General features: G+C 42.7%; 2 protein-coding genes across 2 annotated transcripts; both read right to left on the bottom strand.

Annotated features, from left to right (window-relative positions):
• Positions 1-18,982: 18,982 nt before the first annotated feature.
• Positions 18,983-66,510, bottom strand: pdhx (pyruvate dehydrogenase complex component X). The gene is made up of 11 exons (XM_084058966.1): positions 66,373-66,510; positions 63,141-63,224; positions 60,299-60,399; positions 51,430-51,632; positions 49,850-49,948; positions 36,877-37,054; positions 34,764-34,911; positions 29,585-29,643; positions 27,536-27,694; positions 22,176-22,240; positions 18,983-21,235 (listed from the first exon to the last, which is right to left on the bottom strand). The coding sequence occupies exons 1-11, from the start codon at positions 66,500-66,502 to the stop codon at positions 20,977-20,979; spliced, it is 1,485 nt and encodes a 494-aa protein (XP_083915092.1). The 5' UTR covers positions 66,503-66,510; the 3' UTR covers positions 18,983-20,976.
• A 7,596-nt stretch (positions 66,511-74,106) lies between these two features.
• ehf (ets homologous factor) lies at positions 74,107-85,173 on the bottom strand. The gene is made up of 9 exons (XM_084058971.1): positions 84,947-85,173; positions 80,667-80,777; positions 79,182-79,439; positions 77,999-78,046; positions 77,457-77,501; positions 77,283-77,345; positions 76,920-76,964; positions 76,633-76,828; positions 74,107-75,100 (listed from the first exon to the last, which is right to left on the bottom strand). Exons 2-9 carry the CDS (start codon positions 80,737-80,739, stop codon positions 75,001-75,003), a joined length of 828 nt encoding a protein of 275 aa, XP_083915097.1. The 5' UTR covers positions 80,740-80,777; positions 84,947-85,173; the 3' UTR covers positions 74,107-75,000.
• Between the last annotated feature and the right edge of the window lie 22,327 nt (positions 85,174-107,500).

The following is a 107,500-nucleotide window of genomic DNA, read 5'->3' as shown; positions in this document are numbered from 1 at the left end:
CCCCCATCTGTTTTACTGCAAAACAACTTTGTCACAGGCAGGTGTGACTACACTCAAGTCTGTGTACTTCAAACAAATCCTAAAGGTGCTGGATAAAAAGCCAAGGGATCATCATCACTGTAACATCCTGAAGAAATGTACCTTTATATTAATGTATTAATGTGCCTTAATATCCTCAATTTTGCCTGCTTGATGTTTAAATCCACTTAGATACCTGGCCTAACATGGTGTCATTAGAACTAGAGCATGTACTAGACATGACTGGGTACATGGTATAGAAAGACGATCGAACTAGGTAAGAACTAGGTAAGACAATGTTAGTGCTTCCCATACCTGGAATGAGTTACAATGCACTTTAAATATTGACTCCATGATTTCACTGGGGCAATTTAGAAACCTGCTCATTTATCTTGTTGTTTTTAATTGTCATTGTTTTAATTAAGATATTGTTTTCATAGTTTTTTTTATGATTTGTTCTTTGCTTGCTTTTATAGTGCACAACTAGAGGTTACGTAGGTAACCCCGGTTCTTTTAGTTTAGGAGTGAGACACTCCCTATGGGAAACAGCGCCATCTGGCGATGTAACAGAGCTACACAATACGCTCCCGGGGCCCATTCATTGGGCTAGAGGGTATGTCACGTGACCGGCCATCCCCTCCCCTCAGCGGGAGGGTATAAAAGGCCCCGGTAGTGACGTCAACTTCCTCTTTCACACAGGTCCTCTGTTCGCAGTGGCGAAACAAAGGGGTGTTTGGGGAGTGTCTCACTCCTAAACTAAAAGAACCGGGGTTACCTACGTAACCTCTAGTTCTTTGTCGTTTTGTCGTGAGACACTCCCTATGGGATCTATAAACCCCCCGGAAGCGTTCAATAAAATGTATCCCCAGGAAAAACCGCACGGGCCCCTACTGACTCAGGGACCCACACATGGCGGGCCCCTGTCACAGGGACGTCCAGGTCCACCGGACCTGGACACGGCACAAGGGATGAGATAAAAGAGACCCTGACAGACCGAAGTCTGCCTTATTCAGCTAATAGAGGACAAGGTCCGTCACCTACCAACCAATTAATAAGGGAACAGGGCCCCCCTGCTCCCAGAGACTCAACAGATCGTTAGCCCCACGGGATCACATCAGGAGGAGAAAGGCACCTCAAGTAGATGAGGCTGCCACACCCAGGACTGCGTGCGCCACTGAGGAGGCCGCCACGTCCAGGCTGTAGAAAGCTGCAAAAGTCGAAGTAGACGACCAATTAGCAGCCGCGCAAATCTCCTGGACCGAAGCCCCTCTAGAGAGGGCCCAGGAGGTAGCCACTCCCCTAGTCGAGTGTGCCCTCAGTCCAACCGGTACTGGGGCCCCACTACTAGTATAGGCGAGCCTTATGGCCGCAACGATCCATCTGGACAGCGTTGGCTTGGCAACCGCCTTCCGCTGGTTACCCCGGCCGTAGGAGACAAACAACTGTGTTGACTTCCTACTAGGCGCCGTCTTCTGACAGTAGAGTTTCAACGCCCTCACTGGACAGAGACAGTGCAACCGTTCCTCCTCCGCCGAAGCGAAAGGAGGTGGGTGAAAAGCAACCAACTCGACCGGGGCCGGTGCAACCACCCCGGTCTTGGTAACAAACGCCAAGTTTGGTTTCAGCAGAACCCGTCTGCCATCCCCAGAGAACCTCAAGCACTCCGAACTCACCGAGAGTGCCTGCAGGTCACTGACCCTCTTGGCCGTAGTCAGGGCCACCAAGAGGATAGTTTTCAAACTCAACACCTCGAGGCTCACAGTCTCAAGGGGTTCAAAGGGAGGAAGGCAGAGTGCATTAAGCACTGCTGCCAGATCCCAGGCCGGAAACAGAGGCCTGTTGGTCGGCCTGGCCCGTCTGGCACCGCCCATGAACCGTCGCACCAGGTGATGCTTGCCAACCGTTCCGCCATCGAACCCGTCGTGGCAAGCGGAGATGGCCCCTAAGTAGACCTTGACCGTCGAGAAAGTCAAGCCCTGATTCAACCTGCTCTGCAGGAAAATCAGAATGCTACGAACTGGCGCCCGAAAAGCCACCACCGCCGGCGACTGTTCCTGGCACCATGACACAAAAATATTCCATTTTACGTCATAAGCAGCCTGAGTGGATCCGGCCCTAGCCCCCTGAATAGTAGCTATCACATCAGGGGGCAGGCCACAAGCATCTAGATTGGCCCTCTCACGGGCCAGACCCACAGGTCTAGGTCCCGGGGGCTGGGGTGGTTGATCTCGGTCCCCACCTGCGTCAGCAGGTCCGTTATCGGAGGGAGGGACCAGGGTTTGGCGTAGAGCAGAGGAGTTATCTCCGACCTCCACACGCCCCAACCCGGAGCAACCAGCAGTACAGTCAGGCCCTGGAGCCTGACTCTCTCCAACGTTGGGCGGATCAGCTCCAGCGGCGGGAATGCATATAGCAGTTCCCTCGGCCACCTGTGAGCCATCGCGTCCAGCCCCAACGAGAGATCCGTTGCCTTCATCGAGAAAAAGCGAGAGCACTTCGCGTTCCCTGCTGAGGCAAACAAGTCGACCTGGGGTCGACCGAACCTGGACCAGATCTGGCGCACTGTTTTCGGGTTGAGTGACCACTCCGAATAATAAAGTTTGCCCCTGGACAGTAGGTCCGCTCCGCCGTTCAGGAGGCCCGGGACGTGGACCGCCCGGACCGATAGTAGGCGGGAGTCGCACCACATCGTCAGTTCTCGGGCCAGGTCGTCCAACACACGGGAGCCTAAGCCTCCCTGTTTGTTGATGTAGGCCATGGTCGTGGTGTTGTCCGTCCTCACCAAGACATGGCAACCGCTGATGTGCGCCTCGAACTGTTTCAGTGCGAGAAACACCGCCCTCAGCTCCAGGTAGTTTATGTGGGCCAACCGTAGATCGGGGCCCCACACTCCCCTGGCTGCGCGACCCTCGTGGACTGCGCCCCAGCCGGTCAAACTGGCGTCTGTCGTGACCACTCTCCTCGAGAGTACCGCACCTAGTCTGACACCTTCTGACAGAAAAGGTGCTTGTGACCAGGGTTCGAGTGCCTCCATGCAACGTGGAGACACTAGAACATGTCGAGACCCCATGGTAGGTGGAATGCGGAGGTCCCGCACCCACCGCTGAAAAGGTCTCATGAACAGTCTGCCCAGGCGGATTAAGTGTATGGCCGAGGCCATGAGACCCGCCGCCTGCAAACACAGCCTGTACGTGACTTTCTTTCCTACTTGAAAAGACCTCACACAGGCTAGGAAACTGTCTATCCTCTCCTTGGATAGGCGTGCCACCATCGTGTTCGAGTCCAAAGCAATCCCTATGAAAGAGGTTTGTTGGCATGGGACCAACACGCTTTTCTGAAAATTCACGTTGAAACCCAGTGACGTCAGATGTGAGATGGTCATCTCCGTGTGACGCGCCACCTCCTGGCTGGAGTCTCCCGCCAGGAGCCAATCGTCGATGTACGTCGACATGCGTATTCCCTGTCTCCTCAGGGGGGCTATAGCCGCCTGGGTGCACTTCACGAAAACACGGGGGCTCAGGGACATCCCGAACGGGAGAACCGTGTACTCGTATACTCGCCCCTCGAACCCGAAGCGCAGAAATTTTCTGTGTGGTGGGTAGATGGGAATGTGAAAATACGCATCCTTCAAGTCTATGCTGGTCCACCAGTCGCCCTCGCGCACCGTGCGTAAAAGCGTCTCGTTCGTCAGCATGCGAAACTTGAATTTCGTTAGGAATCTGTTTAGACCTCTCAGGTCCAATATGGGACGTACACCCCCCCCCTTTTTCTTGACCAGAAAATATTTCGAGTAAAAACCCAGGCGTTTCTGATCTGGGGACAACTCTCTTATGGCGCCCTTGTTTAGGAGAGAGAGAACCTCCTCTCTTAACGTGGCCGCCGCAGCGCCTGTCGCGCTGGAGAAAATCACTTTGTCTGACATCGGGGGTTTTGTGCTGAACTGTAACTTGTAACCCTTCTGTATGGTGCGAAGCACCCAATGAGACGGGTCGCAAGCTTTCCATTTCGCTAGACAGCGAGCTAGTGGATTGAGGCGAATGAGTGAAACTGCTCGCTCCACCGGCTGTCTGCCCGTTGCCATGGAGACCAGTGACGTGCTCGCACGCTCTGGCGTTGCCAAGCATGTGACGCTCGATAGAGGCAGTACGGGTGTTACCTGATTGACAGAAGGATTCGGGAAAGTCACGTGACCCCGCACGCGGTGCCTCCCCAACATTGGTATCCGGTCGGAGAATCCCCTTGTCCGTCTCCGGTCGGAAACGGAAACAGTTGGATCCGGGGAGGTCACGTGAGACAGCACGCGGTACCTCCCCGACTTCAACATCCGGTGGGGGACGCTCGACGTCCGTCTCCGGTCGGAAACGGAAGTGTGTAACTTGTTTACCTTCCGTTCGGCCATCTTGGGAGGGCCCCGCGACGCAGAAGCGTTTTGGCGCCCTCTCCAAGATGGCGGAATCGGCTGTAAAAACGGGCGTGACCCCTGTACCAAGGTGCAAAGGCGCCCTCTGGCGGACAGGGGTGGAACTGCTTTTACAATTGATTTTACAACTGGATTTAACATTACCTTCAATGGAGTCAGTACATGCAGTGTTTCTGTCCCACACGCATTCGGGAAACCGCGAGCCGGGTTTCTCGAATGCTGTGGGCTCATAGGGAGACCTCCGAGAACGGTGGGCCGCCACGTGGACGGTCCTCGTTCTCGTTGGTACACAGGCAGAGGTGGAATAAGACAAGGTTTTGTACTTTTCAGCGCATTTATTGCCACAATTACAGGGTATTTCTCTTTTACAGACCTGACAGAAATGTGCGACATTTTGCTCTGTTTGGCTGTGGAGGAATGGTCCATGACTCTGTCCTCTAGAAATAAACAAGGTCCCTGTCTCTTCCCCAACGGTAACGGGGGGGTCCGCGAAAGTCCAGGCTGACCGAGCAGCCCTGGGTGGAGCGGCTGGCAGTGCTGTATGTCCTCTAGTGTCTGCCTCGCCACGGGAGGAAAAAAGGGGCAAATGTCAAAACTCCTTCCCGCGACGAGGGCGGGAGGGACCGCGACGAGGGGCCCGAGTGGCAGAAGTGGCAGAAGTGGGGCGAGAGGGACGGGGCCGAGGACCGGCCGTGTCGTGGACCCTTTCCCTGGAGCTGTTCCTGGAGCTGCCCGATGCGGGTGCATCGTGTGTGCGTCTCGGTCTGGACTGGCGAGAGGAGGAGCGCCCTCCCCTGTTAGCAGGTCGTCCTCCTCGGCTGCTCGTGCTGGAGGAGGTGGAGGCGCGCGGCTCGAAGACGTCAGATGCTGCCTCCAGAGTCGCTTTCCTCTCGTCTGTGGAGGTTTTTAGATACTTGATCCCCTCCTTGAAAAGGTTCTCAGGGACCAGGGTGAGAGCCAGCAGTTGTTTCCTGGCCTCTTGGCCCTGCTCACCTGGGAAATGGACGATGTCCAGCCATCTGGTTCGCTCCTGCAGAGCGGCGAGGGCCATGGACCGCCCGGTCCAGTTGGTGGCGTGCTGGTTCAGCTGAATGATGAGCTGTATCAGCAGTTCCATCTCCTCGGCGTCCTCGCCCAGCGCCGGCAGCATGCCCTTGATCAGCGCGCTGAGGGAGCCCTGCAGGAACGTGCTGGCGTTGAGACACTTAGCCACCTGGGCAGAGGCGTGATAATTCTTCGCCGTGGCCGTGGATGCGTCCTTGTCTTCCTTCTGGATGAAGGTGGGCTTGGATGCGAGGGAGACCCGGTTCTTGCTGCTTGTTGAGATGCTGGTGGCAAGGACAGAATCCATGGGGGGAAGGTCGAGGCCCAGTCCCTCCGCTCCCGCCACGCCGATGTCGAAGGGCAGCTTTTGGGGGCTGGAGTGGGTCTCCCAGGAAGAGTGGAGAGCCTCTCTGAAGCCGCCGGCCACTGGGAGCTTTCTGAAGCGGGGGCGGCGAGGCTCCTGGGCAGCCATGCCTGGGAAGAGTGCTGGAGTAGCGGAGGAGGCTTGGGGCTCCTCCGCCTGGAGCGTCTGGCCACACCTGCCCACTGCTTTCTCGAAGGTGGTAGACACAGAGAGCTTAGGGCGCGGTGGGGCCCCATCAGGCAGGGCTGCAGAGCTCGTTGGAACAGGGGGCTGAGGGGTGGAAGTGCCGGAGGACGCGGCCCGTCCCTCGTGTCCTCTCACCGGGCTCATCATGACGACGTCGGAGGACTGCTGTGCACATGAGAGTTCCTCCTCGTCGAGTTCGGTCCCGTCCTCCTCCTCGAAGTCGTCACCATCGTACTCGTCGTCGGCGGCGGAGAAGTCCTCATCCATGGACTGCTCCCCGTCCTCCAGCTGGAGAAGGCCGCTGGGTAGAGGCGGTGTAACGGCAGGGGTGAGGAGGGGAAGGGGGGGGCTAGCCTGATTCTGAGTAAGCTGAGGTCCAGCTACGAGGACAGTGGCAGCCGCTGTATAATCGCCCTGGCCCTGTGCTAGGCTAGCACTGCCCGCTAAAGGGCCTGGTCTGGTCGGGGCCGCGGTCCCCGCCGAGCGCTGCGAGCGGGGAGCTCCCCCGCTAGCCGCAGCAGAGAACGGTATTGGGATGCGGGAGGGTTTCGGGGGAACCGAGCGAGAGCCGTCGGTGTCTCCTAAACTAGTAGCACAGGCAGTAGCCTGGCCATATCTGTGTCGAAGCAGTCTCGCCGAGAACCGGGCGCATGCTTCGCAGAAAGACTCGGGGTCGGAGAGCGCGTAGAAGGCGTGTGCGACGCCGAGGCATGCTACGCATATAGCGTGTGTATCGTCTCCGTCGATACTGGCAGAGCAGTCGGGTAGGCCGCACTGTCTAGCCGGCAGAGGGCCCAGGTGGTACGGGGTGGCTCTGGGTATCTTAAACGGAGCAGCCATCGTGGAAAAGGGGGAGCGACAAAGCTAGGCTAACCGCTCTATTCGGGGAGTTAGCTTTAAGCTGGAAAAGGGAGTTAGCACTATGGGGGTAGCCAAGGGCTGAGCTAGTACAGCTAGCGGCTAGGCTAGGCTAAGGGCTAACGCCGGCTCGCACAAGGGGCTAGGCTAACAGCTCTACACGGGGAGTTAGCTAAGCGGTAAGGGGGGTTAGCGCTGTGGGGGGGTAGCCTAAGAGCTAAGCTTAAGCAGCTAGCGGCTAGGCTAACAAAAAACAGCTAAGGCTAACGCCGGTAGGCCACGAGATAGAGAAAGGAACGTAGAAAGTAGTTTTGGATAATCGAGAAGGCCCGTGGGGAACTTAACCTAGTCTCCGCTTTGGGCTAAAGCTGGCTTCTGAAGTTTTAGGTCCTGAAGAGTAGAGTAAGTGGATAAGTGATGATTTCAGTTTTTGTTTGATAAGCGTGTAGCCGTTAACATCTGCGAACAGAGGAACTGAAAGAGGAAGTTGACGTCACTACCGGGGCCTTTTATACCCTCCCGCTGAGGGGAGGGGATGGCCGGTCACGTGACATACCCTCTAGCCCAATGAATGGGCCCCGGGAGCGTATTGTGTAGCTCTGTTACATCGCCAGATGGCGCTGTTTCCCATAGGGAGTGTCTCACGACAAAACGACAAAGAACCTGTTTTGTCCTGTTCACTGTCCATTTCAATATTATTACTTTGTGTTATGCCTTTTTTGATCTCGGCATCATTGAAAATGAGGGTGTTGTCCTCATTGTATTTCCGAGAAAATAATTAAAGGTTGAATGAATGAATGAATGAATGTTAAGTGGTTAATGAAATGGGAAAATGTAATTCCAGACCACCCAACTTTAGAAACTTTAGAAGCTTTGCAGTGTTTAGACCCAGCCTCAAGCTTTGGCTACAGTCAGCACAAAATGTGTCACCGCCAATGATTGCCTTCGTTTCATCGTATTTGACATATTGATATTTATCTCATGCTGATGGTATTTTATGTATTGTGCTGTTTTCCATTTGCTGTTCTGTGGTTGATTAGGCTACCGGCTGAGGGACAATAGATGTTAAAAATAGCTGCCATCTAACTCTGGTGCAGTTACTTTTTAATTGTGCACTGTACAGTACCTGTATAAACAAACAGTGCATTAAATAAAAAAAATTAGAACATGCAGCGTTAAGCTGAACTTAAAGGTTCACATCGTGCCCCTCTCCAATGCCACCAAACGGCTAATTAATAGCCACATATTTGAATAAAGTTGCAGGCCAGGAAAGTGGTATAGGTGGATCTCGTCAATAATGCTGGAGAACATGGAGAACAATGCCTTCTCAATGCACTCCCTCTCCAGAGTTTCCTTCGACCTCTGGAACACCCCGCTGATTGCAACACATGGTCAGGTAGTTTTGCAAGTTGGCGTGGGTGTGACTGTGTGTGCGTGTGTGTGTGTGGGGGGGAGGGGGGACTTCCTGTTTTAGCTGCCGTCATAGCAACAGTTGATTGTTTTGCACATCAGTGGTTTTGCGTCTGAGGTACTGCAGTAAAAAGGGATGGAGCCAATGCAAATACGTAGATAATCAGAAACAAACAAATACATTCTGTCCCTCCCTCCAAAGTGACAAATGGCCAGAAGCAGATATAAAAAGGAATCTTAAGTAGAAAGATGAATTGCTATGCTTAAACTATTTATTTATTGTTGAAGCTAACAATATAGCCTACAGTACCATTGTATGAATACAAGAGCGAGAACGAGACCCTGAAGACAACCGACTGTCCAGCCCAGTTCAGTTTCCTTCAGAGAACAATGACTGTCCTAGTTTCTCTCCCTGGAGAAACATCATTGACACAAGTGGCTTTAGACAACCTTTTCCCTTTATTGAATGGTTGAGTCAGAGTGTAGCCTAATGTTTACCGTTATTGATTAATGTCCTTTTAAGCACTTGAACACACAAATGGTCATACACAGGCCAGACCAATTCAAAACAGCGGACATAGTCAACAGAGCAGCACAATGATATACACACACCTCTCCATCACAGTCATTATATGTAAGTAAAGCTACGTTTGTTTAACTTCGTCAACTCTGGAATTCACGCTTAAGCTCACATGAAAGTAATCTACAACATATTTCAACAAATGGGTTCAACTTGACTTAATTTGAGTGTGTAGTGAATGGGCTAGATGTCATTTTCAGTGTGGAGATTGTAATGTTTATTGAAGCAAATGGGAGTCACAAATAAAAGTGAAAAGCTTGACTTACTTAAGAGCGACATGCTGCACAGTAAAGAGACAGTAGGAAAGGGACATGGGAGAGAAAATCAGACCAGCCTGAAATGTTTGGTTTGATAAATAACCAAGCCAAGGCTCCGAAAGGCTTTATTTTGTGACATCATAGCATGGAGGAAATCCAGAGATGAACAGCTGTATGCCAGACATGCCCCAAACCCCAAATTACACATTAGGCTGCTGAGTCAACTAATAAAGCCTACATGGAGTAAGTATTTCCACCATTTTCTGCTCTTATTCAGTAAGGACTCACACATCGATAGTCATCGGATGTCGTCATGGTTGGGAATCCTTGTGGTTAATGGTCTGGCCGGTCTAATGGCACTTCCTCAGCATTCCTGTCAGGCAACGTGGTTTTCCACTCTGAGAAGCACATTGAGAGTAATGACTAGACACAACAGCGAGATGTCCATATACGTACAGTACAGGGCACTCAGAAGGGCTGAATCCACCAGTCATTTCCCAAATATCCACTGCTACGTAAGAGACACTCATTCACATACACTCATTCACATATTTTGCTGTAACTCATGTCCCACATAACTCTGTCCCACATAACCAAATACAGAGAGTTATAACTGCACAATGATATTATACTATAATAAGAATATCTTGTATGAAGTCAGGCATTGCTTATGTGGAATAATTTCTTTATACAATGTTAGGTAAAGCCTTACTCGCTTTCCAGTCATGTGTACGCGACTAACTGACTAGCATGTGCATGTGGTGTGAGGGTGTCATTCGTTGTTGGCCTTTTTGTGTCACGCCACTGGCGTCAAGCTGGCCTGGTATTTATTGTTAAGACTACAGCTTGTGGCTATGACATCCCCCCCCCCTCTATATGTACAATATAAGCCCAACCTACAAGCCCAAAAACGAGTTGCGGGGCCCCAAAATGGGGACGCCAAGTTGAAAGTGGTTAAAACATATTTTTTAGGGTATAGAATTTGCCTCTGTATTGGGAAATGAGTGTGCACAAAGTATTTATATAGTCAATTAAAAAAAGAATTAATAACTATTTGTGTTACTTCTCCCATGACCTCATGCAATAAACTTCCAGCTTAGAAATACTTAAACGTCTCCAACTCTGTTCGCCTCAACATCCTGATTGATCGAGAGTTCGTCTACGCCTAATACATTATGTTCAGACATATATTCGCTGTGGTGTAGAGAGAGTTCTGGGCTCTTTCAGCAGAAGCAGAGTGAAGCCATATCATTTATCACAAGGGAGTAGTTTCAGTGTGCAGCGGTTGAAGTTTCCGTTTCCCTGCAACACTTCTCAAGTTGACCTCCCTTCAACCACAGGAACAACCAAAAACTGCAGAGGGGAGGTAGGATGCATATGGTTGCAGGTTAGCAGGTTTTGTCCTAATGCCCTTGACTCACCCTATACTCAGTGGTTGACGCAGTAGCGTCAGAGACTGAATGAGCTAGCTCCAGTCATGGGAGCATGACTGGACTGCTTCAAAAGGCCAGGCTTTGCGCTACAACAACAGAGTAAGGACCTTGCTTGTGTTTGGGCGCTGGGACAGCAGAGCGGTCCTGTTTGGACAGTGACTGTCACAGACTACTGTATAGTCAGCTGGAATGCCCTGTGTCATCTCCCATCGGAGTCACATTCACAGTCAACAGTCACAGTCACGGCAATGGTAAGCCTTAGTAATCTCACAGGTGAAGTGTTTGCTGATGCTGTTCGGCAGCCGAAACATTCACGCCACCAAAATTCACGTCACCTTTTAACTGAAAACTCAACAAGGCAACGTGTGTAATGAAGAAGACAAGGAAAAACAGGGTAGAAAAGGGTAAAAGGAAGTTGGGGATTTTACAACAGGCTTTTCGTTCAAACTCAGCAAACTCGCCCCTTTAAAATAGATGATTCAATAGAGTAGGGAGCGAGAATGGGGAGACCAGAGGAAATCCTGTCAACAATGGCTGAACAAACTTGAGCGTGAGACAGCGTGGCTGAGAGCAGGGCTTTCACCAAGCCCAGTGATCATCCACAAAGCCCGTTCACACAGTATGTGTACACTGTAAAATCCTGACCCTCATGGATCCATTTGGTCATTTGTACACTCTAAGAGTTACAAATGGATAAATTAACACTGAAGATTTTACTGTGTATGTGTGTGAGATCAGAGGCAGACATTCCAGATTTTCACTGAATCGATCGCTGCATGATAAATAGCAGGTCTCTTTGTATGTCAAAACTGTCAGATCAGGTAAAACATCATGTCTGATTGATATGATCGCTGATGGGTGGAAAGAAACTGCTGCCCAGTTGCTCAGGAGGTAGAGGAGTCACTTGGGAATTGGAAGGTTCCTGGTTCGATCGATGGAACAAAATAACCTGTGCTTTAATAGATACAATGTAGTTACTTAGTCAAAAGTTTCTTTGTTTACATCCTGCATTACAATGAGCTAATGGGAGGGAAATCTTCATTCTAATTACAATTCTAATTACATTCTAATCTACAAGCTCACAGTGCATCGCAATGTGACGCAGTGTGAGCTTGTAGATATAGACATTTTTTGCATGGTACTCATACAATGAGGCATTCATTTATTAAAACAAATTGAAACTATGAAATATGGAAATAGGAGATTTCTGCCTGACAGCGACGATACGCATATTATGGCAAAACGAATCCCCTGAGCACTACCTGCAACATGTGTGAGTTCTATGGACTGAAAGGTCTCTTTGAAAATGCTTTGATGAGGTCCAGGAGAAGGTAAGATTGGAAAGGGAGAGTAGGAAGAATATGCTTTTCTCTCTATTACTATTATTATTACCATCTCTCTCTCTCCTTGCACTCTTGAGTCTCTACACATCAGAGAAATGTCATATTCAAATGCGATCTCACTCTCTGCAGCGCTCCAGTGCCTGAAGGGAACTTGACTTTGCCCTCTTCTCTTCGAACAGCAGGTATTGACCGGTATCTCCTGTGTCTCCTGTGTAGTAAAAACTCATGAGAGACCCAAGGCAATTCCTTCCACTGGTCATGAGAAGAAACAGCAGCCAGGCAGCTTGACAGAAACACATCAGACAATATGTGTGATGGACACCCAGGCATAGGCAACAGCAATGGACATTAGCCCACCTCGGGTCTCCATGGCAACAGCCTCCACCGTATGACCGCTCCATGCTGTGGGTTTAAGAATGCAACCCACACGCCTGCCGAGCCCCCAACAGTATCTCAAACAAACTGCACATACAGTTCATCAAAACCTCTGCAGGAACCAATTTGATTGTTTCACTAGCAGCTCCCTTATCCAGCTGTTACACATAAAAAGATTGTCAGGCACAGATTGGCGGGCGACGCACAAAGGAGTGGCCTAAATGTCAGGGAAGCCGGGGAAATGTCTAAATCGTTTTGCTGGCTTTTACCTACAGTAGCTGATATTTGGACAACCAATCGTTCAATCACTCTGTTGTTCCTGCTACGGGGGCATGAAAACAACATTAACACGAAACAACTTGGCATATAAAAAAACACAATAGCAAAAGAGAAAACAAATCATTTGACAAAACAAATGAGCAAATCATTTCACATTTCACTGTACACAGTACACATTTCACTGAACAATTTTACAAATCAGAAAATGAAGGAGTGCAACAACAGCAACCACATTTGACAAAACAAATGAGAAAATAAGAAAACAGAACATTTCACAATGATAGGTATGGCAGTGGTTCTCAAAGTGGGGTCCTTGAAGGGGTTCCGGGGGACCCCAGCAAAATGAGGAACAGTTTAACGACTTTAACCCTTTATACTTTGGCTATAAAAAAAAAAAAAGGTTTTATCATGTTTATTTTATGTATTTTGTCTGAAATAAACAAATCAAAACATCATGAAACATTTGAAATATTTTTTTATGTATTCAAATCTTCTCTTATGGGGGTGCCTGGCACAAAATATTTTCAGATGGGCGTCCACAGCCAAAGAACCCATGTATGGCTTATAACTTAGGCCACGGCTAGTCGTCTAGAAAGAACAGTACAAGAGTGAAAGCCTATTCACTTTCTATGAGGAGTTGTGTGTGGGTGTGGGTGCTTTTTCTGTGTTCTAATAATCTGCAGTATGTTTATGGTGTAAATAATTTCCTACATTCAGTACTTGTCAAAGCTAGCAGGATTGTTAGCATTTCTTAAAAAATTTAATTTAATGATTCAATGTTCATGTAAGTATTTGAATGGGAAAAAAAATCTACCTTTCAATTTAGATATTCAATTCAATTCAATCTTTATTTCAGACCCAGGAGGATCCATATCACAAGTAAACAACACCACACAATAAAAACAGAAAATAAAATAAAATAAATAAAAATAATGCAAATAGCTCACATTGTTCAGTTTCTGACATACAGACATGTGCGCCAATGGTTCCACAATCTAGAGGTGAACCTGACAGAGCTTCGTGTGGGGTCTGTTATGACAGCGATTATGTCATTTACTGACTCCGATGCTCTACACATAAACCTATACATAAGGTTGCGTAGCACAGCAGCACAGGTGGGTACCCCAACACTAACAAACATCTGGCTTGCACTGGAGCTTCTTGGAGCTCTCAGCAGCAGCCTCATGCAGTCATTATAGGCCACTGTAAGGCGCCTGAAGCTGCCTTGCCTGAAGCGACTCCAAAGGTGGGCAGTATACAGTGGTGTACAGAAGGATCTAAACAGTGAGATCTTCACAGGTACTGAGCACATGCTAAATTTGCGGCACAGCATGTTTGCTTGGGCATACAGCTTACGCCGCTGCCTATAGATGTCTTTGTCATCTGTTAGGTCATATAATATGTCCCAAATAAGTAATCTCACTGCACACACTAAGGGCAGTGCCAGCCAGGTAGAAGTCAGGAAAGGTAGATAGTCTGTCTTCCCTACTTCGGACAATCATGACCTTACTCTTTTTAGCGTTGTATTTTATATTAAAATCAAAGCCATACTGTGAGCATATCCTCAGTAGCTGTTGTAGCCCAGCACTATATGGACTAAAGATGACCAAATCATCTGCATACATCAGGTGATTAATTAACGAGTCACCAACTCTACACCCTGTCCCACATGCATTTAACATCAATGATAAATCATTCATATAAACATTAAAAAGGAATGGAGAAATTATTCCTCCTTGACGGACACCATTGGTCACATGAAAAGGAGCAGATATTGACTTCCCCCATTTTACCCTCATTGTCTGGTGAGCATACCAGAACACCAAGATTCTGACTAGGAAACTAGGGACCCCTCTCTGTGTCAGTTTTAAGAATAACTTTTCATGATTAATGCGGTCGAAGGCCCTAGAGGCATCAATAAAAGAAACAAACATAGTAGAATTCTGCCTACTATATTTATCTAAAAGCTAATTGCATAATATTATAATTTGTTGCGACGGGTCACAGAAAAACATCTTTCTTACCAATGCTTGTTCACATGTGCCATCCACCGCCTCAAGAAACTGAGATGACATTCAATAGAAGTTTAATAGGCTTTTCTCATGGCAGCAATATTGACATGAAATAGCAGGTATAAACAGGTTAAACTAGAAAAAGTGCTCCTCGGAGCACAGGTCTCCGCCAGGTCAGGTAGGTTATTGTGGCCTCCCGGTGGCGCTGTAATAGGCCAATGTGAAAAGGGTGCTTCCTAGGCCTTTCACTGCAATCTTAGCCAATCAGGATGGATTATGAAAAATCTAACAGATACGTGTTGATCACATGACTGAGATAATGTGTACCGATTTGCGTGGTGACAAAATCTGTAGGAGTAATATCAAGAAAGAATCGGCCTCCTGGTGGCGCTATAAAAGGCCTTTATTAAAAAAGTTTTTTCCTTGGCCTCTAGGGAGTGTGCGTGCAAAATTTTACGCTGGCATTTCTTCCTTGGCCTAGTGGCAATGTGCGTGCAAAGTTTCACGGCAATCGCACGCTGCGTTTATGATTTGAGGCATCAAAATGGACCACTCCAGCAAACTTTGGAAGCCAATCTTAGCCAATCAGGATGAAATATGAAAATTCCGACAGACCCGTTTGGTTTAATGACTATAGAGAGATACTGTGTACCAATTTGGTGATGTTTGGACAAATCTGTAGGAGTAATATCAAAAAATTTGTTTTGCAAAAAATCGTCCTCCTGGTGTCGCTATAAAAGGCCGATCTGAAAAATTCAGGGCAGAGGTTCTGCTCTGGCATCCAGGGAGTGTGTGTGCAGTTTCACGTCGATTGGGCCAACGGTGTCAGAGATTTGCTGCTCACAGACAGATGGACACACACACACACACACACACACACACACACACACACACACACACACACACACACACGACAGACAGGGTGCAAAACATAGTTTCTGCCACGCCTTCGGCCTGGCGGAGACAATTAATGAATAATTAAGGTTCTGTTCCATTTAGTGCAGCAAAGCCTTTCCAGTGAGCCAACATGCACAATTGCATAACCCTGAATGGAACAGAACCTTAATTAGTATTATTGATAACACCTGTTGTCACAAAGTGGGAGCGTATATCAGCACAAAGTCAGTGAAAACCATGAAAAGCTCCAGATGGATGCAAAAACAAAGAATTGTTGGCTCCAGGCCAGGACAACAAAAATGGCAAAAATGAACTGAAGAAAGATTGCGCAAATTGATGGGGAGGAAAACCTCTCCCCATTGCAGTCATTACCAACCAACCACAGTAAAACAGCAATCCACCCAAGACGCACCCCATGTTCTAATCAATCAGATCTTCAGGCACAAAAGCACAAAAGCAGCATCTTCCTGTGCAGATAAACAAAAAAGATATCAAAGAGATTCCAGTCACAACAGAATTTGCACCTGTGTGACTGTGAATCTACAAGTGACAAGCATTACATACATTTCAATATGAATGGGTACTAGGTCTACTGCTGAACTTAAACATAATATGGGTAAAACTAGTCTACAAGAGGCTGCTCTGTGACACCTGTATTCACCCTACTAGGCTATTTCATGTCCTAATGGCTGCTGTGATAAAGGTCTATTGGCAGATTTGTTTTAAATGCAGACAAAGGTGCATGGATTGGCCAGTTATGCTGACAGCTTCATCATGCTGTCTGCGTCACCACTCACCATCATTATCGGTCCAAATGTTCCCACTCCAAACTGATACGAGAGCTCCGTCTCCTCTACATTATACTGTCTGACTATTATGTGCAGTGGCGTCTGGTGGTGGGCACACTGTGAGTCATCAGGGACCCAACTAACCCCATAAAAGAACATTGTGCACGTGCGGGAGTACCCAGACAGTGTCTGACAGAATGGTTGGGGAAGTTCTTTGGGGGAAAAAGGAATTGAAAGAAAGTTTTCATAACAGTTTTAACATCTTCTCTGACTCTATTTCATCCTTCTGTGGCTTCAGGACTTACCTATATTCACATCTTGATTCAACTTGTTTATGCTTCTAAATTGACTGTACCTGTATAGGGACATATACACTTCTGTTGTTTAACAGCTGATGGTGTGGTGGTTGCGGGGTGGGTGGGAGAGGGTGAGCAAGCTATATGTGTATGAATGTAGTATGTATCTATGTCTGTTGTTCATACATTTATGGGACCCCATTGAAAAATAGATGCTGCATCTCCTCTAAATATGGCTTAAGTTATTAAAAAGCCTATTAACCTAACATAGGAAGTTCCCCTAACATAGGAAGTTAGGCGTGACCTGCACAATGACATAGGCCATGTGGCTTCACACCCACATACAGTAATTCCACGGAAACGCATCAGTTTCCATCTGCTTCTGTGCATTATCAAAACAAAGTGTTACTTATATTGTATGTGAGTGCTGATGACTTCCTTAGCTATTTCTGTGGCTTTTGGATCTGGTTTCAAAGGCTATACTTCCTTACCTCCTCAGGAAACTTCTGTATGAGGTAGGTACCTGTTTTGTCCAACAAATTACGTTGTTACAAAAATTGTGTTTTGTACTAGTTCCAGGCCACAGTATTGTCAATGAGTCATACTGTAAGGCCTACATCATGTACAAATCATGAACATTTAAACTAGCTCCCACTGCCTCTGAGCTTTTCAATGATACTTTTCTCTCTTCCTGTTGCTAAGGTTTCACGGTCTTCAGCCACAGGTCTGGCACCTCAATAAGGGGCACACATACCCCTTTCTCTGAGAAGATGCCCCCCCTATTGCAGTCAAGTCTTTCACACTCACTTCTCTTTCTCATGTGGTTGTGTCGAGTTAAGCATTTAGCTAGTTCTAATGTATAGCCTAACCGCTCTTGGGTTTGTTGTAATTCCTCCCAACAGTTGGTAGCTCGCTTGCATACAGATACTCACCCTGTAGGATATATCACCTGATTCACTGACTGAGACATGGAGGTGGGTCAGCAAGCACTTTCCAAAGACTGGATTCCTATTTAAATAAACAGCAGATAAATAGCGACAACACATATCGACGTGTAGAAGTTCTCAATTGTTTTGTTGTGTGTGTGTGTGTGTGTGTGTGTGTGTCCCCAACAGATTCAATTACAAAAATGCATTTTGTATTATAAGATATTAAATATGTCTGATTGCTTTTCATAATCAGGGAGGCTTATCATTACATTGTACTTCCATCCCCAGTTTTAATTGTACAGGGGCACAGTGTCTTGATTAAAAATAAAAGTAATTTCCTTGTGTGTACCTTCCATCGCCGTGGTAACTCGGGAGACAGTGGAAGAGGTGCGTGTATGTGTGAGGGTGTGGGTAAACGGCTAGAAGAACAGTAGGCATACTGTAGAAAGCGGCATTGCCGTGCCAATTGCCTGTACGCCCCGTGGGCCCCCTGCCTATCTCCCACCTCCCTCTCCAACACTGAATGCACACATCTCTATCTGCTACCAAAGCAACCGTTGCAGTCTTCTAAAGTACACAATGTTCTCTCACCACATCAATGGAAATGTGGTTGTATTGTGTGTGTAAAGCCACAAACTGCAGACAGTGTAATAGTTGTTGGAAAGCTGCTTGTCAGGCAGTAATTCAGCGTTACTGTGAAACAAGGAGGGACACTTGGGCTCTAATCATGGTCACCATGATAATGGTCATGTTAATGGTAACTTCCGGTTCTTTGTATGCGTGTTCCTTCCTTTCTATTGTCACGCAGATAATTCGCTCTTCATAATCAATTTGAATTCTGTATTCATATATTCACAAAAGGTCGAAAATCTTCTCTCAACCGTTTACCTGACGTACCTATTTTGGGCATTTCATTACGGGCAAAAAAATTACATACTGTAAGTTAGCGCTTAATGAAAAATGCACAAGGATGACACATTCTGGACAGTAATGAAGAGGAGGATGCTCATCTTCTCAAATTGTTAATTAACTACTGCCATACCCTGGTTGTAAAAAATATTTCTTTTCATTGCAACAGAGGTGCAGAATATAAAATTAAATGAATATTATGACCTATTCCAAGGATCCCTCATAAGTGATCACATCTTCGTTGCATGTGTAAGAAACGGCACCATGATGTGGTAGCGTTTATGTAGGGTATGATTTCCCCACCAGTGCTTTGCACACAAGCAAACAGCTGCTCCGCGCACGCTTAAAGCACACACACATCTGTCAGGAGGGACTCCACCGTATTCTCTGCCCAGCAAATTAGCCTAATTGGCATCTATGGTATACTCGTTATGTAATCTCTGACTTTCCATGCCAATTAAATGCATATATGGACACAGACACATCTGTATTTGCATTAGTGGCTGTTCCATATCATGAGGTGGCACGTAGTGTGGTTAAATAAGGACTGTGGATGTCTCAGAAATGAACAGAAAAGATGGATACTGGCATCAAAAGAAACGCCTGGTTTATTGGTTTGTTTCGCACACACATTAACATACATGATCTTTTCAGCGGAGGGTGTTTCCATTTTAAATAAGTTAGGACATATTAACATGAACAATGAACACAGAATTTGAAAGAATCCATACGAATTGTTTTTGTTTAAATCCAGCAGTAATGCATAGCCTAGAATCACAACAAGCGTGGGAACATCCCCACATGTCCATCCCCCGCCAGTCATTTATGCCTTAGGACCAGCGATTCTCAACCTGTGGGCCAGGGCCCACTAGGGGGCCGTGAGGATATTGCAAGTGGGCCAACCAAAAAAACACTATGACTTACTGTAGGAGCTTATATAAATTTGCTCTGAAAATGCACGTGGCCCACCCATCTGACCACTTAAAGGGGAATATCACTCATTTTCACCATTGAACTATGTCTTTAATACACCTTAGAGCTTTTGTGTGGAAATAAGAACCCCCCCCCCTGTGGTGTATTAAAGAGTGGTATTCCCCTTTAACGCAGCAGCTGAACGGCTGCCGTGTTAAGTGGTCATATGCGTGGGCCGCAAACTCTTGAGATTTTCAAGTGGGCCCTGATCTAGAAAAAGGTTGAGAACCACTGCCTTAGACACATGTACACAGCAGCGTCTGGGATGTGAACTCAGAGTGACATAAAGCACATGCACTGGGATTTAAAATTAGGACTCCTGAACAGTAATAAGTGCTTTATATATATATATATTTACAAACATTGGTGTGTTAGAATAGCTGTCATTACAAATGGACATGTCCCACTACGTGGGGAACACCCTGCTATGCTAAGAGGGAAGTGGTATGACAGGGCGTGGGAAACCACCCTGATATACCACTTCCCTCTTGGTAACATTTGGCCAGCGCATGACTCCTACACAGAAAGATCCAGAGCGTTAACTTAACCCATTAAGACCGGGAGCTAGTGATGAGTGGGCCGACCCGTAACCCGCGGGACCCGCGGGTCAACCCGCGGGTCAACCCGCGGCGCGGGTGGGTCGAGTCAGGATTTCAGAGGCAATTATGCGGGCTGCGGGTGAGCGGGTCAGCCTCTCTCACACGCAAAAAAAAAATAAAAATCACATGCTCTTGTTTTGTCTTTATTCCTAATAAGAATAAGAATAAGAATAATAACAATAAAACAGTTTGAATACACTTGGGGTGTATACTTGAAGATTATTTAACCTTCATGATTTTACAGAAATCGCGGGTCGCGGGGCGGGTTGAGCCATAGATTTATATATGGGTTCGCGGGGCGGGTTGAGGCGGGTTGGGTTCCGTCGCGGACGGGGCGGGTCATGAAAAAACCCGACCCGCTCATCACTACCGGGAGCACATCTGTGTCATTTTAGATTTGAGCTATAACCATTATTTTATACTTTGGCTATTCAAAAATATAAGATCTACAAGCTCATATGAGCTTGTAGATCTGCTATTTTTGAATAGCCCAAAGAAATCTAAAAATGACACACAGATGCGTTCCCGGTCTTAATGGGTTAACTCATTGAGATAACACTCTAGACCTCCAGCACTCTAGTAGCAGTTTGATTTAACGCCTCCATCAGAAAGCCTGCAAATTATATTTCAAAAGCAAACAAGTGTACAGTACTTACAGTATGCACAAGAATACTGGTAGCCCCTCCTAACCTATAATTAAGGTTAAGATAAAGTTTAGCCTCCCCTTAGGGAAATGTGTCCTCTGCATTGACCCATCGTAACTACTTAGCAGCAGTGAGCAGAGACAGTGCAGTGCCAGGGGACCAACTCCAGTTGTAATGCCAGTAACTTGTTCAGTTGGCATGAATGAATATCAACCGTGTTAAGACCTCTGCTAGTGCAAGCATGAAATGGGCTTCATGATGGAGGTGTTTCACATATTCTTGCTCACATCACTGTTCTCTAGTGATCTCTCTCTCTCTCTCTCTCTCTATCGCTCTCTATCCCTCTCTTTCCCCATTTCCCTTTCAAGCCACCAGAGCCATGTGCTCTGGGCGCTCCAGGTTGGCGCGGAACTTGTCGAGGAAGCGTGACGCCAGCTCGTCGTCTACCAGCCGCCCATCGCTGGACAGGGTGACGGTCATCAGCTGCTGCGAGCGCAGGCTCTGGCTGTCCTCGGACAGCCGCAGCTCGGCCCTGGACGTACCGACGGCGAGGATGCACGCCTGAGGGGGGTTGATCACCGCGCTGAAGCCACTGATGCCAAACATCCCCAAGTTAGATATACTGCCACACCGGAGGAGTGGGGGAGGAGAAAGAGAGAGAGAGGAAGAGAACGGAAGGAGAGAAGAGATAACAGGCATGACTGTCATTAGTCAAGCCCAGCAGTAGAGGACATGCATAAAACTAACCAAGGAGACATACAGTACTAGTGATACTGCATCCATCTGTAATAATAAAATACTAATTTATAGAGGGGGAAAAGAACATTACTGAAGGATAGAGATGTGAATGGAGTAGAAACAAAATAACTAAAAGGCTGCTATGCCTACAAAGAAAAAACCTAGTTAATACAGTATATTTAAATTAAAGACAGTAGAGCACTGATGTGTTCACATTAACACAGCTTCAGTAAATCAGACTCCCAATTTCTGTGTTTTGTGAGTGATAATGACCTGGGGGCAGTGCCTTAATGAGAATGTTAGCCCAAGAGGATGAAGAGGGGAAAAATAAATGATAGGAAGAAAGGATGTGCGCGTACATTCCCACGAAGACAAAGGAATTTGCCGTCCTCCTCCCGACACAGAAACCCGATTTATGTCTAAATGACACCATTAATTCTAATGAGTTGAGAAAAGCCTCCCTTTCACTCTGCTGCAATGGATGGCATGGTAATTGATGGTCCTCGTCGCAGCCGAGAACATATTCGCTTCATGCTTGCATGAAATGTTGAATATGCATAATAAATAGACTATCTGCGAGGTTGGATTTATAACTCCTAATGGCAGCCGTTTATGACTGCCCTCTTATCAGGAGCGCACTTAGCTACACAGGAAATTACATGGTAAGCTTGTGAAACCGGATTAAAGATGCTAAAGAGAGAATAGTCCCTACGCTCCTTTTTATCATTGGAGAATGAAGAGCAAAAACTCATTTTGAATGGGCATTATACTGCATTCCCTGAGCCCTGATGTCACACAGTCATAAACAGTGAAGTGAGGCTTACCTGAATGAGCCTCCCTGGTATTCCTCAGGTAATAGCTTCCCATCCCTGGCCTTCTGGGCCAATGCCTGCAAAGCAGAGATGATAAGTCACTGTGAGTCACTCTGAGGTCCATGCGAGAGAATTGGAGCTTGAACAGTAGTGAGGAGGCTGTGTATAGCTACTGTAGATCACTGCAGATACTGTGCAGTATATGCTGGTAACTTGTTTGTTTGCTTGACTACAAATGCCGACAATGCTGTTCAGATAGCATGTTGTTTTGATAGAAACTAAGATTGATGTTTACCTGGTATTCTGGTATGGTTACTTTGAAGCACTTTGCTCTCTACTTACTTGACCATGTATCATGTCATTTGTTGACTAGGGTTCATGCTATTTACGTCACAATTGCAAAGGCTTGTGAACAGAATATCGAAAAATCTGTTCAAATATTATCATGAGAAACTTTTGTGTTGTAATTAAATACGAGCAAAACACTTTAAGAAAGACAACAGAGGTAAAAAAAAATTAGAGATTCCAATGAAAATGTAGAGTTACTATTACTTTTCAAGCATAACGTAAAGAGCTTTTCAATACCACTGTGAATGTTAGCGGGGAGCATACAGAAACACTTTTTTCTAACGCAAATGAAAGACTGCCAGGCTATTTTATAATGAAAAACCACTCCAAGTATATGAGTTTCCACGATAGTAATCCAACCAGGACATACTAGGAAGAACTATTTATATATTCCCCCCCGTTAGGCTAGCTAGATGATATTTAACATCCAGATCAACTCCATGATTTCTCCTGTGTAACAGAATTCATACCAAATCTGTCCAGTACGCTAGTCACCCGTGAGGTCTGTCAATTAACCTCTTGAACCCCAGCATCCATATTATGGGGGGAACATTAGCCAAAAATAGCAGATCAACAAGCTGACACCGCTGCACAACGTAATGAGCTGTGAGCTTGTAGATAGTCTATTTTTGGCAAAGAAATTTGGTGCCGATGGAAAAAAGCGAAGTACAGTGCCAACTCAGGACATTTCATTAAGTCTAGAGGGTTTAAGTGGTTAAAATGTGATTGGCTATGGGGTGAATTTTCAAATGGCTTTTCCAAGTTAAGGATTACACGCCTGACACTAAGCCCAGACAGAGATTGGATCTATCAGACAGTGCTATTCATCAAATAAAGTGAGAGTTGACACAACGAAAAGTTATTTTCTGATGCATCGGCTCTTTATGAGCAAACCAAAACCAACACTGCTTCTATAAAACACCCAGAGTATCTGAATCAATATGCCACTGGCACATAGATGGGAATAATGAACTTGACACAGCTTTCTGTATTTCCAAGAGTGCAAAATGTAGTTATTGCCTCATGCACGTATGTGTGCATTCAATTGGAATTGTAATTTTAAGGTTAATGTAGGACGTGCTGCTATAAAACCTGGCATATTGTCGCCAAAAAAGAATCGGTGTTCCAATGGATCCACTGTAGTAATTATTTAGTCACAGACGCTTGTTAATAATTTTCAGTGGTTAAATATTTATTTATAAAGCCCACAGACAAAATTAACCACTTTCAAAATCTTTCAGAATTAGTGAAAATAACTCATCCACAACGCATCACATCGGGACACGTTTTAAGCTTGCAGATCTGCTAATTTTGATACTTTTGCACGACACTCTGGTACGCCGAATTAGGGCTATATGGAGATGCAAGGTTTCTGCCCAACAACAATATGAGAAAATCGTGGAGACAGTATGGGGCAAGGCATCTATTTAAGATAAGCGCCCCAAGTAGAAAAACAATCCATCTACCCGTGGCCAGCAAAGTTAACAGTGAGCATTCAATGCTTCAGCTACACAGCGTGTTGTTTTCAATTACAGAGTGATAAGTAAATCTTGCATTAACTGAAAGCTTGCAGCATAATTCCCCTCAAGGCTCTGCATGGCAAGTCACACTTTTAAGGCTTAAGCGTGCAGGAATCTCTGCACAGGGTTCTATAACATGTTGAATAAGTGCCTGTGTGTGTGTGACCTTCAAGACATCCTAATATTGTCAGGAAGCAGTAAGAGGCTTAAAAGTGGACCCTGACTAATTTGAAGGCAAATTTCCACTGCAAAGAATCGGCTCGACCCTGCTCTACTCGCCATTTTGGATTTCCAGCGGGCAAAAGTTGTGCTTAGTACCTGGTAAGTGGTACTTTTTTAAATTTACAAGCGGGCTGACAGCTGAGGTGATACCAATAATTGTCAGAGACAAACATCACCAGCACCATTGCATCATGACGTACGTATAACTGCATGGAAGGTCCCTTATATTGTTGTCTTTTTTTAAATAGACAAATGTATGACCATGTTTTACTGAGAGGTTAATCTGTAGTGAACACTAACCTCTCTGGAAATGTCTATCATCGATGACTGCGAGAGATACCAAGTGAGATTATGCTAGTGACAGTGTGACCGGGCTTAATCAAGATTCAATCCTGTATCTGTTACAAATGCTGCAAAAGGGAAAAACAGTCATTTTGGATGGCTGATATGGAATTGAGTGTTTCTTTTCTTACCCACAAATTGCATCATCGGCTGTACAGAGTACGGCCGAAATAGAATCATTTTCTGCTGTCATATTTGTTCTACAAGAAGGAAATGATTGCAGATTAAAAACTGACGCCACACGTACACACATGACTTCACAGTCACACACGACTCCAACTTCATCTTCAAGTATGCCTATGACACGACAGTGATAGTGATTTTTTGGAACATTGTATTGTCGAGTGGAGATTTGTTACATGAATTCATGTGTTTGAATACTTGGACAAGGTGTATTGTATTAAAAGTTAAATAACAAAAGGGTAGACGTAATAAGCTTAGGCTTCAGTCTATACCTTTTTTCTCAGGATTTTTTTTTTATGAATTCAGTGTGGTTTTGGTAATTTAAAAAAAATCTATGAACGACTGAAAAAAAACCTAGAATAAGTGCTCCTCGGAGCACAGGTCTCCGCCAGATCAGGTAGGTTTTTGTGGCCTCCTGGTGGCGCTATAATAGGCCAATGTGAAAAGGGTGCCATTTCTTCTTAGGCCTTTCACGTCAATCAGACACTGCATTCATGATTTGAGCGATTTGTTCCAAAAATGTGTTTAGCTAAATTAGACCTGCTGGTGGCACTATAACAGGCCAATGTGAAAAGGCATTTCTTCCTCTGCCTAGTATATAGTGGGAATGTGCGTGCAAAATTTCACGGACATTGCACACTACGTTCATGATTTGAGGCATTTTGTTCAAAACGGACCTCTCCTGCAAACTTTGGAAGCCAATGTTAACCAATTAGGAATCTGTAGGAGTAATACCAAAAAATGTGTTTCACTCTAAAAGGCATATGTGAAAAATGCAGGGCAAAGGTTTTTCCTTGGCCTCTTGGGAGTGTGCGTGCAAGTTTCACGCAGATCAGTGCAGTTAAAACGCGAAACGGCCTGTTATAGCGCCACCATGAGGCTTTTTTGAAAAATGTCAAGTGGCATTTCTTCCTCGGCCTAGTGGGAATGTGCGTGCAAAATTGCACGGAGATTGCATGCTGCGTTCATGATTTGAGGCATTTTGTTCAAAACAAACCAATCCTGCAAACTTTGGAAGCCAATCTTAGGCTCCAATCTTTTCGGCCTGGCGGAGACAATAAAATAATAAAACAAAAAAAGGCGGCCGGATTGTCAACAATGACGAGTCTGCCTATAGAGATGAGATCAGTTTACTGGCACTCTGGTGCCAGAGAACAGCCTCGCCTTCAACGTCAACAAGACCAAGGAGCTGATCGTGGACTTCAGGAGGCCGAGGAGAGAACATGCGTCCATCTTCATCAACAAAGTTACAGTGGAAAGGGTCAGCAAGTACAAGTTCCTCGGAGTACACATCAAGGAGGTCAAGTGGGACACACGACGCACGTGAGGAAAAAGGCTCAGCAACAACTATACTGGTTTCGTTACCTGAATAAATTCGGACTGAGTTAGCCCTGCATCCTCAGAATGTACTACAATAGCTCCATTGAAAGTGTTTTTTTTTCAGGCTGTGTTATTGCCTGGTACGGAAACTGTACTACCATAGAAAAGACAAATCTACAACGGGTGGTACATACCCCTACAGGTGTTCATACCCCTACAACGCCTGTGGCCAGGCAAGGAGGCCTACCGTAGTATCAAGGGCAAGACCACCAGGTTTATGAACAACTTCCACCCAGCTACCATCAGACTGTTGAACAAGGCATGACCACCGCCTGTCATCAGGCTGGTCTTGGACTTTTGCTTTTCGTCATGGACCTACCTGTGGATTATATCAGTGAAAGTGACCTTTTGTGTGGTTGAACTTGACACGCACTGACAGACCTTAATCTCATGTACAACTCTTGGACCTTAATGTCTATATCATGAACAGTACAATACCAGCTGCTATGCTCATGCACCTTATATCTAAGCCTCATGTACGTTGTCCCCTTTTGTACTCTGCACCTTAATAAAAAAAAGAGGCAGTTAAATACATCCGAGTTGCTCCAGTGCAGTAAACTGAGAGAATCCCATTCCATATTTCATGACAAAGTTTTGCTAAACCACCTATCCTAGGGCACTAGAATACAAGACTCATTATGGCATCCGACCATATTATTAGAATGTTTTACTTGACAGACACAGACATTCACTCGTTTACGTTCACTCACGCACGGAAACAGTATTGACCGAGACCACCTCAAATCGTTTCAGTAATTTACTGAATGATTTGAGGTGGTTTCGGTCAGTGCTGTTCCTGATTCAGTGTGGGAATGAACCATCAGTGACATAGTACTGGACAAACTGGTGAACTAATCTTTTTAGTCAATCGTTCAACTGTACTGAACGATTGAGTACACTGTAAAGAACAATAATTCCCATCACTTTTTGTTATGTCCCTTGATTGATTCATAATACTCAAGTGAGGGCGTCACGTGACAAAAGAACAGATCTACAAGCTTAAAACGCCTCACGCTGAAGCAGGTTGTGAGCTTGTAGGTCTGTTCTTTTTGTCACGTGATGTGCTGTATACATTAGGCTGCAATCACGCTCTGGAGACACACCCACCCACCCACCCACCCACCCACACACACACACACACACACACAAAATGATGTAATAACTTTTTCACAGTTTTCTTTGCTTCAGCCTTGTAATTATACAAGTATAGTATACACACACATATATATATATATATATATATATATATATATATATATATATATATATATATATATACATATACATATACATATACATATATATATACATATATATATATATATATATATATATATATATATATATATATATATATATATACAGTTTATTTCTGACCTTGGCATTGGCCGAGATCTCCTGAACCCCTTTGTCTGCAGCATCCTTGATGATGGGAGTGATGAGGCCCTTTTCTGTCGCGACGGCGATGCTGATATGGATGGAATCAAGTGCTTGGGGGCCCTCCCCGGACCAGGTCACGTTTACTTCTGGCATTTCCTAGGGTGAGAGATCAAATTTCAGCCCAACCATTGCCAGATATGATGATTAAAAAGAAAGAGGAAGAGAGAAAATAACTGAAAAGCAAAAAGCAGAACCAAAGCTGTAATGCAGTTACCTAATGCTGCAAAGTACAACATAACCATGTCATTTTCTATGACCACTATCAGAAAATGCATCGGAGCCATGTCAGACACTCTGTGGTTTCGGGCACATGCTATAGATTATGGCTGATATGTAAGTCTTTGTCAGAGACCCAGTATTGCACGACAAGAAGGGGGCAGAAATAAGTGGTGAGCACTATATTGTCCCTGACATATTCTGCTGTGGCATCACTAGACCTAATAATTAAATAACCGGAGGGCCTTGTCCATTATCTGTCTCAGACTTCGAGACAAAATCGAAATACTCTTTTTGACAATGTGAGAAAGTTAGGAAGTGAAATAGGCATGCACTTCATATTTCCGCTTCTTGTTCTCCCCGTTGTCTTTCGGTAAGAGGTGAAAATCTGTCTGCTAGGGGAAGCTGACACAACGTTCGTTTCCTAAGAATTACATTCAAGTGTCAGAAAAAGGACAGAATTAACTGCGGATCTGAGACGATTGTTAGGGCTGTCTCACCAGGTGCCATGGCTTCTGCCACTAGTTGCTAAATGCACATGAATGCGTTTGACAAGAGGGTGACAGCAGATTGGCTACAGGTGGCGTGAACTTTTGTGATGGAATACTGCTGCTTGAAAAAACACGTCTAAATCCTATCAGTTCCACTACAGGACCCTGCAAGCACTGAAAGACATAAATGACCAGGCAGAAACCCATAGGGAGATTCGCAGATATACTGTAACATCATAGATATAAATACATTTTGGAAACTTACATTCGGTCGATTATTGCACCCCTTCATTTTTCCCCCCATTTTTTTTGCACCCCTTCAATAATACCAATTGGTATTGTAATTTATATCGTTGTTATCGTTTTTTTTTTTTTTTTTTTATCAATTTTTTATTTATTTTTCAAATAAAGCAAACAGGTGAAATCACCAAAGCACACAAGGCCATAAACAGGGAAAACCAAGACAGAAAAAAAAAAAGTATATATAATATATAATAAATAAAATAAAAAACAACTGATACTAATACACATACAAACATGTAGACATACAAAATAAAATAAAATAAATAAATACAAAACCCGGTCAGACAAACAAACTCACAAAAAGCTAAATAAATGAGACAAGTCAAACAATAAACATGCATACATGCATTAGATGGAGGCATGCATATGTGCATTAAATGGGGACATGCATATATGTATTAGATGGGGACATGCATACATCCATATCGTTGTTATCGTTGATTTGTAACCTTTTCAACTACTATAACTTGTAAGGATCGTGCAATCGTGGAATGAGTGACACAGCTAAACGTGTGGGTAGTGCCCCCAAAAAATCTATATGGCAGGTGTGTGCCAGTCACAGGTGTGTGACTGGCACCAGAGCATAGGTACTGAAACTTTGTTCAGTTTGTGTATGCTCAAAGCAGCAACACTGCCCCCATGGAAAGATTCCACATTTGTCCCATCAGAATAATGCCCGTGCAATAGGGCAAGGGGAAGCTGGGTGTGTGTATGGTATACTGTGTGTGTGTGTATGTATATCTGGGACGGCCACTTCGCTGTCTGTCTTTGACTTCCACTCTCACGGAACTTGGAAACTAAGTTTGGAAATGGTACCAGGGCTGACACCAAATAATGCTGCCACTCTGCGTAACGGAACACCACACACACACACACACACACACACACACACACACACACACACACACCCCCAACACACACACACACACACACCCCCAACACACACACACGTTTACATAATACACATTTTACTTACTTTAAGAGTAACAGCAGCTGCCTTGATGATGAAATCATTGACGGACACTTTGATCTGTTCTGTAAAGAAAGGGCAGACAAAGGTTGTGAATCTAATTAAAGATCTAATGTAGTCCTGGTCCAGGGCTGATCCATTTGGTATGCTGTGATATACTGTAGGCTGCAATATGACCTGAAGGAACAGACATGACTGTATGTGAGCTTATATGTGACCAAATAGGATTATTTTCCTTTCCGGAACACAGTCGGATGTGGGAAAAAAATAATTTCTAAATGAATAAATATCACCAGCACCCGCCTGACCTAAACCATGGCCGACACTCTTGCAAATGAGCTGCCAACAGTGTTCCAGTCTTATTACAGTATCTCTTCTTTCAGGATTACTTGGGAATTAAAGCCGGATTTATACTTATTTATACGTTGGTGTCGCGCACTGAAAATAGCAGACGCTTGTAGATCTGGTATTTTCGGTGCGTAACACGATGTGACACTAATTATAAACCAGGCTTAAGGTTCCACATAGAAATGTTCCCCACAGTATCGTCCCGCTGAACATCATACTATTGTTAATTACGGCCAAAACAAAGGTTAAATGTTAGAACTTAAAGGCAGACTAGGTAGCTTTTCAGATCTGTGTGTGTCCTGTACACACACTCCCCCCCTCCCCTCTCTGACAGGTATCAAAGTGATTGCTGTCTCTGATGCATTCATTGATTATAGAGAACACTAACGAGTTTGACACTTTTATGGCCCAATCAATCAACTCAGTGCACAACCCCTCTGAAGTTTTAAGGGATCAATTAAGAGCTCAGGCCAAGCCCCCCCTCTCCCCCCACAGACTTTTCAGTCCCTGCAAGGGATGAATGTCAACATAAACAGTGGAATGTCAACATGAACAGTGGAATAAAACCAAAATACAGCCAGAGGGATGTGTCTTCCTGCAGGAAAACACACCAGCATAATTATATAGTGGCTGATAGAGGGAAAAAATGCAAAATAAATATATATATTTTAAATGTAGGCTCAAAGTTACCTAGTCTGCCTTTAATTTTTGAGAAATTCTTTAATTGTAATGTTCTCTTGTTACCATGATATCTATAACAAGACCAGACCTCTGCAAGCCAGGTGGGTCTGTAATGGCACCGTCGCCCGGCCTCTACCAGTGTCCATTAGTGCCAGACGGTTATGAATGCTGGAAGCAGGGCGATTAATCCATTAAGACCGGGAACGCATCTGTGTCATTTTAAGATGAAAAAATAGCAGATATACAAGCTCATAGTGCGGCACAGAGTGCTGCGCTATGAGCTTGTAGATCTGCTATTTTTGAAAAATCTCGAACATTTGTGCAAATATTTATATATATATATTGTTTTTTTAAGGGAACATTTTTTTACACAAATCTTTGCTTCTGGGGGTTCCTATTACAAAATATTTTGATGGGGGTTGGCGCAACTTGGCGACCAAATACATCATTTTGGGGGTCCATGACATGAAAAAGTTACTGATATAGCAACGATAGTTTTTCAGAAAACTGTTAGGATTTTGAAGACATTTGTAGACTCCCCAGAAGCAAAGATTTGAGTTACAAATGTTTGCATTCAAAAAATATATATACTCAAAGATTTGAACATATTTTCACAATTATTTTCCAAAAAATTGCAGATCTACAAGCTCATAGCGCAGATAACCCTATATCTGCTATTTTTTAGTATTTATGTTTTTTATTCAGCATAGGTAGAAGTAGGGTAGTTTTGATATCTGCTATTTTTTGAATAGCCAAAGAAAAAAAAATGTACACGGTCTTAATGGTTTAACGAGCTAACCGTGAAATCGCTCTGCTCCCGAACAAAGAGAGACAGCGAAAACAACCGGAGGGCCAATCCCTCAACACACACAGTGAAATTCTCAGAGTTAATTTAACTCTGAGAGTCTACAAAATGTACATTTTGTACACTTTCACAGATACAAATGGACTGAGGATTTAGCTGTGCAAACATACAGTAGAACTTGGTCAAAAGGCCTGTAATGGTCGTCCGTCACAGAGAAGGGACACAGGTGCCTGTCTGCCTGATCAACAGAGCAATCGAAGCCATGGCTCCTCCACTTTTGTTTTTGTTGATACAAAGCATATTTGTATATTTTACCCCCTTTTCTCCCCAATTTAGTCGTTGTGCCAATTAATTAATAAACTAGAAAAAGTGCTCCTCGGAGCACAGGTCTCCGCCAGGTCAGGTAGGCTACTGTGGCCTCCTGGTGGCGCTATAATAGGCCAACGTGAAAAGGGTGCCATTTCTTCTTAGGCCTTGCACGACAATCGGACACTGACTGCATTCATGATTTGAGGCATTTTGTCAAAAACATGTGTTTTGCTGAATTAGACCTGTTGGTGGCGCTATAACAGGCCAATGTTAAAAGGGTGGCATTTGTTCCTCAACATAGTGTGAATGTGCGTGCAAAGTTTGAGCGCAATTGGACGGTGCGTTCATGATTTGCAGAATTTTGTTCAAAACAAGCCAATAATGCAAACTTTAGATGTCAATCTTAGCCAATCAGTATGGAGTATGAAAAATCAAACACATCCGTTGTGATCACATGACTATAGAGATCATGTGTACCGATTTGCGTGAAATTTGGATACAATTGGAAGGAGTAGTATAAAAAAATGTGTTTTACACAAGTCGGCCTCCTGGTGGCGCTATAAAAGGCAGATGTGAAAAATGCAGGGCAAAGGTTTTTCCTTGACCTATAGGGAGTGTGCATACAAAGTTTTACACAGATCGGTGCAATTATAGGTAAAAACACGAATCGGCCTGTTATAGCGCCACCATGAGGCTGATTTAAAAATGTTCAAATGGTAGTTCTTCCTCGGCCTAATGGGAATGTGCTTGCAAAATTTCTCGGAAAGTGCATGCTGTGTTCATGATTTGAGGCATTTTGTTCAAAACGGAGCACTCCTGCAAACTTTGGAAGACATTTTTAGCCAATCAGGATGGAATATGAGAAATCTGAAAGACCCGTTTCGTTTAATGACTATAGAGATACTGTGTACCGATTTGTGGGATTTTTGGACAAAATCTGTAGGAGTACTGTCAAAAAATGTGTTTTGCACAAATCGGCCTCCTGGTGGCGCTATAACAGGCCCCTGTGAAAAATTTGGGGCAGAGGTTCTGCTCTGGTATCCAGGGACTGTGTGTGCACAGTTTGGCTGCGAGCAAGCCAACGGTGCCGGAGATTAGCTGTACACAGACAGATCGAATGACGGACACACGGACACACGGACACACGGACACACGGACACACGGACGGACGGACAGGGGGTAAAACATACTCTCTCGCCATGCCTTTCGGCCTGGCGGAGACAATAAAACTAATAAAAGATGCAGGATCAACAACAGGTAATTTCCTCTGCCATCTCAAAAACGCACCCAGAGAGGTCAGTCACATGTAAAGTTAATATTAACATCTATGGATGATGGTTAACAAACATGTTAAGCTCAGCATCAGCTATCTTATGTTAGTTAACTTGGCGTTTGCTGAATATCATACATGCAAAACTTTAGAAAATTGCCAAAATAGCAGATCTACAAGATCAATACATGCCATGATGCAACCTGCTGTGAGCGACTGAGTGTGCAGCTATTCTAGAAAGTATTTGTAAAGTATAAAATAGGGTTCAAGTGGTGAAACTCTTGAACTCTTCAGAATTGTATGGTGGTGGCATGACCAAAACCGTTCCCTTTCACTATCTTCTCACCAAAAATACCCAGCTAACGGCCGCTACATCCTTGTGGCTCTTACATAAGCAGCTGTGGATTGCTGAGCGGTTAGTCTAGTTACTGAAAGGAAGGAAGTCTGCAGTGAGAATGGGGAAGTACCAGCCAGAGCGTAAAGCCAAAGCAATGAGGAAGACACTAACTGGCAACATGTTAATTATTGACTTCACTTCACACAGATTATTTCATTCCTTACTGTAACCGACTTGTTCCATCTACTGTATCATTGATTCCTTCCTAGGGCTGGGACAATAACGGCATTACCGCAATACCACAGTTGTGTGATGCATACCACAGGGTTGAGCTCTGTACCGTCATCACTTATTTATGATAATATAATAGCAGCCAAGCCATCTAGAAGTCTGTCTTTGTGTCACCAAATATCTTCCACATTATTATTTTTGAAATATTTAACTTTTTAAAACTTTTATTTTATACCGGAAGTCAATGGAGGTCAGATTGGGGTGAAACTTTAACCAAATACGGTACTGATGACAAGATGACTGATGTCATAGACTGGCAAAAGGAACTCTGAGATCCACGTGGAAGCCATGCCGTAATTAGTCTCGTTTAATTAGGCTATGGGACCTAGGGGGGGCTAGCCGTCTAGAATAGGGTCTGTGGTGCATGTCAGCAGATGTGCCATTTAATTTTTTGTTTACATTTTTTATGTTGTGAGCCTATAGGGCTACGTGGTTGCATTTTCTTTCTTTTTCACAAAACATCAGTCAAAACATCGGGAATCCACGGTCTAGGACTCGGGATTGTCATTTGACCGAAGAATCTGACCTCATCGGACTCTACTTCATAACCCTGAAACGGTCACTGTCGTTTAGCGGGCAACATTCCCCACTGTGCTGATGTAATCAATAGTACAGAAAGGAGCATCCATTGGACACACTCTGAACCAAAGCTAAATGATTACTTTGGCTGAGAAGACATGTACAATACGGTATCTAGAGTGAAACTATTTTCTCCTTAGTTTGTGGAATGAGTCATGTGAGAACCCTGACATCTGCACCTAATTCCTGGAAAATAAATTCCCACCAAATATAGAGCGCAGTATGTCAGGTCTCACGTGACTTGACCAACATTGCATTTGTTGACATCGCCATTCTGGCAGGAAAGTTAACTATATTTCAACAGGGCGTAGATTGGGTAGGTCATAAACACACACTGTGTGTATTATTTATTTGTTTATTTAGCCATATTCATACTTTTAATTTAGCCTCTCCTCTGTTTTCTTTATGTCTTCATGGCACCTTCAATGATGGTTAAAACTGACATACTGTACGTTTATGAATGTAAATATATGTACAGTATATGTGCATCTCTTACGCATTCAATTGTGGTGCGTCCATACAAAATCATTACATGCAAACTCCCACCAAGCAAAGATTCTTTTACCTTTTGCCAGATCCTTGCGGAGCTGCATGACAGCCCCCACGTCACAGTCAACAGTAGCGTAGGCGTGGGGGATGGTGGTCTTGGATTGGGTCAGCCTTTGGGCAATCACACGGCGGATGTTAGAGGCTGGAATCTCTGTGAAAGTACCCTAAGGTGGATTAAAAAAAGAAGGGAGAGTAAATGGTGAGGATGGGGAGAAGGAGGCAGTGAAGGTGGTGACGTTAATGATTATTGGCAGCGCCGTTGATGGGTTTGGAAGTTTGACGCACAGCAGCGGAACCGGTAAAGTGGGTGCTAATGGACGAAAAAGGTCAGGCCTCGTACTTTGATCGCATTTTATTTATTATCGGTCTGTGTGCTATATCCACTCTACACGGTTCTCCAAATAAAGGGGAATAGGCACATAATTGGGGGTTTCTTTCGCCATTTTGTTAGAGCCCGTCTGCATGGAACTCACTACACCGAGTGTGCCAGTTTACTGCCATCAAACAGAGGGCATCAGAGATACCTAATATGTAAATGCACATAATGTAACTAGGTGGTAAATAGCTTATCCACAGAATTCCACACTCATGTTATGGCTCAGTTGCCATCAATAACATAATTTATGGAATATATGTTTTCACTCACACTTAGTAAGAGGATGGGGGGATCCTAACTGACAAGCTCATTACAAAGTAATGATTGGTTAGAATAGATTATTTATGGTTGGTTATTTATGGCATCTACTGTTTGGAATCGATAGTCCATATCTCAACTGGAATAGCGATTAGTGTATGAGGGGTTAAATGTACACGGTCTTAAAAATAATCAATCTAGAAATCAATATGTGAAGCTACACAATGACTTGCAAGGCTTAAAGGAATTATGTTTGAACATACACTAGAATGCTCCAATTTGTACTGTATGGAACAGTCATACGACAAAAGCAAAGTTCACGTGACCGTGGAAACAGTGAACTGTGGAAATGGTGAAAAACAGTCAGGATGTTGAAGGAATAAGCTCAGCTTACTGACACTACTCAAGGAAGTCAGGAGGGCATTGGCAAATATTTCTGTCTGGCAACTCGTACCTGCTTGACTGAGCTTTGAAAATTTAACAGCAGCAGAAGTGTTTATCAAACAATGATTCAGTATCTCTAAGGAAACTTGAGCAACTCAAGTAGAGCAGATCTTTACAGTAGTTCTCCTATTTTATTTTGCTCGAAACAGGGATGTGGAAAGTGAGACTGTTCCTGGAGTGGTGGAGCGTATGATAAGCATCTTTGTACAAGCTCTGCTTGTTTTTAAATACTGACATGTGCAAATCAGTGAGTCATAAGGACCAATCCACAAGGCAACACTGCCATGAGGACCTGACCTCTCCTAAGCAAGTAGACGTCAGAGTCCCAGAGCTGAATACATTTACAATTAATTAGCTTCATCATTATATAAATTAATGTGGTTATCAGATTAGAGAGAGAGAGAGAGAGAGAGAGAGAGAGAGAGAGAGAGAGAGAGAGAGAGAGAGAGAGAGAGAGAGAGAGAGAGAGAGAGAGAGAGAGAGAGAGAGAGAGAGAGAGAGAGAGAGAGAGAGAGAGAGAGAGAGAGAGAGAGAGAGAGAGAGAGAGAGAGAGAGAGAGAGAGAGAGAGAGAGAGAGAGAGAGAGAGAGAGAGAGAGAGAGAGAGACAAGGAACCAAGACTATATTAATTTTGCCATGCACCTCAGGCAAAGAGATATTGTATATGTATGTCAGAGGTGGGGGATGGGAGCTGTGTAGTGCAGTATGGAAACAGTATGAATCCTTGAAGAAAGCCCTTGTCTCCATCGTTCTCCTCAGATAAACCCACTCATTCTAACCCCCGGTCCACATACGTTTTTTAGATTATAAAATGAATTCAATTCGTTGAAGAGCAGTCTTCCTGTGAAATCCATTTCCTGAAGGGCTTACAAGAGTGTGCAGGTCGATTTTGGATAGGGTACTTAGTTGAGCGCGGGTGTTACACACCGAAAATAGCAGACCTACAAGCTGTCGCACAGCACTGCGTTGTGAGCTTGCAGATTTGCTATTTCCGGCATGCAACACCCTCACATAACCAAGTATAACGGGGATTCAATACTTTCATCGCTCACCGGTGCTCCTGGCTTCCCAGGTATTGAGAGTGGGGGTATGTTGGGTCGGCTTCCTGGGGGTAGTGGGGCAGCTGTTGGCGTGGGAACAGGACTCGGGGCAGCAGGGAGTGGGGTGGCCACGGACGGGGCCGGGGCCGCTTTGGGCGCTGGAGACATCTTCAACAGATTCAAGACATCTCTGAAAGAAATAGGAGAAATAGGAATGAATCCACACATGACATCTGAGAACTCTGTTTTTTATGTGCAGTAGGTCTACAATATAAATACAATATAATACAAATACCAAAACGCATTTAGTTTAAGTCTGCCAGTTTCGTCAAATTTGTCAACACAACAATCATGGGGAGGCATTGTTTCATGCGTTTATTAACACATCGGGTGCCAAACACGGTCTGAACCGTGTTTTCACAGAGTAGCGTTTCGGTGCCGAACACGGTCTGAACCGTGTTTTCAGTCTCTTGTTTTTTTCCACACGGGAGGGGCTGGAGCAGCTCTGGAATCACCCACGGCGATTCTGAGAATGAAGGGCCTTATTTATAGATCACCGCGCCAAAAAACATGGCTCCCCATCCGCTTCCGTTCTATCTCCTTCTCTAAAACCCCTATAACTCCGAAACTTTTTACATTGGGGAAAACGACTCAATTTGTATGCGCGATCACTGCGCCATTGTGACCCGTGTGAAAGATGTTATCGTTCCAGGCGTTAGCCAGGACCATCGTGCAAAATGCATGCATGCTTTGTTTCACATGGATTGCTCGTGTTGGAGTCTACAGCTTAAACAGAGCCGCGCAGCTCAATGGTGAGATTTCTGGCACCGAACGTAATCTGTTATTATAAAATTCTGGCACCGAATGTGTTAAGACTGGAATGTCTTCATGACTGGCATCACAAAGTGCTTGTCTTGTAATATATATTCTGAACTTGCCGTCTGACAAAAAGCCACCATATAATAGTGAAAAAAATAAGTTTTAAGAACTGCAACTAATACTTTAACTAATAAACTAAAAACTAAACTGAAACGAAACATTTTTAAACTAAACTAAACTGAATTGAGCAGACTCACTCTGGAAACTAATGAACAAAATTTAAAAAATAAATACAAAACTGCTCGCACACACAAGATTAAATATCTAACAAGACCAAACACATTTGTGCTGTGACTCAAGCAGGGTGTAGCTCTTTCATGTGAAATAGACAGACAACTTCCTTCACACCACTGTCTCCCACAGTCACAGCTGGACGATCATGTCCACATTCACACACACTGAAACCTTAGTGTAAATGTATCTGACAGTGTATAAATTCGAAGCTCTGTGAGCTACAAACGGATAAATTGAGGACATAGTCACACAATATGAATACTAATAGCCCACTGACTCAGTGCTACATACACCTGTATAGAAGATGACAGTATGCACAGAAACGACTGTGTTAGCCTGATCTTAAGCCTGTGTTATTCTACGTGTAAGGAAAGCATACATGGTGCACCTTCTGTCCCAGAGTAAACAGGACTTGTGACTGGGCCCATTGATATCCGTCATGTTGGGAGGAAAACAGAAATCTCTAAATGCACTTGGACCACTATAGCAGGAGAGGCTACCCAACGTGCTATAAAAGTAAACACATGCATACAGGCCCCCACAAGTCTAGCAATACAAATATTACAAATGGGTACGAAACAAGCTTTTGACATTTCATTTATATATTCCACCTCAAACATTTACAGAGGAAAACAAGAATGCACTCAGCAGGTCACGGACTGCTGTCAAGGCGGAAAAAACTCTCTCTGAGAAGGTTTGGCCTGATGGTGGCGCTAGAGGGGATGGCAAATTTCATGGCAATTCAGCCGTTACCGTGACACATCATGTTAATCTCAAACAAAACAAACAAACAAACAAAGCAACTCATTGACAGAGGTACGGTAATGAATACTTTTCAACCTCTCTGGAGGCAAATTAAATCCATTTTGTGTTTTCGGGTATGTTCACACCGGATGCAAATGGATTTTTTTTTTTTTACTTTGTTTATTGCGTTTTTCACAGCAGGATTCAGCATTAAAGGCATATGAACAGATACATAAAAGCACATGCATCGGCTAGGTCACCAATTCATCTATGGTGCCTAATATGTAACACAGCATGGTGATGGCTTTGCAGGGCATTTTCATTATTTCACGTGTATATCCGTCTTTGTGCATGTGGATGCCAGTATACATGTGCCAATTGCAAGTCCCAGGACAGTACAGGAGTGTGACAAGGTAACTCTCGGTTACCTTCTCTGGGATAATGCGGGAGCGACATGTGGATGTCACGCATATCACAAACAAATGAGGGGCAGGATCAGGTGTCCATGGCACGTCCCTCCCACATGAAGAATTGGGGCATGCACAAACAATACAGGTCGTAAGTACAGAGCAAACAGGGTAAAGCTTACGAAATTGGAAATAATGTAACCAAACAAACTTAAAAAATCATTAACTTCATCGATGTGAGAAACAACAACCACTGGCGGGGGGACATTAAACCAAACCTGATCTACAATCATCTGCAGGTTCACTAAATACCACAATTGAGTTGTTTCACTAGCCACATGGCATGTCACTTCAAAGGTTCAAAGGCACACGGATTTGATGGGAGAAAACAGATCACACTGTAACACATTTGAAGTCTACCCATAGCCTACCAACAATCATAACATCTCCATTGTAATTATACTATTTGATGCAGTGCCCTTAGCCACTGATTGACTGGGGTCATTACTCTGCATTGTCTCTTTTGGCTGGAGTGGCTACAAAGGTTATATATTTTTAAGGCAGAGCCTAAGACCGAAAAACAGTAGGTAAAAGATTTATACAATAAAGATTGCTTTTTCAATTTGTCCAAAGGACACACTAGCCAACATGCCCACACGCAGCAAGTCCATGTAGTGGTTTGTTCACAAACTGCACGCATAGAAGCTCACCATCGATTGCCTTAAACAGAAATAATTCAGTTTGCAGTGTTGACTAGAATGCCAAGCCGGCCAACTGAAGGGAAATGGAGGAAGTTGTGATATATCTTTGGGCAGACTATTGCAGGTTGCAGAGGATTGACAGAGAGGGATAACAGAAACAAGATGGAGCAGTAGACTGATATGCAGTATCAGGTGTACCGGCTCAGAACTCCAGGTTCCAGCTCAGTGCACCGGGGCCCTCCTAATATCCAACATACATCGAGCCTTTTGTCTAAACCAGCTGCCCCCGACCTCACCAGGCAGCCGGGCAAAGTCTGGGCCCCACAGCTCTTTTCTCTTCTTCCCTTCCTCCCTTCCTTTCATTGTTGTTGGGTAATTATTTGCATGGGGACTGGGACAATTTGGAATCCCCCCCCCCCCATCTCCCATCTATTCTTAAAGAAACGCATATCTGCTAAGTGCCTGACTGCCCTCAGAAGGCACGTCGGGACAGTATCTCTCCGTCTGGCATATGGCGAGCAGGTACATGCCCCTGGAAAGGTTTCAATCACTTTGCACGGGAGGCCGAGCAACAAGAAAAGAGGGGAAAGCGATTACACCCGCCGTGGAGCCTCAGCCCTTGAGTTTTTTTAACAGATAGGTTTACATGGGAATTTACATATCAGCTGCGAGCCTGCGACGACACCAGGAAAAAGACAGAAACCTACTCAAACTGATTGAGGATACAATACAAGATTTAAAGAAAATTGTTGACAAAATTCTCAGCTTTGTTTATAAGCTTAAAGATGAACTTAGCTGATATTTAAAGTAAATCTTATTGTTCTTTTGTGAGGAGGACATGGGAAAATTATATTTAAAGTAAATCTCATTGTTCTTTTGTGAGGAGGACATGGGAAAATTACACATAACACTTCCCAATGTGTTCTTTGCATCGAGAGGCTGCGCTAGAATACTGCACCTGGCCTACGTAAAAACTGCAGAACATAAACTTACATAGACTGGAGGAGGTTTTTCAGCAGCGACAGAGCGAGCACTTGACACACAGAACTCACTGAGATGTTTGTCTTATGTGCCTACAATAGAACAATACTGTAGGTTTACATAATATAGTTTAAAGTATGAAAATGATCTTCTAAACAATTGCTAAAGCAGGGGTTTTCGACTGGTGGTCTGTGGACTACTGGTGGTCCATGACCATGCATTCGGTAATGTAGGAAAGTGAAGATTTTTAACAATTTTCTTTTCTAATTATTTTATTTTAGTATTTCAAGCTAAACTACTACAAAAGAGGATCAGCTCATTGACATGTCCACACAATCTTTCAAGAGGCACATTTACATGAAACATATTCCCTTGTGAAGTTCTGGGTGAGTTGTCAGGCAGAAATCCCAGAACTTACTGTAAAAGCAAAATGTATTTTCACTTTTGTAACTACGTATCTCTGTGAGAGTGGCATTTCCACGCTGGCATACCTGATGAATATGTACAGGACAAGGTTGGAGCCAGAGAATGACATGAGATTCTGTCCCTGTCCACCACTATAGCCAAGAAGAAGACATGAACCTCCTGTAATCATGCCATGGATCATTGAGAAGCAGTGCACTAAAATGACTAAATGACCTGGTGACTTAAGATGATGTGTCAATGTAGTCAGTTAAAGGGCAGTTCAGAGGCAGAGGTCAAAATATTCCACATAAAAAGGGAGTTAGAATCTCAAGAGGGGGTCAGTACCGGATAGCCTTTTTGAGTCATTATTAAGAAATGTGCACATGTAATCGCATCATTCGCATGAGTCTGCTCACTTTTAAGTTACAAATCAGTAATCCGTTGTGTAATCAGTATCAAGCAACAAATTATGTCATTATTAAATTTAAAGCTTTTTGCCACACACTAGGCCTATTCATTATTATTATTATTATTATTTATTTTTTACCATGGACCACCTATAGACCTAATTACGCCATGGACCACTAGTGGTCAGTGGACCATATTTGTTGAGAAACAGTGATAAAGCATTATGAGTATTTATGAGTTATTGTAACTATAATTCTACAGTGTTACTTATAAGCCGATTATAATGCAGTATGTTTGAATTAATTATAGACATGACATGCATAGCAAGTTACCAAAAAACGAATGTTAGCCCATATCCCCCTCCAACACAACTGGTCCCCAGTTTGATTCTTAGTCAGGATGGTGGTCCATCCTAACAACACAGGTAATCAAAAGTCTCTTGCACACCTGAATACAATATTTGTATACATGGACAGATAAAGGAATCAAAAACACCCGCACACCGTCTGAACTTGCTGCTCAATAAAGAAAACATTAAATGTTTCCCTCCCTTCAGACATCTGTAGAGATGCATAATGAGAGTCCTTAAGCACGATCACATAACACCCATCCTATTCTCACTGCACTGGCTCCCCGTTTCAGCTAGGATCGACTACAAGGTCCTGCTAATCACTCATAACTGCATAAATGGACATGCCCCTCCCTACCAGTACCCACAGAAACTAATTAAGCTTCCACAAACCTCCACCCGCACTCTCAGATCTGCAAACAGATTCCTCCTCGAGGTCCCTAGTACCTATCTACGCACCGCATGGGGAACCGGGCTTTCTGCTCGGCAGCACCACGCTTGTGGAACAGCCTTCCTATTGATTTGAGAGCACCGCAGACCCTGGACTCTTTTTAAATAGGCCTAATTTCTTTTCTATTTCGGAAGGCATTTTCATATTGTTGTGTAAACACATTTGTTTTTAAACCCTGCTTTTAACCTTCTATGATTGATTATGTGTTTTTTACCATGTGGGACTCTGGGATTCTCTGTGAATGAAAAGTGCAATACAAATAAAATGTATTATTATTTATTAAACATTTTCTTTATTGAACAAGTGAAGACAGTGAGCGCGGGTGTTTTTGATTCCTCCTTCCAACCTCGAAATGGCATATTTGTCAGTGTAAATACACACCATGCTCCCTAAACTACAGCTGAAGCAAATACTAAGTATTTTAAATGAAAATAAAAGGTGATTCGATATCCCAGGAGCAGCTCAGAGAGTGGCCACATGGCGATGACAACTAAGATGGAGCTACCACTTAAACATTGTTTCTATGGCTGGCTGACTGTTCAGTGTTGCGAGAGAAACAAGCAACCAGGTCTATGAAAACAAGCCCAAGAGAGGCGACTAGGCTACATGAGCACTTTAAACCTATATACATTGACTATTTGAAAATAGACGATCTTCAAGCTCACAATGCGTCGCAATGTGACGAGTTATGAGCTTGTAGATCTGCTATTTTCAAAACAAATCATGAAAAAACACAAATCTTGTCCCTGGCAGAAGGGAGTCTGTGAACAAATAAATATCAATTTGGGGGTCCTTGATATGAAAATGTTTGAGAGCCACTGGTTTTAACAACATTTGGAAGCAAGCCCAAATAAGCAATTTCACTTAAAAACAAGCCTAAAGTCACTTATAATAAGCAGACATGGCAACACTGTGGCTGTTCTGTCCTCACAGGAGACATGTGCTTTTCACACCCACCATTTACACGCCCACTGACTGACAGCAAAGACAACAGAGCCTCTGAAAGCCTGGGAGGAGGTGACTGGAATATTAAAGAGTGGAGTGAGGCGCTGCCGCTGCGCGCTTTACGCACACACATGCGCACACACGCGTTAAAGCAAGTCCCAGACACATAGACACGATGTGCAGAGACTACACTGCCACCTGGGATAGATTAGAATTAGTGCTGTCCCCTCGGTCGATTAATCAATTAATCTGTAGGTTTGGTCTCAGTCGACCAAGACCCTGTTAGTTGATAGTCATTTTTGTATGCTTTTCCACCATGCAAATCTCTTGTAAACTCTAGATATAAGTAAGCAAGCAGATATAATCCTTTAATTCCACCAGTCTTTATGCCAATAGCCAGTAGCCATTGTTGAATCAACATTAGAACGTTCAGTTCTCAACCTCACCAACCTGAAAAGGCTGGTCTCTGCATGATTATATCTAAACCCAATTTAACAGATGTGCTGACTAAACAAACTAATAATTTCTTTAGTCGAGGAGAGCCCTAGATAGAATAGCACAGAAGACGTGGTCATGAGGTTAGCACTGAGCTCTCTTTCACCTGCAAAGGAATACAGGTGAGAATATTTCATTTCAGGCAAAGTGTCTACTGTAGTTTTTTCTTTCTTTTCTTTTTTTAAGATGCAGGTGAACTCACTGTATATTCTTCTTCTACCCAAGATGCCTAATGCCTATAGAAGAACAAACCATGCAATGTTGACACACTGCCTTTGCAGGAGGGTTTGATGAACTAATGTATACTTTACAGCATGATAATTTAACTGAGTACCTTTTAGCAATGACTTCCAACACATTGCTGAATAGATGAAACAGAATGGAGTCCTAGTCTGTGTTGTATAGTTTAAAGTCTACATTTAACTAAGTGTAAAAATAAACTGTGTACCTTCTAAAGGCCCATAGAGCACCGAAGTCTGACGTAATGTACACATCCGAGGTTTGTCTACCTGGTTCGCGGTTTTCCACCCCCATTCTGAATCCCCATAGACGTATTTAATATCGTGTCAAATAAGAACTGTGTTCCAAAAATAAACAAATGACCCCGGCGGGTTTACTTTTATGGATATGAAGCATCAACTGACGGTGAGAAAACGCTAATGTTACTTCCGCCGAATTAGTTACATTTTCGCCAGAAACAGACTGTATCAAATATAAGTGACTGACTATCATAAACGATACAGAACTTCCTCCCTGACAATATCGCCGAGACAGTTTGTTTATTTTTGGACCACAATTCTTATATGAGACGATTCTATGATGACCTAATCTCTCAAGAACAGATTCTGCTCTGTGTTTGAATCTGTCGGGGGGTTCGTCATATCGCGTACGCACTGGCCTACAAGTGGGCGTGCCTTCAGATCAGGAAGCAGCTTTACCCAATCAAATGTAGTGGGTGGGATTTACCTGTCCGCCGATCCTTCCCCACTAGAAACAAACCGAAACTCATTTAACAATAGCGTCCTCGGAGCAGACAAAACCACGGAAAGATATTCACATTTTAACTTGCTCTTTCATCATAGAAACAAGTGGGCTTATAACCAAAACGATAAGTGGTGTTAGTGTTCCGTGTAGAAATATTGTTAGTGGGAATGAAAACATAGTCGCACCACCGGAAGTGAAAGGCTGAAGGCAGACCAAAACCCCGGTTTCCTTGCACACGTGTGCTATGGGGCGGCCATAGCTGAATGGTTAGTGAACCCGCCTAGGGAGCCAGAGGCCCTGGTTGCCCCAGGTTCGATTCCAGGCCAGGTCAGCATATGTGTCGATGACATGAAATTCGTCCCTGAGCAAGACTCTTAACCCCTAATTGCTCACAGGTTCTCATTGGAAACAAGACCGCAAGGACTTTCATGAACGACCTGTTAAAAGGAATTATTACGTCGACTTCCTCCCAGAGCCAACTGAGATAGTAAAAAACAGCAGAGGGCACTGTTTTTCCTTTTCATTTGGCGATGGGTTCCCAGATTGATGATAACCCAATGTTATTCTCCATAGCTATAGTTCGTAAATTACTTAGTTCGTAGTTCGTAAATTACTTTACGAACCTGGGGATGAACGAGTGACATCAGGACTTCTGTACTCTATTAGCCAAGTTAACATGTTGTATTGTTGTAATAATAATAAATGGTCAGCGTGAGGCTGAAAAAGAATGAAGACAATCTACAATAAACATGCAGCACCTTGGAATAACTCCTTAAATCCAGGAGTTACTGCAAGACTTCCTTCCGTAAATGTTTTCATTTCTACAACCAACCGTTCCTCTACAAACACTGCGTTCCCCTCCAGCCTGCTGGCACATAATACGGCTCGTCTGTAAACTGCCTTCAGCAACGGGATGTGCCTTTAAATGGCTTTTGATGTTAAAAGCAGATGACATAATAGACTCTAATAATGCCATTGTGGGGAGACAATGTAGTCCGATTTAGACACATGTCCCTCCAAGGCAGACGTACAATAACATACATTCTTTTTTAATCTTTCATCCTTTATTCAGCCAAACCCTATGCAAGCTTACACACAAATGTACACAACTGATTGTGTATGCTCAAGTAACTCAGAGGGTAGTAGGTACACCATATGGCAGATGCATTTATTTGGGTATTACAAATACTAGAACAAATATGCATTGTTCATTTATAGTACAACCTGTTATCTACAACAAGGGTCTTCAACAGGGGGTCTGGGACCCATAGGGGTCCTCAGAGTTACTACAGGGGGTCCACCAATTGTGTGTGTAATAATTGTTTTTAAATGTAATTGTCTGAACATACACATGACATAAACCTGAATCCAACATATCAACAGCAACAACTGTGTAACAAACCAACATGCAAAAACATTTAGTGCCTTCAAATGAATCTATGAAGCCATCAAAGCTGCAGCATCAATTGGAAAGAACGGATAGGCACTTAAACAAAGAACTAGTGGAATACTTCCAACATTGAAGCCCACTGATCTACAAGCCTTAGTAAAAACATTAAGAGCTGTCAGCTGTACGATATGAAGTAAGTTGCATGCCAGGCATTCACGGTCCTTACTTGCCGTGACAGACTCAATCAGATAAAGTGAAACAATATTTTAGTAGGCTTTTGGCGACACCTCTAATAGCTATGTTGTTTGTTAGAACTGCAATTCCCAGAATTCAGTTCAAAACTAAGCCACAGACGTACCTCTCCAAAACAAATTCTGCAGGGTCCTAGTACTGTGGTTATTTTGGAAAAGCGACAACATCGTTTTCAGAAACCGTATGTATGTACATTAAAATACATTACAGTAAATACATTCACAATCAAAAATTGTGTTTACAGAATATGTCAGAAAACACATTTTTGTGGAATGGTTATTGTGAAAAATTTAGAAATGTTACACAGTATAACTTTGAGTTTTTTATTAAAAAAAAATACTAGTAAGTATACTAGTATAAGAAAAGTATAAAAATAATATAATAGTAAGTGTGGCTTTTCAGAACCTTGCCTGTCTCATTGAAGGGTAAAAGGAGAGCTAACAGAGACTGAGCCACATAGCTGAGCATTGTTAGTGGACACCTGTGTTTGTCAAGGTCAAACACGGCACGGAAAATAACGTCCGGCCTAATCTCTCAGGCTGATACCTTTCACCATCCCCCACCCCTCCCTTTCTCCTCTTGTTGTGCATTTCCCCAAACGCAGCATGCATGGTACTTTTACAAAGTTGTTGCCCGATAGAAGAAAAACAAAATTGAGTTTTTCTTCCACCGCTGTCTCGGGACGTCTGGGTAGAGGCAAAACACTCGCCCACCACTGCAGAAGGCCAGGTTAAATTCCAAGCAGTGGTGCCTTGGCCGGGCGCAGAAACGGACACAATTGGCAGTTGTCGTGGTTTGGAAGCCGACAGGGGATTGCGTCCTTTTCGCTGCACTATAGTGACCCCTGCTGGCTGGTTGTAAAGTCTTCAGGTGGGAGGGGGTCTGGGGGAGACGGCGTGAACCTGTGTTACACTGTCCTGGTGAAACTCCCCATTGTCAGGAGTCAACATCTCTATTTTATTAAAGTTGCTCAGACACCAATAAACAGATAAAATATAGAAATAGAAATAAATTCAGAGGAAAAAGAAAGCTTGGCAGAGTTTGACTGAATAGCTGCCTAACGCATTCAATATTGCATTGAAATAATGATGGGTAACTAATGTATGTTCAATATAATGCTACTATTTTACTGTGTGGGACAAAAAATAACTACAAAGAGCAACAAATATAAAATACAAAAAAGAAAACAAAAACAAACAGGAAGTGACCTTGTGGATAAATCAATCTCTCTTTTATGTTTATGAGAAAATAGACATTTACTATGCATTTTGTGTTATACTCATTAAGGAGTGCCATACAAGGCCATCACAAAACACACAACACAATGGTTGGGATACGTTCATATAGACAAGACATTAGTCAAGTAAAAGTCATCGATCACACTCTGGCTGTCCTGACTATCATGTGACACACATAGAAGAACACGGGGGGGATTTCCCAGCCCTTTTTAACCCTTCCTGTGGATTATATAACCTCCTATGATCTCATCCCTAGGATACGCGGCCCCTCTGTTATTCATGCCCTCTATTGAGGGCCTAACAAGAGGAGGGGAGGAACGGGAGGGGCATGGGGGACGGGGGGTGGCATACCGCTTCCCTGGTCTCAATCTTATCTTGATGTGCCACCACGGGACAAAGGCAAAGAAAACAGGTCTATTCTGGACTTCCTTCAAGAAGCTAAGCATGTTAGCTTGCACTGTTAGGCCGGTTTTGTTTTCCATAAGCAACACTTTGCTTTGCTCAGAATGCAGTTAAATCCAATTTGTTTCTCAAATCTTATTTTTAGAACTGACTGTCCGCATTGTTATTTGCAAGTGATAAGATTCGATTTGTGAATTCATAAATTGTCGGCCTATCTGCATTGGTTGCTGTGATAACCATGTAATAACATATAATAGGTGTGACTGATGCTTAATTTATACTCTAGCATGAAGTGATGCGTTGTGAACTTGTTTGTCTGCTATATTTGGTGAGTGACACTGACATATAAAGTGTATACATATCAGGCTTCAGTGTCCATGTTTCCAGACTGAGAAATATCTTTAGAAATCACATTTGAATCGCATTCATCCCACCCAGGAATGCGGCTCAAATCTGTTTGGCAAAAAAAAATTAGACACAAAACAGACAAAACTGTCAAACCCCATACTGTATACTGTAACATAGATCTGTATACACACAGCAAGGGGTTAATGACAAGTAAATGATTGATTTTATTTTTTAAGACTAAGATATATTAATTTTCCACATTTGATTTTTAATCACATGGTATGCACTGGAAGAAAATGTTTCTGCAACTTTAATATGCTCTTTATATCAGTGGTTCTCAAACTTTTTCATGCCACAGACTCCAATTTGAAAATATTTTGTGCCAGGGACCCCCAAACAAGATTTTTTTTCAAGACACAAGACGCAATGTGTCGCGTTGTGAGCTTGTAGATTGGCTATTTTCACATTTTTATACTATATTAACATATTTGGTTGGGGACCCCCCTGGAACGCCCTCAAGGACCCTCGGACCGCACTTTGAGAACCACGGCTTTATATAGCAGGTTTGTTGTGTCTTGATATAATTGACTCTCTCTTTCCCTCACTCACAACATATGGCCTGTGTTTCTATGGCCACCATTAGGTCCTGGAGTCTGGGTTGCCATAGCGACAGCGGTAGCTTAATGAGATTCCCCAGCAGGGTGTGAGATGGGTAACGAGAGCGTTCAATCAGGTCCCCGGCAGCAGGTAGCTATTAGAGCTGTGTGTGTGTGTGTGTGTGTGTGTGTGTGTGTGTGTGTGTGTGTGTGTGTGTGTGTGTGTGTGTGTGTGTGTGTACAGTACTTGTATAACTATACTTGTGAGGGCCAGACGTCCCCACAAGTACAGTAGAATTTGAGAAATAGACCAGGATGGTCCTCACAAGAAGAGTGTTTGTTTTTATGGTTAAAAAAAGCTGTTTAGTGAGGCTTACAATAAGGAACAGATTCAGGTTGGGGTTAGGATTAGACATTTACGTTCATTTTGTGAGTGCGGATATTTTCAACTTTAGGCTTAAAAAAAGGCAAGAATTGCAGTTCTCACAATAATAGTAATACAAATATGTGTGTGTGTAATCATCACAGATATTTGCGGTATGACTGTCCCAATATAGCAGGGCTAAAGCTTCTGACATCTTTACCACTTCAGGCATGCTGCTCCTTCCCATGTGGCTCTTATGTAGGGAGTCCCTTCATCTTACAGAGGCACAGGAAGTGCAGGCACACTTGGTTCTCAGATACTGGAGGACTCGCAGCGGGACCATTACGACCTTTCAAACCTCTATGAAGCTACCCCCCCCCCCCCCCCCCCCCCATCTGCTCATCATACTTACTCCTTGGTGACAAGTCCCCTCGGCCCAGTGGGCGTGGCCAACTTGTGGTCCAGGCCGTGTGTGTCCAGGATGTGCCTCGCTGCTGGGCTCAGGCGTAACCTGGACAAACAGGAAGAGACAGAACGGAGGATTTACCAACCTTGGAGAAACAAACAACTGCAAAAGTAGAAGGCTCGCAACGCTGCAGATTAAATAAAAGTCTTTAAATAAAAGTCTTTAAGGTGCACGGCGCAATAATGTCATGAAAGTAAGGAAATAGCCAGCACACAATGAATGTCCTTTTCACATGGTTTTATTTACCTCTCACGAACAGAAACAATGGACGCGTTTCAACCAAACTTGGTCTTCCTCAGTGTTGTCATTGTAAGGTACGAACCTTACATTGATTGTGGTAAAGCCCATCCTGGCATGACAGTTATAATGATCTGGCCTCTCTACCATGTCTGCCATTAGACTAGTATGTCGGGCTCTGAATTGCTGTCTAGGGAAAAGCCGTGTTTTTTCCTCCAAATTAGACTGAATTAAGAGACAATGGGGCAAGTAATGTTTGCTATGCTCCATCTCTATTATCTTTAATAATAATACTAATAACTTCTTATGCTATCCCTTTTTTCATTCCAATACTTTCTAATCTCATGTTTTTATCTTATTGTACTGTGCCCATTGTGCCCACACAGTAATTAGCTGTTTCTGTAGCGTGCGTGTTACACAAAGTGAGAATGCATTATAGCGTTGAATGTGAAGTGTTTGAAAGTGATGTCCAAAGTCTGTTTGTACAACACCAAAGTGCTTCTGAAATGTCTCAGAAAATAAGCGTGAGCGGGTGTAACCGTCATTTAATATCGTACACCACATCAGCTGATTTGGCAGATTACAAGGGAATTTTAATTACAGAAATCTGAGGGAAAGATGAAACAATGTGTATGACAGAGAGAGAGCTGAAGACAGTGAGGACGATGTAATCGACTGGTAATTACATGCCATGATACTCTTACTGTACATGGCTCAAGGTGGAAATGTCACTGCATATGCATCTCTATAATTATTAGGGAATGCCTCCTGGAGGATATTTGTGCTCTACTCAGTGCACCTTTGTAGTTACCGTTTATTTCTACAGAGGCATGGCCAATGATTGGTTCTTCATGTGCAACACCTTCATTTATATCTAAGGTGTCTAAAATCTGGGGACAGACTCAGCGTAAAATGTGTTTGTATATCAAACAGGCCAAGCTTTGAGGTTTGTTGGTTGCTTCACTGCTTTCTACGGGAGTATTTATTGTATCAATAGAGCTGGGCAGGATTCTTTCTTGCTTTGACATAATGGACAACGAATGATCACCTTACTCAGGATGTCGACTGTAATGGTGACAAAGCATTCTGTGGAAAGAAGCTGCACATGCAAAATTGACTGAGAACGCTCAGTCTCTTTACAATGAAGGGATCCTCTAATTCACTCAATGATTGATGTTGACGTTCGCGCGACTAGAGATTACGGCGAGGGCTGCCGTTCATCGCAGATCACCCTGGAGGCTCGTAATGATTTTGATTTGACTGACGAAGGAGGGGAGCCAGCAACTTACGGTCCTGAGGTGGCTGGTCGTGGTGGAGGAGGGGGCGCGATGGGCACTACAGCCGGGGCAGCGGCTGCTGGGGCAGCAGGTGGGGCTGGGGTGGGAGCCGCTGCCTCTGGGGGAGGGACCTCCACTTGCTTCCAGTCCTGCCCTTCCTCCACCATGAGGGCAATGAGGGTGCCCAGTTTCACACTGCGACTGCCCTCCTCCATCTGTATATGTGAGAGAGAAAGAGAAGGAGAGGGGGAGAGAGAGAGAGAGAGAGAGAGAGAGATGGAAGTGGGGTAGAGTAAGGGTAAAACATTTATTTATTAACTTCATAGTGCCAGTAGTAGTAGTAGTAAGTAATAATTATTATTTATTCCAATTTGTAAATTCACAATTTCCTCGCGAGGACACATGAAACATTAAATGAATTCAAGAGGAAGAGGAAGGGTTTAGGGCTTAGAGGGGAGACTCTGTAGAAGGCGAGGAGAGCAGGAAAAGGGAGAAAGTCCGGTTGGAGACGGAGAGCAATCAGTGGGCGTTGAGATGAACACCGTCTGACAGACCATTCATTAAGGCTGCCACCACTGGGACCCCTTAAACAGCTTCGGCTGAGCTCTCTTCTCCACTCACTTCATTTCCTCCTTCTGCTGGTGTCACATACCGCACAAATATGATCACCTATCTTTGAAAGGGACAGCGGATGGCTTTCTGCTATCGATTCCTTCTCTCATTCTTCAGCAGTCCAAAAAGGCACCGTGAAGGGTTTCTCCTGTACCCGCTTCTTTGGCAAGTTAAGGCATTGTAACTCTGTCAATATTCATTAGTTCAAAATGAAAGGCCAGGCACAATAGACGGGGCAGGACGGTGGCACTTCATCTCTTTTCCAAAAGGTTTCAATTTACTGAGCTGTCACTTCTGCCAAAGGTGAAACTTTGTCTGAGGCAAAACAGAACATAGCCAACAAAATATACAGCGAGTGCTAGCCGAGCTGCCGAGTTCAACATCGCCCTGTATTGTAATAAGAATAAGATAGTGGCTCCTGAACTGACAGTATCATACCCATGATGTATTGTTTGTTTCAATTTCAGGTATAATATTAAAACAAATAAAATGATTGTGTTTTTTAGACATTACGTTGGTGATAGTTACGTTTAGGGATGTGTTTGGTCAATCATATTGCGTGAAAGTGGGTAACAGTTCAGTGACCACAATCTAGTGCTTAGCCAAACCCATAAATGACGCATAATGTTACATTATGAGTCAGAATGTAGTGCTATAGCAACGGGGGAGACTGATCAGCAGGACCTTGGATTAGCCACCACTACCCCCTACTCCAGTGGATCTGCTACTGTAGCTAAACCATCGGAGCGCTCCGATAAACCCATCATCTCCAGCTAACCAGAAAGAACAGCAGGCTATGCGCACAGTCGCACACCTGCGCTCACAGGCAGAAAGAATAGCAACCTAACATTTTGTTTTTCAGTTCAACTCAGCCGCAAAGAGCTGCAGCAAACTGATCCGATGTAGGGAACGGGGAACTGTTTATTTAATCACAGGAAAGACAGGAAATCTACTTTACATTTCCACCTAGCTGTTGGGCAGAAACCTTGCTTAGTTTTTTTTAAACAAATGTTTAACGAATAAAAAGAGCTTGTGAATAAATAATAACTACACTGGACCCATTGGCACGCAGGTTATTTATTTTTCAGCTCAAGGCTAAAGCTTCACTAAGAACTTCACAAAAAAACACCATACATGTGTTTTGTGTGACAACCTGACCTTTCCTCCAAAGACATGTACGTTATGTGTATAACACAAATCTCACTTCCTGTTCTCCATATTTAATGTCTCAAAACAGTGGCACCTCTTCTGCTCAGAGGGAGGTGATGGATGACAACACAGCCAATGGGCTGCTGTGGGAATTCAAGACCTCTGGAAATTTCCATAGACTCACTACATACAATCCCCGAGGAATTTTATCCCCCACATAGCAAAGAAACCGAGAGTCCCTGCTATACAGGCTGCAGATGAAATAATGTGCACACATGGAGTAAGATACATCATCATCAGAAATAAATCCATTAATTATAAACATCCTTGCCGAGATACGTTTTAGCTTGCTCTGATGTGGTGCGGTAGCATGGCAATTAGACCAATTTTTATATTTTAGAAAAACATCATACGCGATAAATATCAGCCTTTGATAACTAGACTCCACCTTTCAAGACATTATAGAGAAGGGAAATAAATACCAGTTGGGTAGACTAGTCATGGCTGGATGAAGATCAGTGAACCCTTCACTGCTGTTATCCATTCCTGACTGGTTTAATTCATGTCCAATGGACAGGGTAGATTAGGCCTCATACAGTCTCTCAATTACATACCCTCACGATCAAGTGAAAGTCCCTGTGTGACTGCTGTGGTGCTGTACAGTAGATCAATGTGAGGTCGGACAACCCAACCAGGTTTGGTTATAGATCTAACATCCACCTCTGGTTGTCCCCTTTACAAACCTAAATCTAATCGATATACTAGATCAATCTTAAATCTATAGAAAACAGTAAGAATGGGATTATATTAAAAGGGAATGTCCTAATGACACTCTTGTCCCCTTATGTCTGGTTTCATAATGTTAACTTTTCTGTTAGAAAAAAGAACAGAAATTGTCATGAAGATTTTTTCTCCTGCATAACAAATGACCAAGCCTATGGTTGATTCCTCTGCCAGACAAATGCTTTACTTTTGATTGAAAATGTACAATTTGCAGCATGCAAATCATGCAAATTAGTTGTAAAAAGTCTTTGGAAGAAAATAAGGACTGAATTTTCTACCGTCTCACCATCCAGCTAACCGAGATGTCGGAGAGAAGCGGCATTTCTATAATATCACCCTCCCACACCCCCCAAATCACCATAAATACCAATTAGAGGCTGACGCATGTGGAGGCTCATTTGAATAAAGCACCAGCCTCTCCTGTTCAGTCTCTCACAGCCTTGAGTTGACACAAGTTATTGTCTTTCAACTGTCAAGGTTTTTTTCTCCCCTCGAGATTACGAATGAGGTGCTCTCGTGTTTTGTGGATTTCTTTGTGAAAGAGAATGTGCATGAACGTGTGTGCACCTTCGTTCATACAGAAAACATACGGGCACATAAACACATGCACCAGTCATAGAGGAGGGATCAACACTGCCATCAGCTGGTTATAAAATATCATTGAGAGGTGAAAACCATCCTAAAATGCTCAGCATTCAATGTGGTTCAGAGAGTATCTTCTAGGGCAAAGACTCACCCGGGACAAACATGTGATGATGGAAGTTAGAGCAGTCACATTTGAGAGTATCGCTTAACCACTTCCTGTCTGGCGTCCTTATTTTGACATTATTTCATGTCATAAGAGACAATTTTCCCCCCAAAATGTCAACATGTTTGAAAATACAGTAGCAAGAATTGCAGATCTACAAGCTCACATGTATATAGTTGTTAAGAGCACTCCAATTGCTTCCCCGTCCCATATAGTGGTGAACAGGTTTTATCTTTTGAAAAGTACTGTAAGAGCGGAGGTTGGTTTCTGTACGGACAGGGAAAAAAAATAAAAATACATATTGATCCACAGGGAGAAATTGGGATATTGATTGAGGAGTGAGGACTTGACTGATATCTATTTCAAAGCGGTTTTAAATATTTAGATTGCTCAACGTGAACTGAACATATCTTCAGAGAGACGTTTTAACAGTCTCCGGGAATTCTTTAGCGACTGATCACATCCGCATTGCATCCTGATAGACAGAGAAGTTATTAGCTACAGTAACGCTAATGAAGCCTTTCATTTGGCAGCAATCTCAATGTGGCAAATGAAGTCTGAGAGATCTGATTATGGGCTCCTAGGGGATATATCCGGAACCCATCAGCCAGGCTAATGATATCGCAGAGCTGGCCTAAACCATTTATGAGGTTAACCCATTTATCATTTCATGGATCTCACTGTAAGCTACCATACAGTCATACATGCCCTGTGAGGCACGATACAGCAGTGACAGTAGGCTTAGTCTAGCCCAGGAGTTTCCAAACTTTTCCAAGCCAAGGACCACCAAATAGCTAGCCTCTGGCTGTGGACCCATTTTTGTGAAACAGCTTTTGAAAATAAGGAAAATAGCAAAAATAGTCGATCTACAAGCTCACAATGTGTTACGCTGCAATCGTTGTGAGAAGTATACTGCGATCATGTAGATCAATTATTTTTGCTATCAGCTATTTTTGCAAATGTTATCAAAATTAGATTTCTTTTTTTTATTGATGTTTTTTACAATGACATGCCCAAAATAGGGATGTTAGCTTGAAAGTGGTTAAACTGACACAATAATCTTTGAGTTGAATTATAATTTAAATTAAATATAAGTATATATTTATACATTTTCTTTTATGATTTCCTATTCTTTTTCCTTTCAAAATTACAACTCTTTTGAGTTACAAGATTCAGTGCCGTGTAGAAAATGTGTGGGAGGCAGAACATTGTCGTTTAGAGCCATGAAAGGCTGAGATGTGAGGGAATTCCAGGCACGTTCAGTCAACTATTACAGCAGGGCTTCAACTCCCAGCCTAACTGTACCCACCAAGACTTAAAAATAGAACAGAGCATACATCCACTGGAATGGAGTCCCAGCTGGTACAGCACGGCATATGGGTTCATTGTGATCACACACACACACACACACACACACACACACACACACACACACAATGTCGGGACACTTAATGTTGATTGATTGCAGAGTGATGGCAGGTACAATAATGATTAAAAAACACACTCGTTGCAAGAATGAGGAAGCACTGAACCAACTACAAATGGCTGCAGTTAACATCATCCATACGCCTTATTTATACCTAGTTTCATGCTGAAAATAGTCGATCGGCAAGCTCACAAGGCGTTGCAGAGCGACGCTCTGTAAGCTTGTAGATTGGCTATTTTTGGTGCGAGACACAACTAAGAATAAATCAGACTTTATCGCTCAGCCCATCTGACAACCTACACATTCTTGCTATGCATTTTCAACACGCATGCACGCACGCACACACACACAAACACACACTGTTGACATGTTCCACTCTACCGCTTTAACCAAACACTGAACTATGAAACTCTAGTGATGTTCACACTGATACTTTATTATCTGTCATCTGAAATGCATACATACTGTACAGGACTGCAAAGCTATAGTTGTGTAGAGATTGCTCAACCATCCACTCCAAATGAATGGCAGGCATAGGAAGACCACTCTGCCAAGAGAGTAAGGGATGTACCAGGGTGGGGGCAGTAAGAGAGAGTGGGGGTATAGAAAAAAAAGAGAGACCCCCTGTTTGATGAGAACGACAATGCCCACCTCGCTCCATCGGAGCGACACAGACGCAGCACTAAGCGGATTGCAGCCACATCCCAGCAGTAGTATAATCAGCCAACCCGGTGTTAATGACCGACGGCCTGGCTGACTGCTGCAAACACACCACTGGGGCAATTAGTTTCCAGCAGCTTGTACAGAGAAACACAGTAACATAAACAACATACGTACTATGTGATGTTCAGATAATGTTCTGATAATACATGGGTTGTAGAATATAATCCAATAGATGTGATTTGAGACTTCAAGCTAAGGTTTGAGGTTGCTTAATTGCCATCCGATATCATTTTTTTTATTTTGCCATCCATTTTCAAATACTTTAATTGGTGGTTTAAATAAAGAAGAACATAACTGAAAATTAGCAAGTCATTATTAAGTAGATATGTTAAGATATCACAGATGTGTTGTGTTTACTGCTAGATGGTCCCACACTTTAACCTTTCCACAGCAGAAAATTGAGCTATAAATCAAGGGAATTGGAATAGACATTCTGATTGGTTAAATTAATGTAACACCCAATAAAACACACCCATGACTAATTCAGAGCCTTAATACCACCCATTAGCAGCATGTGCCGGTGTTTGCGTGCAGATTATGTGCTGTGTAACTACTCAAATTAGTTTGCGCCTTACGTTCCGGCCAGGCTGTGCGCCATAGATCGTCTAAATCAGTGGTTCCCAAACATTTTAGCTCGAGACCGTAAAGACCCCTGGAGGTGGTCTCCCTACTCTTCCACTGAAAAAATACTCTGGTGTCGGGTTGACAAGTAGTACTGTGTGAAGCTCATAAGCGCAATATCTCCGCAGGCCAAGTAGGGATTGTTTCTGGAATGAGTGGTCGAAATTTGGTCTCTCATGCAGGAGACTCTGATTCGAATACCGGGTAAGACATAATAGTTCTGTATTGCAAATGAACAGTCAGGGTTTTACATTGTAGACTGCATCTTGCCACTGACAGCATGATTCCATGTGGATGACAAAGTGTTCAATAATGAAGAGCGACAGGGATGGATAAATGGCAAGCTGGTTGTTAGGCAAGCACTATGGGTGAGCATTCAATATCTTCATCAATCCATCCATCCCTTCTATCGTCGTGTGCTTCATCCTGAATCGCTCGACAAGCTCGACATCAAACACGTCCACGTTCCCCCGTCTTACAGCCTGACCTATCTGTCCCGTTCCTCACTATATGATGACTCCATCGCTGCTCAGCAGCACCATTTATCTTCACATCCATCAGAATGCTGACCTATGTGTGTGCACGCACGTACGTACACACATGTATGTGCGGTTTCCTACTGTCTGTGATTGATTGCATCCCGGGCAGATTTTCAGATTGAAACCCTGGGGGTCATGGTACAGCCGAGCGGTATATAGATGTGATGAGACAGGGTAATCTGTGTGTTGATGGCGCTTTTGGCGACCGCCTACCACCAAACCTGCCTCCGCCGCACCCCTCGTGGCCCCACCCCGCAATATTGAACCCGTGCCGCCCCCCCCTGCCTCGTCAGTGCCCCCGAGGCTGTTGGAAAGCAGGAGAAGGGGTTGACCCCCATAAATAACCACAGAGGAGCATTGGAAGCCCCCTGTCTGCCATAACGTTTGGCCACAGGCAGGTGATTATGCTAGCCTCTAATTTAGAAACTCACTGGGTGCTTGGTGAGAGCTAGAGCTGCAAATATCGACTATCTTCTTAGCAATTAATCTATCGATTGCTTTTTCTAATAATCAAATAATCAAGAATCATGTTTTTTTAATATAAAAAAAAACATTTATATATCAACAAATCAACATGAAACATTGTAATAGATTTTTTATAATCGACTAAATCAAATAGTCATTAAGACCTCTTTCATACTTTGTCGTACAGTGGTGTCACGCAAGAATACCAAAAATAGCTCACAACATTGTGAGCTTGTACTGTAGATCTGCTATTTTCACAATTTTTGAAAGTCAATTATTTTATTAAAATGTATTATTTTTTATAATGGATTAAATCGATTAGTTCGATTAACTGTTCCACCCCTACAACACTGTGCAGGTTAATGGGCATTGACCTAAAGAGAGGGAGCACCATACTGTCCCTGCCACATATGGGGGCCAAACACATGGCTGGCTTAAATGTGTCTACTGGCTGTTGTTCTTATTAAGCGATGGTAGTGGCATGCAGTCACGCACACATTTTATCTCTCGCTCGCACGAACACACACGCCGTTGTTGTGTGTTCTGGTGGTGGTGGTGGGGTAATCTAAATGAGCCCATCTTTCTTTGCCAGCTCCAAAGCCCCAACCCCCAATTCTCGGGTGGTTGCTATGGAAACTACTCTATCCACATAGCAGCTAAGGGAAAGGGTGGAGCGGGGAAGGAAGGAAGGAGGCGAGTGATGAAGAAAGGAGAGGAGAGAGCAAAGGAGAATGTTGAGGATATTCGATGGTAATCATCAACGGATTGAATCTTTCTAAGATATCTGTGTTGTGTTCTGTATGTGTGCATGAGTGGCTGTTATTTATGGGGACAGGTGCTATATATAGACATACAGTATACTGTGTAAAATAATGATGTGGTTGAGTAACCTGGCCTTGTGACTGTCTTTTATTTAGGTTACACTGATAGATGCATCACCTGAACCCAGTGCTCCACTGAGCCGTTTCTAGAACACAACATCATCTGTGTTTCAAGACCTGGGGAAGGCTAGATGTGTAATTACTGGGCAGCGCACTGTCTATGAGGTGTGAGAGTTCTCACACACACACAATGCTTATGTCAGGGTTTAATATCTAAAAGGCACACAAAGCAGTCACTGAATTTACTGTTGAGGTTTTTTTCCTTGTCATAAGGGAGTGGGTTGATGGGAGAAGGGGGGGGGGGCTGGGGGTTTGGCTGCTGTTCTCTCTAGAAAATAATGACCAGCGTTTCCCCTCCCCGATACGCTTAGCTACCCGGCACGTCGATCGGCCGGTGCCGTTGGTTGATATGCTTTTATGAGCATGTTCCGGAGGATGGAACGTTGTGTTTGGAGCACTGATGAAAGACAACTGATCCTGTCTGTCTTTGACAGCGCCATTAAATATTCAAACATCAAAACGGCACAATGGGGGGAGACACTTTGTCAATGCTTTGCTGTCACTGTACAGTGGAATGTGTAACAAGCGTAGGCAATTAGCGCGCCGGAAACACAGTCCACAATTCACACACTCTCACACACACACACACACACACACACACACACACACACACACACACACAGGTCTATACATGAACACATACTGTAGTAATTCAAAATGAATAGAACATCTGTAAGTCTATTTATGCTTGCGAAAAGTATGGTTTGTCCCAGCCCACTTTGAAGAAAAAAAGCATTTCCCGAAAGATTGACACTTACCAATCAATCTGCATCATCTGACTTTAAATCCGGGTCTAAACCACTGCCTCTACAGAGAACATCTTAAGCTATGTTGTTTACAGCAGATAATAACATCTCAGTGTGTGCTTACTCACCAAGATCTTGGCAAAGATACCGTCATCATTGGATTCCAAGGTAACCACAGCCTTGTCCGTCTCGATTTCACAGAGGGCATCGCCCGCCGCTACTGCCTCACCTGCCGAAACAAGGAAAGGAGGTACATATTATAAATGATGTACATGTACATCATTTATTTACAGTAATATATGTACTGTATATACTGTTTTACATATAGCCTATACACACTAAGAATTTGTTTAATATGTACCAAAAGAAATAGGTTGTGGAAAAAGAAAAAAAAGAAAAATCTTCCTGGGTCAGGCCTAGATTTCAAAAGAGCCACCTAATCAATCTTTCATGGGAAAGAATTTGAGTTATGGGATCCTGGCAAGGCAGATGCACAGTTACGGGGCCATTTGATTTTATACGCTCTCAGTGTTAAATGAACACTCAGGATTTGACTATGTACCAAGCTAGATCCTCTTCCTATATCCTTATATTCCCAGTGTTCCACCACATGTAAGAGTTGGAATACATTAGCATCTGTTTAGCAATGAAAAAGGATGGCCATTAAGCAACCTCGGGTTCTTTGCGGCATACGTACACACATGTAGCTCAAACTAATTGCATGTACAATTACTCACATACACAGTAAAACCCTCTGTGTTCATTTAACTCTGAGAAGGTACAAACATTTGTCGTTATAAGTGGATGAGGATTTTACGGATTTTAAGGATTTTAAGAGACTGGAAGGCTATTCATCTCGAGTGTCACTGAGATAGAACTATGACCATTCCTGGGAACCTGGAGACTGGGTTAGAATATAACTATCTGTCAAGATCAAATAAACACACAGGACTGGAAGCAGATTGGTAGTACTGTATGATTGAGTTCCCTTTATTACAAATATGTGACCATATGTGTTATGGAAAGAGGAGGTATGGCAGATGAGATATGGGTCAAAGGTCAGCACAGAGAGCTGGGGATGGGAAGGGTCACCTCGGAGCATGTCAAGGACAGTGTGACGCAGACAAAAACAAACACCAAGTGAAACCTCATCTTCAGCTTCAAAACAAAAGAGGCAGGAGCTCATGCACTGTGTGTGAGATGAACAGAGTGGGTTTGGAGAAACTGTGTGGACATGATGGGTGAGGGGGAGGATGAATGCAGCCCAAAGGAGTATTGACATCAGAAGCCCCAGAGAGCCTGGAGCAGCGAAGTCGAGATTGGATTTGTGTATGAGGTTTTAACACCACATGACCCCAGGGGTTAGGTGTGATGTGCAATATTAAAGTTTAAACAGGCGACCCCCAGCCCTTTCACCTCCAGTCCACAGAAATGTCAATGGGCTGATATTATAAAATGAACACTTGGAGGCCTGGTTAGTGGCTAAAAGAAATGGCTGAAGACATACCTGTCCTGCTCTACGCAAACAAAATGAAATAAAGCTCAAATCCTGACTCTGGCATGAATGCATATTGGAACATTGACAATACTGCACACACTTCGGACATGTTTTAAACAGAAGACAATTGAAACCAGCACACAGAGTCCACTTCTTTACATTCCTGAGAGATGGCTTTGTTGGCTGTGACAGTTTGCTGTTAGGCCTGTTGGCCTAACAGCGAATTGACCTACTGCAGAGCAATTGTTCATCCAGTCTTTGAGATGTAATCTATCCTAAATTCTTAATAACCAACATTTTCTGGTGTATATGTAGTTTGGATGAACTTGTGCAGGCCTAGTCCGCCATCTCCAGCTCTGCTGTGCTCAGCAGCAGTCAATCAAGCAGAGAGAACGCTGGTACTGGTGTTACATGGTCGAGTACATACTGTATCTCTGACCCTTGGTTCCAGTCAGCCTGGATAATCTCTTCAAATTAGAAGAACCCACCCGGTATATCGGTTTGGCCGCTATAGTGGCCATTATTTGACAATATCGTATCGACAGTTACGCTGATATTTAAGTATAATAAACATTGATTATTTTAGTCCTGAGCTGCTAGACTGCCAACATATCAGTTTAAAAGAAGTCGGCCACATGATGTATGCAGACGCCTTTGTGATGGATTCAGAGGACATGCAACAACAACAGCGATGTTACACTATACTTAAAAAAAAAGCATGCCAATGTTTTCCACAGCAAAAGAAAAGACAGGCGCCATTTGTCTCGTAAGAATGCGATGTGATAACTATGCCACTGAACGCTTTCACACATGCACAAAGGTTCAACCAAAACACATGGCAACACAGGAGATGCGAGCAGCCAATGGAAGAGCAGTAGATGCTGCCTCCTGATGAATGGGAGAGTGGTGGTGGTGGTGGTGGATGGCTGAGCAGCGTTGCTAACCGGTGATGAATTGTAACTGCCATGTTTCCCTGGGCCAATTAGCTGCTAGCAGTCCTCAGGTGCTTTGAGGCTCTGACCTGGGCAGGCTGAGCTCTACTTTAGAGAAGAATTTGATTTAATTGAGTCAATAATTAGGACTGCTCCCTGTCCATCACTAGATGGAGAAGAAATTTACATTTCTTCCAAATGAATACCGAGGATTTTACTGTGTGGAGAGCTAGAGACAGGTGTGTAGGGGGGGGGGGTTAGACGACTTGCTAACCCGATAAAACACTATGAGGGTTTTATTATCCTGGGTGATAGTGTGAATTATATTACACATTTAGACAAGAAATAGCATTTGTGGAGGTTGGGTCGTCACTGTAAGGAGATAAACTCTTGGTCGAGGCGTCAAAGGAAATTAGAGTAATGCATTTGTTTTGGTGGGTAATACAATACATTAGATGACAGCATTGTGTGATTATGTGAAATAAAGCCAGCATTTTATAAGTGTTGACAAATGAAGTCATGGATGTTTTCTCCTCTTACCTTCCTTTATCAGCCATTTGACAATATTGCCCTCCTCCATGGTAGGGGAAAGGGCTGGCATCTGCACTTTGAGAGGGGCGACCCCTAGAGGACATAAATAGCATGCCATTTACAAACATGAATGATCGAATCAGAACAATCACCATTTCTAACACCCAGACAACAAATTTCTAGATTTCAAGGTTTATTATTTGTCACGTGCACTTCCATACAGTAAAATACAGAATCAAGAAATCATGGAACCAAATGGGTCCATTTGGCTAAGACACAGAGTTAAATTAACACTGAGGATTTTTACTGTGTACAGTACAGCTGTGTAACAACATTGCAAGCATTGAAATTCGCATAAATTAGAGCGCCTCTTCGACAGCGGACAAAAAAAGAAATACAATAAAGAAACTAGAATACAATAAAGAAAGATAATAATAAAATGGCATCTACAGAACAGTAGATTTGTGAGGCTATAAACCTGTGCAGTCTAAAACTGTAGATAATTTATATGGATGTATACTAAATAATAAATAGCTCAAGTCACATAAGTGGCCACAGCAGTGGACAGTGCCGTATTGTTAGTGCAGTTTCGCGTATCATTATCACAACAAGTAATGACCTAGAATGTCACGTTTCAAAGTACTTGGCTGCATTAAGGCAGGCGGGGACAGTGAATCAAAAAGCAGCAGGGCACAGGAAGGGACAGGGGCAGTATGAAGAAGAGAGCGATGCTGGCACTGCAACAACATGCTGCGATGCTGGCTGACATTAATGTGCCAGTGGCTGGGAAACACAACTCCGACTGCCCAATGAGCCACCACCACAGCCTCCAACCATGACCAGCTGCAGTCACAGAGAGGGGCACAGTTCAACCGGCTGAGGGTCCAAACAATGGACAGACCCAGATGATCCCCAGGCTGATACCCAACAGGAGAGTGCAAACCTGTAGAGGCTGCTCTACATTACGACCGCACAGCAGCAATGCAGCAGCTCCCATAAGGCTAGCAGTGCAGTGCACTGATGTTGTGTTCATCTGAGGATATCCTTCTGCTCTGTATGTCATGGGTGACAACTAAATGAGCACATCATTGGCACAGCGTTTCCACTGGAGTAAGCTCGATAAACTCACACTGGTGAACCGGTGATCATTTGAACAGAAAGGCCCAAATTGTGCAACTGAGCAGCAAGCTTGCATTTTATCGTTGCTGTCGGGCAGAAACCTTGTATCTCCATATTTCATTTCTTTTTCGTCACTTATTGCCCTATTTCGTCGTAAAAGAGTGTCCAGCAAAAGGGGTGGAAAGAGCCAATCTACAAGCTCACAACTGTTGTGAGCTTGTAGATCAGCTATTTTCTGAAACTTTTATTTTATTTCCTGAAAAGTAACGCTTTTGGACATACAAGGTTTCCACCTGACAGCGATGTCAAGCATAATATGTAGCCATATGAAACAAGAGTTTCATAGTAATTAATAGACAGACAGACAGACAGACAGACAGACAGACAGGCTGGCATAGATAATTTTTTAATATTAGAGTATAAATACAAATGTGATCAATCAGAGGTAAGGGTTGATTTTATTCCCTTAATTCCTGATGAAGATCCTTGTGTGATCGAAACATTCAATCAAGCAATAAAAAGCAGGGCTAATTTTGCCAGTGTGCGGACCTCATTTTATTTTAAGGGTTGAATTTGAACCACTTACATTCTCTTAAGCTTCTGATAAGGTCCAAATTAATAAAACATTAATATTTAACTTGTCCTTACATGTAATGACTTGGTGTAATGATTGATGTTGTAATTTGTGCCACTTTTATTATGTGATGCTGCCATCTGGTGGATATGTTGTAAAATTGCAAATGCAGTACTGCAATGATTGTTGCAGTACAATATTTTGTTTTAACTCAACAACATGATGATAAGGATTCCTTTTGGGCTGTTATTATTATTATGAATGAATAAGTAATTAATAATTTTAATAATAGTAGTAACAGTCACAGTACCACTAAATGGTGTTTAATTGTAGGTAGTTGAACAGCAGTATATTCTTACACATAAAAGACAGTCATCTACATATTGGTAGGTCAAATTAATGCTGATAATAGTAAGAGGCATCAAAACAAATGTGTAGCATTACATATTACTGAGTACCAGTAACCCAATTATAGAACAACATAGTACACACGTATCAGGTTATATTTGTACACTCGAGTTATTGAGGATATTTATTGTATAGTGGTCCCCACATATCACCAGTGGTGGTAAAAGTACTCACATTTTTTACATAATGACAAAGTACTCATTATGCAGAATTTCCCATTTCACAACTTTTCAAATGTATAAAATGTATACAATTATTTTAAAAATAGCTGATCTACAAGCGAGCTTATATAGATCTGCTATTTTCAAATGGCCTAAATGTATAGGGCTGAAGTGGTTAATGTATGTTTTGTAATAATAATCCAAATCTGAAAAGTAACTAGTAACTACATATTCAAATAATTGTAGTGAAGTAAAAGTGCAATGATTGCCTCTGAGATGTAGTGGAGTAGAATTAAAAGTAGTGAAACACTCCACTAAAGTAAAGTTACCTCAAAATTGTACTTAATTTCAGTACTTGAGTAAATGTACTTAGTTACTTTACACCACTACATATCACTGCATTACAGTAACACTGTACACCGTAACCGTTTTTGAAATATATAGCTTTAAGCGTCAATACGTGAAGACATAACGACGAATGAGCCTTTCGTCACCTTATTATACACCAGACACACCACAGCGTGTAATGCAATTATTATGTTAGCCATCCAAGCATTACTTAATTATTATTAGGGCATGATGTCATAAATACCTGACATGAGTGTGGGGGTTGTCAGTCATTACACAGTTACTTTAAAGCTACTACAGCAAATAGACATTTTAAACAAACGAACCAATTAAACTTACAAATAAACTAATTGTATTTCATGTTTTAAAGGTATAGTATTAGCTCTGGTCCACAGCGTTATTAGAGGGAGTTAAGGAGAACTCCCTCTAACGCTATGGGCCAGAGCTAAATGTATATATATACCTTTAAAACATGAAATACAATTCGTTTATTGTTTTATTTATATCCAGTTTATTTGACACCTATAGGTGTCAATATGACAGCTTAGCAGCCGCTGTCAGGGGCGCTGTCTGTCTGACAGTCTGTGAGTCTGACAACAAGCTGAACCCAGGCTAACATGACAACACTCACCGGGTCTCCGTGAGTCGAAGTGTCGGACATGCTCCTGGAGAGAACCGACCGTCCATGAACATTTCGGTAAGTTTGACCATCTGAGGCCGAATAACAATCCTTGACGTCCCAGACGCAAGGAGGCCGCCATGTTTTCGTCCTCCGTCGGTGAGAAGAAGTGCCCATGATAATGCCTGATGGTAACTCATGGCCGGATGTAGCCCAGAAGGCTGTCATATCGTGACAGCCGTGGATGAACTTCAACCTGGTGTTTGTACTTTCTCCCTTTTTGATCCGTACATCTACATAAACGTTCAGATTTCAAATATAAAGTGCTTAACCTATGGCCACAGATGTTATAATTATGTACGGGCACTTAGAAGTAGCCGTATTGTCCGTATTGTTCAATAAAAAGCATTTTAATCCGACTGGTGGCCATTTTCTCCGTAGTTTTCCCGTACGCTTTCAACTACGCGACCTTATCGGTTGGGAGATGGATTGTATTGCACTCTGATACATTGTAGTATGAGAAAAAAAATGTCCACCGATCGGATTAAAATGCTTTTTATTGAACAATACGGAAGATATGGGTACTTCTGAGGGCCCGTACATAATTGTAACATCCATGGCCATGGGGTAAGCACTTTATATTTGAAATCTGAACGTTTATGTAGATGTAAGGGCCAAAAGGGGACAAAGTGCAAACACTATGTTGAAGTTCATCCCTGACGGCCGTGACGGACGACCGTCGTGTGATCCATGGCTATCCTGATAGTAACTCAAGTCCGAAATGAAAAATGGAATGGCGTCAAAAGACGTAATATTTCAAAGCCACCAGTGACCAAAGGCAAATCTTTAAGATGTATATGAATGAAAGATTAATTGCTTTGAGATTTTATTCCATATTAATGTGTATTTGGCGTTATAAAATGCTATCAGGCTGAATATAAGGACGTCATTCTTTGGGGTCCTCAAAGGACCTTCGAGACTGTCTTCTTCTCCACATCCAATGCTCTGCATAGAAAGCTGTAGCGCTCACTACTGCCACCTACTAGGATGTCAAATGTTGCAAAGCAATATTTTTAAGGGTTCACATGATAGAACTATCTGACTACCACCAGTGGTGGAAGGTAACTAAGTACATTTACTCAAGCACTGTACTTAAATACAATGTTGTGGTACTTTTACTCTACTGGAGTATTTCCACTTTTCTATACTTTTACTTCTACTCCACTACATCTCAGAGACAAATATTGTACTTTTACTCCACTACAATTATTTGAATACTTTAGTTACTATAGTTACTTTGTGGATTTTGATTATTATTACAAAACATATTAACCACTTCAGCCCCATATACATTTCGGCCATTTGAAAAATGGCAGATCTACAAGCTCACAATGTGCATTATGAGCTTGTAGATCTGCCATTTTCAAAAGATTTTTATACATTTGAAAACTTGTCAAATGGGACATTCTGCATAATGAGTACGTTCTACTTTTGGTAGTTTAAGTACATTTCTCTACCAATACTTTTGTGCTTATTACTCAAGTACCTTTTTAAGTCCGGACTTTTACTTGTAACAGAGTATTTCTACATTGCAGTATTGATACTTTTTGCTTACTGCATATAGGAATTATATAAACAACAATATAATAACAATGTAATTCTCACAAATGTATATGGCACTTGCATTCTAGGTGTTATGTAGGCTAAAGTCAAACATAACCCTTAAACCCCAGTTATTTTAAACCCTGAGTGTAACAGTACTATCGTTGTGCCCATAGCTTACACTGTTCCTCAATCTGAGAACATTACTGTTGTTGAGCTCTTTATCGTTTGTAACTTTGCATATGAAAAGCGTTGCTGAAAATGTGCATTATGTCCAAACATAATTTCATTTTAATATGACATTGTTTTCTCAAAGTCAACCATGCTTCCTGAAATACCTGTACTAACTGACAGGCCTTCAGTTTGCCCGTTGCATGTGAAGTGCATCATTATGTCTTTGATTCACGCCCATTAGTAAGTATGCGAACGAGGAAATGATTGGGTTCCAAGCAAAATGCACGGCCTTTCCCAAATATAACCAGAGCAGGAAATGGTCTACGACGGTACTCTTCCACTAAGGCATTTTGTATTATCTAAGGACTTCCTTGTTTGTCTCACCAAGACGTTGCCATGTAGCCTAAAGAAGACACTACTGTGAATCATCAAACACATGAGACGGGGCTCTCTCTTATAATAATAATATTAATAAGGGTAATAATAATAAGGGTAATAATAATAATAATAATAATAATAATAATAATAATAAACTATTTGTAGAGCACATATCAAAACAATGTTACAAGGTGCTTTACATAAAAACCAAAGGAACATCTAATAAAAGAATAGAACAAAACCATGACTGTGCAAAAAGTGCACATCTAATATTAAGAGAATAATATGAAGAATATTAAAAGAATCAACAAATACAATTCCAACATCTAAATGCAAGGCCCTTCGACAAAAGTAAGCATTAACAAAAGGAAATCCAAAATCAAATGACACCCACTGTCCTTATAAAGTCTACAGTAAGGACAGTCATTTCTTTTGGTTGTCCTTTTGACCCTCAGTTAGAAAAGGGAAAACTCCCCCAAAAATGATCACCCTGGGAAGGCTCACAAAAGACCTCTTCCAGGGTGCACAGGCATGCAATGGGTGCCAGTGGTGTACAGTAAAGTCAAAAGTAAGTACCTTCACTTAAGTACTGTAAGTACAGCACTTTTACTTTACTTGAGTATTTCAATGTATTGATACTTTATACTTCTACTCCATCTCAGAGGCCAATGTTGTACTGTTTACTCGACTGTATTTAGTTGACAGCTTTAGTTACTACTTACTTTGAAGGTTTAAATTATTAATCATGAAAAAAGGAAAACGACATGCACATCCCCAACCCGTACTTAGGCAGGTGCTGAGTGACGAACAGTAAGCAGAGACAAATAAATAAACGCTCGCACCCCGAGGGCTCCAATGTGACAGATGCTTTATTGCACCACAAAAAAAAGCTGTGACGTTTCGAGCTCATAAGCTTTTCCTCAGTCTGAGGAAGAGCTTTGAGCTCGAAACGTCACAGCTTGACGTAATTGAAAAAACACGGCCCGTTGCGCATTAGAAGGACAAAATCAGTCACCAGAACCAGGGGTGGTTCCTGCATGAGGAGCTCAGGCTGTGCCATAGGGCAGTGGTTCTCAACCTTTTCAGACCGTGACCTCCAAAAATAATCATATTTGAACTGGGGACCCCTCAGATAAATGTTGTGAAAATAGCAGATCTACAAGCTCACACCATCTCGCAACTTATATTATTTGACAATTTGACCAATGTTTGACCACTTTTTATTGTACAGTTTGTTGATTACTTTTGATGCAGTAATGGTCATTTGTTTTAGGTGTTAAATAGGTCTTAAAAGTCCTTAAATTGTCACTTCACTATCATCTTAGTTAAATAAACAGACTGAATACAATTTTGACTCTTCTGGGTGTAAAAACACTAGTATTGCAATAGTCAGTGCGTTCTGTAATATAACAACATTATATTATCTTTATTGTCACATTCTGATTCTGATTCTAGAAGCAGGTTAATTGATTTAGTTGTCTTTAAAACAAAAATTAAACAATTGATCTGATTTTGGATATATTCCGGAGATGATAAAAACATGTCTGAACAAGTTTAACATGTGATAGAAATATTTTGATTAATCATAATTTGTCTAATGTCCTAAACCTGCTTTAAATGTCAAATTAATATAATGCTGTCATTTTGGCCTAAATTCTGTCATGTACTCTATTCTCCCTATTTTCTCCTGTCTCTGTCTATGCAAGGTCAAACTAGCTACAGGGAGTACAGGCGTTCTGTGACTATCTATTGTTTTGAGAACACCATATCTCGGTGTTCTCCTCCAATGCATAACCCTTCTCACAGTTTCACTGAAGTAACCACTGACCCGTGACCGGTCAGACCCGAGGCCAACGTGTTGTTCGAGACATGTGGACGCTGTTTGTTCAAAGATAAACTGTCACACCATCATCATCATCTACCATCATCATCCTCATCTGACGATGACGTACTCATCACTATCCACCAATGGCAGGACTACACCTCCGACGGCTGGACGCTCGATGTATCTTCAATGATGTCATATGTTTATGTTAACGGACGCTGTTAAAGACCAGTGCTTTCTCTGTTTAACGGCAGAGAGACGACGACCGATGATGCCTACCATACCTGTGATACTGTAAACCTTCCATTTTCTCTCTGTCTGAATACAAGATCTTTCATTACATCCATGGCTGCCTGTGTTCTGAGTCTGTTTTTTTTCTTTATCGCCTTTTATGAAAATGTTCTGGTACTTATATAAATATCTATGTGATGTTTCGCCCTGCATCGATATTTATATATATGGTTGATAAGGAAAAAACCTACTTTATCAACATGGCTTTAACTTTACATTTATATCTGGGGCAAGCATACTATGAATCAGGTCCAACACATCTGTCTGACTCACATCGTGGATCACAGGCCCTAAAGGTCCATTTGAGTGTACAGAGAGCACGATAAGGGGTCGCTGATAAGCCGTGATTGTGTATCGGTTGTGGGGTGTCTGTCTGCACGGTCACGCTCAGGCTATCTCTCATCACTTCCCTGTTCTCCTCCCCACATCTACTGTATCTGATTGCATTAATCTTCTGTCTTTTAAATAATGAAATAGTCCTCGCATGGCTCATTCAAATGTTGAAAATAATTTTGTGGCAATAAGAGGCACACAGATGGTTCCGAACAGATATTGCATATTGTTTTAGCCAAACAAAAAGACATGCATTGTTCTGTTTTGTGCTCCCCATTTGAGCTCACAATGCATGCATTGTTCTGTTTCGTACAGTCCATTTGAGCTCACAATGCACAAGGGCAACAGCTAATTTTACCTGTATATACACATTTAGTCCTCAGCTTCCCAGACAATCGTTTGCTCTATTCGCAGTTATAATGACCTTTTTGTACTAGGCATTGCAAAAGTGTGACACCAAGATTAAGTATCACTACACAAAAAAAGAAATTTCCTGTGTGTGTGTGTGTGTCCCTGAATGTGTGTGCTTATTGGTGGATCTATTACAACCGGTTTAGTCGCATGTTTGCCTATCTGCCGTTGGTGCCCATAAGTTACTGGTTTTGCTGGTTTACCAGTGCTTTCCAAAATATTTTGGAGTTACAACTCATCCTATGTCAGTGACCATAATGAATGCACACGCACGCACGCACTCACAGTCACGTTCTCACTCGCACGCACTCACAGTCACGTTCACACGCACGCACGCACGCACGCACGCACACGCACACACACACACACACACACACACACACACACACACACACACACACACACACACACACACACACACACAGTACATCAACATTACAAATTATAATACTTTTCTAATCGGACCTCAATGGCCACCATGAATCTTTACATATACCGGATAGTCTGACTCCCAACGTTTGCATTCACTGGCCAGCGGTTGTTTAGGGAAATCAGGCTCCTGGCTCTCTGTACAGTAGAGAGGTTATGCCAGGCTGGACTATTTGCCTAACTGTTATCTCCCTGCGAGTCACATCTTGAAACATTTTCCTATCAGAACGCATTGCAACGTCCACATCATTTTAAAGTAAAAATCAGTCCAGATTTCAGATGTTAATGGTGTTGTCTGCTAAAGACATTAACCACTTAAACCCTATATCATTGTTCGCACGACTATTTCTATTTCTACTTTTGAAATAAAATAAAAAAAGGGGACACTGATCTTACTTGATCATTATCAGAATTATGTTATATTATATTAATGTTCATATCACAGAGGATGGTGTCTTATTTCGGTGGCATGCGGATAGCACATACTGTAGTGGCATTTTAATCTGCAGGGCTCAGGAAGCCATGCTTCAACGATTATGTGAATCCTTCCTGTCCATAAAGTTATGCTTCCTTCCAGCCACCCAAAAAGCTACCCTAAGCTGTTATAAATAACCTCTTGTGATGTGACATTTCATCAAAGATAGGCCTATAGTTAATGCTTTCAACCTTTATATGATGTGTGAGAACATAATGCTGGTTGTATTCAAGATAAATGGTTAAACTTAATTGCCATAAATAAACGTAAGATACATATCAGTTTATCATGCAGAGTGTGTTTGTGGAAGAAATTGTAATCAACCAAATGGTATCCAAAGCCCATTAACCACTTTACCACATAAACCCATAGACTTAGTAAACTGGACCTGAGTTGTCTCTGTGCTGTTTTGGACCGTTTTTCCCCCGCTACACCATCTCTTTGCCAAAAATAGCAAATCTACAATGTGCAAGCTCACAACTCGACATGTTGTGAGGTTATAGATCTTCAATTTTTGGCTAATGTTCCCCCCAACATATGGATGTTGGGGTCAAGTGGTTAAGTTTTACTCAACAATTTTCCAAATCAGCCAATCGACAAGCTCAAAATTACATCTCAGTGCGACTTTTGTGAGCTTGTAGATCTGCTATTTTTGAAAATGTACTACAATTTTCACCTACAGACATACCCACAATAGAGACGCCAGGCTGAAAGTAGATAGGTGAGAATATTCCCTGAGGCCTAAACACACGTATGCACGCGAACACATGCACACACACATGCTCGCACGCACACGCACGAACACACACACACACACACACACACACACACACACACACACACACACACACACACACACGCACGAACACACACACACACACACACACACACACACACACACACACACACACACACGCACATGCACGCTCTCAATCTCTCTCTCTCTCTCTCTCTCTCTCTCTCTCTCTCTCTCGCTCTCTCTCTCTCCGACAATCTTGGGGCCTGTGTCAATTTTGATAGCTAATGTATGCCTTAACATACAGCCCTTAATGGAAATTATGCTACCTGCCTTGCACATACGGCAATTTACCCTTGTTACCATCGTTAAGGCACTGCCTTGTTACTCTGATGTATGGGATGACACAGCATCAATACTGACACAACAATAATGAGCACACTTTGAAACCTCAAAACAAGATAATAACAGAATGTGGGGGTTAATCAGCCGTATGTAAAGGAGAATTCAAACAGCATGATAAAGGCCAAAGCACAGCAGAGATTAGACAAGGATTTGCCTATAAACACAGGCCTGAGAAAAGGGACATTAGTGACACTGACATTATCTCAGTGGCCATCAGGGCCCCAGTCATCCGTCTCTTGCCTGGAGGTGTCAGCATGACAAGTGTGGCACACGCTAGCGAGCAATTAACTCCCCTGCATTTCACACTACGGAGAGAGGTCAGTAATGACAAGCCCTATCTCCAAACCAATAGCATCTCAAAGTAAAGCTTGCAATAGCTGCAATGAAAGTACAACAGCATGTGAGCTGCAAGTGCAATTCAACAAACTCTTCACTAAATGTGCCTGGCTCCAAAGCTCTGCTTACAAATGGATATCGATCAGATTGAGGTCAAAATCGGAACATTTCAGCACAGCTGTCAGATTAAAGTCACAGGCCGGCTTTGATTACTTGGCTCGATTATTTCAAAGAACAAAGTTGTCTTGTACCATGGCAATGATGTATTGAATTTAAAGGGTAAACGGTTGTACTGGACACAATATCACCCACACAGCACACAAAGAATACAGAGGCACAACTTTCATTACAACGTCAAAAGTAATGGCAACCTTTATTCATTAAAGTCACATATAAACACATGTCACTGCTTAGTACAGTCAACTGGTGAATCCAAGGGATGAAATACAAAAGTAATAATAATAATAACAAAAACCACAACGTAATTATTTTTGCCACATTAATTGCTACTTGCATTCCTCTGCAGTTTTACCGTGTCATGTCAGTGGCATTCCAATGTGTTGTTGACAACAATCCTGCTTCACAGTATAAATACCAAAGATGCCTTGTAACACAGACTCTTTCAATGGTAACTCCGCTCACATCCAAATCAGACACTGTATACAAGTTATGTTATGTTATGTTGTGTTATGTTATACACTTTATTTTCCACTTGAGGAAATTTGTCCTCTACATTTGACCCATCCTACTTCGGAGCAGTGAGCAGCCACCAGTCATAACCAATGTCTCAGACCATATGATAGTCTTTTGACAATTTAGATCACCTGTGAGCTCTTATGTAAACCTGTGTGTGTGTGTGTGTGTGTGTGTGTGTGTGTGTGTGTGTGTGTGTGTGTGTGTGTGTGTGTGTGTGTGTGTGTGTGTGTGTGTGTGTGTGTGTGTGTGTGTGTGTGTGTGTCTGTGGGACATAGACTGATGTTGTCACGATATATTCAGTGACTAACTAGCTTAACCATAAGGAATGAGGGCCCTCAGAGTCACCCTAAAGGGACCCGTGAATAGCAAGCTTCAATGAGACAAAAATACAGTACAAATTTCAATATGTAAACGTGTAAATGTAAATGTCTCAGCACTTACAAAACATTAAGTTAAAAGTCAAAAGTAAGTGATATTTTAGTCAAACTAAAATATCACATTTACATACAAAATTGAAGAAAATATAAATTAATCAAATATGATCTTGTTTCACTTCTCGGACTCTCTCCATCCTCTTGCATTCCTTCCAAACTTGTAAACCAGTCTGCGTCCATCCACTCGCTCTAGGATCTCCCTTTTGTAGTAATATCTGTAACATAAGACACATGCACTGATTCTATACTGTAAGCAAGCACAGTAAAGTCCTGGGTGTTAATTTAACTCTGAGAGTATACAAATTGTCCATTTGGTTACATTTATACAATCCTCATCTTCTATCAACTAACCAACTGTGTTGGCGTGGCTCTACGGGAATCTCGCCATCTGCAAGAGGCTCTGTCTGTCTGGAATTCTGTCTCTGTGTGTCCTGGTGTTAAGTTCGCAAACCGCTGGACCAATCAGCACCAAATCTCTTGTGCACGCTGCCAGAAGGCCACGGAAGTGCTTTCACAAATCTCTTTCACATACTGTACGTTTCAAAAAATATTTTATAATGGAACACAAAGGGGCTCTGATCGGGCTGTAACCTTGGACAAATTTGGAGTCATACGTCATAGATCTGTCACAGATGACTGACATCACAGACGGGTCACATGATGTTCGAGAGCCACAATGGAGCCACGCTGACTCATATGGATCACAGGTTCCACTTGATTTGATTTTTTGTTGCAGTTACTACTTTTGAAATGACAGTAGTTTACTGAAATCACACTGTTTTCAGTTACTTTCTCATCAAATCAAAATATTTAATATGATTTTTGTTTTGACTTTGAACCCAAATCGTAAATGTTCTGAACAAGAAAAAAAAGGGCAAAAGAGACAAAAGGGCCCCAACAAGAAATAAAGTCCTGAAATGCACTGCAGTGAAGAGAACATCAGAGCTGTGGGCATATTAGTGACAGACATAACTTTCCAGCACATTTTCTGGTTCATCTATTCTTTGTGGTGCAGTGAAATAATGTTCATTCGATTATCTCATTTGGAGGTAAAGGCAGTGCCTGTGACAACATCAAGGATGGGTTTCTGTGAGGAAGGTTATTTCGGTTCATTTGGGTGCAAAACCTGCAATATTATGTGAGAACATTTTGTGTGACTGTTTCTCATTGTCAATGGACATGGACACGTACGAAGTCACTACTGGTTCACTGGTTTATAGTAGTGAGAACGAGTTGTTCTTTTTAGAAAAACAGTCTCAACAGTTCACGTTCAGAGGTAAGAATAACATCTACATGTCATTGTCGCTGTTGTTGTTGGAGTTGACCATTGTTTTAAATCTGGTTTTAAAACAGGTACACCCTACTGTAAACTCTGCAATGTTAAAAAAAATTCCATTGCATTCTGTTTTACGCACAAGTCTTCGCTGTTTGTGACAGCTACTTGCAAAGGAAGTGCATTACACGGTGATGCCCTGGGTAATGGACTGGGCCATGCCCACTCCATTAACTCATGTATGAGCTCTTTATTTATTTATTTGCCTTTTCTGCTTTTCTTCTTTTTCCTTTTTTACCTTCCCGGTGCTTTCTGAAGTGTGATTTGAGTGCTTCTTACAAGTTATAAAACTATACTGAAAGCGCAAGAATGGACCCATAAGCGTCCATTTAGTTTTTTCACTTTAAGAGTTAAATTATCATCACTCAGGACTTGCTCCTATATGTGCTCATATGTGCTCCTATGTGTCTCTACCTCATTGCTCGACTTAGTTTCTCATAAGTCATGCTGCTGTTGTTCTTCTTCTTTCCCCACAGCTGTGCCACAGCCTCTGACTTCAGGAAGCGGAAAACACCCTCCGCTCGGTCCTCCCACTTTATAAGTCCCGGGTTACGCTCTGGGTTCAGCAGAATGTCCCTGATGAACTCCCACAAATGTGTCCCCCTTGGATCTGTGGGGAAATGTGAAGACAGCGTTAAGTTTGAATCGCTGTGACCTTCACACACACAAATATCTCAGAAGGTTTGTTGATTGGTACTTACTATGCTTTTTGACCTGATGTGGGCGACTGTAAGATCGTTTTATGTCTGAGAATAGACAAACACAAAGCAAATGTATTTATGTCGAGCCTTTCATCTGATCTAGGTCTTTCAAACTACGCCGTAGCACTGTTTAAAGTTACACAAGTTACAATGAACAACCAGCACACTCCCATTGTGATTACTTAGTCTATTACAGATGTACTAGTCTATTTACAGACACTAGGCTGGCAATAGGCCACAGTTTGCTTAGCACTCCTGTTTCATCTCCCATCGGTCCTCTCTTCCCAGAGGAGCACTGTGCATTTATCACCTTTTGAGTTAGAATAGTTGTTCTTTATGTAGGCTATATCGTGTATCCCTTACCGGGGCTAGATGGGGTGGGAGAGGCAACAGGTGCGAGGGGTTGAAACGAGGGGTCATAGATTTCTAAATTCAGGGGGGAAAAAATAGAAGTCAATATTTTACCTCTCTGTTAGATGTTCCACTTAAATCTGAAAAATAATACTGAGGCCAAATGCCAAACTCTGCTGTACTTACCTCCAGGTGGATAGCTGGCATCCGGAAATGGGCAAGAGAAATCTACTGTAATAAAATAAATGCAGATACAAATGTAAATGATGTATAATATTCTTCTCGCTTTATAACTTTTCAAAGTAATAATACTGTGTATACTTTGTAGGTGGCTCATGAACCAGCAGTAGCATACCCACAAGGCGTTGCACAACAGCCACAGCAGAGCAGAACAGACTTAAATTTAGCATAAGTTTGGTGTTAGCCAATGAGAGCGTGTGAACCCAAACACCTGGATTTGGAGCGTGTAGAAATTGGGTACTGGTACCAGGTCAGAAACCACAACCTTTTTTTTATGATCTGTTGCATTTATTTGAACAAACAGCGTTCTACTTGTTGAAATAAAATAAAACATAACCATAACCAAGCCCTACATACGATATCAAAAGCAGAGGCAAGGGACCCCCCCCCCCCCACAAATTGAACCCTTTAAATACACATGTTTATCACTGTCAACAGCATCTGCATGATCATTCTCTCACATACTGTACAATACATTTCAAGCTTACATTCTGTTGGTTTGATTTCCAGTTGTCCTATCTCCACATGGTACTGTCCTGTGTGAGATGAGAGGGAGAAAGAGGTTACAGCAATATATGACAAATACATTAAGACACACGTCTTCAACAGGGGGCCCGCCGGCCTGGGACCTCAGAGTTACAACAGGGGGGCCACCAAAACTTTGTGCGATAGGAACTTATTTTTGTACATTAACCACTTGAACCCTAGCATCCCTATTCTGAGGGGAACATTAACCGAAAATAGCCGATCTACAAGCTCACAACCTCTTGCTCACTGCGAGGCGTTGTGAGCTTGTAGATCGGCTATTTTCGGCAAAGAGGTTTGGTGTATAGGGGAAAAAAGAGCAGACAAAGTACAAGTATTGAGGGTTTAAGTGGTTAACTGTCTGAAAATACACAGTAACATGAATCCAACATAACGCTACACATTGACAGTGCTGTCAAACAAGTCTATGAATCTATGAAATCTATGAAAAAGTTTAATCAGCAACACAATTTTATATAATATGTAGTGGGGGGGTCCCTGCTTCATCTCTTTCTCACCTAAGGGGTCCTGTGACTGAAAAAACACTAAAGACCCCTGCATTAAGATGGTGTTTCACCACTAACTCGCACTTGTTAAAGTGTAGGATTATAACAACAATCACAACTGGCGCATTGTGCCATAGTTTGGTTTCAAATTCGGGGCTGCTCCACACTTGCTTCTCTGTCCTTCGGTGGATAAACTGGCTGTTCCTGTTTAGTGTTACGATAACTGCCTCAAACTATAATTCCGGATGCAAATGAGATCTGATGCACCAGATGCAGCCGTTGCCTCATTTCATAACAGCCCCTCTGTTAATGCTAATGAAAAGATAGTTGGCATGTTTAGCCCTCTCTCTTGCTTCAAATCCCCCGGCTCCTTCACCGAAACCCCGTCCGTATAGAGGCCGGAGCCCATTCTCAGTTTCCAGAAATGCTTGGTTGAATTCTTCAGTGTCTCCAAGCGAGAACAACTCTTGAATCCATCACCCCGCTGGCTTTGTAAGCCCCCCTCCCTCCCTCTCTCCCCTATTATTCCAAGCACTGAAGACCACTCCAATAGTCTTGTTCAAGGACATTTTTCTATCGCCTGACTGAATCACACAGCCCCCTCCCTAACAGTGGCATTCTAGTTTATATTCAAACCCACCGCTCCACTTGAGCTCTGCGAGGCTGTGGAAGAGGATGGGTCCAACACTGCCGGCAGCACGGACAAAGTCCTGGTAGCTCATGGCGCAGAGTTGGCGGCCATCTATATCGAAGTTCTGAAAGGGAACCGTGGAGGCATCAATCTGATGCATGTCCATGATCTGCTGTAGCCACTCCCAGACCTGGTACTTGCTCCAGTACTGAGGCTGAGAGTCATGGGCCCACAGGCGACTTGGGTACCCGGGCACTACCAGGGAAACTGCAGAGAGAGACAGAGTCAGATGTCAGATATCAAATGTATTCACCTTGTGTTTGCATTGTATTCATCTGTATTGTGGAAAATGTATATGCTTGCAATGAGAAAACAGTTTCATATATTTGTGAGCATTGCATTGGGTTCTTGTGATCATCGTGTGATGAGCAATACATAAAGTTGTTAATTGTTGAGCAGAACTTAAAGGGGCTACACCATGAATTTAAAAAATATATATTATATATAAATATTGCCCCCTAATACGTTTTAAACAGGTTGTAAGCCTAAAAAACATCCAGATATTTTTTCTCACAATCTGAATGTCTGTCATTCCAAGCTTTTTCAGCTGCAATACCAAAACGTCCTTTTGGGCAGGGGGGGGCTACTAAGCAATTCTGTCTGGCCATCATCAATGCAAAGTCAAGGCAAGTGATGTCACTTGCCTTGCCATTCTGAAATGGCCTGTTCAGACACGCCCATTCTGAAAATCTCTGAAATGAGAATGAATGACTGAATGTTTAAAAAAAATATTTTTTGGGGTACAAGAGACACTGGGGAGCCCAAAAAATACTAAAAACCTAAAAATGAAATTCATGGTGTAGCCCCTTTAATTTGTCTTTTAACCACTTAAACCCTGCCTATATGTTTCATTGACGAGGTCCCCCCAGCTGTCTATCCTTAGCCGCATCCTTTTCCCCCCTCTACACCAGTTCTCTTTGCTGAAAATAGCCGATCTACAATCTCACAACGTTGTGATGCACTGTGAGCTCGTAGATTCTGAAATATTTGCTAAATGTTTGTCTATTTTAGCCGAATGTATGCCTATTATCACATGCCCAGATTAGGGACACTAGGGTTCAAGTGGTTAACCTACACAGTAATAATATCATCAGTGATATTTAATTCAGATAGAATTTAACTACACTCTTAGAGCTACAAATGGATAAATCAACTCTGAGAATTTTACTGCATAACAACATTTATATTAAGAATATAAGGCAAGCAGAACTGTTGACCAAAAATGACATCATCATCATGCATTTGAAAGACTCGCTTCCTGGCAGTTGTGTGGGTCAGAGCTCCTCATTGGTAGAAAGTAACTAATTACATTTACTCAAGTACTGCACAACTTTGAGGTAGCCTACTTTTACTTCCCCTCCACTACATCTCAGTCCAATATTGTTATATTTTTTTACTTTAAATCTTTATCCCACGATTTTTTACACAGCTCACCGTCAGGGTATGAGTTGGGGCTCCAGGTTGTGGACAGCTGGCTGTCAAGGGTGATAGTAGGTGTGACGCTCATGTTGCAGCTGCTACACTAGGACCGACCATGGCCCAGAGCTGTGAAGACACACATGGAGGCAATGAGCCAATTCATATCATAGATGGAGTGAAGATTCACTTACAAAACACAAGCCAAATTATCCTACTTCTTTGATAGATGAATACAATTTTCGTATAAAATAATGTTTCCAAAAGCATAAAATTACAGTACAGTACATCAATCATAAATCATTAGTTCTATCAAACCTGTGATAAGACAAAGGTATTCTGTGTTATGTGGTACGCAGGCGGATTGTACCCTGACGTGACATCACGTCAGGGTGCAAATCACTTTGGCCTGTTTTGAGACCAATTTACAGAAAACCCCAGATTTGCTGTGAAAGCCTGAGTGTTCAAACTGGGGTATTTTTGGGGATAGAAGAGAGGTAGGGGAGACCAAAAACACACAAAAAAGAATAAAAAGTTAACATTCATGGTGTAGTCACTTTAAGACATATTTCATACTTTGCCAAACGAAAATAGGCGAAAAATAGCTAAACAAAATTTGCCTATAATGATGCTGGTAATGATTGCCTATAATGGTGCTCAAAACAGGGATGCTACGTTGAAAGTGGTTAAAAGGTCCAGTTCAAAAGGTCATAGTCACAATTGAGAGACGTGTAACAAGAGATCAGGTTTGTACCCCCAGGTGAATTTGTTTAATTTATTTTGGAAAGATGTTAATAGCTCTAAGATGTATGATTGCTAAGGTTCATCAGGGGCTTTTCCAGAGGAGGTTGTGTGGCTCTGCTTGAAGAATTTTCTGCACTGTGTGTGTAAATATGAAGGTGTTAGGGGTGGCAGTGGCTCAGGAGATAGAGCAGCCAACTGGGAATCCCTGGGTCCTCCTGGCTCTGTGTCAAAGTGTCCTTGGGCAAGACAACCTCTAACTGCTCCCGATGAGCAGATTAGTGCCTTGCCATGTTTCCTCTGCCATGTCTGTGTGAATGTGACGAATAAATGTGCATTTTGTATAAAGGCGCTATAGAAATGCAGACCATTTATTTCATCACAACTATATTTGCATCCCATGTAAATAAAGCTTATTATAATTCCAGTTGCTATGCTAGCAGTTTATTAAGGGTCAGCTGAGGTAGTATGCTTTATGTCATTGTCTCCGCCAGGCCGAAAGGCATGGCGAGAGAATATATTTTGCACCCTGTACATCCGTCCGTCCGTGTGTCCGTGTGTCCATCTGTCTGTGAGCAGCTAATCTCCGGCACCGGTGGCCCGGTCGCTGCGAAACTCTGTATACACACTCTCTGTTGTAAAAACACAATGTTTTTACATGGGCCTGTTATAGCGCCACCAGGAGGCCGATTTGTGCGAAACCCATTTTTTTGATATTACTGCTACAGATTTTATCCAAACATCACGCAAATCGGTACACAGTATCTCTATAGTAATGTGATCAACATGGATCTGTCCGATTTTCCATATTCCATCTTGATTGGCTAAGGTTGGCTTCCAAAGTTTGCAGGATTGATCCGTTTTTAACAAAATGACTCAAATCATGAACGCAGCTTGCGATTTCCCTGAAATTACAGTACATTCCCACTAGGCCGAGGAAGAAATGCCACCCTTTTCACATTGGCTTGTTATAGCGCCACCAGCAGGTCTAATTTAGCAAAACACATTTTTGGAACAAAATGCCTCAAATCATGAATGCAGTGTCCGATTGCCATGAAAGGCCTAAGAAGAAATGACACCCTATCACATTGGCCTATTATAGCGCCACCAGGAGGCCATAAGAACGTTCCTAACCTGGCGGAGACCTGTGCTCCGAGCACTTTTTCGAGTTTATTATCAACCTTCAAGGACCCCCAGTTTGATATGCATTAGGCCACAGACCTTATCTCTTGGACCCCAATCTGCACTGTAAAATCCTGGACCTCTAAGTGGTCCTCAGAGTTACAGGGCCAAGTCTTTGTGTGATAGGAATGTTTCATTTTATTTTCTTAGTTTATTAATAAATAAATAAAAAGTTTGAAAATACTGTACACATTGAAGATCAGGAAAAAGGTCTAAATCCAAAGATTTCCTTTTGCTAAAACAAACATCATTTAACTCACACAACACTGATACCTACAGGAAACAACCTGTGAAATACTTCCAAGCTAGTCTCAAATCTCTCAACACTCAAAAACAATCAGATAAATATGGTGAGCTAGCTTTGAGCCTCTTATCAAGTTTTATTCCCCAAAAATACTGTATGCAACACAATTTGTACAATACAGTATATGTAGTGGGAGTCCCTGCTTTGTCTCTCTTTCAGCTAAGGTGTCCTTGGCCTGAAAAATGTTGAAGACCCCTGATGTGATCGTCGAAGTACAGTAATCGACATAGTAACCTACAGTACCTGGACAGTATGTCACGGTTTGTTGCAAACCAGTTCCACAGAATTCTATCCTTAGTCTTACATTGAAAAAGATAGTGACAGTATCTGACGTAACTAAACAACAGAAAATACCACTTCCACAGAATTCTATCCTTTGTCTTACATTGAAAAAGATAGTGACAGTATCTGACATAACTCAACAACAGAAAATACCACCTTCTTCATATGCCAAGTGATTATTGCTTCCGGGGAAAAAAATGGAAACATTTATTTAATTTTATTTCCACATTTTAAATTAAAACACAGCTACCACTGCTCCATGCTTGTGTGAATTATCCTAATTAAGAAACACATTGCTGCATATAGCTGCCTATTTAACAGTTACTTAATGAATTATACCTGCAGTATGTTTATTCCAATCAGTCCACTTAAAACATTACTGCCAAGGATTTTTTAAAGAAACTGTGGTTTGTGGTTTGTTTTGTCTTTGATGAATTCATTGGATTCCATTCATTTCATAATCGTATAAAAATCAACTTGCAGAGACTTGGAACTTGCTTGAGGTAGGTAATTTGACACAGTGAATTTAATACCTTTATTTTAATGCTGGCCTCTCGTACCTGGCTCTAGGCAAACGTTTCTACTTTAACAGCATGGCCCTTTAACTAACCCTAACTATTTTGGAGACATTTTCAGAAAGTTTTGGAAATCTTAAAACATTTCACCCCCCAGCCCCCCCCCCCCCCCCCCCCCCCTCTACCCAAAATGACAAAAATAGCCCTACAAGCCCACAATATGTCACACTGTGTGGCGTTAAATTGAATTGTATGACAAAGTACTGTATCTTACTCACAGTCAGTATCATAAATCTCAATGGTTAATGTGGTAGATTACACTTTCAGTTTACCAAACACACATTCACACAATGACCCATATTCCAACTTGGCTATTGATCCGTGCCAGACCTGTGAAACACCTTTATGGTAGGTTATAAAAGGCTGAAAACCAATAAGACACACCCAATCACATGTTTATATGATTTTGCATGTCATGGTTTGCCAGTGCCAAAGGTTATGCAGACCAACGGAAAGTTTTCTTTAGTATATTCACAAATCAGTTTCTTAAGAAGTCAATATCCCTGACAAAGATTTTCCCAGGAGTTATGCAGGTATGTGGCACTTGAAATGGCGCCAAGGTAGATCAACGCCACAGCTGACATGTCCGCTGCCAAGTCTCCTTAAATGCCATCTGCTCTGTGTTTAGCCCTTAGTGCTGCCTACCTCTGTCAAGTACGTATTCTGTCAACAAAGCAGCCAGCGTATCTGCCAGTGGCAGCTCACGTACCAGGAAAATTAAGGAAGTGAATGTAAGAAATTCATCACACCTCGTTTGGTTAGATATACCTGTAATGTAATCCAGTGCCTTCCTGATGAGGTGTAGACATTATCCATGCATCATGCACAGTAAAATGACGGCACTCTCTCAGAGTTAAATTATAATAACATAGGACACACGAGTGTCAGTCGTCCTACATTGAGTCTGAATGACACATCGGAGAGGTCATTGTTCTTTGTCTTTGCGTTTAGACTGACTTTGAAAGCAACCCTTCATTTAAGCCTGACGCAATGATATGATTATGATGAATTATGTAATCTGCCGTTGACATAAGCAACCTAATCAGATTCCAGAGGCATAACGTTTTCCAGGCTAGCCAGAGAAAAAGAAAAGAAAAGAAAAAAAATTCCAGAAGCAAATTCATGTAGAATACAATGAGGAGAACGCCACTGGATTGATAGCATTCATTCATTAACATTACTGGATATTAACAGCATTTAACATAGGTGCCTACCAGTGCTGTTGAATTGGGGGTCTGACCAGGCCTGATGGGTTGAAGACCGTCACGTCCAGCAGGCTAACTCTCACTTCAGGCAGAGGCTGATGGAGTCCAAGCAGCGTGGACCAGAGCAACAGAGTTCACACACGCTGCCTCCAGCTGTGTTCTTTTAACTCCAAGATTGTTCATCAACAGGTGTAAGCTCACAGACACACTAGGTACTGCCCCGCTACAATGGGTATTTTATCCACATTACTTCCTTGTCCTCCTGCTCCAATTGGCTAACTGGACAGGTTCATGCCAGGTAGTTATTTGCATAGGAGTGGATTCCAACACACACACACACACACACACACACACACACACACACACACACACACACACACACACACACACACACACACACACACACACACACACACACACACACACACACACACACACACACACACACACACACCTGACATAATCTTTCCTTTTATATCCCCTTCACTACATTCTTTCTCCTCTATGCTCTTACACACACACACACACACACACACACACACACACACACACACACACACACACACACACACACACACACACACACACACACACACACACACACACACACACACACACACACACACACACACACACACACACACACACACACACACACACACACACACTCATTCATTCACATACGCACAGTCACGCGCACAAACATACCCACGTCGGCCCAGAGTGGGAAAAGTTAAATTGCTCAAAGGCATTGTTCCTATTGCTGCTTAAAATAGGTTTTAACCTTTAGAGAAAACTTCCATTGTATTTTAGAGCAGCAAAAGACATTTGTTTTGCTCATTTGATCATGATGAATGTGTTTGCTTGACAGTTTAGGTAAAGAGGACCCAAGAGAATTTGCGTTTTATTTCATGGTAGAGCCAAAAAGCCCAGAGAAAGCGTGACTTGCTGTGAGCTTGAAAATATATGCAGTGAGTAAACCCTATATACTGTACTTAGTATATAGGGTATACTCCTATTTCCCCCCCTCTGCACCAAATCTCTTCACTGAAAATAGCTGATCTACAAACTCACAAAACCTCACACATTGCGACACGTTGTGAGCTTTTCGATGTGCTATTTTCAACCGAATGTTCACGCATTATGACAGGTCCAGAATTAATTGGGACAATAGGGTTTATGTGGTAAAACAATCAGAGCAACAATCAACACTCTCACTTAAAATAGTCGAGGACCTTCACCTATAGGTTCAACTTTTACACTTTTAGTACATCTGTCATACACAATGACATCTTTGAGCCATGATAAGCTTAACCACTTTATGAAATACACACCAAATACACACCAAAATAGCAGATCGACAAGCGGCAAGTTGTAAGTTTGTTGATCGGCTATTTTCAAGGAAAGCTTTCCCCACAATAACAGAAAATCTGAAAAGACACTAGCATGGAGCCCTGAGGGACTCTAGCGTGGGGTTCAAGTGGTTAATTAAATATTCCATCTGACGACGGTGTCGCTTACCTACAAGAACTGATTGTCAAGCTATGTGACGCGACACTTTGTCAGCTGAAAAATCACAAGAGACACCACCGTACGGATTATAAATTTGGCAATATTGTCCCTTCTATGGGAGCTCTACTTCTCTTTAGGGTGACGTTCATGATTTAGGACAGGCTTATTTTAGTGCTGCCAGGGGCTGTTTGTGATCTGACCAGCACGCTCCCACTCAATCACCTCAAACCTTGATCTGCTCTCCAAATAGCTCCTGCCGACACGCTGCGATCCACAGGCGTCTGTGTGCAGAGGAGATTGACAAATGACAATCAGCTTTGGCGCCCCGGCCCAGTGAGCGTCACCAAACAGTGACATGAATCGGGGGAGCGAAAGTGACTTTATTAAACGCGCAATCTTTGCCGAGGCTCATGCGGGCCCCCAAGCTGAGAAAGTTCTCCTCTTTGAGTTATCATGCGGGCTAGGATAATTCCCCTTTGTGTCCCTTGGGAGACACGCTGCCTTTGAACGGGACATCAGATATTAACTGAAGTGTGATAATGAGTGATGTACTGTTATCAGATAGACAGATAAAATCATCTCTTTATTCAAATCAGCCACGATTGAGGGGCCAATCTAATCAGCAGCAGAATAGTGAATTAAGATGTGATTACATTGTTCGTACAAGATATTTGTCTTACTTTGTTTCACCTATTTACTTATGCACTTTTCATTTCAGCAAATCCAAATGAAAACTGAACAGATAGAATCACACATACAGTATACTGTATATGCCACACCTCTTCAGGTTCAGTGAACCTTGGCCTTTTTCATGCCTGCCGTGGTCCTGCAGTGACAACAATCAGAGGAAGTGAAAACATTCCATTTTTTTGCAAGTCGCCAATTAGGGTTTGGGCAAAATGTCACATCTCAGATCTGAGATCTGAAGCTGATCTCTGCAGCATTACACAGCAATCTCTGGGGACCAGCTGTACGTATAGTGGGAGCGCTAACAGCATCATGTCGATGATTGAAGTGACATTGCGCTGTGAAGAATCGTGTAATAGGCTCAAGCAGTGAGAGGCGTGTGCCAAACTATGTCAGTCGTATTGCAGAGCTTCTGCAGCAGCACGAGTTTCATCTGTTTGTATAGAGAGAGAACATGCGGTTGACTAAGAATACATACAGTACAATCAAACATGTACATGTATTACTGTAAATCAAGCCATGTGTGTTCAGATGCCATTATAAACCATATAATACCAGTGTAAAACATGCATTGAATTTCCGAGTAGAAAGTCTTTACATCACTATGAGTCAGTATAATGACATTTCCTCATAATGTAGATACTGGTTCTATTCCCCAAAGTCCAGGAATAGCCCTCTTAGGGAGCTGCAGGGTTATGTTCTGCCCTCTGCAGAACTCTCTCTCTCTCTCTCTCTCTCTCTCTCTCTCTTTTGCACGCTCATTCTCTCTGAGCCCACAGCTCAGAGCCTCAGAGGTAATGAGGGAACTCAGTATTAGCATGATTATCTCTGAGAGTTCCTCTCATCTCAGCCCAGCAGATAGACTACAGTGCTATTGGTAAGACCCACCACTCCCTTCTACCTGGTTACGAAGTCGCCTCCCCCACGTTCCCTCTGTCTATTTGTAACACAGGTGCTATTTGCCGGCTGTTTGGGAGCCGTTTTCCTATCCTCTTTCTAAAGGGTAAAGTCCCTCCAGGGTGTAATTTGGTGCCTAAGCCGCGCTTGGTGATGTCCCACTGCGAATGCCTGACCAGATTTTACTGCAGTAAGATTAATACGCCCATCAGCAGTGAACTGGAGTTGCATGCTATTCATTATGGCCAATGACTTGCCCTGCTTTTTCATATTCTCCACATTTTTTCTTTTTTAAATCTTTCCTTCTCTCGCCTTTTTCACCCCCTTATTTTTTTTTAAACCTTTCTTTGTTTCTTTTTTTAAATTTTGTTATGTTTGGCATCTCATTTCATGGATTTTCGTTTTGCTCTAGCTGGGTGGGAGGGGGGGGGGGGGGGGGACATTACGCACTAGTCCGCTGGGAGAAACAAAGCAAGGGGTGAGAGACAAGGTGGAAGAGATCAAAGCCTGTCGTATCATCTCCACTCCTGTGTGACTCAGCCTGCCAGCACGGTGAGAGGCAACAACGGCAGAGATCAGTCATCACAATACCTGCATTATACATGCGGTGTGATCTATTAATAGGTTAGTAGCCTATATGCCTGTGTCACCCACCCAATACACTGATCCATACCACACCCCAGCAACGTGTTTACCAGTGCTGAGAAATATGAATACCTTGCTATTAGGATACAGTCAAAAGTTCTAATTTGATTGGAAAAACTGCTGTCCGTCAGAGGAAACAGACACGACAGGAGGTTACAGTGTGCATGCTCTAAAGAACAGGAACTTATTAGAGGGAGTATATAGGCTTATGTCTAATACTTACAATCCCACTTGCCTTCCCTCTTTCATTAGCTGCTCATCAAGGCTGTTAGTGTCAACTTTAATACTTCACATTTTGAGTATAGCATATGATCCACGGGGAGAACAAGAGGGGGGATAATTTTATTACCGTCAATTACGGCTCCAAATGACAATTGCTCTGCTTAAATTGTAATTTCTATGTTTCTTCCCCTGTCAGAGAATATCTGTTATGTAATTACAGTAATGAGGAGCGTAACAGAACCATGAATTATTCACAATTCTCTCCCCTTCTTGTTCTTTGGAAACGCAGCATGTCTGTTTGTTCAGCATCTGGCTGTGTTGTATTAATCAGACTGTATGGTGAACGCGGGCTGTGTTTGCCCCACATATTTGTTTTTTATGAGCGACGTTTATGTCTGCAATGTACAGTAGCTCTCAGAAGGTTGACTGTACTTGTACATTTGCTAAGTGTGCATATCTTTTTAGCCTATAGGGGGCACTGTTGTCTCATAAACTGCTGGGGCTCCCTGCATTGAAAGGCATGGATGTGTCTGCAAAGAAAAAAAACACAGTTACATGTAATATGAAAATGTGCAGCCAATGAAACTTGTCTCCTGACAGTTATCCAGCCGCCATACCCCCGGACTCTGCAGGCCAAGTGAGGTGCAGTAGCCCACACATATGGCCCGAAACAGCAGGGAAGACGATGGCGCAAGACACAGAGAAATATACCGGGAAGAAAAGGTTGAGATACAGAGGGAAAAGAACAAGATAGACAGAGCACACTCCAAGGCTTGAAAGGGCAGTTTGGTGTCAGGCCTGCTCTGCTGTATTATTGGCCTGCCACAGCTCGTGGCAGCCCCTTGTGTTTCAATTAACACAACTCTGAGATGAGCCACCAACACTTCAATTTGCCCCAGGCACCAATGACTTCTTGTCTCTCGATGTCCCAACTAGAGCATGTACAATACATCAACAGACCAGAACCATGACAGAAAAAAAAGAATGTTTTAACCTAGTTAAGCCTGATTTATACTTTGTTGTGCCACGGTGCCGCATGCCGAAAAGACCCGATCTACAAGATCACATCGCGTCTCGTCCGTGAGATGTGCAGATCTTGTAAAGCTTGCAGATCTGCTATTTTTGGCGGGCGACACCATCGTACAAAGGAGCATGAATTAGGCATTACTGGGACAATATGCCCTGCAGTATACACGTACATGCACTGAATCCGTAGTCATGAGTGCAATCATTTATCTGTAACATTGCAAAAATTGCACACTGCCCCCCAGCACTTGCAGGTTGTAGGCCTACCACTGTTTTACAAATACTAATACTAATTATATAAATGTTACAAGTAGAATATGATCCTATTGTATGAGACTACACATATTTCATCCCTGTCAACAGGAACAACTGGTACAAAATATGACTTAGAAATAGAGTCCAAAGGGAAGCACGCACATCCAAACAATAGGTACACTTGAGAGGAGAAAAATATGTCTGCACACTGTGTAACAGCTCCCAGGAACAACTTTATAACAAAATATGTTTTAACCACAATGCTTTGTGAGCTTGTAGATCTAGGTACCATGTTCAGCAAATGTTTGCCTATTTTTGCCTGTCATGACATGCCCAGAATAGGGATGGATAGGGTGCACATGGAAGATACACACGCGCAAGCGCACACACACACACACGCACGCACGCACGCACGCACGCACACACACACACACACACACACACACACACACACACACACACACACACACACACACACACACACACTACTATGCAGATGTGGCGGTATGATCGGAATGTGGGAGTTAACCTCTGAAGCTATTTAAAGAGAGGCGGGGCATCGGTGAAAAAGGGGCGGGGTTGGGTAACGAATTCCCTGTTTGTAGGAAAAAGGGGGCGTTTTTTCTAAAAAAGGGTCTGGAACGTGTGATCATTTGTTGGCCGTCCACCGATTGGTTGTGATATTGCCCTGACAACCAACAACAACCAATCAAACCCATGACGTGTGTGTGCGCGTGCGTGTGTGTGTGTGTGTGCGCGCGCGCGCGTGCACGCTGCTAGTAGTCACGTGACAACAACACACACACATGTTGCACACACACATTAAGCCTACACTTTTTCTTCGCTCGTGACTCAAAATGAGGAGTTTTTGTTTGTGTGTTACGCACTGGATTGGAACTATTTTTGCAATATTATTCTTCACAGTTTACCTCAAAGAAAGGTAGGCCATAATATTTTTTTTGTTGTTCTTGCTGGCTGGGGTGAGGATCATGACGCTGCTGTCTTGATTTCTTGTGGTTGTGTGTGTGTGTGTGTGTGTGTGTGTGTGTGTGTGTGTGTGTGTGTGTGTGTGTGTGTGTGTGTGTGTGTGTGTGTGTGTGTGTGTGTTGCCAGAGATGTCGTATATGTATGGTTCCTCAACAGTATCTGTTTATTCCGTGTTGTTCAATAGACCAATTATTTGTTTACTAACATTTAGACTGGACGCACAGGTGATTGTTTCACGCAATCAATTTCCAACCTGTTGTTTCGGGGAGCGCTGGTTTCAGCACAGTGCACACCCCAACCCCCTCTTGTGTGTTGGCTAGTGAGGCGCGTCCTAGCGAGAGCTGATAGAATGGGTTTCATTGCGCGCATACTGGTTGCACGCATACTGGTTCTCATCAGTGTGACGTCGTCTGTTAAGGGGTCTATAAAAAGCATTTTAATCCGATCGACGGCCATTTCCTCATACAGTTACGATGTATCAGAGTGCAATACACCTCCCAACCGCTAGGGTCGCTTAGTTGAATGCATGGAGAAAATTCAGAGAAAGAGGCCACTGATCGAATTAGAATGCTTTTCATTGAACAATACGGAAGACCCAGGTACTTCTGACGGCCCGTATATAATTGTAACATCAATGGCCATGTTGTTAGAACTTTATATTTGAAACCTGAACGTTTATGTAGATGTACGGGTTGTAATGGAGAAAGTGCAAAAACCAGGTTGACGTTCAGCCATGACGCTGATGACGGACGATGCGATCGTCTTTCCACAGTGTTTCTTTTTTTCTGTATAGTTATTGTTTGGACAAGGTGTCACCTGAACTACTACAGTACTAGGCTAATGTTAACCTTGCTAGTTATAGTGTTATGTGCACACTACAGTAGGTCTATGTACATTATGTGAAGGCCTGTTATGTGCGCAATAGGCCTACCTTTATTTGACAACTTCAGTTACTAGTTCCTTTGTAGATTTCGATTATTATTACAAAACTTACATTAACCACTTCACCTTCATATACATTTCGTCCATTCGAAAATAGCCGATCTACAAGCTCACAGATCTTGTAGATCTGCTATTTTCAAAAGATGTCATACATTTGACAACTTGTGCAATGGGATATTATGCATAATGAGTAGCCTACTTTCTAGTTTTGGTACTTTAAGTACATTTAGATACCAATGTTTTTGTACTTTTACTCAAGTACATTTTTAATTCTGGACATTTACTTCTAACATAGTATTTCTACATTTTCTACATTGTAGTATTGATACTTTTACTAAAGTAAAAAATGTGAATGCTTTTTCCACTGACTGTATGTCCATGTCCAACCACAAGGTTAGTGCCAGGGACCAGCATAACATTTGTGGTCTAAAAATGTTTGCAAAAACATTCCACGTTTTTTACATTTTGTCAAAAGGTTTTGTAAATAGCAGATCTACAAGCCCACAACGCGTCACACACTCTCACATTGGATAATATGTCCTAGCTCTCCAGTCACAATGACATCTATTGTATGTCATTATTTTCTTGTTTTCTTAGGAAACAAGCATTAACAATTGCTTTAACAATACAAACTTACACTAAGCAGCGGGGCACAGGGGCAACATCTAGAGCAGAACTAAAGTCTATCACAGGATCAAGTTCTATAATAATGGTATCTATTTAAAGGCTAGAAGGCATCTCATCACTATACTTGACTGTCTCTCATCCTTAAATTAGCATTTTATTTTGCTTCATTATTCAGTCTGAACCTGCCTTCCCTGGTGTCTTTTTCAGTGTTGCCAAAACAATGAACACTGTTTAAATTGAATGTAGCAGATCCAAACCAATCAGGGAATCAGTTTTAAACAGACTACTTCCATACATTCTCTACTTGTGTTTGCAGTGAATGGAAAAGACATAATGACTTGGCCTTCAGTATACATTATAGAGCAATTAATCCAGGTTTCATTTTCCATCAACCGGTATCACTGTTAATTATTGCTATATGATTCAAGCTTTGTACTTTATTTACTTTAATAATCTTTACACAAAATAGGGGTTGCGGTATCTTTAGTTGCCACATACAGTCGCCTAATTTATGTATATAGCATCTGCCTACTTGATTTTTTTATATATTAACCCACTAAGACCTGATGCCGATTCTAACAGTTTTTTGAAAAACTTCTGTTGCTATATCAGTGGTTCTCAAACTTTTTCATGTCTAGGACCCCCAAAATTATCCCACAATCTCAAAAATATTTTGTTCCAGGGAGCCCCAGAAGCAAAGATTTGAGTGAAAAGTTTTACTTAAAAAAAAAATATATATTATATAAAGATTGCACAAATGTTCACAATTAAAAAGAATAACAGATCTATACAAGCTCATAGCGTGGCACAAAGTGACGCGCTATGAGCTTGTATATCTGCTATTTTTGAACAGCCAACCAATGTACTATAGCTAAAATCTAAAATGACACAGATGCTTTCCTGATTTTAATGGGTTAGGTGCAAGTGCACATTTTGGCCTAAGGCTGATGCTAGAAAAAAGGCCATGGTGACCAAAAAGAAGTAGGGTTCATCCTCCAGGGAGCGTGAATGCACTCGGCATGTGTCATGGCAATCTGCCCATTAGATTTTGAGATATCTTGTGTGCAAGTGGAAGGTTTCCGCCTAATGGTGTCGCTAGAGGAAAGGCCACGGGGTCACCAAAATAAGTAGGGGTTATCTTCTGTGGTGCATGAAGGGGCATAACAAATCCCACAGTGATCCAGCCAGTAGTTTTTGAGAAATCTTGTTTGGGAGTAAGGGTGTGAACAGATCAACTGCCCAACCTTCCAACTGGCATATTCATCCTTAGAGCACTGCTATCGGGGCTAAAAATAGGTGTCCTATCTTTAGCTGTCTTTATAACCTTTGTAATTGGATTGATAGCGTTTAAACAGGGACTCCATACTAAACTTATATGAAATAGATACTGTAGTAATGTAATATACTGTAACTCAAACTTATATTTACTGTAGCTTTGGGGGGGGGGAAACAACATTGTGAAATGCGGAAACATGACTCTGACAGCACACATGATGATTTTCCACTTAATGAGTCAAGGAAGGTTAGTCTCCAGCTCACTATTAGCGGTGCAGCCCCAGGCTGACATGCTTGATGACATCGAAGAGCAGACGTTTGGCTCTCTGCTCTCTGTAGTTGCCAAAAAGTGGATCATTTTCATACTGTATACTGTAGGAATCTGGCCATTGTGACAAATACTAGCCACACAACTAGGCACTCCACTGCTCCTTTTTCCTAGCCTGGGACCAGACGAATCTGCCAGTGCAAAAAAAAAAATGCCCTCTGCGATTTGGGTCTGGCCCCACTCTGTTGTGAATCCATTTCCTGCTCCCGAAGTCTGGGGTGACCAATCAGGGCCCAGTATTCAAATATGGGAGACTGTAAATGGTAGTTGGTTGTAGGTCTAACCAATTGCGTCCAAAGCCATTGTTTTGATCTCGCCCCTTGGGAATTAAAAAGAACATCCTCATAGAAGCACCAGACTCATGTCCACGCAGTGATATAGTCTGGCTACACGAGGCTACCTTTTCCCCCCTCACCAAATCAGTTAGCGAAACACCAATCTACAAGGCGCTCACAGCTTGTATCTTGTAGATCTGCTATTTTCGCCAAATGTTTGCTCCACCATATGGACGCATGGGTACATGTGGTTAAATAGCCCATTTGGTCACTCAAACTGTATGCAATCTCCCATTCACCCCCCCCTTCTGTTTCTTTGATGGAGTCGCTTAAACCTTGCAGATCGGTTATTTTCTGTGAATGTTCCCCCTGGAATAGGGATGCTAATGGGTTCAAGTGGTTGATAAAATCACAGTGGGACAATTCCAACAGCAATCTGAATACTTCTTCTGACTGGTCGATGCTGACAAAAGTTGAGGGAGTGTGCCACCTGCAGCATGAACAAAACAGGCAGAACGAGGGAGGGACGTGAGAAAATGCGGAAAGGAGATTGAGACGAGGGGGGGAATAATTAGCATTCCTGAGGCTGGATGTGTAACAAATTATATGTGAGCATTGTGACAGGGAGGCTGTTGAGAGAAGTAATGGGATCTCTGCTGCTTAATGAACATGTCACAAGCCTTTATGTGTGCTGAAGGAAAGAGACACAACTTGATGACCACCGGGCACCGTGTGGTATTGGGTGCGTGCGTGCGTGCGTGCGTGCGTGCGTGCATGTTTGAGTGGGATGGGCATGTGTCTATGTTCCAATGTGCTTGCATGCATGACTGTGCATGCATGCATGCATGACTGTCAGGCAATATCTGACAGCGTACTTGGATAGGGATACAGTAATTTACCCTTGATTAGATTACTCAAGATTGTTCAACATATTAACGTCTTAGGGCCATAGGCATATTTCCTCCTTGATAATTATAACAGAACAGGAACATACTGAATAAGGAACAACTTAAGCTGTTTAAAAAATAAATAAATTGATCTATCTATACATTCCAGGAAACTCTGTACGTCTGTGTGTCTGTCCTTCGTATATCTTGAGAACCGTTCATTCAAATGACTGAGGATTCACACTGGAGCAGTACCGAGTGTCAATCAGAAGAGCGGTTCTCCAGAACCACCCTGCTCCAAAGGGCACGCATTCTGACCGACGGCTATTTCCCAAAATGAGCATTGCACCTGTTAAACATGTTGGTGGAGCAAAACCACAGTTATTCATTTGTTTGTATTATTAAATATATACATTTTAAGTATAAACACATTTTCCAAATATGTCTTTTGAGCTGAGAATGTGAGTAGAATTTAGCTTGAACAAATGGACACCCTGACTGATATATCCTATCATATTTAGAGGTAGGACCCATGCACAGCTCCCGATTCAAACAAAGGCAACTCACAGTGTGCTATTTTATTGTACTATATTTCAGTTATTTCTATCTACTATTAGTACTTTTGTTTATCGCTATTTTTTGCTATTATGTCTTGTTGCTACATGCCGAGGAACCGAGACCCAAGAATTGTACTCTTGTATACCTGTATATGGGATGTAACAAACATCATCTTGAATCTTGACTGGCAAAGCTGTGCCAAAATAGCATACCCCACCGATTTGACAGTTTATGAAGACAGTAGCAGTCACAAACTGTACTCATGCAAGTCTTACAGTGCTTCACAATAAATATGATTTTCCCTGGTCAAAATGTGTTTTTCTGCACTGCTTAACAATTTCACAGCAAATGTCTCATGTTGTATGCTACTGTACTGTTTTCAGTACCTGTCTTTGTTTGCCATATAGCTACTGGAACTACACCGTCAACAGGAATTATATGGGCCAGTGCTGTAAACTTGCAGGGCAACGTGGGAATGGTGAGGAAATGCACACACTCCCCCCATCCCTCCCCCCAAAGAGCTTATTTATACCTCCAAAATTTGCCAAGAACTCTTTTACGGTATAAAAGATAGACGTTGCAGAGAAGTTCTTCAAGTACAATTAGCTCACCATAATCACTCTCTCAAGAGGGTGACAAAAGGGGAGAGATTAATGGCTTGGAGGAGTTGCGAGGGGAGGGGATGTATCCTTCACTATCTCGCTCCCCCTCCCTTGCTCTCCTCCTTTCACCTCCGTCCCTTTGAACAGCTGAAAAGTCTGAGATACATTATTGGAGCTAATCAGACTCGAATGAGGAAAGCGCTGAGGTGAGACAGCAGAAATTACCTCTCCTCTCAGCCTGCCTGTTCTCTGTGCCCTCTTCCTCCAAGCCTCTGTCCTCGTGTTCACAGGGTGATGGAGGGAGAAGGAGGAAGGAGGGGATGGGGGTGGGTAGGTGGTGTTGAGGTGTTGTAGCTGCAAGGTATAGAGTCAAGGGACAGTGGTGCACACCTAAGTAAAGGGGATGAGGGAATGATTATTTGATGCAGCGAAGCAACAAAAGAAATAAAAGAAAGTTACGATGAAGGGAGGTCAAGACCTAATATAATAATTGAATTGATGCTGTTTGTCATTTTGCTCTCCAGATAGCGGCAGCTCTCGCCAAACAAGTTTAAAGTGTAATGAGTTCACATCAAATCTGCATCAGCAAATACCCATCGGGTGTCAGGGTGCTCCCGTAGTGATCTTTAAGATACAAGAAATGTTTATTGTGCCCTCAGTGTGTGATTGAAATTGTGGGCGAGCAATGCCTGTCGGTGCAGATGATAGGGGAGTCGTACAGTAGGGCTGAAAATTCGTCAGTGGCTATTCTGCACTGGGATTGGGTGGGTGTACGTCCAAGGCTAGCAAGCTCGACAGGGAGGAAATAATTGAGCTAGTGCCAGTGAAGCCAGGCAACGGAAAGATTCTGTATATACATGGCACACGCAAAGCCGGTACGGCAGTTAAAAATATTGTTAAACTTCCTCTCTGTCTTAACCCACTGTATACAGTTACTGTGACTCACTCCAATCTCTCCCGAGGCCGGACTTCCTCATTCTCTTGCGATCTCACCGCGCATGCCACTTCTTTTATTCCTATCAGTTAGACTGGGACCAATTTGCTCTGCCAGTTTGCATACCCAGAGAGAATCAGTGGATATGGATACAGTCTCTGTGCGTACATGCATGTACAGTACTGTATATGCGTGTGGAAATGACTGGCTACAGTAATGGCACTGGTTAAAATGGAATGGAAGCCAGGCTTGCCTGGTGATGTCAATAGTGTCTGTGGACACTTGCTAATGCTCGGGGAATACCAGAGCAAATAGACCATGGCAATAAAACTGCATAATTGGTGGAATTTGGGGGCCTACAAGTTGAAAGGAGCTGAAGAAAGGGAATTGGCTTATTTGTAGCTGTTATGCTGACAGAGAGTGTATCCAAGGCTGTCTCAACCAAAGACCAAAGAAGCAATTTCAAAGAATATCCTGTTATGTTGCAAATCCTTTGATTATAAGATATTTGCCAATATATCCCCTTCATACAGAACATGAGTTTGTAGAACATTTTAAACGTTAGGGCGTAGATACAGCATGTTGTTAAAAATACACAAATAATGTGTTATTTAAAGGAAAACACTACAATACATTAGTGACTAAAGAAACTCACACTCGCCCAGATTCACAGATGCATACCCAAACATAGGATACACAAGCGCCCAGATTCACAGATGCATACCCAAACATAGGATACACAAGCAAATAGCCATTTGCCCCCTGGTGTTCATGTACAAGTATGCTACCACCTCTTCAGCGACTGTCACCTAACTGGACGATCACGAAGTTTGAACGAACATTGACAGCCCTTCTCCTCCCTCTGAAGTTCCCTGTTGGCACACCACTTCTCCCCCGGTCCCATTGCATTAACCTTCTGCACATGGTGCCACTAGCCTACAGGATGGACGCGGTGGCTAAAGAGTTTAGTTAGGAATCGTTTGTTTGTGTGTGTGTGTGTGTGTGTGTTCATTTTGTGGTCTGAGTACAGCATCTGCAAGCCACTCCAACGCAGGGGCTGAGCCTGCGGTCCAAACATTATAAGAACCCATAAACAGTCACACGGCCTGCAGATGACAACCTGCCACGGTCATCTGCAGCTCACCAAAATCTTTAAATAGGTGTCTGGGGTGTCATTGTCTCTGAGGGCTGCCTGGTGGGGAAAGGTATAATAAAACCAAGACTATAAACCTGAGTGTGTAAGTGGCACAGCCTTGCCTGTGGCTGCAACTTAGGAGAATGTGGGTTGTCTATAGTAGAGAGAGAGAGAGAGAGAGAGAGAGAGAGAGAGAGAGAGAGAGAGAGAGAGAGAGAGAGAGAGAGAGAGAGAGAGAGAGAGAGAGAGAGAGAGAGAGAGAGAGAGAGAGAGAGAGAGAGAGAGAGAGAGAGAGAGAGAGAGAGAGAGAGAGAGAGAGAGAGAGAGAGAGAGAGAGAGAGAGAGAGAGAGAGAGAGAGAGTCTCTATGACATTACATTCAGCATCAATGTCAAAGTGATGTATTCTCCATAAAGTCTCCATGCACATTAGCATTTGCATTCACCTTGAGATTGGCCACATGTGACTTGCACTTGTACGTTGGGATGTGGAAAGGGCAGTCTATATGTTAGGTGCACCTAAAATACTTACAAAGACACTCAAATATAAAGGGCAGCAACTGATGGGTCACATTTTGTTATTTCTATTTTTGCCTATTGGACTTCAACCGAAGCCATGTGCAAGCGAAAGCATCTCTGTGTTGTGACTCTGCTGTGTCTCCCTAAAACCTCAACATTTTCGGTCACACAACTCAACCCCCAGCATGCTGTTTTCCCCCTCTTAAGTTTGTGTCCCTCTGCAGTTATAGAACATGGCTACTGTAAACCGCCGAGGCGATAATGGTGTTTGCTGTGTTCACGCTGTGCTGAGTGGTGGTCTCTTTTAAGCTTTGGGCTTTTCAAAAAGGCTCCCTTTTCACTGGCTTAGTGCGCATATCACTGCAACTCCGAGGACCCCAACGGCCATCTGCCACAGAGGACATCATAAACAGATGCTACTCTTTTATGTGTATGTTGACATGAGTCTTTTTTTTGGGTAGTTCTTTTTTTGCTGAGGCCATGACCTCGGATTCCAGATGGAAAACAAATTGGAGTACTTGTGAAGATAATGAATAAGGGAGAGAGGGAAATCTCTTTTCCCCGCCTTAATCGCAACACTCCTGCTGATTTATGAATGTAAACACAGAGAACAGAAGCGGGGTGGCGATTTAACAAGCTGCGTGTATCAGGTACGTAGGACGGATGAATGCATAATGCAAGGTATTTCTCTCTCCCTCTAAAGTTTGTCTTTCAAACAGGCTTCCTACATCATGTACTGTATAATGGTGATGGCGAGGCGAAAGGGTGAGGAAATCATGCACACTGTAAAATGGGTAGCAGCTGAACCTGTCTTTCAGCTACTGTGTTGCATTCATGGCAAGAGCATTCTTAACCATCACAGCGGATAGCAGCATTTGGATATTATTTTTGTGCACTCGTGGCTGCTGTGACGACCGGTTTGCAGTAACCGGTCCCTGTGAGAGTCATTATCCATGATTTGATCGTCGATGACAGGGGAAAGGGTTGAAGAGGACGTATGTGAAATGACAGATGCAGACTTTTCAGTTGCTCCTCTCATGTCCCAGAGGAGTTTGGGGCTGGTAGGGGGGATTGCCTCAGAGCCCATGCAGCGCTCTTTCAGCGAATCCACAAAGTGACATTAGTAATCAAGCCTCTTCGGCATCAAACCAAGGGATTGTGGGTATCCTCTTTGTCTGGGAAATCTGCATATGTGTTCATTGATGTGCTCTTCAGAGGTCAGAATACCCGGCTGTGTGCGTTGTAACATCCAGCTCAACAGGGCTTATGGGCGAAGCCTCTTCACACAGCACATTGTTCCTAGGAGTTTACAATATAGAGACATCTCTAGTGTGAGATGTCGACTCAATTACTCACACTTGATCCTGCAGGGATTGTATCTAAAAGCAACATCTAAATTCCTTATTGCTTTCTCTTTCCTTTTTGCTTTGAAAATGTACGATGACTAAAGCTGGCTGCATAGTTCAAAAGAAATAAACATTTTATTTCGGCTTACCGAGACCGGACAAGTTCTCTGAGGACGAATTGTTTTTATACTCAATGCAGCTCTGCCTTGTGTGCTGAAGGTTAGACCCTGCCCACTGTATACAGTGCCAGAATGGTGATTTAGCCATATGGATCTCCACTCCTGTTTTTATCACCCTCCGATGCCCTTTAACATATTTGTCTCATAGATTTTGCCATTTCTTGCGACAGACACTCTAAGATTTGGAATTGGAACATTACAAATATAATGCTGATAAATGGGTGCTCTTTCCTAATTGGATGGAATTTGTAACCTACTGTACCTGAAAATGTCTTTTCTGTTACTAAAGATTTGGAGAGAAGCTTAATTAGTATCTTGGACTCCTCATTCCAGCTATAAATGCGGCCACAGTATTGTCTATAACAAGCAGGCTTCAAACAGACCCCTACTGAACACATAAGCCAACTACTAGTTTTCCACCCCCCAAAAATATCACTTACAGTACCTTTAATTACCATGTGTTTGTAGTACCTCAGAGAGGGATTAGACTAGAAGTTTGTATCTCCTACCCTCCTCAGACAACCTTTTTTCAAAACTGTCCATGGAACGTTGTCAGCAGATTGCAGAAATAAATCAAGAAAGTGCGCTATTCGGATCGCAGATCCCTGCCAGGCCGGGTTGTTTACCCAGGGTCCGCAAAATTTGGAAGGCAGTCATAGCCAATTGGAATGGAGCCAGCAGTATATGACTGATACAACTAGATCACATGACTCCAGAGATAATATATATCGGAGTAGTAGCAAAAAGAGTAGTCCGAAATGGTGACATACAGTAATATAATGAGCGTTAGTGAGGAGTGAGGACCAACTATATGAAGACAGGTTGACAATGGGTGAAGTGGTCCTTTAAGTATTTCTTAAAGCAAGTACTCCAGTACTTGCTTTTTCAATTGTTGTTGAGTAATATTTGACTCAGAGTAAATATACTCTGTACTGGAGTTGAGTATGAGTACTTGTACCACCACTGATCTCCACATTCCCTATATCAATGTCCCCATAGTACTGTCTGCAACAAGCAGGCTTCAAACATATGGCTTAAGATCAATCCCTCTGCTTCTGACCTTTCTAATATTTTTCTTCTTTTCTTTTTTTGGGGGGGACAAGTGAGTAATTGTTTTCCTGCAGTTTGTTCAAGGTTACACATGTAGTCACAGGGGGAGAGACATTTTCAACAGCTCTACTCCTTGTTCCTTGCTCCATCAAAAACCCATCAAGCATCAAGCTATTACTAAAACCACGTCAAAAAGTGGTTGGAAGGAATGGTTTAATGCTTTAATGCTTCTAAAGTGCAGGAAGTGAGGACGTGACAGCTTTATGGGCCTAAAAGGTTTTCCAAATGATGCAAGTAGCTAATTTCAAACTGTGTACTCTGTACTTTGGCATGATTTAATGCATAGATACACCAAACTGTACACTGAAATGGGCTATTATTTCAGTTTTATTCCACCACTGAATCACTTATTTACATTTACTTTGAAAATTGATAAAACATACTGAAAATGTCAATCTAATGTTTTTTATTCCATAATGCATCACATACCCTGTATAGTGCTGTATCCTCTTTTCAACCAGTAACTTAGATAATGGCCAGCAAGTTTCCTGACAAGTACAATTTCAATCAAACTGCACTGTATGAACAATATAACTACCACAGAAAGTTGTTCATATTAAATTCTCCACAAAATGTAAACTGACAATGCTAGTGACAGTTTTGTTCCTGCTCCTCTGAGGTGAAGTCAGCAACAAATGTGTTCTGTCCCAAACTGAAACATAAAGGCAACTGAATGGAGCAGGGTTTCCATGAATAATAAAAAGCAGCACAATGGAAGAAAGAAGTAGCTACAGCACAAGTAAACAAGAAGAATAATACCATTAGTCAACCTGAAAGATGATTATTGTTGTGCTATACATGTCTAGCAGCCTAGCATCTCTTTGATGTTCAACAGAATCCTTTATCCGCATAAAAAATATTTTATTCTCTCCGCCTCTCACTCACCTTCCTATTTCAGCCATTAATAGTTCATATTCATATTCATATTCATTCTTTTTACACTATTACCACGCCTCATTGCATCCATTCATTGTCTTGGTCCTGGCCAGTATGCATGCTTTTGTGTACGTGGCGTGGGTGCGCGTACACATAGCGTAGTGTGCCTGTGAATGTGCCCACACGTGTAAGTGTGTGAATGGACAAAATGAACAAGTCCTCCATCATCAACCCAGTCAGATTTTAACTCATATTAAGGGGTCCCTGAGCCCATGCCAGTAAGCAGCAGTCTGGCCTTGCAACCTGCTCGCTAGGCCCAACAGGGGTAGAGGTATAATTAGCAGATGTGGAAAGCTTACCTTGTTAGGGGGAGGGATAATAATATAATTTGGGAAACCTCTGTTATTAGGGCAATACCAGCAAGCATCAAAGTAACTACGATACCAGGTAAAGATCAAACCTAGTATCTGTCTATAAATGCTATCACATGCTACACACAACACCAATCCATCTAAAACTTTATGTTTGTACCCATGTGTATGGATACTGGTATTGCAGATACTTTGTTATAGCATGGTGAATTGCATTGCTACATATTGAAAGAGCATACACTAGCTGTCAATGAAGTATCATGTTCACATCACACCTCATTCCCTCAACAAGGCGGTCCGTTTAAATGCGGCTCCCTCCTACACTGGATCTCAGCTTTTCAATTGCTGCCACTGCCACGCACTGCTATACTGGCAAAGCTTGCCTCCACCACCCCAGCCTTCACCTTATAGTTCAGAGTAGAGCTCTTCATGGGTCCGAAATGACGGACCCAACCCCTAATGGACCCGTGAATTTTGTTCCGAGACCCGACTGGTTCCGAGATTATTTTCAAATACGGACTCAGACCCGGATGGACCCGTGAAATTGGTTCCGAAATCCGAGTGAACCCGACATTCTTTTTTTAAAAGACGGGCCGAGATCCGATTTCTTCCGAGGTATTACAGACCCGACCTATTATTTCATGAGTTTTTGAGTTTCTTCCTGGAGGCTGAAACCTTGAGGGTCAAACGTGCCAATAGAAAAACAGCACTTTAATGACACAGTAAAATCATACCCTCCCCCTCATTGTCATAACACAACAGTTGTGGGCATGAGGAGGAGGAGGGACTAGGACAGGTGGGTGGTGCTAAGGTGGTGGAGGAGGTGCTAAGGTGAGAACCAGGTATACTTAATGAACTGGAGGTGTGTCCACATAAAAACATATCATTTTAACACTTTCTGTACACTTTTTTGAAAAAACTCTTCCTCCTAGTATAACCTGATGAGTATAACCTGATGATTATGTTTTAGGGGGGGGGGGGGGGGTCAGTGAAAACCACGGCACCCGTCTTTAATAAAGTTGTATATTTTGTTTTATTTTGTTGCAAAGCCACTTTGGGTACTAAGAAAAGTGCTATATAAATCTGATGTATATTATTATTATTATTATTATCATTATTAATTATTATAAACGGCATTCAAGTTTGCATGACTCAAGTTAATATGATTAAATGCCTTGCTATGGGCCCCCTCTTGTGCAGGTTTTGCATAGCGTTCCCTGATTTTGCCTAGCATGCTACTTAGCAAAATTTAGGGAACACCTTAGAGCAGAGCCAATGAGCCATTAACGCCAAGTTGAGCTGTATTCCATTTGTTGCAGTAAATTTAAATCTACTTAAGACGTGAGTGTTCCTGACTGAACTATCAGTTAGGGCTGAATGTTTTTGTTTTTCGTTTTGTTTTCTCCAAATGATGGATAAATTGGAAAATAAATAAATAATAGCTGGAAAAAATCCATTTAACTTCCAATTTCAGGTCAAATTGCCTCAGAAAAGCAATAAAGTGCTGGTGGAGTGGCAATCGTGTTGTAATTACTAGGGGCATATTACTGTATTACAATAAGAAAATCACATTGCTCTCAAAAGCCACACAGTATAACATTTTACTCTGAGAATAAACGACCACAGAGGATTGTAAATCACTCTGTTCATGGTATAGATAAACAGGACTATCTCTGTGGACCTGGAAATATTCACAATAATAAATTGTATGACCGGGCTCTACTCCTCGGATGACAGTATAAGCATGAATATGCTGTAGCATGTATGTTTCCCAAACTCATTCACTTAATTTGCATGTCCATGCGTACAAATTAATTACCGTACGTATGCAGATGCTACATGATTAGGAGGAATATATAGACATTATATAGACATTACACGCTATGCTCTGTGTGTGCATGGCCTCTGTCATACTGCACCCAGCGTGATCAATTGTCATTGGACTGAGAGCGTTGGTGGTTGATGATTGGCCGGGGAGGACTCGGCTGACTGTAAAACCACACACCTTATCTGATCGCCATGGAGATGGCGCTATCAAAGGCGCCAATCAGGGAGCCTTGCCCTGCGGGAATCAAATACAATGCGTGTGTGTGTGTGTGTGTGTGTGTGTGTGTGTGTGTGTGTGTGTGTGTGTGTGTGTGTGTGTGTGTGTGTGTGTGTGTGTGTGTGTGTGTGTGTGTGTGTGTGTGTGTGTGTGCAGTGGTGTAAAGTAACTAGTACATTTACTTACACTTACTTTAGTACAATTTTGAGTCATTTTTACTTTACTGGAGTATATCCAATGTTCAATGCCTTATACTTGTACTCCACTACATCTCAGAGGCAAAATATTTTACTCCACTACAATTATTTGAGAACTTTAGTTACTTTGTAGATTTTGATTATTATTGCAAAACACACATTAACCAGTTCAGCCCTATATACATTTCGGCCATTTTGAATCACTATTTTAAAAGGATTTTAATATATTTTATACATTTGAAAACTAGTGAAATGGGACCTTCTGCATAATGAGTACTTTTACCTTTGGTACGTGCATTTTGATGCCAATGCTTTTACTCAAGTATATTTAGAATTCCGGACTTTTGTAACAGAGTATTTCCACATTGCAGTATTGATACTTTTACTTAAATGTGAGTAATGTGTGTGCGTGTGCGTGTGTATCTAGAGCCTCTCTCTGCAGATGAGGCAGCTGAATAAAGAGAGGACTATGAGACGGACAGAACAGGTGTGAGATAAAACATCACCCTGGAGGCACAGCTCCCATGCGAGCCCCGAACAATGTATACACATGTAAATAACACTCACGCATTGACGCGCACCCACACCCACCTACACACGCACGCACGCACATGCATGTGCACATGCACAGGCATGCTCATGCGTGCACGCTTACTCGAACTGCACAATAGAAAAGCCCACTCTGGTGCAGGAGGTAGCAGAGGTGCATGGTGGAGAGAGAGAGAGAGAGAGAGAGAGAGAGAGAGAGAGAGAGAGAGAGAGAGAGAGAGAGAGAGAGAGAGAGAGAGAGAGAGAGAGAGAGAGAGAGAGAGAGAGAGAGAGAGAGAGAGAGAGAGAGAGAGAGAGAGAGAGAGAGAGAGAGAGAGAGAGAGAGAGAGAGAGAGAGAGAGAGAGAGAGAGAGAGAGAGAGAGAGAGAGAGGAGAGAGAGAGAGAGAGAGAGAGAGAGAGGATTGGCCGTCAATACACATTTGCATCCAAAGCATTGTTTATGACCTTCACAGTGACATTGCACCCCCCCAACCCCCACTCCATTGGGTCCACGCACACAGCCATATAGCACTGTAAAATCTCCATCCATCACGCCACATAGGACAGACTTCTTATAAACCACTCCAAGGGGTACATTTATATGAAACATTAAACACAGCTTGGACCGTTTTTTCCCCCGCCTCTGCCCCTCTCTATTTACCTGCACTTCTGTCTGACTCCAATTACATTAGGCATACTGCTGATTCAAACAACAGACTTTATTGGCAGAGCTGAAGAAATTATGGCTAGTTATGAGGGGGGTGGGGCGGTGGGGTGGGGAGCGCTGTGACGGATTCCTGTTGCATGCAGCCATAATCAGCTGCACTGCTTAAAGCCATGGCGGTAACAGCCAAGGACTGTGTTATACGAAAACAATTAACCACTTCAGCCTTATTTTATATTCCATTGTACGATGGTGTCGCGCAGGGAAAATAGCTCAGAGCCGTCGCATCGCAAAGCTTGTAGCTTGTTGAAAATAAGTGAAAATCTCCTATAATGATGCCCAAAATAGGGACGGCAGATTGAAAGTATTTTTTTGTAATCCGTTTCACATCTACAGCAGGAGATAATCAGCTGTCTGAGATGAATGTAGGCTATATATAATGTGTATAATTATCATCTATTATTTATGTGGCGGCGCTATAATGTCACAACCCTAAATATTCAGATAAGCATACCTATTAAAAGGTGTATAGCTAGTGACAGCTGGATTCACCCATGGCAAACCCGTTGTAGGTCACTTTAGAGCAATGGCAAATTTACTATCACCACCTATGAAAAGCACTACCAGGGCTGTATGAGCATAGAATGATTTATTACCCCTCATCTCTTTCACTGTAGCACTGAGTGCAGTGATACATTGTAATTTTGTATCTCACTGAGAATGCCATCGTCTTCTAAAGGGGAAGAATTGGCATGTTTCATGCGGAATGGGTCGAGTGTTGTCAAGCTGTCCTTTTATTTCACACATCACCAGTCTCTGCGCTGTCAGTATTATAGTAGGCATGATGCGAATGCATTTGGATGCTTGATATATTATACCGCTTGCAGATAAAAGCACAGTGCACAATTGGCTGCACATGAAAAATGATTTACCTAT

The sequence above is a fragment of the Gymnoscopelus microlampas genome, assembly GCF_963454915.1.
Source record: "Gymnoscopelus microlampas genome assembly, chromosome: 6".
NCBI classification, from domain to species: Eukaryota; Metazoa; Chordata; class Actinopteri; order Myctophiformes; family Myctophidae; genus Gymnoscopelus; species Gymnoscopelus microlampas.
Note: the sequence above shows the minus strand (reverse complement) of the source record. Positions and strands in the feature narration are given on the sequence as shown.

Excerpts from the sequence above, each read along its gene's own strand:
- pdhx (XM_084058966.1), bottom strand. The coding sequence starts at position 66,502 with ATGGCGGCCTCCTTGCGTCTGGGACGTCAAGGATTGTTATTCGGCCTC. Across the intron at positions 51,633-60,298 it reads GTATCTTTGCCAAGATCTTG|ATGGAGGAGGGCAGTCGCAG; the intron begins GTGAGTAAGCAC and ends TCACATATACAG. Across the intron at positions 27,695-29,584 it reads CAGCTGCTGTTACTCTTAAA|GAAATGCCAGAAGTAAACGT; the intron begins GTAAGTAAAATG and ends CTCTCACCCTAG.
- ehf (XM_084058971.1), bottom strand. The coding sequence starts at position 80,739 with ATGAGCGTCACACCTACTATCACCCTTGACAGCCAGCTGTCCACAACC. Across the intron at positions 76,829-76,919 it reads ACATCAGGTCAAAAAGCATA|ATCCAAGGGGGACACATTTG; the intron begins GTAAGTACCAAT and ends ATTTCCCCACAG. Across the intron at positions 75,101-76,632 it reads AAACTAAGTCGAGCAATGAG|ATATTACTACAAAAGGGAGA; the intron begins GTAGAGACACAT and ends CTTATGTTACAG.